The 116,427-nt window shown below is 39.2% G+C and overlaps 4 protein-coding genes across 8 annotated transcripts; all 4 read right to left on the bottom strand.

Annotated features, from left to right (window-relative positions):
- Nucleotides 1-7,726: 7,726 nt before the first annotated feature.
- On the bottom strand, nt 7,727-10,961 carry LOC128384013 (NACHT, LRR and PYD domains-containing protein 1 homolog). 5 transcript variants are annotated; one of them, XR_008324017.1, is made up of 8 exons: nt 10,807-10,961; nt 10,604-10,641; nt 10,161-10,284; nt 9,842-10,056; nt 9,510-9,743; nt 9,132-9,411; nt 8,604-8,639; nt 7,727-8,435 (listed from the first exon to the last, which is right to left on the bottom strand). XR_008324017.1 is itself a non-coding variant. In XM_053343594.1 (5 exons), exons 3-5 carry the CDS (start codon nt 10,244-10,246, stop codon nt 9,589-9,591), a joined length of 456 nt encoding a protein of 151 aa, XP_053199569.1. In that variant the 5' UTR covers nt 10,247-10,284; nt 10,604-10,641; nt 10,807-10,961; the 3' UTR covers nt 9,475-9,588. The 5 variants fall into 5 exon arrangements, 1 of the variants encoding a protein (XP_053199569.1); XR_008324015.1 differs by having other exon boundaries at nt 9,132-9,407; XR_008324016.1 differs by having other exon boundaries at nt 9,132-9,407; nt 10,161-10,225.
- A 16,568-nt stretch (nt 10,962-27,529) lies between these two features.
- LOC128383811 (uncharacterized) lies at nt 27,530-29,478 on the bottom strand. The gene is made up of 5 exons (XM_053343399.1): nt 28,658-29,478; nt 28,224-28,261; nt 27,991-28,136; nt 27,687-27,901; nt 27,530-27,583 (listed from the first exon to the last, which is right to left on the bottom strand). Exons 1-3 carry the CDS (start codon nt 29,418-29,420, stop codon nt 28,071-28,073), a joined length of 867 nt encoding a protein of 288 aa, XP_053199374.1. The 5' UTR covers nt 29,421-29,478; the 3' UTR covers nt 27,530-27,583; nt 27,687-27,901; nt 27,991-28,070.
- On the bottom strand, nt 29,472-31,148 carry LOC128383524 (sterile alpha motif domain-containing protein 9-like; the record flags this gene model as incomplete). Its single annotated transcript, XM_053343134.1, has 1 exon — nt 29,472-31,148. A coding segment is annotated over exon 1 (1,677 nt), but the record flags the coding sequence as incomplete, so codon positions are not given.
- An 8,087-nt stretch (nt 31,149-39,235) lies between these two features.
- LOC128383814 (astrocytic phosphoprotein PEA-15) lies at nt 39,236-89,235 on the bottom strand. The gene is made up of 5 exons (XM_053343402.1): nt 88,873-89,235; nt 40,689-40,863; nt 40,407-40,562; nt 39,313-39,944; nt 39,236-39,280 (listed from the first exon to the last, which is right to left on the bottom strand). Exons 2-4 carry the CDS (start codon nt 40,858-40,860, stop codon nt 39,880-39,882), a joined length of 393 nt encoding a protein of 130 aa, XP_053199377.1. The 5' UTR covers nt 40,861-40,863; nt 88,873-89,235; the 3' UTR covers nt 39,236-39,280; nt 39,313-39,879.
- Between the last annotated feature and the right edge of the window lie 27,192 nt (nt 89,236-116,427).

The following is a 116,427-nucleotide window of genomic DNA, read 5'->3' as shown; positions in this document are numbered from 1 at the left end:
TAACTTTCCCCTTAAGTGCCGAATCGGAGGCTGGCGAATAGGAAGATAACTTGAGATAGCGTGGGTGTCAGTGAGCAGAGCCTCGCAAGTGAGGTTGGCATCGCCCAAGACCAACCTATGTGTCACATCCTGTGTTTTTAAACAGATTTTGTTAGTTGAAAACTAAACAAAGGAACTAAACAAAAGCTGACTCCTTCTCAGTCTCTCCCCTGTTGCCACTTGTGACAAATAGGATCAAGATATCTGCAAAAATATTTTATTGTTCAATACAGCCAAGAAAGTGATGCCAAAGTGAAACGAAATCCCCCATAATCGTCCTCCCGATTTACTATTCTTTCATTATTCATTTCATACATCGCTAGCCTATAACAACGATAATAAGACTGCTTTCAGTTAACTTATCTGAACAGAGGAGCGGATGGTGAGCAGCTTTTGCAGCGTGAAATGTGCGCGCTCACGTGGAGGGAATCAGATTTTGCGGGGGAGTCAGAAAAGTACATCATTTGTGTGTAATGCTGCCTTGTAAGTAGGAACAACCAAAAAAGTGCTTTAAATAAATTCAAAATAAAAAACCCCAATATGAAACACTTACCTCAGCCTGCGGTTACAGTTTAGTCTGTTTCTTGGTTGAAGTGAATAAGACGAGTGAAAAAAATCAACCACACTGATATTCGGGTCCCCACAGTGCTCATCGCTTACTCCTAATATTCACACTAACCAAGCCTGGTTTAAGGACTATTACTTCATCATAAATGAACAAGACAGAGGCAACACCCGAGAGAGGCGAGAGGCAAAAAGAAAAGACAGAGTGCGCGCCACTCAACTAATTCAAAAAATACAGGGGTTGTCACATGACGCTGTTACTCTTGTGTGTAGTCAACACTGTGTGTCTTAAAGACACATTCAACCATTTGGACCATCACTCTACCTCAGTATTTGATTATCTATCTCCCGTCTCTCCTCTTAACTCTGAACAGTTTAAGTTCAGTAAAAATAATCCTTTCATTGTCCCAAGCCTACTCACATCAGACACTGTCCTAATTTGAAAAAAGTGTAAAAACAATAGTGTCAGAAAAAGGAAAAAAATAATCATATAAGTTTGAATTACATCCGTGATTTTATACAGTAGCTATATGTCAAATACCAGAACCTATAGCAATGAGCAATAGGCTTTCGTGTCTCAACACCCATGTGAAAAAAATGGAAAGCTGTAAAACTATTGGTTGTGCAGGTTTTCTTACATGATTATGGCCTGAAAAATAAGTTGTAGCCTATATTTTGATGAATATTCAATATTTGTCTAAAGGAATAATAATGATGTAAGAAAGGAAATTTGGAACCTAAAATCCACATATACTGCTCTTGTATGTATTTTCATTGCTGTCATTCTGTATTCTGCAATAATATACTACAGTTGTGAACCAAAAAACATTGTTAACATATCTGATGTTTTGTTCTCTGAAGTGTGATGAGATGCCAATGAGATGTCATCCTGCTAAATAATATATAGTTTTATTTTTTTTGTGTCTAGTCTAGATAAGAGATTATACTGTATGTGGCATAGAGATAAACATTGCTCTAGCTGTTACCCCGGTGTATCTGAGGAGGAAACAGCTCTGCTCTGCCCGTCGTCTGTGGGTGCATCCTATTCTTCCAGGAGTGGCATGGGAAATTTCACTGACTGGTCAAGAAATTGAGGCTGGACAACGATCGTTTCACGCGATACTTAGCTGGTAACATGAAACGAACAGAAACTTTCTCCTGTGTGTTATGATGATGATGATGATGATGATGATGTTGCCTGCATGCGCGACATAAAAGCCTAAAAGCCTATTACGTCACTCGTGTGAGAGGTGGATATTGAACTTGAAGCAGAAAAGCAAACTCTGGTGTACGAAAATTATGAAACTAACCTACATGTATTGCCATTTAATTGAGGTTTAGATACCTTTAAAAAAAGTAATAAAAAACTATAGTGTGAATATATATTTATCTTTTTTTGTTTGCATGTTGCTTCTTATAGTTTCCTAAATTCCCAAAAGGAAGTGCTGTAATCTCATCTGTAAAATGAGATCTGTAATCTCATATATAAAATAAATAATAGAACAGATTATTTGCAAAGCAATTTTAAATCAGGATATATGTTCTGTCAGTTTGACTCCAGCATGCTCCTTCTCCTTTTGTTACCTCCTTATGTTTCAGTTTAGCCTTGATTTATCGGCATGTGATCAGGATGTCATCTATTTAGCAAAGCTGCAAAAAACTAACAAACAGTGAAATGTGCCTTTTATAGCATTTTCACAAATAGATTAAGGGTTTCACAAATCAGGGACTGTGTTTTTATGAATCTTCAGGGTCTGTAGGATAATCTAGTCCAGATTTGAGAAGTCTAGGGCCAGTGGTTTTTAATCTGGACCTGGTCTAATGAGGTCTAGACGTATTCAACAAAAACAGTGACATTTTCCCTTTAGCATTTTCACAAATAAAATAAAAGTTTCACAAACACAATAATAGGTTTCAGACAAAGTTAATGTCTTACCTAAAATATCTAAAATGTTTTCACATCAAGAAGTGTCATAAAAACCTGACAATTAGTGGGCAAACAGTCGCATTGCACGTTAAATTCATTCCCCCTTAACTTTCCCCTTAAGTGCCGAATCGGAAGATAACTTCAGACTTATTGATCGTGATAGATAAGCATGGGTGTCAGTGAGCAGAGCCTCGCAAGTGAGGTTGGCATCGCCCAAGACCAACCTATGTGTCACATCCTGTGTTTTTAAACAGATATTATTAGATGAAAACTAAACAAAGGAACTAAACAAGCTGACTCCCTCTCAGTCTCTCCCCTGTTGCCACTTGTGACAAATAGGATCAAGATATCTGCAAAAATATTTTATTGTTCAATACAGCCAAGAAAGTGATGCCAAAGTGAAACGAAATCCTCCATAATCGTCCTCCCGATTTACTATTCTTTCATTATTCATTTCATACATCGCTAGCCTATACCAACGATAATAAGACTGCTTTCAGTTAACTTATCTGAACAGAGGAGCGGATGGTGAGCAGCTTTTGCAGCGTGAAATGTGCGCGCTCACGTGGAGGGAATCAGATTTTGCGGGGGAGTCAGAAAAGTACATCATTTGTGTGTAATGCTGCCTTGTAAGTAGGAATAACCAAAAAAGTGCTTTAAATAAATTCAAAATAAAAAAACCCAATATGAAACGCTTACCTCAGCCTGCGGTTACAGTTTAGTCTGTTTCTTGGTTGAAGTGAATAAGACGAGTGAAAAAAATCAACCACACTGATATTCGGGTCCCCACAGTGCTCATCGCTTACTCCTAATATTCACACTAACCAAGCCTGGTTTAAGGACTATTATTTCATCATAAATGAACAAGACAGAGGCCACACCCGAGAGAGGCGAGAGGCAAAAAGAAAAGACGGAGTGCGCGCCACTCAACTAATTCAAAAAATACAGGGGTTGTCACATGACGCTGTTACTCTTGTGTCTAGTCAATACAGTGTGTCTTAAAGACACATTCAACCATTTGGACCATCACTCTACCTCAGTATTTGATTCTCTATCTCCCGTCTCTCCTTCTCTTAACTCTGAACAGTTTAAGTTTCGTTTCAGTAAAAATAATCCTTTCATTGTCCCAAGCCTACTCACATCAGACACTGTCCTAATGAGTTTATTTTATCTTAATCTGTCACTCATTTGAAAAAAGTGTAAAAACAATAGTGTCAGAAAAAGGAAAAAATAATCATATAAGTTTGAATTACATCCGTGATTTTATACATCCATCCATCTTCTTGCCGCTTATCCGGGGTCGGGTCGCGGGCGCAGCAGCCTAAGCAGGGAAGCCCAGACTTCCCTCTCCCCAGCCACTTCGTCCAGCTCTTCCAGGGGGACCCCAAGGCGTTCCCAGGCCAGCCGAGAGACATAGTCTTTCCAGCGTGTCCTGGGTCTTCCCCGGGGTCTCCTACCGGTGGGACGTGCCCTGAACACCTCACCAGGGAGGCGTCCGGGAGGCATCCTGATTAGATGCCCGAACCACCTCATCTGGTGGAGGAGCAGCGGGTCTACTCCGAGCTCCCTCCGGATAACTGAGCTTCTCACCCTATCTCTAAGGGAGAGCCCAGCCACCCTACGGAGGAAGCTCATTTCGGCCGCTTGTACCCGCGATCTTGTTCTTTCGGTCACTACCCAAAGCTCATGACCATAGGTGAGGGTAGGAACGAAGATCGACTGGTAAATCGAGAGCTTCGCCTTTCGGCTCAGCTCTCTCTTCACCACGACGGATCTGTGCAGAGTCCGCATTACTGCAGACGCCGCACCGATCCGCCTGTCGATCTCCCGTTCCATCCTTCCCTCACTCGTGAACAAGACCCCGAGGTACTTGAACTCCTCCACTTGAGGCAGAATCTCATCCCCGACCCGAAGAGTGCACTCCACCCTTTTCCGGTTGAGGACCATGGCCTCGGATTTGGAGGTGCTGATTCTGATCTGATTTTATACAGTAGCTATATGTCAAATACCAGAACCTATAACAATGAGCAATAGGCTTTTGTGTCTCAACACCCATGTGAAAAAAATGGAAAGCTGTAAAACTATTGGTTGTGCAGGTTTTCTTACATGATTATGGCCTGAAAAATAAGTTGTAGCCTATATTTTGAAGAACATTCAATATTTGTCTAAAGGAATAATAATGATGTAAGAAAGGAAATTTGGAACCTAAAATCCACATATACTGCTCTTGTATGTATTTTCATTGTACTGTCATTCTGTATTCTGCAATAATATACTACAGTTGTGAACCAAAAAACATTGTTAACATATCTGATGTTTTGTTCTCTGAAGTGTGATGAGATGCCAATGAGATGTCATCCTGCTAAATAATATATAGTTTTATTTTTTTTGTGTCTAGTCTAGATAAGAGATTATACTGTATGTGGCATAGAGATAAACATTGCTCTAGCTGTTACCCCGGTGTATCTGAGGAGGAAACAGCTCTGCTCTGCCCGTCGTCTGTGCAGAGGCGGTCCTGGCTAGTCTTGCGCCCTGGGCGGACCGACTATCGGCGCCCCTCCCCACAAATCCTTCATCACACAAAAAATAAGATAAATAAATGAAATATAGTATGTAAACACCAAAGTAAATTACACACATCCGTCATCATACAAATGAATAAAATAAAATACATGAAAAATACTAATAATTAGCCTAACGTAATCTGACAGACTTTGACCCTTTTTACAACTGGCATTAAAATGTTTTCTGGGTGATTAGATTAATATCAGGGAGTGCTTGACCACATGAAGGTGCAGGTGTAAAGTTATTTATTTATTTATTGCATTTTCACATAATCCAATAACTTACATGTAGCTATAACGGGTCTGTATTAATTTTATAAATGTATTATTATTTATTTGGAAGCAGCAGTTTGGGTTGTGTGGCCTGGGATCATAATCATCACAGGTCACTCTATCCCCTCCCCCTCCCCCCCTCGCTTTTCATCTGAGAGTGAGGGTATAGCCTATTAAAGCCCATAGACTGTATATAACAGAAGTTAAGATAAGTTAAAGCCTTGGATGTACATCCATGGCTGAGGCTGTATCTGTTGACTGTATGTTATCACAGTGGAAGGCTAAGCTCGAAGGGTGTGGCGATGACATGAACACTCAAGGGATGCGTTTGCGATTTTTTTACCCTGGGACCAGGTTTCAGAAAGCTTTGTTTGGATGATCGGCCAAAACGTTGACCCCTGAGACTCACTCACAACCTGCTCACAGCCTCTGCAGTCGCAAGTTGATCCCCCGCCCCCCTCCCCTTTGCCTTTTCTTCTGACACACACAACCTGTATACATGACTAGTTGACGTGATAGTAGGGGCGCCTCATCGCCCACTGCACCAACTTGATGTGGAAATGAGCGGTATTGGTCTAGAAAACTGGCGATTTTTGTTTTTGAGGGCGCGCTTTTCTTTTTTTGAAGAGTCGGACGGACTTTTTTTTTTTTTGAGAGCGCTCGTGCGCCCCCAAGTAGATTGCGCCCTGGGCGGTTGCCCACATTGCCCATAGCAAAAACCGCCACTGCGTCTGTGGGTGCATCCTATTCTTCCAGGAGTGGCATGGGAAATTTCACTGACTGGTCAAGAAATTGAGGCTGGACAACGATCGTTTCACGCGATACTTAGCTGGTAACATGAAACGAACAGAAACTTTCTCCTGTGTGTTATGATGATGATGATGATGATGCCTGCATGTGCGACATAAAAGCCTTATTAAAAGGAGCTCAGTCCAATACTAGAGCTACTGAGGCATTTGACGTCGGATAACCTGGTTGACGCGCTGTCTGTCCTGGCTTGCTGCTCTCCTACCGTGAGTGAATGAATGTCCACACCCTTCCTTGCGGTTTGCAAGATAAGTGTTTTATTGTTGCCTATTAAGTGCTCATTTACAAATACACAAAACAAAACAGCGGCATGACAAGCACCTCCGCGCCACAGCGGTCAAAAACCGTTTGCCCTTCCGGGTCAAACACCTGACAAAAAGAGTGCAAAAGACTCCTATATGCACCTGAGCCCCCCTGGTGACAGCACAGCGCCCCCACACACATACTGAGTAAATTACACCCTTGACTTGAACACCAACACAACAAATTTAGCTCCTATAAGCCTATTTCATCACTCGTGTGAGAGGTGGATATTGAACTTGAAGCAGAAAAGCAGACTCTGGTGTACGAAAATTATGAAACTAACCTACATGTATTGCCATTTAATTGAGGTTTAGTTTAAGAAAAAATTATACTGTGAATATATATTTTTCTTTCTTTGTTTGCATGTTGCTTCTTATAGTTTCCTAAATTCCCAAAAGGAAGGGTTAGTATCTGTAATCTCATATATAAAATAAATCATATAACAGATTATTTGCAAAGCAATTTTAAATCAGGATATATGTTCTGTCATTTTGTGACTCCAGCATGTTCCTTCTCCTTTTGTTACCTCCTTATGTTTCAGTTCAGCCTCGATTTATCGGCATGTGATAAGGATGTCATCTATTTAGCAAAGCTGCAAAAAATACTGTAAATGAAGCGCTCTGAGTACGTGGATTTTGGGAAAATTTCTACATATGTTAACCTCAAGTTTTGAAACGTTAACAGTATTTGACCCACACCAATTTTGCAGAATCCCACTCCTGGTACCAAACTGTGTAGCCTGTTGAAATTAAACCTGCACAGAACACAGAATGTAAATCTATAGTCATAATCAGAATCAGAAGCTGGTTTATCACCAAGTTGCACAAACAGGAATTTGCCTTGGTGTTGTTGTGCATAGCAGTCAAACTATACATAAAATTCAAGTAATCACAAATAATATAAAATGCAAAAAAACCCCAATAAAATATGTAAATTAGTAAAAAAAAAAAAAAAAAAAAAGATAAAATATGTAAATAAGTAAAAAATGATAAAATATGTAAATAAGTAAAAAAAAAGATAAAATATGTAAATAAGTAAAAATGATCAAATATGTAAATAAGTAAAAAAAAGATAAAATATGTAAATAAGTAAAAATGATCAAATATGTAAATAAGTAAAACAAAAGATAAAATATGTAAATAAGTTAAAAAAAAAGATAAAATATGTAAATAATTAAAAAAAAGATAAAATATGTAAATAAGTAAAAACAAAATGATAAAATATGTAAATAAGTAAAAAATGATAAAATATGTAAATAAGTAAAAAAGAAAATCAATTAAAATAAGTAGAAAATGGCTGTGTTGTTTTCGTAAGTTAAAAAGAAACCTTACTGATTCTTCTGATCTGATAAAGATCCTTCAAGTTAGACAACCTTCTAAAATGCAGTAACTGATTTTGACCACTAGGGGGCAGCAGAAACAAGCTGTGAACACATCATCACCTGTTGAGTTGATATGTTGAACTATTAGCAAACCGTTGCTTTTTAAAACATCCAGCAGTTACAGAGCAACATTATCATTCATTTGTAGTCGTGTTTCTGTCCAACTGATGAATGTAATGATGAATGTCTTTTTTGGTCTCTATCAACTCTTGAGGGAAATATCTGGGTCACCAGCTGCTAAGTGCTCCGCTATGTTTACTAGCTAACTGTTAGATGTTTGGTGCTGAGCAGATAGTGTATAGTGGAGTTTTTCAGAGTGTTTTTCTCGTACAGCTAAACAATGAGCTGAAACTCATTATAGAGCTACATAAAGCAGACAGGAGCTGCATGTCATGTGATACATTGCATATTATGTACCAAAAAAGGAGACTAAAAAGACTAAAATCATTATAACTTCAAAGTTGCATAAATGAGTAAATTTCTGGCCACAGAAAAAGCAAATCTAGGTGCTTCTGACACCCTGTATCCGTCACCCTGTTAATCAGATCTGTCCGATGACGATCCACGAAATGCTGACCTAAGGCAGTCATGGAACATAAAAGCATTGGAAACAACACAACAGGACTCATTAGAAGTTAATAGCAGCATAATTAATATGTAAATATGATTGTTAGTTAAGGTTGATGTATTACAAAGGTAAAAATCATTATGTCTGTTTTTTTGGGAATTCTATTAAATATCTTACCTTGTTCATGATAACTGCGTCTTTCTTGGTAGTCATCTGAAATAAATTGGAGATTAAATTGCATGATAGTTAATGGTTATTTCACTTAATTGGTGTCCTACTATGTTAAAGGCAACGCATTTTCTGATTTTCTATTATTTATATTCTTTCATGATGTCGGATGTCTAAGTTAAACATGGTCAAAGCTCCAAAAACTTGAGGTTTACGTATGTAGAAATGCTCCCTGCAAGTCACACTGGCTGTCTGTACCCTATATCGCTATGGTTTTTCCATGTGATGTTTGTAAAAAATGAAAAAATAAACAAACGGCCCAAAAGAACGGCCCATTTCAGACAGAGGCTGAAATGTGTGGCTGCATAACTCTGCACTTACACCAAATATGGCACTATGGTGAGTATGAGTGAGTCAGTGAAATATGATTCAGAAGGTAGAGTTGGAGTTAAAGACTTGTAGTATCATCCAGATAAAAATGTAGACCTGTAAATGTGTAAATGAATTATATTGTGAAACTATTGTCAAGCCACGTACCCTTTCGAATCATGCAGGTCCAGACTGTTTCCATTCCCTTAGTTCTCTTTTGTTCACCTTCAAGTTTTAGGCTGAAGTCACTGTTTGCGTCTCTTATGAACACTTCAAAGAAATTGGGGTTCTTCCTCTCACATGTGAGCTTTAGTTTCTGTAGAGGAAATATTTCTGAAATGCCTGTGTCCGTTGTGAGGAAGAAATGATTCTCCATCCGAAGGGGCTTGTCGGGGCTCGGCTTTCGAATTCTTCTGGATGCATCAGAGTTTTCCTGTCTCTTCACTGTCTGTGAAGGAAAATGTTTTCAGTTTCCATGTAGTATTTTATTTCACTGTAAATCCCACAATATTTCTGCTACATTTTTTTGTGACAAAAACAAATAACCTGTTGTACGACTGGATCAGGTTGCAGCAGGTAAACATGCAGGGTGAGGGATGCTTTGTTTGTCTTGAATATTAACATGTCATAAAAAACTCCTGATCATGACCCCTCTTGGAGAGGAAATGGGATGAAGTATCTTGACATGGGATGATGTCACTTCAGACACTTTTTCCACGTAATCTCCACTGATATCTACATGCAGAACTGCAAAACTGTCCAAAATTGTGGGGTTGTCATCTGCAAAATAAAATAAATAAATAAAAAATTGTACAAAAAAAGTGACAGATCAATGTATATATTTGCATGTTGTACAATCATGAATAAGGTTATCTTACCTGTACATATCCAGTGTGGAAGATGCATCTCCTCTAACTTCCCGGTTGTGACTGTAATGTCCATTAGGGGTCCTGCTGGTATGTAATTCATGCATGCAGGCCTCTCCCTGTGCTCATCCCAAGAGCAGAACTTGTAGTTGAAGCTGACCTTCTCCTTACAAACCCAGCGCATGGTAGACACACTGCACTCAAAGCGACCTGGGTCAGACTGTAGGCTAAGGTTTGAAAAAGAAAATAAGTTGTTTATTTGCAACACAATGAAACAGAGTTTTACTATATTAATTGCAACCTAAAATTAATTTGTCTGGTTTATGTTTACCTATAGGTTTGGACCTCATCCACAGTGTTGACTACAGGTTCATATTCAGTCCAGTCACTGATGTTCTGTTTCAGAAGGTAGAGCATTTATAATGAGCAGGAGTTCCACCTGTTTTACAGACATACTATAACATAACAAAAGATTTATATTTAAAAAAACAAATAACTCATCATTACACTGGCAACAGCTTCAGGCTCCAATTTTTCAGAGGACCATTTTACATTGATGAATTAAAGTTGTCATATGGTTGCTGAACAATTGTATGTATGTACTAATTTCAGATATTTAAAACACATGTGGTGATGTAATAAAATTGGATTGTAAAGATGTCTGAATGTCTAAGAAGAAGAAGAAGAAGAACCTATGCATATGAGTATTTTGTAAGTAGTGAAATGATAACTTTATTGGGAATGTCTACACAGGACGCACAGACACACACTTACACTTTCTCTGTCTTAATGTCTCTTCATCATGACCAATCCTGAGAGAAAATAGTCAGACCAACACATTCTTTAAAATAAAAACAAGCATTGAATAAATATGACTACCAATTAGACATGACCACTAAAGAGCTAAAATAATCATTCTCAAATTATTATTAATAATGTGTGAACTCTTGACCTTGTTTAAGGAAGTGTCTTGTTACCTGAGGGTTTCTAGTCTCCAGTGAGGATCCTCCAGTCCTTCAGAGAGCAGCTTCACTCCTAAGTCTCCTGGGTGATTATAGCTCAGATCCAGCTCTCTCAGATGGGAGGGGTTGGCTTTCAGGGCAGAAGCCAAAGCAACACAAACTTCCTCTGTGACCAGAGAGCCAGAAAGTCTGGGTGCACACAAAACACTACGTTTTCTAGCAGTTCTAAAAAAAACATTTGTTTAGTTAAGGGTTAAAAAAAAGTAAAGGAGAAGATTGATAACACCATAGCGGTACAATTAGATAAGAGTCAGCAGTTGGTTATCTTAGCACTAAGACCATAAATGGAGATATAGCTAGCCTGGCTCTGTCCAAAGGTAACAAAGTCCACCTACCAGCACCAGTTTATGGATTAAAATGGTTTATCTTGTTTGTTTACTCAATACACAGGGGCAGTGACACAGGAAGTCACCTTAACCTGCTAAGGAATAATAGCACACATAATCCCCAGTAAAATCACAACTTATTTTTCTTTCACTTTGGTTTTTGTACAGATTTAAACAAATGAGACATAATGTGTTAATTAATAATTAAAAGTGTTGCCGGGTGGTGAATTTTTGCCAGGTAAGTTGTTTCACTGTATTGAGCGGTATTAAATATTATGTCAACAGCGATTCTTACTTTTTGTGCCCCAGTGTGGGTGGCTATTCTGAAACGCAATATACATGAAAATGTAATATGGCTTGCCAATCAAATTAATACAGTGCACTGTGGCTCAGGAGGTAGAGCAGTCATCCACCAGTTGGAAGACTGATTGTTTGATTGCTGGCTCCTCCAGAGGCCTGTACTACGAAGCTGGATTAACCTATCCAGGATCTCTCTCCGTTACCTGGGTTGACTTAACCAGATCTTCGCAGTCCAGGATAAGCGGTACTACGAAGCTGGTTATCAACTCGGTAAATCAACCCAGGGTTTTCCAATCTGGATCTCTGCGCGTTCACATAAAGGGGAGGTGTTTGCAGCGTCTGACCAATCACAAACATGCAGAAACCCTGCAGAGCAGACTACTTTACCATGGAGGAGCAGACAATTATTCTTCAACAATATGAAGAATTCAAACATCATCCAGGCCAAAAGCAACACTGATGCTGCAGCAACAGCCAGGAAGCAATGCTGGCAGAAAATTGCCGACTCTGTTAATGTGTAAATTCACAAGATCATACAATATTAATGTATCAGACAATATAAACGGACAGCACTCTGATCACACAATGCCACTTTATTACGGCACAGACGTTTGGGGCAGATCGCTTCCTCAGTGCCCTTCCTTTCATAGAGACATTAAGTTAGTTTAATATTCAACATTCAAAATACAAACCTATTATGCGCTTCAACCATTTGAGTGAATGATTTCAAACCAACTGTATAACATACAGAATAATATCCCTCATGTGCCACAAGGCTTATTTTACAAATATATATTTTGGCCAATTAAAAAATTGCATCTATCCCTAAAAGCTCATTTTCTCCTAAGCGCTCCTCTCACGATCCACGCACCAATGTTGACAGGATCTTTTAAGAATGGGCAGGTCATTTTCTAAGAGAGCTGATTGGTCAGGAGGTGGTGCTTTTGTACTCATTGATCTCTTATCCAGAACATAACCTGCTCCGGAGCAGGTTAGCCGTTCAGCATAAGTTACCATGGTGATTTACCTCGGTAAGAAGTGAACCAGCTTCGTAGTACGGAAAACCCAGGGTTAACCCTGAAGTTATCTCGATAAGAGAAAATCCAGCTTCGTAGTACAGGCCTCAGGCCACATATTGATGTGTCCTTGGACAATACACCAAACTGCTCCTGATGCCTGGGTCAATGGGTCAATTTTTTTTCTCAACAAATTCAGCTCATGGAAAGTAAATGGAAATGTAAAGTCGATATCCTGGTTGGCACTGCCTATAGCCCAGTCCCAAATGAACTTTTGAGTTGAGATTGTTTTCCCAATGCCGGGACACTCCGTAAGTCATCACTGTACGAACAGATTGATCTCTTCCAGGTGAGGGTTTAAAGATGTCCTCACATCTGATTGTTGTTTCTGGTCTCATGGATTCTGTTTCAGTCTCTCTATTCCCATCTTCTGTAATGTAGGCCTCTGTGTAGATCTGATCTTGATGGGTTGGGTTACTTTCGTTATCAGTCCACCCAAACAATTGCTGATTTTTTCCCCGCAGTCTATATTTGAGATGATGCTTGCATGTGGAGATTCCTAATGAACAGAAAAAGTTTTCCTTATTCTGAGTAAGTAGTAGATGTACTTCTGTTCCCCCACATGAAAGGTTTACTATACTTTGGCAATGTAAATCATTTCAATATTCATTTATCTATATTATGTTGATTAAAAAAATCCTTCTATGGGACTCATCACTGTATTGAAAATAGGGATTGGTCATTAAAACCGAATAATCGTTCTCAGGTACTTATGTTGACCTGTGATTGATGTTTTTTTTTATTGAAAAACTTTAATCAAGAGTTGAGCTGTGTAGTATAGAATGAAGGGTCCATTAACAGCTACAGGAGAGCAATGTTCACTTTCAGCCACTAGGAGGAGCTCTTTAGTAAGTAAACCACTTCCACCTTGTGTTGAAGTACAGCCTGACACTGAGTGAATTTTTACTACTGCCTGTCATTACACAGAAGTCCAGTATGGGGGAAAAAGGGATAATCATGTCAATTGTGACATATGTGGAGCAGAGTAGAGCAATCGTGATTTCACACCTGGATGATTTAGCTACAGAACCAGGATTGCACCAAGCCCTCTATAAATAATTACAAAAAAAGAAAGAAAAGAAAAGAAAAGAAAAGACAAGAATTCAATCAAACAAAACAAAACAAATTTAAAACAAATAAAACAAAAATAATTGGAAACAAAGGCCTGTAATCCAACCAAACTCTTAATGTGGGAAAAACAGTGACAGACAATATTGCACTTGGAGATGGTCTTATAACAATATATAACAATCAGGTATATTTAAATAAGAACAGTAACTCTAATACAATTATCAAACCAATATGACATACCTTTACTTCATATTAGCTCCCAAACCAGCAATGCGCTTAATGTTGTGACCAATACTAAAAGAGAAAAATAAAATACATGAAACATCACAATGCAATTAATATATTAAGAATATAACTCCACAAAATCCTTAAACCACTAGAGGCTTGTACTTACTGTACATCTGCACGCTGTTTGCTGGAAATTACAGTGTGCATATATGGCAACCAATCTCTCCTCACCACTATTAAATACATTTCTCACTTTAGCAGGCATGGTGTCTCACATGATATTGATAATGTTTTCTGTTAATACACTTCCTATCCGAGCAAATGTTAGGTGTCCTCTTGCTGCAACTTCCACATTGTGCAGACAGATAAAGGACAGAGAACAATCACTTCCTATTTGTACTGTCTTCCCCTTTGTCTTCTTTACATACAGATGTGAACAACTCATTGTTTCTGATCCGGTAAACAGAATTACATCTCAATCACTTTGTCTTGCATCAGTGTCACTCTTTTCTGATAATCACTGGCTTGTTTGATCATTTTATTTTGAGTTTTTATGCTTTGGATATTATTGACCCCCCAATGTTTACCATAAAGCTTCAATTGTAACCATGTTTTTTTTATTATTACAACTGTGTCAACATTTTCTTTAATTTCTTCATCTTGTAACTCAGGCTGCAATGGTTCAGATTTGTCCCTTTTTGTAACCGTAGTACCAAAGCTGAGTGAAGCATACACTAAAAATGTGTATCTCCTGCCCTGACAATTTCCATTAGGTTCTTAGTGAAGTTAACATTTTTTTGAAGTAGAACAAAGTGTCTTGTTTGTATCTTAATGTGACTAGCAACTATGGCTGCTAACACTAAGAAGAGTTTAGTGGAAGTATTTTCCAACAATATGCCTCCATGTCAATATGAGAAGATACTTTGAGCTCAAACCAATACTTGACAAAGTATTTTGGGTAAACTTTCCCACTTCCAATAAAAAGTAGCATGAATTTGTACAAAATAGGAATTATTAAGGACTGCCTCACATACAGTGGATGAGCCAGTAGTCCCAAATGTGGCAAGGATGTATCACTCTATTTTCTTTAGCTTTTTAAAGAGTCATAGAGTTAAAGTACCTAAAGTGAAAATGTAAAAATACCAAACTAAAAAGCTAAACCTAACAAAAAAAATATAAGTCTATAAATAACCAGACCTTAATCTTTGGTTGGACATCTACTGCTCCCAAGAGTTGTGTGATTTCCTCAAACTCAGGCTTTAACTGTCTCCTTTCTCTAATCTGAGTCAGAGGGACTTCGCCCTGAACGGCCCTGTCAGGATCCACTTCCTCAAATTTGCAAAACAAATGCAATATATGACAGTTGGCAACACTTTTTCTAGACCAGAAAGAGAAGTACTGTAAATCAAAAAGCAGAAGCACAATTTGTAATTGCAGTAATTAAACTAGAATAGCTGTTTTAATAAACTCTTTTCTTTCTGGCTTAATTGAGTACTCTAATTAAGATGACTATAACTCATGGAACACAATATAAACACAAATATTTGTATTTAACTCTGTGGAAAGGTCATGTTTCCATAAAGATGACTGTTCACTGTGTCAGAAAAGCAACAGGAGTTGATGGACCCTTAAATGTCTACCTGAATTAAAAAAATACTTAAATTCTGATATCTGTGGTTTTGTGTCAACTGGTCAATGACACGATGAGGCTGAACACCTCATATAAGCAAATATATTATCAATCAAATATTTGTACTTTGTATTATTCCAGGAGGAGGTTGCTCAAATAAAATGTCAAATATTACTGTGAGGTTAGTCTGTGCATTTTATATTTTCATTCATGTATAATCTATAGACTATTATATATTAAATCAAATTCACCTGAAATTCTGAATGAACATGCAAATACAACCAATGCAATACCACGTTTGTCTTTAAAAGGAGTGGATTTATTTTTGCAGAAATAAAACTTTATTGCATAGTAAGAACATGTCTCATTGGTGGATGTCAAGAGTCATCATATCATCATACATTTATATACAGACCATACTTATTTTGGTATAGAGTCAAGAAAAAAAAGGATGCATGATTAATATAATTGCCCTATTTCATAATAAAGGTTTGTACTTGGATAACTTCTTACTAAAAAAAAAGGACATTTCAGCAAAACGTTTTCTTATGAACTGTCCCACACAATATAAACACATTTAAACAACATAATCTGTGCCTTTAATATGCACCAAAGTGTGTCCTTAACATTGTAAAGTTAAGATAAGATAAGAGATACGATCGCCTTTATTGTCATTGTACAGTCACCTGTTCAACGAAATAGGGAGTGCCGCAACTGACAGTGCATTACAGATAAAAACATGAGAATAAAATATAATACTTTATAACAGAACACAAGCAGGTAATAAATAATAAATAAAATAAGTAACAAATAAGAAAAAGTACTTTACTGTACTTCTAGTTTAATAAATCCCTTAAATTCCCAAAAGGAAGTGCTAAAATGTAACCTCATATATAAATTAAATCGCAGAATAGATAATTGCAAACGTCTTAAAGATTTTAAATCAGAATATACAGATGTTACATCATTTTGTGACTCTTTTAGACTCTTCAGACAATTTCACAGCAATGTAATTCTCCAGAATGCTCCTCTTCCTTTTGTTACCTCTGCATGATATTTCTCTCCGCTGTTTTAAGTTTGGTACTCATCTGAAAAAAAAGTAGACTTAAATGGTCATTTGGTGGTCTGTGCTTCTAAATGCTTCACTAAAAATGTATATTGTCTTTAATACATTTTAGGTGGTGAAGATAGATGTGCAGTAAATCTGTAATGTTATAACCACGAACCTTTTGAAATCTCACAGGTCCACACAGTTTGATTCTCTCCATCTCCTAGTATGAGCTTGAAGTTGCTGTCTGCATTTTCAATGACCACCTTAAAGAAATTTGGTGTACCGTTTCCCAACTGAGGAAAAATATTAAGAGAAAGGCAGAACGTTAAGACTCTTTAGCTCAGGTTTATGATTCCTTTTTGTTGACTTGACTTTGACTAATTTAGTATGTGATGGGTTTGCAAATTTTACATATTTCCATACAAGAAATGATGCTTGTAAATACTGATGTTTTCTTCATTAGAAATAAGAGTAGACATGCAGACATGCTGCTCACATATAAACCAGCTTTAACTAAGACTTTAATTTGTGCCACATACATTTTCTTCAACAAGGCTAACTTCAAGGCAAATAACCATCTTTTGCCTCAAACAATGTGTGCAACAGCAAATACATTTTGTCACACTCAAATGACAAAAATGTAAAAGGGGACATATTATATACATTTGAAGGTCTACTGGAATATCTTTGCATGATTTACAGGTAAAAAACCCTTCCATATCTATCTTATTCTGGCCCTTTATGCAGACACTTGCCCTGGAATTTGACAGGGTTTTGAAACTTTGACAGTATTTGACATAGACATATGACATCATGTCCCCTTTAATGTGCAAGATGCAAAAATACTGATACTGTTGGTTGAGTGAAATGCATATAGAAAACTTTTTCATCAAATATCTGCAAAATACTTCCTTAAACCAGACAACATGCAGGACTCAGGATGCAAACCCAGATCTCTGGTGTCAATGCATTGTGTCTTCTAGGTCTAAAGTGCAGTACATAAATGTAGCGGTTCATTCATTAAAAAAAAACATTACCTGTAAACATAATACTGGCAACAATTATATTTGTTAAAGGAATATGTTTTATATCTTGTCACTCAAAACAGGTTATGGTGTGGTACTGTGGCATGTAGTAGCTAGTAAACTCAATAGACACGTGTATTAGTTTAAAAAAAATGTCTAACCGAGATTTCTGCAGCGTCTGCATCAGTTGTGAGGATGAATGAATCCAGCGTTGTAAGGGACTTCTGTGGGTTTGGCTTCTGGATCATTTTGGATTTTCTGGCCTTTTCAATTTCGTCCACTTCCTGTTAAAGAAAAAAAATCTTAAATGTGTTTGCAACTTAAAGAGCAAATTTATCTTTTGCTGATTATGCATTACACAGTATTTACTGATTATTAGGATAACTGAAATTACCTGTAGTCGATCAGGATCACGAATGATCACATAAATGTGCAATGTGAGGTGCTTCCGGTTGGCCTGATAAATCAAGACGTTGCAGTGGGCCTTCACTGGAAATTCATCTGCTATCATGACTCCATTTGTGGGGAAGCTGGGCTGGAATAATCTGACATGTGATGATGTGACCTCTGACACTTCTTCTAGGAAGTGTCCAGATTGGCTTTTGTGTAGAACTGCAAACTTGTCTGAAACTTGAGGGATGCCATCTGAGCAAGATACAAGAAGGAAAGACATTTAGCAGGAAAATAATCATACACATGCTGAAGAACTTGAGTCAATTCTCTATTTTTTACCTTCATGTTCACTCACCTATACAGATCCAGTGTGGGAGATGCACTTCGTCAAGCTCTCCAACTATGACTCTGATATTCATCAGGGGACCTCCTGGTTTGCAATGCACCAAGTTCAGCTTCTGTCGGTGTTCCTCCCAAGATTTAAACTGGTATGTGAAGATGACTTTTTTCTTACAAACCCAGCGTAGTCCAGATACACGGCATTTGAACTGTCCCGCTTCAGACTGCAGCCTAAGGTTGTGACAAGAAAACAAGTTGCCATGAAATGTAATCAAATACAGCATTGATGGAAGGATATGTGGTGGATCCCTGTTTTACTCCTGGAGCCTGTACTATGAAGTAAGATTTGGGGTTGGCGAGGTCACTTTAAGTATAATTCTGGGTTTTAAGTGATACAATGGTGGACTTCTTACTGGGGTACATACCATGTTAACTAATGCTGAACATTCAACCTGCTCTGGAGCAGGAACACATCAACATGTGTCTGCACCCTGACCACTGACCAATCAAATCACTACATAAAAAGAGTCACCATTCCCAGAGGATCTTGACATGGACAATGCCATGAAGTCTTAGCCTATATTTAATATATGGAAATGATTTGTAGTGTTTCTACATGTTCTGTACAGGCTGACGTTTATATTTAACTTTGAGAATATGATGTGTTGCCGTCCCTGAAAGAGATGTTTGCAGCATATAGTTAGCAGTCTCATTTCATATTATATGTAGTCCTACTTCATTTATAGTTCTGATGTTGCTTGTAATTAATGATTTGGATAGCTGGATAGGAAAACCTGGAGTTGACTAATGCGTTTATAGCCTGCTTCATAGTACAAGTTATATTCATGGTCACGTTCTGTGAAGCCAGATAATGAAAAGGTATCCAGGGTATGCTGAACTTGCTTCCTAGTACAGGCCCTGCAGTTAAAAATGTAATTAAGCCTTCACAGACTTGACTTTGCTTTGTGTTCATATTATCCATGTTCTTACCTGTAGGTCGGGAGAGCACGATCTGTCCTGCATTCAGGTGTGGTTACAGTCCAGTTGGAGTCCTGTTTAAGGAGACCGAAATTGTGAGGCTTTTTTTGTTGTTGAAACAACCATTTTTTATTTAAAAAACAACTAAACAAAAAATATTCTTACCGTGACACCACCACAAGAGGCACAGCTTCTTGGCCCTTATCATAACACATATGAAGATACAAACACATAATAACATTACAATCATTGTAAAATATTAATTTTCCCACTCTATCATTGGTATTTTTCGGATACAGTAGATAGCACCAAGTTAAGTTTCCTGATCCTTTCCAGGTATCTAATATTTTACTGTATGATTTATAGAAAGAACAACCAGTTCACTGGTGTGGATGTAAGTTAAACATATGGAAACTATATTAATTACAACAAATAGAGGACATTTGTTCTTAGTTCAAATAATTTTCCTACCCTGTTTGGTGTTGTTTGTCTGGATACCAAAGGCTACCAGACCTCTGATGGTAAATCCAAGGTAGAAGGAGACCTCACGTTGAATCCAGAGGCTGTCTCGTATGTTGGCATTGATCATCATGTCCCCTAAGTTTGCAAACAGTTTGTAGTTGTGGACTATTCCAGGAAATTTCAAGAGTTTTTTGTGGACCCTCAGATCTTTAAAAATCTTATCGTTGTTGGTCATATAATTGATGAATTCTGGGTCCTCATTCTTCAGCAAAAACTGATTGCTGTTTGTTGGGGCAATTCTGTTCACAACCTCATCTTTACCAAGGTAAAATAAAGGACGGAGGTACCTTGATCGAAGGTACTTTGCATATGTACACTCATAGGAGTGGTTGATTTTTTGAGTGACTAGCATGAAGTCAGAGGAATTGTTCTTGTTGTCCTCTGCCCACTCTTTGAGGAGGGCAGCGATGTGAGATTCAGGGGTGTCTTCATCACTTGGTGACATGTTCTCTTCCACATTATCTTCACATTTGTCCATGATATCTGAAATCAGGTCAGGTAGTGGATGCTCAACATACTTCAAGTAGCATGATGACACATCCCTCTGAATGTATGATGGATCATCTTTTTGCATGCTCGGCTTTGAGAAAGTGAGATAGGCATTTAAAAAGTTGCATTTTTTCTCAACCTCATCTCTGAGGCTGCTTATCAGATGATTAAATCTGTAGAGTTTGTTGTCTCCTAATGATTCAAGGACTGAACCCATGGACACATTGTTTGTGAGAACTCTTTTCCAGGTTTCGTTCTGTGCAACAAGTCGGTCATATAACAGATTGCAAACCTGCAGGTAACCGAACTGCCCTCTAGTGTTAAAAATATGCAAGACTCTGGTAATGCCATCTTCTTTCATATCTGCACCATATTCATTTTCAGCAAGTCGTTCTTCATCTTTGAAGGCTTGAATAGCCTTTGTGGCAAGTTTCAAAATTTCTCTCGGCTTGGTAGAAAACTCTTTGTTCTTCAGATGGTTCTTGTAGACTTGGCCTAGAGTATCAGCAACAAATGAATTTTTGGGATCTCTTTCCTTAGCTTCTTTTGCCCATCTTTCTGCCTGATTGAAGTCTTTTAGTTCGATGTAATAAAAACGAGAAAGTGCTTGTGGGAAAAAAGGATTTTGTAAAAATATCATTGACGCCATCTTCAAAACTGATGCACTATGGACATCGCACTCCTCACTTTGAATATCGATAATGAGTCTTGAAAACCTTTCTCGCTCTTCTTTAACCTCATTACCTTTGACTGGGTTCTCTTCTACTTTCATCTCTCTCTTGGTCAGCATGTCTTTGACGAAACCAAGCAAATGTGGAGAAACTTCGTCTCTGCACAGACAGTTCATGAAGTTTCTTGCTGTGTCGCTCCTGGTCACACCTGCTTCACCTATCAGTTCAGTACAACATTGTGCAATCATTGGATGAGCCATGCATACTTTTTTTCCAGATCTTGCATCATGTTGGAAAGTGATGATGAGATGACTAAAGGGTTTCATTCTGTCCTCCAGTGAAAGGTGTCCATGGATGGAGTCTTCATGTTTGAGGAAGTCCAGGCACTGAGACTCGAGGAGATATGAGCCTGGTACATAGGCATTCAGCAGGGACAGGAAGGTAGCAAGCTGGGTCTTCAGTGATTTATTTGATCTTTGGACTGTACTGAATACTGTGCATGCTTTATCAACGTACGCTTGAGAGAAATCAGTTTGCATTATGTTAAAGCCATGAAACTGTCTGCATTTCTCCTTGTACTTTTTGCTCAGCTCTTCCTTTTTCTCATTGAACTTTTGTTTCTCTGTGTCAGAAAGTACTTTTTCAAGGACGACATGGTCATTTTGTATAACAGTATTCTTTCTCACACAGGTGAGGAAAATGACCACAGGCATAGTGGTAAATGTCTTCTGTGCGGCCATCTTTTCCATAATGCTGTCTTGGAGATTTTCCAGATTATGCTCATCATTCAGTAGCAGCAGCACAGTGTTCTGGTTGCGTCGACTGCCTGCTGTGAAAAGATGGACCACCTCTGTTGCAACATTTGTGATGTCTGAGGTTGAGCCTGTTAAAACAGCGCACCTTAAGGTCTTCCTCAAGTCCCACAACACCTGCATGGCCAGTGTGGTTCCTCCACATCCTGGTTGGTGGAAGAGTTTCACAGTTGATATTCCATGATGTTTTCTTTTGTTCTGAATTTGCTGTCTAAGTCTATCGTATCCATCTCTTTTAATAAAAGAAGTTCCAGTGCCATCTGACTTTGCCTGTTCACTAATGTGAAAGTTTAACCATTCGGGAGGAGCACCTCTGTAAAAGGTCTCCTCTATATGCTCAACATCTTCTGGATCTAAAGACTCTCCTTCGAACTGATTTGCATAGAGAACATCTAACAGTGAGAGGGAATCCCTTATTTCACTTCCCACAAAAATGTTCCCATTTTTAGCAGTGGACAGAGCCAGGCCACTTGACATCTTGGACTTTTAGTGTGTAACTGTCAAAAAGAAGAAGAGAAAAAAGAAAAAAAGTTTATAAAACAGAGTGCACAATTTTAAATATCCAACAGTCTACAGCAGGTAAAAGTAGCTTCACCTTGACCATTTCATGACTCTGTAATTCATTCAATATAACACTGACAAGGACCACTCTGCATAAAACAATAAAAATATTGAGATAATAAATCACTGATTACTTTAAACGTTCAACTATAGACTTAAGATAATTTATCATCATGGATAAACCAGACAAAGAAGATTTGATCGTTTTAAAGCAATTCTTTGACTTAGAAAAATCATTACAGTGTCTGGTAGGTCGGGTTTCCCCTTAAGGTATGCGTGCTTCCGTGAGGTGCATGCAATAGTTAGCTGGCAGGAAGAAGTCGGCATAACACAGGAACAGTTCCTCTTATAGCATCTCTAGACTATATCTAGACTCATACACCCCAAGTGTAAGAAGGAGCGCTTCCCACTGCAGTCCGACTGTACACTGCTGCAGTATGATTACACTTTAAGGTCCTTTTTTTTGGTTTTTAATTTTAATTTTTATTATTGTACATATGTTTTTTTTAAATTGTTTTTCTTTTTGAGCTACTGTAGCGTTGAATTTTCTCCACTGTGGGATCAATAAAAGTTTATCTTATTTTATCTCACCCTGGGAATTAAAACGGGCCAGTTATATTTCTCTCTACTGAGCAGACTGACAGGCGCAGCAGAGGGTGTGGCGAAGCCAGTAACCGCTTTTTTGTCATGTTAAACCTGTCTTTTAACTTTTCTTTCCTGGCATTGCATAAACCCCAGAAAGACGGGAGATTCTTCCCAGCATCTATCGTCTATACTTCTATATACTGAACTTTACTTTACTGCGGTGACTCTCCGTAAAGCCATCTGACTATCAGCAGGTATTTGTGTCAGCTGCAGCCTCAAATTAAAATGATATTGCACATTAGGCTATCAAGGTGCAATTACACACATTAAATCCGCTGGTTAACCTTTGCGCAACCAACCAGCATCAAACTATAAATAACCACAGAAACACTCGTGCTTAAGTGTAACTACAAAAATCAAAATAATCTCCTTCAAATGCTTAAAAATCGAGATTTTAAGATTTTTTTTGCCAAACAGGAACACTAATCAGTGTCATCATTTTTGCGTTATCTCATAATCTTAGCAGCAACCAACAAAGAGCTTTAACGTAAACAAACAAAAAACAAACAAAAAAATAAATAAACAAACAAACCAATATGAAAATCAGCTTACCTCAGTCTACTTTACTCTCATCCTCTCATGTGTGGTCTGTCTATCGTTTCCCGTCGCCCCTCCTTTTTTTATTAGCTCACAAGAGTTTCGGTTTCGTTTCTGTCAAAACAGTCCTATATATTACTGGCATCCGTCAAATACTGCGGTGTCCTTAAAAGGCATTAAACTGTCACTCAGGAAGCGAAACAAAAATCTCTCTTCATGTGCATTGAAGTATGAACAGTATAACAGTTTCTATTGCACCCTTTCGTGTGATTTCATACAGGATGTCTAATACTTGAACTCATAGCAGCGGGATCAAGTTTCAAGAGTGCTATGCGGATGATGAAATGTCTCAACACCCATACAACAAAAGAACAAAAGAATGACATATACTGTAAAATGTACACATGATCATGCCCCTCATAAATAAGTTGTATTTTTTGATGAGTATACAGTATTTGCCTATGAAGGAAATAATAATCATGTAAGAAAGAAATTAAGATCAACCTTTAACCACTTATTGAAATTAAGACATCATTATTTATAGTCACTATTTACTTTTACTTACTTTGTTATTTTTAACTATATGGCAACTGTCTCAGCACTTAAGAGTCCAAGACAAATTCCCCTTCGTGGACAATAAAGTATCTGTCTGTCTGTCTGTCTGTCTGTCTGTCTGTCTATCTATCTATCTATCTATCTATCTATCTATCTATCTATCTATCTATTATAATATGAATATAATGTAACAAAAATTCAATTCAACTTAAATGTGTTTATTTATGTATATTAAAACCCTTAGAGACCCATTTAGACCAATTTTTGGGGTATTTTTTCAGGGGGGTCATGGGATCTTTATTGGAAGAGATTGCAGATCAACAGTATCTGCCACATAGAGGTGGTATACATCATCTGAAATTTGGGAACCTGTAGTTTAATTTGAGATATAGCTTATCACTGTATGTCAAATTTACATATAAACAATAAACCTTGTGTTTTGGTTGGCGTCTATTCAAAAGTTTAGAGCTTTATGATGAAATGATGGACATTCCCATGCTCAATTATGTCTCATATAACTTGTTGCATAAGTTATGAGGATATCTGGTTATCTTTATATGATGCACATTTACAGCTTCATATTTATATTCTGAGGCTCTACTGGAATATATTTGAATGTTTTACAGTTCAAACAAAGTCCTTATCTATCTTTTATTGGCTCTTCATGCAGCTCAGTTCAACCTCCGTCCCAAACAGGCTGTTTTAGTTCCTATCTCTTTAAGGCTCCCCCTAAACCACATTGTTCTTAATCTCTGGACTTTTCATACTGTATATTTAATCAGGTTCACATAAATTTCTTAATGAGTGTGAACGTGCAAATACAACCACAATAACACAGATTTGTCTTTAAAATTGTTAATTTATTTTTGCAGAACTAAAACTTTAATAAGTAAGAATATGTCTCATTTGTAGATGTTTACAAATAGTTCATAGTTGTTTTTTTTTTGCTCATAAAAAAATTAAAAGAATCAAGATGACTATACTTATTTTGTAACAAAGATAAAAAGACAGGTAACAGAAAAAAATAATGACAAAGGATAAAAATAAGTCACCCATTTTATATTAAAGGTTTATCTCCGGGGTACAAAATTCACTTTTTTGTCCACCAGCAAAATAGCTCACAAATGTTCAAATTTTAGCAGCCAATTAATAGACTGCCATTGTTTTTTGGCTGGTGAGTGGAGCAACTCTACTACCCACTTATATATTTTACCAGCATTTGACTGGTGTCTGGTGTTAATATTGTGTCCTTTTCTGGTTTAACCATTTAGCTGATGATACATCTTCAATCTCTTCATTAATCACACTAATCTAGTTATTATTATTTTTATCTATAGTCAAGCACATTTCAGCAAAACCCCAAGACTCAAGTTATCCTGTGCATAAAAACTCTCAAAAAAACTATCACACACAATATAAAAAGCATTTAAACATAATCTGTGACTAAAATACACCAAAGATTAATTAGATTAGATTGGGTTTTCTTGACCCATTTTACCAAACAATGAATATTTACATTGAAGAAAAGAGAGATAACATTGAAAAGCGCAGTACTGCAATTATCTTATAGTGAGATTTTTTCTTTGTTTGCATGTTGCTTCTTACAGTTTCATCAATCCCATAAATCCCCAAAAGTAAGTGCTAAAATCTGTAACCTCATATATAATATAAATCATATAACAGATTAGTCATATGGATTTTAAATCAGAATATACAGATGTTTTATCATTTTGTGACTCTTCAGACCCTCTTACAATTTCACAGCAATGTAATTCTCCAGAATGCTCCTCCTCCTTTTGTTACCCCCTCATTGTGTTTCTCTCCACTGTTTTAGTTTTGGTACTCATCTGGAACAAAATGCAGAATTAAATGGTCATTTGGTAGTCTGTGCTTCTAAATGTTTTGCTTGAAATATATTCAGAAAACACAACATTTGTCCTTCACAAATACTCGTCTTTAATACATTTAAAGTTGTGTAGATAGAGGTTTAGGAATTTTTTCAAAATTATCCAGCAAACACGAACCTTTTGAAATCTCACAGGTCCATACAGTGTGATTCTCTCCATCTCCTAGTGTGAGCCTGAAGTCACTGCTTGCATTTTCAATGACCACCTTAAAGAAATCTGGTATGCTGCGTACCACCTGTGAAGAAGTGAAAAGAGAAAAGTAGGGCTTTAAGACACTTTAGCTTAACGCATATAACAATTTTAACGATACATTTTTGTTCCATATGAGGCTGTGACACGACCTTGACTAATTACATGTATTTAAATGTAGTACACCTTATGGCTTTTACTTTAATTCATGGAGATTGAACAGACCTCCTGAGAGACCATTTCTGACCAATAACTAAATTGGGGCATGAACTAAAAGCATAAATGACCTTTTGTGTCATCTGAACTAAGAGAAAAGACTGATACTTGAACAACACACATCAATAGAAAACTCCCCTCTTTTTGACCTTATTATCTTTCCCAGACCAGAGTCATAAACTTACATTCTTGGTGGACATTCATAGAGTCTCTCTCTACAAAACTGAATTTAATGTCAATCAAAAAAAGTAAAAAGTGCATATTGTATATACTGTTTATCCTCACTGTACTGCATATGGTGGCTAAAAAATCTACTATTACTACTACCCAAATGTCATTCATTCAGTCATAAAATAGTTTCTTGTAAATGTAATGCTGACAGTGATTACATTTTGTATAATCACAATGTTTTTTTAAGAAATTGGGAAAACAATTTAGTAGCATATAAGCATCATTTCTGGGAGACAGGGTTGACCCTTTAGGCCAACTATCTATGACAACAATAATAAACAGAACAGCCTTCTGATCACTGATCTCTTTTAGTTTGATCCTTAGTAGCTTTTGGCAGTTGAGTATAACAATAAATAATGTTAATATCTTGTAAAACAAGGCATTAAAGTTATAGAAGATCATAAACTTGGTAGACTTGTGTATAAGCTTAAAAAAGGTCAAACCATACAGCAGGGGAAATTTCTGCAGGCTCTGCATCAGTTGTGAGGGTGAATGAATCCAGTATTTGTAGTGACTTCTCTGTGTTTGATTTGTGGATGATTCTGGATTGGCTGGCCCTTTCCATTTGCTCCACTTTCTGTAAAAGAATTATCCAAGTTTTAAATATGCTTCAGGGTCATAGTAGACAATGTTTTTGCCTGTGTTTTGATGTATAATAGCTTCAACAACAAAACGTACTTCATGACAATGCTAACAGTATTGAGTGATAATTAGGACAATTGAACTGACCTGCTGTTGATCAGGATCACGAAGGATCAGATGAATGTGCAATGTGAGGTGCTTCCGGTTGGCCTGATAAATCAAGACGTTGCAGTGGGCCTTCACTGGAAATCCATCTGCTATCATGACTCCATTTGTGGGGAAGCTGGGTTGGAATAATCTGACATGTGATGATGTGACCTCTGACACTACTTCTATAAAGTTTCCAGATTGGCTTTTGTGTAGAACTGCAAACTTGTCTGAAACTTGAGGGAAGCCATCTGAGCAAGACACAAGAAGGAAAGACATTTAGCAGGAAAATAATCATACACATGCCGAAGAACTTGAGTCAATTCTCTAGTTTTTATCTTCATGTTCACTCACCTATACAGATCCAGTGTGGGAGATGCACTTCGTCAAGCTTTCCATCTATGACTGTAATATTCATCAGGGGACCTCCTGGTTTGCAGTGCACCAAGTTCAGCTTCTGTCGGTGTTCCTCCCAAGTTTTAAACTGGTATGTGAAGATGACTTTTTTCTTACAAACCCAGCGTAGTCCAGATACACTGCATTTGAACTGTCCTGCTTCAGACTGCAACCTAAGGTTGTGACAAGAAAAATATGTTCTTCTATGCCATGTATCAAATACAGCATTGATGGAAGGATATGTGGTGGATCCCAGTTTTACCTCTGCATTAAAAAAATGTCACAATTCACAGCCCTGACTGTTTTATTTCCCTTATGCTGTGACATTGTAAGGTGTTGTTCTTACCTGTAGGTCAGGATACCCTGCTCTGTTCTCCAGGCAGGTGTGGTTGCAGTCCAGTTGGAGTCCTGTGAAGACCACAGTTTTAAGATTGTTTTAGTTGTTGTTCGAATCACCCTTTTTTTATTTTAAAAAACAGCAAAACATTTTCTTACCATGACACTGCCACAAGAGGCACAGCTTTTCAGAGGCCCTTATTATGACACATGGGTAGATACAAACAACATTACATTAGATGACACAATCATTGTAAGATCTTATTTTTTTCACTGTATTGTTGATACTTTGCTGAAATAGTATAAAGCACTTAGTTTCCTGGTATCTAATATTCTACTGAAAGCTTTATGGAAAGAAAATTTATAAGCAACCAGTTCACTGTCTTTTTTGATACTACTGGTAATGGTGACATATATAAGCAAGAGAGCGTTAAGTTTATCTGTTGTAATGTCAATAGTTGTCAACGTGTGAAACAAAATAGTTTGTCATTTGGTGTGGATGTAAACTGTACATGCAGTAAGAGGAAAATAATATTTAATTGAACTACTGAAGTCATCAACTCTTATGTTTTTAGTTCCTATAAGTTTCCTACCCTGTTTGGTGTTCTTGGTCCGGATACTAAAGGCTACCAGACCTCTGATGGTGAATCCAAGGTAGAAGGAAACCTCACGTTGAATCCAGAGGCTGTCTTGTTTGTTGGGATTCACCATGATCTCCTTTCCTCCTAAGTCTGCAAACAGTTTGTAATTGCGGACAACTCCTTGAAATGTCAGGAGGTTCTTTTGGAATCTCAGATCTTTAAAAATCTTATCGTTGTTGGTCATGTAATTGATGAATTCTGTTGTTGCATCCTCATTTTCCAGCAGAAACTCACCAAGCCTTGTAGGGGCAATTCTGCTCAGGGCCTCATCTTTGCTAAGGTAAAATAAGGGACGCAGGTACCTTGATCGAAAGTACATGGCATATGCACACTCATAGGAGTCTTCACTCTTTCGAATTGATAACGTTAAGTCAGGGGAACTATTGTTGTCCTCTGCCCACTCTTTGAGGAGGGCAACAATGTGAGATTCAGGGGTGTCTTCATCACTTGGTGACATGTTCTCTTCCACATTTTCACATTTGTCCATGATATCTGAAATCAGGTCAGGTAGTGGATGCTCAACATACTTCAAGTAGCATGATGACACATCCCTCTGAATGTATGATGGATCATCTTTTTGCATGCTAGGCTTTGAGAAAGTGAGATAGGCATTTATAAAGTTGCATTTTTTCTCAACCTCATCTCTGAGGCTGCTTATCAGATGATTAAATCTGTAGAGTTTGTTGTCTCCTAATGATTCAAGGACTGAGCCCATGGACACATTGTTTGTGAGAACTCTTTTCCAGGTTTCGTTTTGTGCAACAAGTCGGTCATATAACAGATTGCAAACCTGCAGGTAACCAAACTGCCCTCTGGTGTTAAAAATATGTGAGACTTTGGTATTGCCATCTTCTGCCATGTCTTCACCATATTCATTTTCAGCAAGTCGTTCTTCATCTTTGAAAGCTTCAATGGCCTTTTTGGCGAGTTGCAAAATTTCTCTCGGCTTGGTAGAAAACTCTTTGTTCTTCAGATGGTTCTTGTAGACTTGGCCCAGAGTATCAGCAACAAATGAATTTTTGGGATCTCTTTTCTTCGCTTCTTTTGCCCATTTTTCTGCCTTATTGTAGTCTTTTATTTCAATGTAATAAAAGCGAGCAAGTGCTTGTGGGAAAAAAGGATTCTTTTCAAATATCTTCGATGCCACCTTTAAAACTGATGCACTCTGGACATCGCACTCCTGACTTTGAATATCAAGAATCAGTCTAGAAAACCTTTCTTGGTCTTCTTTAACCTCATTATCTTTGACTGGGTTCTCTTCTACTTTCATCTCTCTCTTGGTCAGCATTTCTTTGACGAAACCAAGCAAACATGGAGAAACTTCGTCTCTGCAGAGACGGTTCAAGAAGTTTCTTGCTGTGTCGCTTCTGGTCACACCTGCGCCACCCATCAGTTCAGTACAACATTGTGCAATCATTGGATGAGCCATGCGGACCTTTTTTCCAGATCTTGCATCGTGTTGGAAAGTGATGATGAGATGACTAAAGGGTTTCATTCTGTCCTCCAGTGAAAGGTGTCCATGGATGGAGTCTTTATGTTTGAGGAAGTCCAGGCACTGGGACTCAAGGAGATATGAGCCTGGTACATAGGCATTCAGCAGGGACAGGAAGGTAGCAAGCTGGGTCTTCAGTGGTTTATTTGATCTTTGGACTGTACTGAATACTGTGCATGCTTGATCAACGTACGCTTGAGAGAAATCAGTTTGCATTATGTTAAAGCCATGAAACTGTCCGCATTTCTCCTTGTACTTTTTGCTCAGCTCTTTCTTTTTCTCATTAAACTTTTGTTTCTCTGTGTTAGAAAGTACTTTTTGTAGGACAGTGTGGTCACTCTGTAGAACTGCATCTTTTCTCACACAGGTGAGGAAAATGACCACAGGCCTATAGGTGACTATGTTCTGTTCAGTTATCTTTTCCATAATGCTGTTTTGGAGATTTTCCAGATTATGCTCATCATTCAGTAGCAGCAGCACAGTTTTCTGGTAGCCTTGACTGCCTGCTGTGAAAAGATGGACCACCTCTGTCGCAACATTTGTGATGTCTGAGGTTGAGTCTGTTAAAACAGCACACCTGAAGGTCTTCCTCAAGTCCCACAACACCTGCATGGCCAGTGTGGTTCCTCCACATCCTGGTTGGTGGAAGAGTTTCACAGTTGATATTCCAGGGAGATTTCTTTTGTTGTCAATTTGTTGTTTAAGTCTATCGTATCCATCTCGTTTAATAAAAGAAGTTCCAGTACCATCTGACTCGGCCTGTTCACTAATGTGAAAGTTTAACCATTCAGGAGGGGCACCTCTGTAAAAGGTCTCCTCTGTCTGCTCAACAACTTCTTTTTTAATAGACTCTCCTTCAAACTGATTTGCATAGAGAACATCTAACAGTGAGAAGGAATCTCTTATTTCACTTCCTCGTCTAGCAGTGGACAGAGTCAAGCCACTTGCCATCTTGGACTTTCAGTGTCTTGTCCCTTAATGAATGTAAAAAAACAAACAAACAATTATGTCAGATCTACTGGTTAAACTTTGTTCAAGTATATCACATTGTTGCAAAATAACCTAGAAACCTCCATGTTTATGTGTGCATTAAATTCATCTCTTATAATTGATTATTTCAATTTCCAATCTGGTGCCTGAAGTTTCACATTGATATTTACTATACAGTACTAATACATACAGTGTAGGCTATAGCAACAAGATTTTTCAGAATAAATTGTATAAAATAGTTTGTTATTTAAAAACAAACAAACCACCTCCAACAAGCATATCAATAATGTATGATAATGTACGCTGACTAAACCCCTGTCCAAGTGTACCTGGGTGCACCTGATGCACATGACCACAGACATAGGAAAAGTAGGCTTGGCACAGTCCAACACAGGCCTACTTTGCAGGGCACGGTTGACTATGATCTGTGGTTTGGGTTCATGAAAATATGGCCCTAAATCTGCAGAAACTTTTAAACAAAATCATAGGTGCAGCTTTTACATCTCTAGCTCATAGCCAGAAATAGGCATAGTTAGACAGAGGACATCTCACTACTACTTGGTATAGATTTATTTTGAAAGATACCTTAAAAAGGTATTGAGTATTAATACCCAGCCCTACTTACAGTAACAGTGTAGCTGAGACTATATTTTAAATAAAGATTTTTTTCCTACCTTTTTTTTGCTTATGAGATCTCTGAAGTCTTATGAACATGTCGTGTTTTCAATATCTGCAGGCAGGCAATTGTGAACTGTGCCCTGACGGTGTTTGGAGTTTATATAAAAACACACCACACCCACGGTATGTGGGCGTAATTACAAAGAGACACAGAAGTAGACTGCAAATGCCATGTAATAATTACTATGAAACAGTTTGTAGTAGAGTTGTTCAAGGTCACATCTGAAGAAGAAAGTTTGTATTCTCAAAATCTAAAATAATGTTTTATTCAGAATATTATTAGGAAGCAAGTCAAATGTTGCAAATATATTGCTAATTTTATTAGAGATGCACATTTACACTTGTACTTACTGCAAAACAACAAATTATTATTATTATTATACCATTATAGTTACTATATGTAACTTTTAGTATTGTTGCAGCAGTATCGTTTTACTGTAAATGCTTCACAAGGATTTCCAGTAAAGGGTGGGTTCAACTGATTTATGAAACACTGGTGACAGGATGATATGCAAATAATTAATCTCTTAATTAATCTCTTGATCTCTCATCTCAAAGCAAAAGAAAAGAAAAAGAGATAAATAGTAAAAAACCCATATGCCTTATGATGAAAGCAAATTAGTTTTAGTGGTTTACTGTAAGGCACTTTCAATTCTCAGGAGGAAACTTAACAATGCATTCATTGTGTTCATTCAACAGTACGTTCCTGTGGCTTCACCAGCGTTAGATTAAATCACTGCAGTTGGCAGAGGAGGCAGCAGGGACAATTAAAATCCTGAGTTGAGCATTGTACATTAAGTTCCTGTAACACAGGTTTGCTGCACATGTATGGTGTCCAGATAAATCTTTCGTTTTTGTAATCTCTCCATCATATTTGAAATAAAGAAACTACAGGAAACACAGTATAGGTTAGCAAATATATTTTAATATATAATATTTATATTCATTTTAGCACAATGACAAAATGGCATAATTACAGTTCAGTCTCATTTAAATCATGACAAAAAGCCACACCTTTATATTTGTTTGAATAATACCTCATATCATATTTTGTTGCAGTCATTGCAAAATAAATCCTGAAGTACTTCTTGCCCCATGAGAGGAAAACCTTAGCAAAAGTTTCTAACAGCATTGAGCCCATGGCATCCAATAGGGTTTTTATGTTGTGAGCTGTACAGTGTGTGAAAATGTAAAATGGATGTAATGTTACTCTTCACTGCATCGTTAAGCACAGTGTAACATCCTTCATGTCACCTTTCTAATTACCGAAACAGAACTGCCAAATTCATCTGTGTGCACATCATCTTATCTTTGTTTAAATTCAAATATATGACTGATGAACTGGATCCACACATCACTTTTTAAACCCTTTGAGAACAAAGCACTTTACACAGTAACAGGATACGAGAGAAAACATCCCATTGGCTGACTCTCAAGGCAGTGACACACAGGACAGATCTCAGTACTTAAGAGTTAAACTCAGCAACGTTACTTACAGGAAATAAATCCAGGTTGCTCTGAATGCTGCTCATCTGCACTAATGAAACAAAACTGTCAAAATTCGCCTAAGCAGCTCAAACTTTGAATGCGAAACACTGCAAATGCATTTTTGTAAAAACCTCTGCTACTTGAAGGGTTAGTGTTTCAAAACTACAGATGTGTCCACCCTCAAAACCACAACTTTTCTCTCCTTTTTTTTTTGATGATTTGTATAATAGTAACACATAATTAGACTTTTCAAGTGCTGTCTGACACCTCTGCAGAAACTTCCTCTAATCTACAAACCCTTTCAAGTCAAGTTAGATTCCTATGAAACATAAATAACACCACAGGAATGTTTTTCAGCCTTACTACTGTAATAACCTCCACCCACAGTGACAGATCACAACACTCCAGCTGCAATGATCAGATAAAGCGTTGAAAGCACAACACTTCAAAATAGCCTCTACTGTCTACCACTGCAAAGCACTGCATAAAAACCTCTGAACTTGGCCACAAACGTCCCCTGTGACCATCCGAAGTTAAGATTGTTCAATACAAACATCACGAAGGAATTGCTAAACGTCAAGCATGTCATGATTTCAAATCCATCCACCCCCAGCAGTTTGCAACTGAATCAAGTTGGCACATTTACCTCTGATGTGAAAGCTTGCTTCTTTTTTTTTGTGTGCATGAAATGTAAACTTTATTCCTCAAAAAAAAAAAGGGAAAAGAGATGCATCGCATATTTTGCTATATGTGTGCATGGTTTAAAAAAAAAGCATTAGCACAATATTCAGAAACGCTCAAATTAATATGACTCGCACTATACCTGGGACGATTAGAAGGTTTAAAGGAAAACAAAACAGTTGCTCAACTTCATCCGACAAACATTAAGCATTCCCAACATTAACATGACTCATTATCATTTACTCCATCTCACCATTGTACAGCATTCTTGTGCAAGAACTGCCACATTCAAAATGATACTCACTAGATGCAGAGGCGTGACATCGGATGTTTCCCACCTCTCTCTACTCACACCTCTGCTTTTTTTAAAAACAGCGTCAACCCCTAAAACCTTCTCTTCACTACTTACACTACTCTACCCAGCACTGATACTGAAAGTGTCCCCTTTGACCGTTCACTAACTTACACCTTACTTTAAAAATAAAAAATAGCAAATAAAACTAGATTGACTGCTTAAAGTCCAGATAAGGGTTGTCAATTGCCTGGCTTTTTAATATTAGTTTTTACGCCCAACATTTTAAGACTCCAACCTTCTTTTAAATTCTCTCGGTGCAATGTGCAAGTGACGACATGTCGCGTACGAACAATATGGCAGATTATGACTTTGTGACTGCTTTTTTTCTTCTTTTGTCATGATTTGGAAACTCTCTGAATAAAAATCATTTTACAAGCAGTGACCACGACACATCTGATCAAATACGACACAGTAGAACATAATATGTTACACATAAGTAAATACAATGAAATGAATATCACTTTTTTTTTTCCTCTGTTTTTTTTTTGTTGCAAAATCATCACCCAAAGCCGAAACAGCAAAACATAAATGAAGAGAATAAACGTGAATTATAAAAGTGTTGATGCACGGTCTGCTTAACATTAGATAAGCAACATCCCCTTGATTTGTTTCCAGTTAGTAAAACAAAATCAGGTAAAAACAATATATAGGCATTAAATAAATTAATCAATTTCAAAACAAACACAGTGATATATATTCAAAATACATATTTACAAACTAATAAAGGAAAAAAAGACAACAAAAAAAGAACACAGTCATATGCTTAAGCAAAAATTATAATCGTTTTGAATGGATTTTAATTGACTGTTATAGCATTACATGAATACCTTCACACAGTATCTGCCTCTTCCTGTCATCTATATTCATGTGTTGGTTATTATCAGGTATTCATCATAAATACATAGATGTTTTAGTAGGTTTATATTTTTGCAGCATTTACTAAGTTGATATGTACTTGGTACATGGAAATCCTAATTTTGACATCATTTGTGACTGATATGTTGATATTCTTATGTGCCGACGGCTACAGAGGAAAACGCTCAGCGATGCCAAACATATAACCTGCCTGGTGATGGAGTCAAGAGGGGCTGTGCCGTGGTTACCATGGTGATAGTGATGGTGGTTGTCTTTTTAGAGGAGGAGGAAACGAGAAGTGGGTGTAAAAACCACACACACACACACACACACACACACATATATAAAAGAAGAAACTAAAATAGGGGAAGGGTGCGGCACAGCCACATTTTGACGCTGACAGAATTTTTAAACACTCCAGAAGCGTCTAGAGCACCAGGCATTTGGATTTATGATTTCCTTTTTGATGTTTATGGATATTGCATGGACAATCCTACCGTCAAACTACTGACAAACTACCACACAACTGCTAACATGAGTCCATTGCCTACTGAAATTCCTCAGAGACAGAGAAAAAAAGTAAAATTAAAAGTCACTTGGTCACATACATCTAAATTCACGAGTTGCTATTCAGAAAAAGCAAATAAAAAGAGAGAGAAAAATAAAAATTCATTGGCCCAAACCCTCCTTTGCTGATTTTAAGTACAACAGTGGACACTAATGCTAAGAATCTGGAGAGAAAAATCCCACTTTTTGGTTTGTGATATTACCAAAGCGCTCCACTGAAAATCCAACATTTATGGCCAATAATCACATCCACTCTAACGCAGGGAAAGGCCTTCACCCACAGGTCATAGCAGTAGGTAGAACTGCCTCCATTTGCCTGACAAAATGCTCTCAGTTCAGCTCTGCGACGGACACACGAAGCCGCAGTCTCAGGTAAAGCTATAGGAGGGCAGCCACCGCTTCACTTGGGGTCTGGCCTGACGATTGTTAGTGTGGATGCTAACGGGAAACATCCACCCAGAAATACTCTCACACTGTTACTACATCGTCAATTTCAAGCCAACCTTTTTTGGTGCGTCACCATCTGTTTCTACATCAGTTGGTGAGTTTCAACATTTCCCAGGGTTTCAGTTTTATCTAGGAAGAATGCCGCTGGTGGAGAGAGAGAGCGAGCAATAAAGGGTTTCTTTTTCATTTGAGAAAAAGTCGTGTGCCTCTCACATGAGCACGCTTTGTGGCTGAATTTGCATTTTCGTCTATTTTGCTTAAGACTCTTGAGCCATTGATTCCTGCTTGCATGACTGGTAAAAGTTGGTGAACCTATATGGAGTGTAAAAGGTGCCTTTTTTGTCTATAAGGAACTGGCATAACAGTTTTTAATGTTGCTCAAGAATAAAAACATAAACATCAGATGTAGCGTCACAGATATGAGCTAAATTCTGATGTCAGCATGCTCAAAGTCATTAAGATATATCGTCTGTGAACTGTAGATATCTGTACCAAATGTCAGAGCTATCAACTAAAGGTTGTTGACTGACTGACAATCAGACTTCACCACCCCTTCAAAACTCAAAAAATCATCCCTGAAATTCAATGTTTAAGCATTTCAGGGTGAACTTTTCCTTTTCTATAATACTATATAAACCTGACCTGGTCTAGATTAAGTTAAATGTTTCATGCAAAGAAGAAACAGTTTGAAAACTAAAAGTATCAAACCTTGCCTTACAATTGCTGGCATTAAAGGACTATTGAATGTTTCAGTTATTAAGACGTTGCTTGCAAAAAGAGAGTGCAATGTGAGTTGTACAGTTTAGTTGGTCAAATTCCTTTTTTTTTGTTCCAATTTTAAACAATGAACATGATGATTCAACAGTTTGAATTCCTCTTATTGAGGAAGTGCCACTCCCTCGCCCAACACAACTGTCATGCAAATGCATAAAAAAAAGAAAAAGGAAAATAAAAATAAATATCAGGATCTTGGTCAAACACCCTGACGACTTGTCACATGTCAAGAGTTCTTTAGATAAAGTGATTTGATGGGAGGATACGTTACAGTGCAGTTTTCCTACAGACATAAATGCATAGGATACAAATCAGTCCAACACTACAATATACAGCGAGCAATACAAAAAAAAACAAAAAAAAGAAATAAAAATCTTAGTCATTGGCACTGGGGTTTGGAGTGGAGCGTGGTGGTGAGGGAAAGAAGGGAGGGAGGTGGCGGGTTGGGAGAAATGACTCGTCATACACTGATAGATTTATTATGTTGGTTCATTTTTAGATCCTACAGCTTTGAGGACGATAAAGACGGACCCACAGACATTCTGTACACACCTACACTGAAGTCCTTAGCAAATTTCAGAAAAGAAAAAAAAAAAAAAGAAGTAGCATCACTCTCTTTAAAAGCGAGAGCCGTTTTTGATGATTATTAACTCGACATGTGTTTGTGTGTGTGTGTGTGTGTGTGCCGGCGGCCGTCGTTATCACCTCACACGCACACACACACACAATCTCTCACAGTTCAGAAAAAAAAAATTTGTGGGGTAAACACAAAGTGTGCTAAGGCTTCATCGTGGGGATAAAAGAGACACAGTGTTCAAAAGAGCGGTTATTATAGTTAAGTTTCAACAGTCTTGCTAGCTATTGTGTTTGTGTGTGGCGGGAACGGCATAGTCAAGCGGGTTATGAGCATTTTTGTGTGCATCGGAGATCCATGTCACAATCTACTTTATGTACAGTTTATTAAAAGGACATGTTTTATTATCACATGTCATTATATTTTCACCCTTCCTGCAGTTTGATCTGCAATTTTTTTTTTTTTAGTCATCTGGAGGCCTTCGTTCGTCCTCTTTCATACAGCGAGAAATCACAGACTGGTCAGTTTTTGTTTGTGTGTGCAACAAATGAAATGGCAACAAAGGGGTGAAAGAAAGTTTAGTGTTTGTCTCTTTATGTATTACACAACATAATATTTTCACACAGTAAATATAATAGCCAATATACTCTCTAAAAATATAATTTTATATTCTGTAATGTACTCCTTCGTCTCTTAGTAGGGAGACACAAGCTGCGGATGGATGAAAGGTTTCGGATTAGACGAAATTAGGGTGAAAATCACACTATGAAATTGAACATACAGTGAAATTTGTGAGTGTCCTTTATGGAGCAAACACACTATGGGTCAATATATTATTTCTGCTATATGTTCTTGTAATATATTATTTGTATATTTACATCTCTCGCCGGCTCATTCAACCCTTTTCTCGCTAACTGGTCCCTTCCTCCTTATGGACGACAAACATCCAGAACTTTCCAATCTCAATATTTTCACTACTCTCGCTATGATTATAAGCTAAAGGCAAATGTTGGCTTATCTTATGTAAATCAACTTTAAATATCTTTCTAACATATTAAGCTTTTTTTTTTTGCTCTTTGAACATGATATAATTATCTGAGTAAAGGGAATGCATACAGTGCCTCTACCTGAGGAACAGTGACTGTCCTGCCCTTTAAGTTTGATTTAAAGTTTTTCGAACATGGGGAGCTCATGGCGATGTTGTGTCATTGTCTTAATGAATGATATGGGCTTTAACATCAGGAATACACATGGAACAAATATGCAGCTACATGTTAAAACAAGAACCGGAGTCATACGTGTGAGGTTTAGATTAGTTTTGATTTCTTTTCATCGAGTTTAAACTTAAGTTTCAGTTTTGTTTTTCTTTCAGGTAAGTTGTGTATTTACAGGTTTTAGTTTCACTTTATTTCATGATAGTAGTTTTCAGTCTGTCAGTTTTTGGTTATTTGGCCATTTTGCACATCTGAAGTGAAGATAGAGACAAAATTAAGCTTTTTTCTATAGTTATCTGTCAGCGTTTGTTTGTGACATTTTCAAAATTTCTGAACCCCCCCACCCCCCCGAAAATATTTGCCATTTCATTTTGCTGTTTAGTTTTGGAGGCTGGGTTTGTTTAAAACTGTCTTAATATTCCTCCTGGGTGGATTTAGTCTTTGTTTTAACAATAACAACCTTGACTGACACTCACTCACACACTCACTCACACACACACACACACACACACACACACACACACACACACACTTGCATAAACAGCATCACAGATTGAACAGTGTAACATATAAGACACATTCTGAACTGACCCGCTCAGTGTTTGAATCGAGGGTAAACTTTGGCGCTCTCTCTTTTTCGCTCTCCTCTCACACACACACACAAACACACACGCAAACGCACACACACATACTGTTGATCCGTCTCCAGATTTCTTCTTCTAATGTCCTTTTTTCTTCTCCCGTCTCCCATCAGCTCTGGAAACGGCGGCTAAGGTTGCATCGCTACTGATCTGATTGGTTGCTTGGTCGGTGGCTGCCTGCGCGGTCGTGTGTTACAGCGAGTTTTAGTGCAGGATGGGTAAGGGGTGGAGGAGGAGGAGGGTGCGTATGTGTGTGTGTGTACATGTGTATATTGTGTGTGTGTGTGTGTGTGTATGTGTGTGTGTGTGTAAGGGTGGGGGAGTAATGGGGCTGGTCAGAAACGGTTGGTCAGTGGTTGATTGGAGTGCCAGGAGTGAAGAAATCAAGGTGCAAAGATCAGGGCTCGGGGTCGCCACCTCACACTTTTTTAGGGGGAGGAGCCAACTTGATGATCTCATCTTCAGAGGGCTGGCGGATGATGTCTTTTAAAAGGGAAAGGGTGGGATTGGAGAAAGGAGAAAAGAGTGAGCGAAAAAGAAAGAGCGAAAGATCATAAGAAACTGACACCAAGACACCAAGTTGTAGACAAAACAAGTAAAAGATCTTGTAATATGCACATTTGTAATTGTATGTGTGTGAATGAAGGTTATGTGTGTATGGATATAGAGCAAAAAATGAAAAATGTTGGTATAACAATATTAATCATTAAATTGATGATGAAACTGCACAGACAGAGGAAAACGGGAACAGGCAGTGATTTAGAGAAGATGTAGTTTTATGTTTCACCACTAGATGGCAGAATTTCTCTTTCATAAAAGTGAGAACAGTCACAGACATTGTTTTGTCCAAATAGGGTGAATATCACCTTGGTATTTTAGGAAACTGATACATTGATCTAATCTGTCCCAACATGCTCTAGAGATTAAACACCTCGAGTGTGTTACCTTTGTATTTCTTGGCAGAGGGGATGCGTGTGAGCTTGGTGTCGATCTCGTCATCCTCTGAGATCTTGAGCACGGTGGTGCGGTACTCGATCACCCTCGTCAGCAGGTCTGGTCGCCGTGAAATCTCGAAGATGTGCTCGATGTACGACAGATTATCTGCATGGGAGGTGTTGTTAATAGGATCTGTTCACTGGAAAGGGCTCAAATTCATGTCAGATATGTTTAATCGTCTGTTTTTAAGTGCTTTAGACGTGGAATCGTCTGTTTCTTTGTGTCTCTCACCCTGAGCCAGCTTGTCGTTCTTCTCCAGGTAGCTGAACCACTCCTTGGAGGAGGTGATGTTGTTGCTCTGGTCCTCGGGGATGTCTTCCTTGCAGGCTGACTTGAGCTGCTCCAGGTCCTCGTTGGTGATATTTTCAGACAGATCGCTGAGCAGAGAGCTGTACTCCGCCATGGTCTGGTAGAGAGAGAGAGAGAGAGGAGAAGGGAGAACAGTTAGATATATTGACTAAAATACGGAGGACTTTAGAGCGAGGCAATCGAAACTAAAAGGGAGAAACACAGAGCAAAATATCCCAGAGTTGTTAAAATTGCTCAGTCTGCCCACCTACTTCCCAGACTCCAGAGTGGAAAACAGTTCGGGAGTCTTAGCTAATGACAATAGCATACTGTCGGGGTGGGATTGAAAAGCACACAAAAACACCAGGAACAGAATATTTAAACAGGTCAGCCCTTTTCCTTTTTGTTTTTTTTGTAGATAGCTGTAAGACAAGACAGGACAAAACACTTGTCTTGCACCTTAATTAGGAACGTTCCCACAGGGAGGATCTATGCACACAGAGAAGGACTCGGCGTTCAGCACGGAAACAAGGAAAAGCTTGTTATTTTTTATCCACTGCCATTTCTTACTACAAAGGGAAAATAAAATGTACAACCCAATTCTTAATTTAAGAACATTCTCAGGTTATTGCATGTGAATTATTTATGTGTGTGTATGTGTGTTAATAAGGATTGACAAATCTTCAAATAAATGATCCTACTGGTGATATTATTTTTTTTTTTACAGTCAACAAATTCCATGAAATCATCAAAATGAAAAAAATGTACAGATTCAAGTATTACAAACATCTGATAGCAATAGCGTATTGCCTAATGACATAAAGTGACAATGTTAGTGGGTGATAAAGGAAGAAAAGGAAGAGATGAGAGGGAAAAAACAAGTTCTTGTTGAAATTGCTTTTCATCAAATCAGCTGAAGCAAATGTAATGTAGTGAAATGTAGTGACTCTCTGCCTCCCTCTAGTGGACTGATTGACGTAATAAAGTCCTATTTTAGTCAGTTTATTCTGTGTGCTGGAGGATAGTCACGTCTGCATGTCTACACATAATAGCAATATCACCTACATTACTTCCTTTATAGTTTCACTTTTATATACTGTTGTTTTATTGCCAGATTGATTATTTTATTCTATTCTTATTAAATATATTTGTAAGTACATTGTGCGGACGGGTCTCCAGCTCAATTTCTTGTGCATAATGAGTTCTTTTATAAAGAGTAAAAAAATATGTGATGCATAAAAGCAAGTTTGTTTAATCAATTTCATGTTGTTGTAACTTTTAATGAAACCAGTGAGTCCAACAATTACATGGAAAGAAATGCTCTGTGCTATCATGTCTCATTTTACATGTTTGAATAACTGGTACTTTACACTTTTGATACAGAAAGTAACTTCAATTGGTTTTTACTTCTACAAAGAGATACAGATCAAGGTCGGGTTTTAACATTTAGAGCTGAAATGGCAAAAGTGGTTGGACGATTCAGTAAACAGGCATGCGGTGGTCGAGGATCAGGCTTGCATTAAGGAATGAGTTCTGTCAAGATCGCAGGGTTCAGGTTCTCCTCACAAAAGACTGGCTATTTGTCTTTCTCTGTGTGTGTGTGTGTGTGTGTGTGTGTGTGTGTGAGAGAGAGAGTGTGGTGTGTGTGTGTGTGTGTGTGTGTGTGTGTGTGTGTGAGAGAGAGTGTGGTGTGTGTGTGTGTGTGTGTGTAGGAGTATGTGTGTTGGCATGCGAGTTGTTGTTCAGAAGCAGGCTGCCAGTGAGAAACTGAAGAAACCACAGTGAAAGAGAGACAGAAAAACAGACAGAGTGATTCAGACATGTTGTGAGGCCGTCTGCTCTGTTCAGCTGGGTCAGTTTAGAAGAAAATACATCAAGAGGCAAAACAGGCGTTTACAGTTCATGTACACTGTGTTACAGACTGTGGCTTATATCTTGGTTATCAACATAATCTGGGTCAAGCTTTTCATATGTTTCCCTAATCCAGATCATCATCTATATGCATCTATACATTAAAAGAAGAAGGGCAGCTGATATTTTTAAAAGCTTAATAACTTTGTTGTTTTTGGACATTCATTATATTATTTTTACTGGTACTGGTGACGATACATTCAGAAGATTGTCATGGTAGCAGATGCTTATTGAACTGCAAAAGCCAAAAATGAAGCCGAAAGGTAAGCACATGCCTTAAAATATTTTTTAAGGCTAAACTATTTTCTGTATATTTAGATTCCTTATTCTTGACATATAGGAGCTAATGAATATTACTATTGTACAGTAATTTTTGCTGACTCTCAAGAGAGATCAGAGGTCAGCTTCACATGTAACAATGGGTACTACAATTATGGAGGTCTCAAAAAAATAAACAATAAAAGTTGTCTAGAAAAAAGGGCGACAGGGCGAACCAAACCAAAAACCAACTGTAGGTGCTGTTTCCAACATTTCCAACCTCACAGCTAATTAAATGACTGCCTCTGGATTTCCCGGCTATCCTGTTTTTTTTTTTTTTTAGATCTTAGTCAGTCCTCAGTGAGTTTAGTGAGGGGGCAGTTTATGTGGAAATGATTAATATCACCTTAAAATCTGCACTTGATCTAACTGGAATCTGATGTCTTGCTCTTTCAGTAACTTTAGGGAGCGATACAAGTCGCAGGTTAATCTCCCTGTTTGCCTGTACGCTATAAAACATGCACACCCTACAGTAGAAACATGCATCTTCACACACGCTCTGTTATTTCTTTAAAAAAAAATCTCTTTCTGTGTCACACACAGCAGCCCCAACCCCCAATCCCTGGCATCCATGCAGCTGGCGAGAAGCTGCCGCTCAGTGCAGTGCATCATGGGCACTGGCACGAGGCTCTGTCTGCCTCTGATCCCCTCAGTCTCATCACAGATAAACACGCCGTACAGAAAGCCCAGAAGAGCTCTGTGATGAGTGCGGTGACCTATATAACATAGCTGTCATTACCTGCAGCTACCACCAGAGGGCCCCCATTCGCCATGGAGCATTAACTACGCTTAGCTTATTAAAGCATGAGCGTCTCGAGGTGTAGAAGTACTGTCTCTGCTTAATCGTCTTCAGCCTGCTCATGGGAGCATATGGATAGGAGATGATACTTTACAGCTGAGCTGCAGACCTTTGATTTGTCATAACTTCTTCCTTAGAAAATATGACAAACTAGTATCTTTAGTAATGGAAAAAAACAAAACTTTGAATCAACCATAAAGCAAAAATAAGCCTCTTGAGTAATTAACTGGTGTCTTTACCTCACCTTAAACTGAGACAGAAAAATAAGTCTAGATGTAGTACTGATTAACAATGACAAATCAGCATGAGATGTATGAGATGATGCAGCATATAGGAGCAGATATGGGAGCTGTGTAACCGTTTCAGACGCTGATTAAAGGTTACATTTGTTTGCCTCTTCTCTAATGGCTAATGGTGGCATTTGGTTTGGTCTGATCCACGATCGCAGCCTCAGAGCACAATGATGACAGAGCATTTTTACTGTGTGTGTGTGTGTGTGTGTGTGTGTGTGTGTGTGTGTGTGTGTGTGTGTGTGATGGAGTGTGTGTGTGTGTGTGTGTTATTTCAGTCTTAAATGTCACATTCATCTCCTCTCTAACCAGAGCAACTTGCTCAATCAACACAAAGCGCTGCGTGGGAGAGAGCAGGGATATGCACCTTAACTCAAATGAATACAACAAGGGTCTGAATACTGTGTGTGTGTGTGTGTCTGTGTGTGTGTGTGTGCCTCCCGTCTCCAACTGCTAGTTTGTGAATCGTGAGTGTGCACGTTTGCATGCATTTGTGTGCACTCAAGTGAATGTGTGTGTGTGTGTACGCTTGAACTCATGAGCTTGTGTGTGTGTGTGTGTGTGTGTGTGTGTGTGTGTTTGTGAGAGGGAGGCAGACTGAAAGAATGGGTGTGTGTGTGTGTGTGTGTGTAGGTCCCTGTACCTCCTCTCTCGACCCAGGCCGCCCTGCCTGCTCTCTGTTTTGCACCACAATGGACTGGCGCTACTTTTGTGTACTTTTAGAGGAGAAGGGGGGGTGGGGAGGGGGCGGGACAACAATGGATAGAGTGGCTACATTTAGTGTTTCTCTCCCACCACCTCCCTCCCAACGCTCTCCCTCTCCCTGCCACCTTTAACTCTTTCTCATCCATGAAATAAAGCTGGCTCTATTAAAATAGGCAGTCTTGGCCATGTGCCACACTTTTTTTTGGTCTTGTTTTAAAGGAGTTTGAATAATGCTGGTGGGCATTATGAGCAAAAACAAAAGCTAGAGGAGAATTATTTTACCTTCAAAATAAAGCAAGACTAAAAAAATGATTGAAATATAATGAAACTAGATTCTAGTTAAGCTAGAACAACAAATTCAAAGTTAGGTCAGTAATTCAGCTACTTCTTGTTGATCCTTGTGTTTCTTATCTGCAGGCGATCTGCCAGTTAGCATTAACGACACACAGACTGATCCACAAGCAAGATCAGTGTACTCACATGGCTCACATCTATTTCAAGATATATATATTTTCAACAAATACAAATAAAGACCTCAGATTAATGAGAAAAGTAACGTTAAGTGTATTTCTCTTGTAATAATTCATTAAATAATTAAAACATCATTTAACACTTGTAATAAAGAAACATTGTCAAAATTATAACTTAAAACATATCTCACACTTGTAAAGGCAAAACTAACTTAAATTTCTTTTTTTTTCTTTTTTTGGCACAAATGGGCTTCCATACACAATACATACATATTCACTGACAGGTTTTTCTGTTCATGTTGTCAGATAAATAAATATTTATTTTTATTATAACCCTCCCTAGCTTTTAACTGTGCCTAACAAATATAAAAAAATGATAATATATATAATAATAATAAAAAAAACCCCAGTGTAGGCATTTCACTTGAAGTCTCCATTGGTTAATGTTGTTGTGGCTTTTAAAAAAATCATTATTTCTTCTCATCTGTATAAAACACTTTGACTGTGTTGTGTTTAAAGTGCTATATAGATAAAGGTCAAGTTGAAGTTTTTGGTTATTATATGTTTTCTAAGGAGTTTTTTTTTTGGCACAAATGGGCTTCCATACTCAGTACAAGCTTTCTCAATGACACGTATCTTTGTTGCTGCTGTTGGATGAAAACCTAGGTGAGTTGTGAAATCTCTGAAATGGGTCATAAGTGAGTCATTCCCTTTTAACCAAGGCAAACAGTAATTCCTTGGCAGTTGTATTAAACGCTCAGCCAAATCACCATATTACCGTTTATGCAGTCATCTGACAACATAGACAAAACAAACATGAAAAACATGACAATGAATGAAACTAACTGAATTTTTGGCTTCTGCTGTAACGAGACAAAAATGAGTCAGAGACTAAACAAAGTTAGTGTAACGACGTAAGGCCAAAACAGAAACAGAAAGATGCATTTTTAAATGTATCTGAGATAGCGTATTCATACTGTAGTAAGAAGAGTCTGTGAAATCCCCTCTAACTATTGCCTCCCCCTGCCCCCCGCCCCCCACCTCATCTTCCTCCGCCCCCCCCGCTCGCTGCTCGCTCTCTGGGACGAGCCTGACACTGCTTCCATACATAGAGACCCACTGTGCATCACATTCTCATGAACACAAACATGCTTTTGTCTGCTTGTTCCTCTGTCTCTGCTGCCTCAGTGTGTGTGCGTGTGTGTGTGTGCGTGTGTGTGTGTGTGTGTGAGAGAGAGAGAGAGTGAGACAGAGAGAGAGAGATGCCACTGAAAGTCTAATAACAAATTTAGCTTTATGTTAAAATTGAAGAAATAAAAACAGGTTTCTGGGGCAAGGGCAAAGCAGAGAAAGAACAAGGGAGAGAAAAACACACACACACACACACACACACACACACACACACACACACACACACACACACACACACACACACACACACACACACACACACACACACGAGAAAAAGACTAAATAACTGGAGAAGTGTAGATAGAGAGATACATTCTGCTGCACGGATGTTGCGTTCAATCATCCAATTATAAACTGTTTAATAAATGCCTGATTGAATCACACTCCATTTAACTGGCCTCTAAATATGTATCATCAATGTGTGTGTGTGTGTGTGTGTGTGTGTGTGTGTGTGTGTGTGTGTGTGTGTGGGTTTGAGTATATATATGGAAGGTTTTTACTGACTAAACATTTGGTTGAGCAGTAATAATAAATTCAAGTTGTAACCAGTCTGCAGGGAAAGATTTGTGGTTTTAGGTGCAGTGAGGTGGAAATCCCTTTTTTTTTCTTTCTTACTGGTTTCTCTTTCTGTTGTGAGCATTTTTCTAGTTTATATTTTACACAGTTCAAGTTCTTTTCAAGTATTTTGTTTTGCATGTGAACGATACTCCAAACAACTATGTGCAAAAGAAGCCCCGCTGCTCAATCAAATCTAAGTCATGCTACATGTCTGGTAACTATATGCCTATATTTTTGTTTGATGATGAGCTGTAGCTGTTATTGGCTAGCTCGAACTGTTGCATTGAAGTACAGAAGACAAAAAAAATAACCACATGATTTTGTTTCCTGTTTGCATGCAGACACTTTGACTTACAGTTTGCAGTTTGTCTACACAGGATGTGTTCAATCACCACCAGTTAGAGCCCAACCCATCGCTACAGTTATGTGTGAAGTAAAACGTGGCTCATTATGAAAACTGTGTAGATATGTGTATTGATTAAAGGGGATTTACTCCACTTGAATACTTTAGTATGAGTTACAATTAAAGAAAAACTCCATATTTAACTTATATTGTTCTGATTTTGAATATTTTTGTTTGTATTTGTCTGTTTTTCATTATTATATAAGTTTTTAGGTTGTATGTTTCACTATAGGAGAGTCACCTGAAAATGTTAAAATAAGTTATTGTTTTACTTTCTTAATCTCAACAAATCTGCATGTGTTACTTTTCTTGCATTGTGTTTTTTTCTCTTTTTATGTGCAAATCAAATAAAATAAACATTCATAAATTCCTCGAATTCAATCTGAAATATGAGAGTGGACAACATGAACAACCTTAGCAACAACCTTAGCAACAAAGGCTATGGAACAAATGGTTTCTTTTGACTTATGTTCATCTCATATTTTGGGCTTCTGATCATGTTTAACATATTTATCTAACATTATAACAGTATAAAAACCACAAAAAAGCATGATATGTCCCCAATAATATAGCAAATCTGTTCCATTACAGTGCGTCTAATTAATTAACCTCCACAGTTTTCATGGTGTTAATGGATGCCAATGCTGGCAAGAGAAGCTCCACTTCCTCTCCGTGACTAAACTGTCAAGCCCCTCCAGCTCAACCATAGTCTGCTTTACATTGTGCAATAAAAGCCATTATCCATCCAAGCTTTTTATTTTTTCTCCCCCTCTTAATTTTTACTCCTCAGCCTTTTCTGTCATGCCATTCATTCATTTAGCTCCATGTCTGATTAGGAGAGGGTTGTTATTTTTTTAATATTATATAAATGTGGAACAAGCAGCAAACACTTGTACTTGTATGGCGAGTGGACAAAGCAGCAGCTGATCCGTATACTGTATCAAATACATGAATGCAGTCCCGAGGCAGACTGAGTACAAATAAAGATAATGTCAGGTGCTTCGGTCTGAGAGCTGTGACGATATCTTACCTCAGATCTATTATTTTATTTTCCATTACAGCCCTTGTATTTCACAACACTTTCATCATTCTGTTTCCATTTCAATTGCACGGATACTCAACCTGCTGAGTGCTTCTCTTTTGTCGAGGGCAAACACACACACAAACACATAGATACACACACACACACACACATATATGCACATACATGTACATATATATACCACAACCACCAAAACTCCATTCACCCTCCACACCAATGACGTTGCCATGGAGACCAGGCCTGGCTTTGCCTTTAGGCCTGGAGACGGTTACCTAGCGACAGGGCAGAGACCCCCCTCCCCACCCCCCCTTCCTCACCTCACTACCCCCCTACCAACCCCCCTCAACCCCCCCCCTTCAGAATAAAAGCCCCCACCAGTATGACTGACGAACACAGTTGACATGAGTGGAGCTTTTCTTTTATACACTCAATTATCCCAAAATGTATGTCTATCTGCAATAGTGCAACATTTCACTTTGTTCACACGGTGTAACGCACACTCACACATACACACACGCACACACACACAAATACATGAGTGAGTACAAAGAGACTATAAGAGGGTGCTGATCTCTTGACTGCCACATCGTGACAGTCATATGATCAATAGACGCTGCTCACGCTCTACGCAACTCCTTTCTCCTCTGTCTTTCTTTCTTTTTTTATCAAAGACACACACACACACACACACACACACACACACACACACACACACACACACACACACACACACACACACACACACACACACACACACACACACACACACACACACACACACACCTCACTGGCCAACTGTGCTGGACTTCAGTATAAAGACAAGCCTTTAGATTTCACCATGGCAACCAAACCACCGGGATAGCAGCTCAAAAATCTCCCTGACAGAGATCTGGAAAGAGGAACAGACTGTGTTGTTTTCCATATAATACATCCAGACGTTGTGTGTCTGGTTTTCCTAAGACAGTCTCTCTTTCTTTCTTTTCTTTTTTTTTTACCCCCCTCTTAAACTCCATCCCTCCTTCCCTCTCAGATTTGGTCCTTTTGTCTTCATACATCTTTCTCTTGGCTCTTCTAACTCAGCTTTTCTTCTCTCTCTCTGTTATTATACTGCACATCATGTTAAAAATACTTAAAAAAATAGGTTTACATTATTTTCAAATCATAACATCATACTCACATATCTTCTATATATACTGACAAAGTTATTATTCCTCTGTTTTAGTAACACATACAGTCAAAAGTTCAAATCCAGTAATGAGTACACTTTTGACATTTGACTTTGCTGGAGTGGTTTAAAAGTTGCCACACTGTGACTAATTCATGCTTTGGCTGTGGGTTGTTGTTTATAGACTAAAAGCAAATATAAAACATTATTTAATAAAAACATAATGAAATCTAAATAATATGGGATGTTTCAAGATTTCCAGTGTAGGAAGTGTTGATATATTACTATACTTATTACTATAAAATAAAAATTACCCTTATTATTACTTTTTTAAATTAATTAATTAATTTATTTTTTAGTTCATAAACTGCCCTAAAATACACGCGATTTCATCCAATCGGATATCTTCAAATTATTAATTATTACTATAATTAACCCTCCTGTCGTCCTCCCGGGTCAAATTGACCCCATCTCTCTTTTGACTGTTCCTTCTTTCCTTCCTTCTTCCCTCTTTCTTTAATTTTTCCTTCCTCCTTTCCTCCACCCTTCTTTCTTTGCTCCCTCCTCCTTCCATCCTTCCTTCCTTCGCCCTTTCCTCCCTCCCTCCTTTCCTTCCTTCCTTCGTTCTCTCCTAAATCCCTTCCTCTTTTCATCCTTCCTCCTTTCCTTCCTTCCTCCTTTCCTCCCTCCCTCCTTACTCCCTCCCTTCCTTCCTTCCTTCCTTCCCTCCTAAATTCCTTCCTCTTTTCACCCTCCCTCCCTTCCTTCCTTCCTTCCTTCCTTCCTTCCTTCCTTCTCTCCTAAATTCCTTCCTCTTTTCATCCTTACTCCTTTCCTCCCTCCCTCCCTCCCTCCCTCCCTCCCTCCCTTCCTTCCTTCTCTCCTAAATTCCTTCCTCTTTTCATCCTTACTCCTTTCCTTCCTTCCTCCTGTCCTTCCTTGACCTGAGGACAACAGGAGGGTTAAAATACTGAATCAAAAGGTATTCAATAAACAATTAAATATATAACAGAAAAACATTGTACACACACACACAACAAAGAATACTTTAATGCACTAAACAGTCAAAACTACTCTGGTGTGTTGAAATGCATGACGTCGCATCATTAAATGCCACACACCTCCTCCTTCCTCCTAATTCTTTCTTCTCATTCTTTGTCTGCTCCTGTCCTGTTCCGTCGTGTTTTACTCCGACAGGCCGAAGACTACAAGCAGTTAGTCTCCATCTCCTTCATTAAATCTCTCATTAAATATACCCTGACCTTTCAGCACCTCCCTCCTCTCTTCCTCTCCTCTCCTCTCCTCTTCTTCTTCTCTCTTTCTGTCTCTCTGTGTTTTTTGTTTCACTCACATGGGCTGAGAGGCAGAGAGAGTAGGAGTCCTCTTCCCACTCTCCATCTTTAAAATCTCTCATGAAACTCACCCCCGACTTCACAAAAACAAATCTGCTTGGCTCTCCGTGTCTATTCTCAATCAGCATGGCACTTATTCCAAAAATAAAATGAAATAAAAAAGAAATTATGTAATTACCTGATTTCATCTTTCAATATTTCAATTTCAATTTCGATTTTTTTTTTTTTTTGAGTGAATTTAAATCTCTCTACTCTGCACTGTATCTCTCCCTCTCAGTGCTGCATACAGTCTCTCACAGCATATCTGCAGTCTTGCAGGAGCAGCAGGAGGCGAGGGATCAGAGAGTGGGAGGCAGAGGAGCTCACAGTTGCGGGTCGTAGCAAATGTCCGCCTCCAAAATCTCAGGTCAGAAGTCTCTCCTATCCAACCACGGATACAATTTTGCATCCCTGAGTGTGTAACTAATTGCCTTTTTTTCTTTCAAGCACTGACTTCATCCCACATGTTTTGCTTTGGGTAGTTTTTAAACAGATTTTGGCTTAAAATCAATATAAAAATACACTGTAAAAAATGTGGTTAAAACAAGACTCAGTAGCTGTTATTGGTGCTAAGTTGAATTTAAATTTATGTACATATTTGTCCCCCATCCTTCTGTTACTATTGGACTGCTGCCTAATGCTGCAGAGTTTTATTTATTGGGATGACTACACGCATTAAGGACAATAAGTGAGGGGTAAAGCATACAGTTTATATATAAAGGCTATAACAACATCCACACTATTACATTTATTATGTCTGTGCAGCCAAGGAAAGACTGTTACTGTGTGATGGGTTGAGTGCAAACTATCAGCTCTAAGTATATTTTCCCTCAGTGCTGGTATTCCCCACTCTACTTAAACACATGGACAGTGATCATATTACCATATGTGCAGCATGCGTTACATAAAACGTTCACCATCATCTATAACTTTAATCACATTTTTTAAAAAGGTCATTAAGTACGTCTCATCCGTTTGTCTTTAAAGCTGCTGTAATTCATATTTTTTATATCTACCATCGATCACATGGCTACTTGCATGTGAAAGTGGTTGTTCGTTGAGAATTAGCTCCCTATTCTAAGGAAATAAGGAAGAAAAAGAAGACAGGAAGGAAGGAAGGAAGGAAAATAAGACATGAAAGGAATGAAAGACGGAAGGAATAAAGGGAGGAAGGAAGGAAGGAAGGAAGGAAGAGAAGAGAGGAAAGAAGGAAGGAAGGAAGGAAAGAAGGAATGAAGAAAAAGAAGACAGAAAGGAATGAATGACGGAAGGAATAAAGGGAGGAAGGAAGGAAGGAAGAGAAGACAGGAAAGAAGGAAGGAAGGAAGGAAGTAAGGAAGGAAGGAAGGAAGGAAAAGAAGACAGGAAAGAAGGAAGGACGGATGGAAGGAAAGAAGGAAGGATGAAAAAGAAGACAGGAAAGAAGGAAGGGAGGAATAAGGAAAGTGGGCCAGATTGGACTCCTCGGCGGGCTGGATCTGGCCCACGGGGCGCATGTTTGACATCCCTGCTCTGAAGTGAGTCTAAACACTACACGCCTGTTACACTGGATCTCCACAACTTTTAAGTGTTTTCCTGTCCAGCAGACAAAGGTAGTGACAAGCTGGTGGATGTAGTGGAGTATTTAGCACCTAAAAAGCCACATGTGTTTCTCAGGAGATGGTGGAGACCAAAAACAGAGCTAAAAGCAGAGTGAATATGCACCTAGCATTCATCAGGTGGCCTGAAAAAGGGAACATTTCATCCCAAATATATCAACAAAAAAGATAATACTCTCACTGACCAGTTTGTTAGGTAATAAAAATGTAGATAATTCAGTATAATACAAAAGCACTGCAAACCTTCATGAAGTTTATAGTGTTTAGTTTTAATCAGAGACTGTAGTTTATGGTGCTGTTGAACTGTACTGAGAACTACGTTGTAATATATGTTGTTCCTTTTGTCAATCTTATATAAATTTAGCACCTAAAAAGCCACATATGTTTCTCAGGAGATGGTGGAGACCAAAATAGAGCTAAAACCAGAGTGACGATGCAGCTAGCATTCATCAGGTGGCCTGAGAAAGGGAACATTTCATCCCAAATATATAAACAAAAAAGATAATAATACACTCACTGACCAGTTTGTTAGGTAATCATAATGTTTAGTTTGTATTTAATCAGTTGTAGAGAGGAGACTGTAGTTTATGGTGCTGGTGAACTGTACTGAGCATTGTGTTGTAGTATTTTATCCCTTTTGTCACTCTTATATAAATTTGGATAAACAGCAAAAGCACAAAATGTTATAAGAAAACAACATTCATTCATTCAGGTGGTCTGACGTCTGAGCAAAAAAGGAACATTTCACCACAAATATATCCACATATTTGCTAGTTTGTAGATAATTCAGTATAATCCAAAAGCACTGTAAACTTTCATGAAGGTTATAATTTTAGGTTTTATTTGATTGCTTGTGGAGAGATGGTCATTTTGGAGGTTGTAGTTTGTGGTGATGTTGAACTATACTGACTATTATGTTGCAGTATTTTCTCCACCACTCTTATATGAATTTGGATAAACAGTCAATACACAAAAACAAGCAAACAATACAAACCACATACTGTGTTCTGTATTCAAACAGTATGTGTAAACCGCAGCATAATCTCACTGGCTCACAAGCACCAGTCGGATATCGATGAGCGCTCGATGCCACAGGCTCTAAAAAATGAGCCTCTCTGCCTCTCTGCAGGAGTCCGTCCAATAGCAAACAACAAACAGACGCCCCCTGCAGATGGCGGCCAGTCACGGCGGGGATCGACTAGCCCTCGCGGCACATCGGCGTGTAACTGAGCTTTATCCACTGCTGCCACACCGCTGCATCCTGCTGGGCTACAGACTGACTCCACGCTGTTAGCATGCGACTGTGCCTCATTTTTGTTTCTGTGTAGATTTCCTCTCCGTGCTTATTTTGGTTCCTGATTCGTTTCTAGCAGGTGTTTGCAAACCTTCTGTCTAAAGATTATCCCTCCGATCCTGAAATAAATGACAAAAAACACAACCATGCAGGTGGATTTAAGATGAAACCCACGGAGGCAAATCTGTCCTTCACGTCTGAATCACGTCACAGGTCAATTATCTCAAATTAGAAGATCAGAAGTCTTTATTTTTCTAGTGGACCGGATTTGACCCCCTTAGTGGCCCTAGTCTGGCCCCCGTGCCGCATGTTTGACACCCCCCTGACTTACAGCAACAATTACAAGTGTGATGATGTATGTTGCATTTTTAAATATTTGGGCAGATCGGAGCCTTGGAGCAGAGTGAACGTTCCCATGTGGTTAGTCATGATGCGTTTGGGTGCGCCTGGTTTTTTCCTCTACCTATGTGAAAAAGAAACTGAACCAACCCATTCAAATTAACAGTAGCTTTTTAAAAAAACACACTTTATCTCATATAAACCTTAAAATATTCACACTTAAGAGGCTTCAACCATCAAATCTGGGCTCCACATGATTAATCAATTATCAGAATTGTGTCACATCCATGGTGAGCTAATAGCTAATAGATAAGCTAGTCCGCTAATGGTGAACCCGCTCTGTGAGACTTTTGCCCAGCTTTGTAAAACTCACGGTGGATCATAATCGAAGATGACATTTATGTTGCTTGTACAGCGTGTCATTTAAAGTGTAACGCTGCCATCTGGTACACGCATTCACAGACACACACACGTCTCAAATTAAAATACAATCCTGTCATGGAAAAGGTCAAACCCAATGCTCCAAGGTTGCGCCATTCGCCCCCCCCTCTTGTCATCCGCTTCTGTTCTTTCTTTCCTCTTTGTCTCATTTTTCTCTCTTCATCATCACCACAGCTCTTCACTTCCATTCTTCATAGCTACTCTTTCAAGCTTCCCGGTGCTCTTTATGGCACAGACAACAGGGTCGGGCTTTAAAGTCGTCTTCACACACACGAGCATCTTGCTGCCAGGAAACATAAGAGTCTCTTTTTTGACTATTAATCTTACTTTGATGTCTCTCTTGTCCGTGCACACTCGCCAAATAAAAACACCTTGTGTAACACCATCCTTTCTGTCTTTTCCCCTCTTTGAACTGCTCTCTCCTCCTCAGCCTATTTCTGTATCCGTTTGTTTTTCTCTCTCTCTTTCTTGCCTGTTTGTTTTAGCATTGGAGAGATTCCCGTCACATTACCACAGGATTAACCCTCGTCCGGTCGGTCATATTCCCTCACCGCTTCCCTTCCCGTTCACACCACAGGCCTGGACAGCGAAGAGAGGGGGGAAAAAGTGCATGGGATTATGGGATTGGAGAGGGGGGAAAAAAAAGAGGGATGAGAGGGGGGGTGGGGGGGGGATAGATGACGGTGCAGAGAAGGACAGAGAGAAGGAGGCTCGGTCCTCATCCTTACAGACGGCCTTGTGTCCAATGAGGCAGCGAGTCCTGCCAGCACTTATCAGTTCAAAAGCCCAAAGCGAGAGAGAGAGAGAGAGTAGGAGAGAGAGAGAGCGAGAGCAGGAGAGAGAGAGAGAGAGAGATGGAGGAAAGGAGGAAGCGCTAATCTGCGGGAGAAGCAGTGAAGCGCCGGAGAATATAGGCCACTGGCCCATTTTTCATTGAAGAGAAAAGAAGATTTGCTCTGTGTAAAAATAGTGCTGTTAATTCAAATATCTTCATCTTTCTTTAAACAATCCATCAGTTTCTCTTTCATTTTTTAACCACTCCTTTCTCTCGTACTGTGCATGTTAATTATGCCTTTTTCTAAAACTGGGTATCTTCATTTCAGCCAAGATCTGTGTCATTTTCATACAAATAAAGAGGTGCATTGTTTCTCCTTTCTCTATGTTAAACTTGTATCTTTAATTTAAACACTTGTTGTCAAGGAAGGCTTCCTCTGGGAAAATCTGACGCATTTGACCTGCAGGTGACATTAACAGAAGGAAGGTGTTTTTTTGACTGTCAGAGCAAAAGAAGCGATCGTTTTTGTTTAAAAGTAGATGTGATCACAAGAAACAAGGCTGAAGAGACAAAGAAATGAGGAGCCACAGATAAAGATGATTGACTACATTTAGATAAATATCTTACCAAAATATGTAAAACAGATGATATTTGAGGATTAAAATGAGAGAATGTCTTAAAAAAATCAGTCTGACGATATTCCAGATGTTTGCTTTTGACAATAAATCCAATTAATTGATCCTATTACGTATGTCTGTGTAGCCAAAGATCGATATAGTTTATTCCTCTGTGCCATAGAGCTCCACTGTTGTCCAAAAGTGATTAGAAACCCCAAATGTGTGTTAATCCACAGCAAAAAATAGTCCCATTTTAAACATGTTGACTAAAAACCTCAGTGCCCAGCTGTTTTAGCAAATTAATAAGCCTTGTTAAAAAAACTTTTAACAAAAATTGCACATCTCTGTCCCTATGTTTTAATTTTCAGTAGGGATGAATAAGCTTCTGGCTGAATGTCACGGACGGGGTGAAAGTACTGAGATACAGACTAACACATAAAAAGCTTTTCATGGAATTTGCAAACAGAGAAAAAAATGACTCTCAAAAAAATATTTCAAATAGGCCGGCATGAGATACACAAAAGGTTGAATCTGAACGTACATTTCTATGAGCCGAGGACCTTCGAGTGTGATTGTTTCTGTCAAATCGTGTTTCCTTTAAAACACTCAGACAGACAGTTACTATGCAACTGGTTTCTCCTTTTAGTCAATAATTAAGTAAAAGTCAACATTTTTATACACAGTTAATCCTTTCACTGCATCGGCTTCAGTCAACAATCCCATCTTCACTCTGAATGAAACGATGATTATACGTTAAACGCAGAAGTGATTGAAGCTTTGTGCGCTCTGAAGAGGGCTAATAGTGAAAGCTGAAGGATTTTTGTTTAAGTTCTTTACAAAAAAAGAAAAGAAAAGAAAAAAAAGGACGTGACGAGGATTATTTTATAGATTTTTCTACGGAGAGGCTTCTTGGATGTGTTTTCTCTGCCAAGCTGTTATAGCAGGACTGAGACAAAAGTGGATCGTTGGAGTTTTTAAGTTTAAAGGATAATTTCACCCAAAATAAAACTACGAAAGAAAAACATATGTTGGATCTGGGGCGGGTGGGTTATATTTGGGGCTGTGACTTTTGCTATTATTTCATTATATTTGTATTTAATTATTTATTTTATATAGATATTTAATTAATTAATTAATTTATTTATTTATTTGAAATTCTATTTCATTTTATTTATTTATTTGTATAATTATTTACTTTTATTTTCTATTATTATTTCATCTTAGTTGGTTGTTTATATGTATATGTATATACGCCTATATATGTACATATGGAATATATATTTATTTTTATAATATGTGCGTATACATGTAATTTTTTTATTTTTTTCTCTCTTTCTTTCTTCTCTTCTGCATTTTGTATCTTTATACCTTTCCTTAAAACTAAATAAAACATTTGATCACAAAAAAAAGAAAAACATATGTTCACATTTACTTCTAGTGATATCTGCCCATGTTTTTGGGTTTCTAACATGTTCACTTCATTGAAAAATTATGGGTTAGGGTTAGCTAAGGGTTAACTAAAAATGAAATTTGGGTAAAGTGACCCTTTAAGCTTCTATCAATAATCCTAGAAATCATCAAATGTATTTCTTCAGTTTACATAATGAACGACTCACTGTTCAATATTCATATGAATCGTGCAATACCAGCAGAATGTGAATGTTTTATGTGTTTTCTTTTTATAAGTAATTATTTGTTTATTTTTGTTTTTCTTGCACTTTTAAGGACTGCATTTCAATTGTGTTGTACTTCAATGACAATAGAGACATATTCTATTCTTCTAGGCTGATTTATTATGTACACAGCAGGCATTTACATAGATACAAATTCACTTCCAGTAGAATACTCTGAGTCTATGAGCTAATTAGATTTTTGTGCATGTGCATGAACATATTTGCATGTATTTGCTTAATGTATCCACATATGCAGTAAATACTACTACATGTGTGTGTTTAACTATTCACATGTTCACATTTTCCTCCCTCTCATTTTCTCTGCAAGCTATAGAAGAACAGCATCAGTGAGGAGTTTGTGTAGGCAGCAACAATCAATCCTCCCAAGTGACACACAAACAAACAAAACACACACACACACACACACACACACACTGTGGGCACCGTGTCCTGCATACAGATACTACTCAATTTTTGGCATAAGCTTGTGAAGCCAGAGGGTAAAGGTCACTGAGAGAGAGAGAGAGAGAGAGAGAGAGAGAGAGAGAGAGAGAGAGAGAGAGAGAGAGAGAGAGAGAGAGAGAGAGAGAGAGAGAGAGAGAGAGAGAGAGAGAGAAGGAGAGAGAGAGAGAGACCACAGGAGATTTTCAGCATCTAAATTGAGGTGAACTCCATGACCACAGGAAATAAATGCAAAAACAAGAAGAGAAAATGTGAGAGTGAATGCATGTTCAAGAATGAAAAGAGCCTCGGAGTTGGTGTTCAATACTGGAAAGGTTGAGCAGAACGTGCACAGACGGGGAATGATTCATTAGTGGAAGCAGATGCTGCCTTTCTCACACACATGTGCACCAACATATGAGCAAATTCATGCACACGTAAAGCATCATGACAACCTGAGTGGTCAAAGAAAACACAAAAGCCTGAGTGCATCATCCCCTGCTTTTCCTCTGTGATTCATAACAAAATAATGGATAAAATAATGAGATTTATAATCCAAAATCACCAAAAAACAGAACTGAAATGCAGCTCTTACAACTACCTGAGGGTTCAGATGAAGGAGAAAACAAGATGTTTTAAAGAGCTGCAGACAGCGTGTTGTGTACCGTGGAGACCTGGCTGTGACTGACCAGCCGAGGCTTTACTTCCTGCCGTCTCCATGGACACACTTCCTGGCCCCGGCTTTAGGGCAGCGGAAAAAACAGCAGTCGCCAAAAGGGAGAGCGACAAACAGAAAAGGACACAGAGAGAAACAGAGAGAAAAAAACAGAAACTGGGAGAGCAGAAAGGATGGAAAGGAGGAAGACAAGGAAAAAAACAAAAAAAGAAAAGCAGCTGGACTCTCCATCGGAATTAAAACTGGAGCTAATCCCTTCTTGCTTTGTTCACTACCCTTCTTCCTCCTCGCTCTCTAACTCTCCCCCTCAGGCCTCGGCTTTATAAAGACACGTTTTCCAGACAATGGTTCTTGTTAGTCAAACCATGTCCTCAAAAATGTGTGTGAAAGATGCTTCAAACATTTCCACAGGAACACGTTGACAGACTGATAACGTGTTATATACACAAGAGATTGTATTTCAGGTCTTACAAGGAGAATGAGAAGAAGGAGTGTTGGGAATAAGCCGGTACACTTTAACTTTTGATTAGCTTTGGAACAGCAAAAGACACACAGAGCAACATTAGCATATATTAGCGTCATGTTTCTGTACACCTGGTAATTGTTTTCCCCATTTACACGCTCTTTCAAGCTCCGTTTTGGGTTCCACCTCCCCCTGAAGCAAATGTCTGGCTCTTTAGATGCTAAATGATCCTCTACAGTACGTTCACTAGCTAGACGCTAACTGTGTCTGCGATTTGTATAAAACTGAGAGCAACACATTTTTTCCACTAATGATATGAACATGTTAGATATTTCAGACTCAGTTCAGCCTCTGTCTGAAACAGGCCGTCTCTTTAATGCCCCCTCCTGATGAGTCCACTTTGTTCTGAGTGGTTAGCTTCTGGAGGCTACATAAGCAAACGCTAGCAGGGTTTTGTTCATTTTTCTCCTGCTTTATTCAAAATGTAAACTTCTCAAACACATTCGTACATCATTGAGTCTGAATCGTATCTGAAATATGTACAAGTGGACGATGTGAACACCATGTGGAACACTCTTAACAGCAAAGGCTACCCAATGGATGCACATCTGTACGCATACACGAACTATCTGACTTCATCCTGAAGAGGAGACTGAGGTAAAATTGTAATGGTTCAGAGCTGGTGGAAACTCTGGCTTTTTTACTTCCAGGGAGCAGTTCTACATATGTTCACCATATAACATTAAGGGCTCACTTTTGTTGAGAAAAGTTTGAGTCATTTACAGTAAAAATACAATAAAATACGAAATATTGATTCCTTTTGCAGCCTTTATAGCTGTTGATACTGTGAGTACCTCAGCAGCTTGTATGAAATGCTCATGGTCTGAACGCCATATGCTTGAATAACTATATGAATACAAATGGATGCATGTGCTGCACACATGTGCATGAGAGCTCCGGTGCAAGTGAGAGAGAGACAGAGAGGGAGGAGAGAGAGAGGGAGGGAGGTGAGAGTGAGTTACTCCATCCTCTGTCACTGGGGCTGCCCTCAGCTTAATATAAATTCTAAATGGCAAACGCTTCATCGTGGCTGTAGGAAAAGACCAGATGGCCACGAGTAAAACCAGAGAGACAGAGACAGAGAGAGAGAGAGAGAGAGAGAGAGAGAGAGAGAGAGAGAGAGAGAGAGAGAGAGAGAGAGAGAGAGAGAGAGAGAGAGAGAGAGAGAGAGAGAGAGATACCAGATGTGGTGTGTAGAGATGCAGGAAGAGATATTGGCTGCATGAAAGGAAGAGAAATAAAGAAGACTGACAGGGAGGAGATGAAGCTAAATGGGTTAAAGCATGAGCAGAAATACCAGGAGTTAGTTATCGAGTTCCTTCATGTGAACACACACACGAACACACATGAAACACACACACAGCCCTTTGTACTTCCTCTAATCAAAAGGAAAGTCTTTTATTTATTCCAGGACAAACCTCCCGAGTCGGTGACCCTGCAGTGACTGGAGTCAGGCCAAACGAGACGACGACATCACACAGTCACGCAGCGCTCCACCACGATGCTGAAGCACCGCTAGGTCTGATTCACTCCTCCATTAAAATCCTGCTTCCATGCAGCTAAACTACCGTAAACGAGTCGGCAACCTTCAGCACCTGATGATTCAACACAGTCAACAGTCATTACGAGCCGTTTATGTTTGGTTATGTTAAGCTGCTGGTGTCGCTATTAGTGTTTTCATTTCCTTTTCCATTTCGGGAATGGAGCATTTAGAGTCATTTAGAGACATCTGAGCTCAATCTCATGTTATTTACCTTATTAATTCGAATGCACTCAAACTGATTTTTAGCATGAAATGGGGAAAGAGTTTCCTCTGAACAATAAGAGCCAAAAAAAAAAAAAAAGTCAGTCTGTTACATCAGTCTGACAAAAAGCCTTGATTCAAGAACCATTTACTAGCTTTTGTCCAGAGCTATTGACCACATGTTATCTTTTCTCAGTGGAAGGAGTTCGCTCTGTTAATGACATTTTTATGGAGCTCTCTAAATTAACTGAATAAACTCCTTTTAATGATCACAAGATGTCGCTGAAATCTCCAGAAAAAGCTGTCGAGTCATTCTTTCATCCAACATAAATGTGAGAAACATACTTATTTGCTTTTTTCCTGAAAATTGCTGTTCTCCCTACAGTGTTTCCAGTCTTAATGCGAATCTAAGTTAGCATTAAGACTGGAAATAGGGAGAACAGCTACAGTCCAAAAACAATACCATCACCTTTAAAACTCACTAATTAACAAATTATACTTATATTAGTTTAATTCCTACAAAAACAGAAGTACAGTATAAACACAACAACTCTGGTTTTACAGGGTTCTGTGTCGGACTTTCTAAGCTAAGCTAACTTTCAGCTTGTTGTAGCTTGATAGTTTCTGTCCAGACATGAGTTGTACCATCTCCTGTAAGAATAAGTGTATTTGAACTATTCCTTTATGAATGAACCTTCATACTTAATCTATAATCAAGTTTCAACAGTGATTGTGTAACAGAGATTTTATACAAATAATTCTACTTTTTGGTCCATTTTGGTCCAACGAGTATTGATCGCCAGCTGTAACAAACCACTGCAGAACAACTGGTATCAATCCTTGGACTTAATGAACATTATCATTTAAAAATCATGAACATAATGACTCACATAACGGCCATCGGGCTCTTCATCCAGGTAACTAACTAGCTTCAGCTACACATCGAAGTATGCTAATGGGTATCATTATTATTATGTGCTACAGGTTTGATGATGAAAGATAATTTTGTTCTGATTATTTTCTCACTTTATTCATTTATTGTCCAAGTAGAAGTTCTCAGTGAGGGATCAAAAAAAGTATTTTTAGGGCTGCCACTAACAATTATATTAATTTTCAATTCTGCCAGTTATTTTCTCAATGAACCTTTCCGTCTATAAAATGTCACAAAACTGTTAAAAAAGAGGAAAAGAATAACAATTATTATTATTTAGAGCTCATAGGGACATGATTAAAATGATTAAAATGATAATGTGATTATCAAATTAGTTTGTGTTGATTGACTAATTGATTCATTGACTAATCATTAGTGTTCACTGCATTCAGACGTTTATTCAGGTGAAAGTATATTAAGTATTTGCAGTATATTAATGAGTAATCTTCTGTAGATCGATTTATTGATTAATTGACTCGTTGCTTAAGCCTGTTACAGTACTACATCGCACATAACAGGAATAAGTAAGTAGAACAGTGTGTCTAAGTATAGTTACTTGAGTGATTACATTGCACAACTAGAGACTACAGTACATAACGAGCCCAGCTGTTAGATTTCACAATTTACGACAGATAAAGCACATCTGCATTTGATTCTGGACAAGATGCGGTGAAGAGAAAACCTTCATCTATTAATCAACTGACTGTCGCACACAGCAAAGAGACAACAGACAACAGACAACAAATGAAAGAGATTTATACAAGACGCATTGCATCACACATACTGTATGTTGGTACGGGATTATCCGACATCAATCCTAACGTCACAGAGCAGGTATATCCCATCCTCTCAGCCCTAATCTCATAGCATAAGGGAATAATACCATGTGCTGCCAGTATGTAGTCTGTGGTATGAAAACTATATAACGTTACGCTTGATGACAATCTGTTGCATCATGCAGACTGGAAAATCCTCCAAAAACCAGATTGCGCCTATGTTCGCATGTTTGAATCTTATTATAAAGCAATAAAGGAGATTATGTTTCCTCATTGTCTGTCACACACCATTTTCACTTCTTCTTTTTTCCCCTTAAAACATGACAAAATGTGCCATTTGTGTCGGTAACTTTCACTCATTTCCAAAGCAAACACATTTATTTCAAGAATTGCCATGAGGTATGTGTCATAATGTGTTGTAAGAGCTGTTGGTCTTATTTTATGACACATCAACCGTTTCAAGAAAACTGCTGGAAGCCAGTAAATGAACTGGAAATAAGTGGAATCATCTCATCTCACTACCTCTCTCACCTGATGAGATTTTAAGATTGAATACACGGACTAAATGGACGTTTTCTTGTGCAAATTATCATTGAGATGCGTTAGAAACATCTCCGAATCACCCTGACTCTCATGCACGGTGACAGTTTGTGTTCACAACAGTAGATGGAAATGCTGCTTTGTGTGTGTGTGTGTGTGTGTGTGTGTGTGTGTGTGTGTGTGTGTGTGTGTGTCACAGCAGTGGTTGGAAGGAGCCAGATATGAAAACTCATGGAAATGTATTTGTGTCGTCAGTGCTTCATTAGCGTTTGGGCTTTATGGAAGATAAAAATATCTTTGTGCCTCTGGGAGGAGAGAGAGAGGATGAAGCGGGGAGGGGCCGAGTGTGTGTGCATGAATGTGTGTGTAGAGATGGAATAAGGATGGGAAGGAAGAGTTCTTTTTTTTCTTTTTTCGCTGCAAATGTGTGTGTATGTGTGTATGTGTGTGTTTCTGAGTCTGATTGTGTGTTTCTGTACGAGCGAGATTGCAACAGCGACACTGTTTTTGAGTAAAAAACTTCCAGGCAAAATGTGACAAAAGGTGCAAATCTCGAGCTGACGTCAGCCTCTCCAGACATCTTGCTGTGAAGTCAAAAATATCTCTTCTTCCCTCATCTCTGCCTCCTTCAATCCGCGGCGCTCTTTCTCACTTTTTCCCCCTCTAACCGTGATGCTCCTTCATCGAACCACGGTGGAAGATTTCAACAATGCATGAAAATGTGTGAGAGCTCCTGTTGGTTCCCAAAAATGGAGGAGAAAGAAAAGAATGTCTTCCAAAACAAATTACACTTTCAACATTCAACCATCTCATACCAAACTTAAAAAAAAACCCCTTTAAACTTTTTTAGACCCCAAGGTTGATGTCTTAAAATTGTTTGTCTCCAATCAAAAGTCCAAAACCCAAAGATAACAACCATCGAATCACCACAACGGGTTATTTTTGCTTGAAATTTGACTGAAACAAATGTTCAATTATCAAAATTGCTCCCGAATTATTTGATGTCCATTTACTGTTAATCATTGCAGCTCTAAACACATGTTCATCCATCTCTGCTTTCCAGTCTTACCCAGGAGGATTTTCCTCCTCAAATAGCAACACCTCGTAAGACTAATGTACCTTTCTGACAATGAATGGACGACTAAATTGAGCATAATTTCACCAAATTGCTCTAATTTCAGATCCATTCATTTCAATGTGACCTGTGGGGAAATTACAGTGTAGTAAAAACGTTTTTTAAACAACAGGCTGTCATGTCGAGATGAATGCTGGAACAAACGGCCAAAAGGCTCGAGATGGTCGATTATTTCAGCATCGGATAACTGAAGAATGGACGAGAATACAGATGCAACTAAGACCTTAGTAACACCAAACAAAGTTCATAGTTTTAAATCATTTTAAAGAAGAAAATATCCAAAGTCTTTGATTCCATCTTCTCATGTATGAATATTTTCTGTTTTTTTTCAAAGTCTATGAATCTGTTTAGTGTCTCAGTTTACATTAAAAAACTCTGACATCTTATATATTTCTATAAGTTTCAAGTCACTCCGTGTTGATTTTCATAACATACTGAGATGAAAGGTAATCAGCAGCTTCCTGGTTGGTAGGAAATCAGTGTAAAACCAAAAAAGTGAGTCCTTTATAAATGTTAAATATCTCTATTCGAAGATAACTGGGTTATTAAAGCCCCTGATATTTTAATAAAACATCTTCCTCTTTTAAAAATTCACACATACTCTGATATCAGTATTTAACAACATAATCAGGGTTATGAATGTTGCCTTAAACATGCCGCCCCGCTTTAAAAACCAGCCAGCAGATAGCCAGACAGACAGGTGGCCAGGTAGTCAAGCGGGAAAACTAATTAAGAGCCAAACATTCACACACAGTCGGCCTGCAGGGAAACACTGTCAGATGTTTTGATCGGTTGTCCAACAATTCGAGAGGATCAAGCGGGAGTCTGGCTGGTTTCTTGTCATCAGCTGATGACACGGCTGCGGGACCTGAGAGCAGGATTTAAAAGACAGGCAGGAAGAAAAGGCCTGAGGGAGGAAGAGGAGGAGGAGGAGGAGGAGGAGGGAGAGACGAGGTGGTGTTCAACTCGTGCGCTCCGTCGTAAGTTACGCTTTCAGACACGTTTACAGCTCGCCTCCCGGTGAGAAGATGAGAGCCAGATGGCAGAGCAGTCACTCTAATGGCATCTCATTTCCTCGAGGGGTTAAAAGATCGCAGAACAAATTCATCATTTGAAGAAGAAAGAGGTGAAGAAAAACGAATACTCTGCGGACAAGCAGCAAAGCAGGGAAATTAATTTTCACCCAAAAAGCCGATTATGAAGTTTAAAGGCTGCTTCGGTGCTAAATTTAACCGCAGCGGAGCAGCCTGAATGAAGCAGAAGACGACACGGTGAAGGAAACTGGTAAATTACAACACTTAATCTGTAAGTAAATACACTGAGTGTCACGTATTAAACACATTTGATACTTGTAAGGGGATTTTGGAGCAGATTCTTCTTTTCTAAACACACTCATGTTGGAAATATTGCAGTTAACCTCGGCTGCTTTCTTCCTTTTCTCAGTGGTTTTTACTAATTTGATCACACTAATGCAGCGGCTCTTCTCTAAAGTGCTGAGGAAGCTCCACAGCAACAAAAACAACCCCCGTCCATCTTGTTTACTTCCAGCTGAGACAGAGTCAACACACGCCAAGTCCTAGTTACAACTTCTGTAGTTGTAAATACGAGTTTACAAGGAGAACATGAAGGTAACACAGTGTACGGCTGCTGTTCAGCTACTATTAGACTTAGTGAGGCTGCTGAAGGCAACAGAGCCAAAGTTCCTTAATGCTTCCATTTCTTTTACATTCCCTAATGATTGCGGACACTTGAGGTGTAGTTATTGTATGTTTAAGGAGGCAAAAGACTTCAACAACTGTCATATAAGGCCGCAGCTAGCAGCTACAGTGCTTAGCTCAGCTTAGGTTAGCATTTAGCTAAACTAACAGCTAGCCTCGCTCAATAAGGCTCAATGAGGTGATTACGAGGTGCCATGAGGTTACATAGGTGACATAAACATCCTTTAAACCTTGTGTTGTCCTCCCGGGTCAAATTGACCCCATCTCTTTTGACTGTTCTTTCTTTCCTTCCTTCTTCCCCTCCTCCTCTCTTTCTTTGCTCCCTCCTCCTTCCATCCTTCCTTCCTTCCTTCCTCCTTTCCTCACTCCCTCCTTACTCCTTTGTTTCCTCCCTTCCTTCTCTCCTAAATTCCTTCCTCTTTTCGTCCTTACTTCCTTCCTTCCTTCCTTCCTGAGGACAACAGGAGGGTTAAACTACAAATATCACTTTAACACTGCGGCTTTAGTGTGAATAAAACATAACAAAATCAATCATTATATTTTTGACCAAATACCTTGATATTGTAACTATAATCAGCTGGAACAGTCTGGTAAGGTCAGGTTTACTGTAATAGAGCCTTTAAAACCAGGAAAAGACAACATTTATGCCAAATCATGATATTACGATATTTTAAATTTAAGATATCAAGTCTCATATCACAATATCAATATATCTTCAGTCCTAATTAAACAATTGAGATATAATGTTTTAATTAGTCCGTTTTTATTGGTAGGCAGCACTTTGTTATATTTAGAGTTAGGCGAGCTGTTTCCTCTTTAAATAAGTGAAATAAGACCTGAGAAAAAAAGGTGTTTTTCTCTTCTTCTTGTTCTTCTTTCTTTGAGGCGAAAAACACATCTAACACTTCATCTGACGTCAGCCTGAGCGAGTGCTGCAGACCCAAAAAACAAAACAAAAAAAAACAAAAATCACACAAGCACACTTCTCATTTTCTCTTCACACATCCACAGTTTCCAACACCTTTTCTTCACTACACAAGCCTTCCTTCATGCTTCCTCCATTCACCCCTCATGGTAACATTTCCACCACCTCCCTTCCCTCTCATTCACTCTATCGTCACATTTCTCTTTGTTTCTCTCTCCAATGAGCTGCTGACATAATCTCACACGTTCTATTTTCTCCCTCCTGCTTCTCTATCCGAGGACTTCCGACATTTTACCATCTGTTGTTGTAGGTGAATCTGATCTTCTGCCCTCTTGATCTCGTTATCTGTGCCTTAACCTTTTTTCTTTTTTTTTTGGCTGGACTGCAGCAGCGGAGCCGCACTTAAACTGCTTAACCTAAAACGGCCGTGACCCACTGAATGAATGAGTATCTTCCTGAATCCGGCTCTCAGGAAGTGATAATTGCAGCTCAGTGTGTCTGAAAAGATAAATACTACTGTTACTCTTAAAGTATGTTGAATAATAGTGCACATATTGAGTGTGTAGTACATCATGATTCTGTATTGTGAGATATAAACCAGTGAAATACTATATTTGAATGGTGTGCACTTACACGAGGGATTTAAATAAAAATGATTCATATTTGACTGGACTGGATTTCTTGTCCTTCGAAAGAAAACATGTTCACCTGATCTGCATTGGTGCTGATGCTAACCTCGTTAGCTAGATTGATTATAAGTCCACTTTAACCTTTATATATTGTACATATTCTAAACCCTCGCAGTTTGTTCTCCTCATAAAAAGTGTCCAAACCACATTTTGAACCTCATATCTGTTTAGAAAGCATTAATAATCGATCTGACTGATTAATAAACATGTTATTAAACCTTGATTCATGTTTCAGAGAGCAGAGAGAGTGTGTTTTTTAAGGTTTTACACCACTCATTTATGGCTATCACACAATATCATGTCCTATTTTACCTAAGACATGAAAATATAACATAGCAATAATGATTTAAATGTATTTTATTGAAAGGTAAAATGAGCAGAGCTTTATGTAACTGTTATTGTATAACCATTAGAGCCATCAGTCCTCACTGCTACATCATAAAAAGAAATCCTCATAACTACTATCTTATTAAAACTATAAACCATTCATTTAACAAAAAACAGAACAGTAGACTATGTAAGGGTTAAACAGCTCTTTTATCAACTGCTGACTCATTTATGGTAACTCACATTAAAAAAAATTATCTCAGCAATTTACACACACACACACACACACACACACACACACACAGACAGTCAAGTATGCAATAAATTTAAGGGAAAAAAAGAGAGCTCCGGTATAAGATTGGACACTCGATATCAGCGGATACACTGACTCGAGGTTTCGGATTGGGTAACATCTATAACAATGAACAATCTGACTGGTCGATTGGTTTATGTGAGGCAGTGCCGCTACCCAGGAGACTCCACCCAGGGAACCTGAAATCCCTAAATCTCACTAATCACTAATGAGGCAGATTTTCCACTGTTAATCCTAAACACATAACGTTATCTCATTTCTTCTTAAAGGACTAGTTAAAGTAGTTAGCTAGTTAAGTTGGGGGACATGTTGCTTGTTTTGTTGCTTCTTACTGAGAGTTTAAAGAGAGATTAAAAGACTGACAACACCCTTATGTCTGTCAGGTATAGATGTAAGAGTAACTTAGCTTAGCATAGAGACTTAGCATTTGAACATTTCTTGGTGATCTTCCCCTTTAAATTCATCACTGTGTCAATTATGGGTCAGAGTAATGTCAACTGTGCTGTCAAGACCAATTTGGCTTTGAGGGTCCGTGTGGAACATCCATCTACATCTACAGAGAAAGATAACTTCATAAAAATACGAGTTAAAGACTGAATCCTGCTGATCTTCATCTGACCTGACCGAGATCTGAGTAGGACTGAAACTTCATTTTTCATTCATTTTTGTGGCTTGGAGTAATAAGTGTGCAGGCGTCTTTCATTGAGACTTCTTTCTTAACAGCCTTGCACCTATGTGATGTGCATGTCACTATACTCTCCTTTAAATTACTTTATTATTCCCACGTTGAAGGGTTTTTACAACGGTAGGAGACATTTTTGACAGGAGCAGATCAAGGAAAGTAATGGCGCTTTTCCACTACACAGTTCCAGCACTACTCGGCTTGACTCGGTTCCAGGAACGACTGCTTCCATTACAGCAGTTTCGCTGAGCACGGCTCAGCGAAACTGCCGTGACTTCGTTTTATACGCGACACAAACACAAACAATGGAGGACATGGAGGCAGTGGTGTACTTGCTGCTGTATGTGGCTTTCTGTCACACACAAAGCAAGAAAATGAGCCGTGTGGCTGTAACGCTGTTGCTGGTATTTAAAAATGGCGGGTTTGATTCTTGTGTGGGACGGTTCATGACTCTTCCAGCGACAACTCTTCGGACCAATCAGCGGCCAGAAGTCTGTTGACGTCACATTTAGTATCGACTCGGCTCGCTTGGAACCTCAGCAGAGCAGGTACTAAAGAAAGTACCAGGTACTATCCCTAGTGGAAACGCAAAAAAAACCGAGGCGAGTCGTGCTGGAACTGTGTAGTGGAAAAGCGCCATAACACACATGAGCAATAGTGTTGCTCTCCTACCTTAAAAAACAACCACAAACACCTTCAGCACACATATATCTCTGTTCCTCTTTTAGCAATATGCAAACAAGGGCAGTGAAACCAGCACAGTGGCCAAGTGACACACAAACAGACTGGGTCAAAAATAACTTGGGCAGAAAATGCAAAGCAATGATAACAAAGGGCCTACTCTGACTTTGATGGTGCAGGGTGTATTTCCCCACTCACTTTGCACACAGCACCTTTGCATAAATAACTTCGAGCTCGGCTGACTGAACAAAAACAAAAAAAAGAAGAAGATGAAAAAAATCAGTTCCTGTTTGGCTCTTGCTTGATCCCAGATGGAAAAATGCTGCTGGAGCATTTGGACAAGTAGGGAGAAAAAGAAGTGTTTGTACGTTATGTCGACAACCTGAAGTTTTTTTTCCCCCCCTTCTGCTGGCGGACACACAAAAATAGCACAGTTATCACTTCTTCCAAATCAGATAAGAGCCTCATTCTCCAGCTAAAATCCTTCACTTCATCTGCTGCATACTGTTGCATTGTGTAGGTGTATTTATGTGTGTGTGTGTGTGTGTTGGTATTTTTTTTTAATTTGACAGACACCTGCACAAACCCAGATTCTCACTGTATCCAAGCTGTTATCAAAACGTGTGAACATTGTGCCTTTTCGACAGCATGCTTCTCTGCCCCATTGTCGGCCTGCTGTGGTATTTATGAGTGTGGAGCATATGCAGGAGTGTTAGCCCGCGAATGGAGGCTTTTTTTTTTTTTCGCTCAGCCTGTCTGTCACTGCCTTCACTGCAGCTGCCGTTTCAGGGTGGAGACGAAAAAAACAGCTGCGCAAAAAGGAGATGAAGATATGAGCTCAAACGCATGCACACGTTTATACTATTCTTATGAGAGGTATTTATTGACTCCAGCACCTAAAGCCTTAAAGTCAACCCCAAAATCGACCTGTTGAACTCAAGTCCTGCATTATGAATTCCAACAGTGAAAAGTTTATATGGCAAAGAGACACACTCTATTTAGGTATGCATTTATATTGTAATTGGTTGTATTTATTTTAACATGGACCCCAGGAAGAGTAGCTGTTGCCTGGGTAACAGTTAATGGGGATCCAAATAAACTAAACTAAACTAAATGTGGGACTGCTGGGGCCGCGACTGTTTATTTCATTATTGATTGATCTGTAGATTATTTTCTTGATGAATTCATTAGTTTGGTCTATAAAATGTCAGAAAATGGTGAAAAATGTTGAGATGCATCCTCAAATGTCTTCTTTTAGTCCCAACTCAGTGTCCATTTTTCAGAAGCAGGAACAATTAAATTTGGGCATTTCAAAATAAAAGTCTCAAATCGGTTAATCAATTATCATAAATTATCTTTTTATGTCTAATCAACAGTCTGAAAAACCCAAAGATATTTTTGATATGAGAAGTTGGAACCAAAGACTTTCTTGGCAATTTTAGATTAAAAAATTACTCAAATTCATTTTTTGTTCAAAATCAATGAATCGATTGATCGTTTCAGCTCTAGTTGACCGCAGCTTCCTTTCTGTCAACCAGGAAGCTACAAACTTATCACTGCCGCCTTCAAGTCAACAAGTATTCAAAATGTACACAAGACTAATCCTAACTCTCCCTTCAACACCAAACACAAGCCCTTGAAACCAGAAAAGTTACAAAACACATAGAAATATGAGTATGAACACACACACACACACACACACACACACACACACACACACACACACTGTAGTAGACATAAGCAAACATTCACACAAACATAAAATATGCATATATACCACGGGGGAATTTGAGCACTACATGTTCTTAAATGACACAACCATGTAGATACACACACACACACACACACACACACACACACACACACACACAGTTACACAGCAGGCCTTGGTCCGGATGCCGGTATTCTCCACAGTGATAATGGGGCTGTATCCCACTGTAATGCACAGTTCACTGAGGCTGGCTCCGCTCCAGATGGAGAGGCAGCGAGGAAAAGGAACAGGATGCCATAACCTCGCCTCACACAGTGGACAAGAGCCACAGCTGCAGACGCACACACACGCACGCACACACACACACACTCATAAGCAAGCCACAGCACCCACGCCTGCATCCACCCACATGAATGCTTGCATTTACAGAAAAACAGACCCTCTCTCCATATCTACTGTACACGAACACACATGGCCATGCTCAACACACACAAACACACACACACACACACATGTACAGTAATAGTCGCTGCAGCACACACTGACATTGCACTTCATAAAGAGTGTTGGCTGTAATAATGAAGCTCCACTGTGTCTGACAAGAGCAGAAAGTAAAGGTGCAGAGGAGAGGTGGAGAAGAAGCTGCCTTTTGTTGCATTTTCAGTCCCTGTGCAAAAAAAAAAGGCAGAAGAGTCCCGATCTGTGAGAGGATTTGTCGCTTTGAGCAGTAATAATGTTATGCCGCCCCGTCCTGACCCGTTAAGACGACAGAGCCAGAAAGCGTCCTCTATGCACTTGTGCACCAGAGCTTTACATCCTCGGCTTTACAGGAGGGAGAAAAGACACGAAGGTCGGAACTCAACAAGGTCTGCACAACACACTATTAGGTTTTTTTTCTGATCTGTAATTAGTGACTTGCTTTAATTACAGTGTTGTTGTTATTCAGAGTCTTTCCGAGTGCAATTTCTAACAAGGTGGTTTCTTCTCTGCCGCTGAGTGAAAACATGCAGCTGAGCTTCGTCCGGTTTACATGAAACTTGATCCTAAAACAGGAACAGCACATTTAAACAGCCCAGTTTCTGTTTCCATTAGGTGGATAACATAAGTTGTATTATTATTATCTGGATACTTTGATATGTCAAGATTAGGGTTGCAAAATTCCGGGAATTTGACCACGCCCCCTACATGTACTGTGCATACTGAGACCACGCCCCCTATAATGCACTGTGCATTTTTTATGTGCATGTTGATTGGGACTTTTTTGGAGAGATTTATTTAACATTTTGAATGGGACTTTGGATTTTTGGATTGAGGGGATGCATTTGTGTTCATTTTTGAGTAATATTTAACTCCATGTTCATGCTCAACTTATAAATAAATCTGTTTTAATTGTATTATTTTTGATTATAACTAAACAATTATTTTTGCTAAGATATGATACCTTTCCACTAAATTACCCTCAATTGCCATAAATTCCCATTTAATTCCCATAAATTCCCATAATTCCCATGGAAAGTTTCCAATTTGGAATATTTACAAAATTCCCCAGCTTAACTTCCCATGAAAATTTACCAGAAACTTTCCGGAAATTTCCACCCCTTTGCAACCCTAGTCAAGATTGCCTCACCATTTCTACAATTAAAATAGTGTAATATTTTTTTTTGTTAGCTTAAACCAAAGTCTACAGTCTACAGCACTGGTTTCCAACCTGAGGCTCCAAATCCCTGCTGGGGGTCACAAGGCCCGAGTAAACAGAATAAAATAGAAGTCATTATATAAGTCATTGTGAAGAGTTATTAAAAGTTAGTTTGTTAAATAAATAAAGATATGAACTTAAAAGATCTTATGAGGATAAGTGCTGCTAAATATGCAGAACGGACACAGTTAAAACACCCAAAGCGCTAATGGAACAACGGCCGAGCATCAGGGAGAAGACGCCACTTAATGTGTCAGAAAGAAGCCTATTAAGTATTTATGATAGTTTAAAAAGGTATAAGTGTATAAAAAGTTTGTATAAATATACAATATTCTTGCTGGTGTTGAGTTCACTGTTCGGTTTTATTGTTCGCTTATTAAATGTTCTGGTCTGTTATTGCTATGCTTTAAATATAATGTGAAATATCCTTTTAATATATCCAAAAAACAAAAGTCTAGTCTAGTCTATGTGACCCTGGACTGTCTTTAATCCATTTATCTAAAAAAAATAATCAGTTATTTCATTCCTTTGCAGAACTTTTCCCATATGTGTGACCTTCACTTTAATCCTTTGTTCCTTTTTTCTTTCCTTCTTTTGGTTTTTATATTCATGTGATTTTCTTTGCGGTTTTAGTATCTACTCATAAACACTCACTAAAAGACAGACAGTCACACACACACACACACACACACACAGACCTTGGGTTACGTAATAACAATTCTGTGCCTCTTTGTTCATCTCATTTTCTGCAGGAAAGTCACAAGCTGAGGAGAAAACTTTTCCTTTTTTTCCTTTCCTTCTTTTAATCTGCTGCAACAACCTTCTTATCTAAAAAGGATATGACACTACCACACAGTCAACATACCTGCTAACGTGACTCAGAAATATATATGAAAAGAAATCTACAGCTTTTAGCCATCATAGACTTCTAAATATCAATATCAACATTCATATTGCCTGCTGCTTTTTCATTTTGGCTTTTATCTCTTATATGTTTTTCTTCTCTAGTCTGCAGGTCTGAAATAAAGAAAGTGATTTATTTTGATTCACAGTCATAAAAAGAGAAGTTAACTGTGTTCTTGTTGATGTGGAAAAGCTCCTCCAAGATTTAAGAGCTCATGGGGACACAAATGATAGAATAATGAAGTACTGTAATTATTTTTGCAGATTTAGAAGCATGAACAACAAGTGGAAATAAAATGTTAAAAAGCTTTTTGAGTCTTTTATTTTGGCACCTCTAATTGAGTAGGGACATAAATATAACCCTGATTTTACTGTTTCGTAAAGTTTACACAATAATTCTCGAAACGTGTTACAATAATGGGAAATAAATAATTGCTAGAAAAAAAAGAAAAGGACCAATTCATAAAAACATCTCAATGAAAAGTGTCTTGCAATAAATTACTCTTCATGCTGAAATGTCAGATTTTTAGAAAAGATACAAGCCTGACCCTTAATCTACAGCTGCCGCTAGAAAAATGAGAGCTACTGCTGCTCTACATCTCAGAAACTGATGTGGAAGAGGAAAAGGAAGAGGAAGGGGGGGGGGAGAGGATGTGAGAGAAGAGAGAGGAAGAGGTGAGAGGAAGGAGAGGAGAAAGGAAATGAAGGAGAAGAAGAAGGAGGGGCAGGTTGTAGTCTGAGTCATCGACAGTTACAGCCATCATCTGAGCCGAAGGGGGGGAGAGAAGAGACAACACACACACACACACACACACACACACACACACACACACACACACACACACGAGGAAAGGCAATGTTTAATGGTAGCTTCCCCTTCTCTTTCACTAACTGGGGATGTGGAGTCAAATGGTCAGGGACTGTGGGGAATGGCTGTGTATATTGGAGCCACTGACCTCTTTCTAACACACACACACACACACACACACACACACACACACACACACACACACACACGCCGGAGTCTCCAAACAGTCCATTAGAGATTAAACAAGTTGTTCAGTCTATCTTTCAGACTCCAGGCGTGACTCAAAATTTCAGATTACTCTCCCTTCTCCTCTACCTCCTCCCTTCCTCGATTGCTCAATCCTGTCCATTGTTCCATTAGTGTATTAAGCACGGCGGTATACCACGGAGGAGGAGGAGAAGGAAGAGGAAGATGGGTGCGATTCAGACAAAATTAACTCAGTCCATCACCTTGCATCAGGGAGACACGAGACATCTAACTGGCATGCTTTACCGGCTTGCTTTTCATCGCCTCTTCACATTATGGCTCTATGGATTCCTATAATAACACGACAGGAGATGAATTCACTGCAGGACTCTGTGTGCAGCTCTGCTATTTCTCCTCCACATTATTGAGGCAATTACTCACAGCGAAATGAGTGTGAGCAGGGCTACGGGGATATTTATGGTCATGTTTCAATGGGCTACCTGATGGGAGTGCAAAGACAAGAGCTCCTTCTCATATTGAACGAGACAAAAGGTGCTTTCAAAAAAGATACAGTTTGCTTTTTAGTAGATGAGTTGGTAAAATTGGTAGAGGTTCGGCTCCTTTTCACACATAGAAAAATTCTAGCAAACCAAAATGCAAATGAGAACGTGGTGGCAAGAATATAAACACAAAAAGAAAGTCCCGAAGGTCTAGATACAATGTTCTACCTTGTGCTACTCAATGGTTGGACCTCAGTTATTTCTCTGGCTAGTAGATAACAACTAACAACTACAGACTCTAGTATGCAAAGTCCAACTGGCTATGGGTATCAATCAATCAATCAATCAATCAATCAATCTCTGTATAGCACCAAATCACAACAAAGTCATCTCAAGGCACTTTACACATAGAGCAGGTTCTAAACCGAACTCTTCAGGTTTTTATTTTAAAGACACCCAGCATTCCCACATGAGCAAGCACTTAGCTCAAACTTGCAGCGTACATCTAGTTGGGTCGGATCGAGGTCGGATCAGGTTCCTCTGAAGGGTCTCAGTACGTTTGGTCTGCACCCAAGTACGACTGCTATGTTCAGATCAGCCCAAACGAGTCACAGTACAATTTAAGTTTGTGGGTATTTTGGTGATAAATGGGGCTATATAGTAAACTAAGGGGTCAACGAGTTCATTACAAGTCGTCCTAAGGGGGTAAATCCATGTCTATCTCAGATTTCATGACAATCCAGCCGATAAATTTAAGCCGACATTTAACTTAAAATCACAAATCAACCTTATGTTGGGATTACCAAAGTCAGCTGGATTCTGGGAACCATGAAAGTCTATACCGAATTATGTGTCAATCCATGAAGTAGATATTGAAATATTTCACAGGGATAAATTGAGACCTTTGACCCTCCGCTCGTGGTGACAGAAGAAAACTCAGGGGATCAGGATTTATCATCTGGGCACCATAAAAGTCTGAAATTTCATGGCGCTCCATCCAGTAGTTGGGATTAATTTCCTGAAAATAACTCCTATCATTCACATATGTGGCGGACAGAAAGGTTACATAAAGAGCCGTTATGCAGCCATCTAAGTACCCACAATTACAGCAAAGAACAACCTCAAGAATATTGCTGCTTTCTCACCATATCATTACCAACATGTGAACAGAGAAGGAATTACTATGAGAGGTAGTAATAGTAGTGTATCATCATGAGAGATTGCTAATTAGCTCTTGGTTACCAAACGACTTGCCTTGGCAACCATAAAGCTCACAGCTCCGCTTCCTTATGGTAATTATCAGCATGGCTGAAATGTATCGTTCATCACTAAAATTGCTTGGAATCTAATAGTGCTAATGTGATGAAGCCATTAAACATCCATTTGCTATATTACACACCTTTTTGTCCTCCTAATGTGAGCGTATGAGGACTTTTGCAGGAACATGGTAGTGTTATTTAATGTTTCTTTCTCATTTTCTCATTCTGGTGATGCTTTCATTTACATCGACCCACATCGTGCTTTGCCCTTCCTGTTAGTGCTGAAGTGAAATTGACTTTCCTGCTCGATATCTCCCCCGGTTGTCCGAACTCCATCTAAAACACCACCTAGAGACTCTGTGTGATATGTACAACAGTGCAGCGCTGCGATGACTAAGAGGATTTTGGCAATAATGGAGTGCACATACAGTTGAGTGAGTCAGTCAGTCTACTCATATATTGAACCGCATTAAATAAGCAGAAAGAAGCTTTCATAAGACCTCACACAACCCCCAGTGCAATACGGGAGGTCAGCTGCAAGGACACAGCAGACAATGAACTGGAGGACTTCATTCATTCATACTGAGCCTGATTCTGCAGCATTTCTAATCACTTTTATATAATGTAGTGTTATCTAGCTAATACCAGGGAAGCAATTGGTCAGCTAACAAGCTAACATGGGTAACATATTTACACTAGGGCTGCAACTGACAGTTATTCTCGTTACCAGTTACTCACATAATTGTTTTCTTGATCAATTGCAACGTAATATATGCCAGTTATTATTACATAGCACGCAAGGTGATGTCTTAAAATGTCTTTATTTGTCTGATAAACAGACAATAATCTAAAGAAATAAAGCTGACGAACATGTTTGACACAGATAAGCACCAAATACTCATATTTGAGAAGCTGCAATTAGCTTAAGTTTGTTTAATAAACAACTAAAATGACTATTTGTTTATCCGTCCATTGACTAATTGATTCACAAACTAATTGTTGCAACTCTAAATCACACACTAATGCCACCTTGGCATTTGCTAATGAATAAAATAAAAAAAACTTTAATGAATGAAATTAAAGCCACTTTGTGTTGATTTAAAATTTCCCACACTTGAGCACCTCCTAGTGGTAGAATCAAATAAGACAACTACAAATTATTCATATGGCGGCTTTAACATCAGCTATTAGGGTTGTAGGAGTAACAAGTAACTTTATATAATCAGAGCATTTACTGCTAACGTGAATAAATGTTACTGGTGGCTTTTTTCTTGTAGAGTAAAAATTATTACAGCCAATATCTGCACACAGAGCCAGAAGAGTGCAAGCATAGTTTTTACATTTCTAAATTGAGCGGTGTTGCCTTCAAACTTTAGATAAGTGATTAAAAACAGTGCATACAATTTGTAATGCCGACATTAACTTCTAACATCCCCAAACTAAATCAATGTGTTTGATTTGTTTCCGCTCTGGAAACATCTGGAAACATCTGGAAACACACAAAAGAGCTGCTAACTAACTCGTTGCTGTAAATTAAGCTTCCTCATCACTGCCAAAAGATTTTTGGGATTATGTAATAGAAAGTAGGTTGCATATGTAACCGACTAGGGCTTGTTTAATGGAGGTGGATATCAATGAGTGCTGATTATTGTAAATATACACAGAGACAAACACTCTTTCATGTAGTAAATGTTGAGAATGATGACGCTTTAATGATTTCAAGCTTTAAACCCTGATTCACTCACAAAGCCGACACATCATTTACAAAGGAAGGATGAAAGGAGGTTCCTAAAATATTGTGCTGCAAAGAAAGAAAGAGATTCAGGACCACAGTAGAACTGATATTATAACAACAAGTGTACCTGTGAGTTGTCGGCTGCTTGTTGCCAACCTCAGGTTTAGTTTCTCCAAAATCTCTGTGAAAAGGTATTACATAAAAGCTTCCAGTCGAGCTTTTGTGTAACGGTACAATGCATTAGTGCAAGCTGCAATACCTCCAGCAATAGGTGGGTACGCAGGTCCCCAGAGGGTTACATAAACAACATACACATAACAAGTTTGACACCTGCATCACATTTTATTAGTTTGAGTCGAAGCAGAGAGAGGTTACATGTGTGTGACTGTGTGTGTGTGTGTGTGTGTGCGCATGTGCTGTGAATTTTTCATCTCTGTGGCAAAGAGGTTAACCTGATTCCTGAGGCTTTTTTCAACCACACATACAGGATATGAACATACACAAACACACACACCATCTAGAGCGCACACATACACATGCAGCACAGCAGAGGAGGAGGAGGCGGCGATGGAGGTAATAACACTAAAGGCAGGCAAAGACACGTTCTCTCTTTAACTGATGAGTTCAGGAAGCAGACCTGCTTTCTGAGACATAGATGACATGGATAGATGCTCATAGTTGAGGCAGATAAAAAAAGCAGGAGAAAGCACAGACAAAAGACTTAAAAAGGAAATTTAAAGCATTTATTTTCCAAAAAGTGTGCATTGACCAAAAATCTCCTTTGAAACACGTTCAAACAGCCGTTCATGAAGCACATGAGAACATTCGGTCTTCATGTTCATGTCTAATTCAGGGCGGCACAAAAGAAGCGGGCCGCGGCTCTGAATCACGTCGGCAACACAAAGTGTCTCATCAAGACACTCATGGCTCATCAGAGCAACTGTTAGAGACCCGTACTTTCCACCCACGCCACAAGCTTCTTCATCACACACACTAACACACGTACACACACACACACACACACACAAAGTCATCATCCACAGAGCAGATGAAGAAGCGAAAACACACCAGACCCCCCGGCGGGCACTGCCAGCTTCTGCAGGGCGCCACAGGCTGAGTCCTCGTCTGTCGCATGACAAAATCAAAAACTGGCCAAAAAGTTAACTATGTATCTCACACACACACACGAACACACACACATGAACACAAAGTCTATTACCTGTTAAACTGTGCTTTACATGAACTGTAATTTAGATTTCAGGTTATACGTTATTAAGCTATTCACTAAGACTTTAATCTTATCTCTAAAAGAATAGTTTTATAACTTTTTTATGTCTACACACTAATGACTAAAGCAATAAGAGACTAGCAACAGGTGGAAACAGCTAGCCTGGTCCTGTCCAAAGGTAAAAATATCAGCCTACCAGCACCTTTTAAAGTGTAAAGATGATTCAGATCCAGGCTAGCTGTTTCCAGTCTTTATGCTAAGCTACGCTAACCGTCTCCTAGCAGTAGAGCTTCATATTTTACAGACAAACGCAAGAGTGGTATCAATCTTATCTTATCTAACTTTTGGCAAGAAATGTTAAACTGTGACATCAGTGCTGGTTGGAAAACATCAGATTACTCAACTCAGGAATGTACAGAGGTCACAAGTTTTTAAGATGAAGTTTTCTGTCTTGTTTGCTTTTTATGCTAGGCGGCTGCACAGTTTAACTACTTTCTATGGAAAGAATAATGTTGGAGGTCATTTCTTTCACCTCCATTGTGCTGAAACCACTAGAGGGAAATAACAAAATACCTACTTTTTAAAATCATCTTTGTGAATAAACACTTTGAATCTTAAGAGGTTTTCCACAACCACTTTAGTACGCAAAAGAGGCTTCTCATCTATTTATTGTGATGGATTATTTGTATCTCAGGGAAGTTTCAACGTTAATTTTCTTTCCACGGTCAAATTATTGGAAACCAATGGCTGCCTGGAAGGTGCTGTAAATGGGAAATCGACCTACAGTAAATAGTACAAAAAATCGTGGCTTGTGTATCTGAGTGTGTGGAGCGTGAAGACCTGTGCAGATGTCAGCGAGAGCAGCATGTGAAATGCATCAGCCCTGCAGCACTGAGAGGGGCGTTGCTGAGCAGATGATGACAGTACACACAGAGTCCTATGATGTTTTTCTGCTCCACTCCAACTTCTGATCAAACTGTGTGTTGATGACGAGGTGGTGGTGGTGGTGGCAGAAGTGAGATCAAGCACACGTTCACACAGTAATGTACACGTTGCGACACGAAGGTGAAAAACAGATGGATGCTGGGACTTTTTCACGGTCAATTTGATGATTAGAAGTGACGTGAGAGAGGGAGAGACAGGCAGACAGAAACACAGGCAACGCTTCGAGGTGACCTTTGACAGCATATCCTATAACACCTGACACACACACACACACACACACACACACACACACACACAGGAGTACAGGAGTGTGTTCACCTCCCCCCCTTCCCTCCTGCATCAATCGAATCAAGTCTTATCAAATCCAATCAGACCCGCTGAGGCGTTTCATTTGGAGTGGAGCAGCCGAGTAGATTATGCACATGGGCGAAAGGGGAATGGCCTGAAACAAAGTGTGTACATGTTTATGTGTGTGTATGTATGTATGTGTGTGTGTGTGTGTGTGTGTGTGTGTGTGTGTGAGCATGTAAAACAGAGAGAAAGTGAGTGCTTGTGTGCCTCCCTATCCACGTGTTTGTGCATGTGTGCGTCCATCTGCACTGTAGCTGTTTGTGTGCCTCTGCTGGCTTGTGTAGGCTCAGGAATACTGTATGTGTGTATGTGTGTATGTGTGTATGTGTGTATGTGTGTGTGTGTGTATGTGTGTGTATGTGTGTGTGTGTCATTCCATCCATTATTCTAGCCACTCTGAAACACTGCCAGTCGGACAGATTGGGCTTATGAAACACTTCCACAGCTGTGTTAAAACAGGCAACACCCCTCCAGTCACTCCCTCCATCCTTGAAATGAAAAAAAAAAACACTCCAGTTTTTAGCATAAGCCCACTCAAGCCCCACTTTTTTTGGTTTTGTTTTGTTTTACATCGCTCCCTCCCACCCTCCCTCCTTCCCTCCCTCCCACCCTCCCTCCTTCCCTCCCTCCCACCCCCCTGGTAACATTAACTTTCCACCCTGCATGAGGAAATCTAAAAAAACTCTGTGGCGTGTTGTATTTGCATAGATGCAATTACACTCCAGAGCAGTGTAGATGATACAGATAAACAGCATCAAAAGTGGAGGCAGGCGTCAAAAAAGTAGCTTTTTCGCTTGTGTAGGCGTCAGTCGTAGCACAGCAACCGACCAACCACGCAACCAAGCAGTTGCTGGAGGGTTTTTGAATGTGTGTTGTATTTTTGTGTGTGCATGCGTCTGTGTGGCTGCAGCATGAAAAAGAAGGACTTAACCTCTGTGGCATTAGGGCATATATATATATACAGACTACATGACTGCCATTATTTCCTCTTAGATATAGTTTATGATTCTGATTTTCAAACAAATATCAGCATAATCATCTTGCCAACTACATCGACCTGGAAATTAAACAGTACATATTCATATACTGTAGGGTAGTGGGTGGATCTGGATTACTAAACCCAGCTAACAGGATAATCTGGAATGTATCTAGAAAACAATTAAAATCTGGGCAAGAGAACAACAACAACAACAACAACAACAACAACAAACAGATTATAACTAGTGATGTAAGTGGAAATGAAGACTTCCTCTTTAGGGCATCACTTCCTGTTTGCCTATGAGCAGGAGGTCTGGTGGTGCACTGGCTGCATCTAACACAGTAAACAGACATTTTTAAAATTCAGTGGAGGCGTTGTACTTGGCTCCGGGTGCTGGGTTCACTCTTGGCCCAGTCTTATTTGCAGTATCACTTCCTGCGACCTCAGTGACTGAGACATTAGACTGAGGTTTGCTTTGCAGCTAAAACCTGATACGGTGAGTATAAAGGAAAGGAGGCAGAAGAGAAGAAGAGAGTTTTCAAAGCATCCTGTTACACTATATGATCAAATGTATGTTAAACCTCATTCTAAAACCATTCTGACTGGCTGCAAGGTGTCGAATAATTCCTCATAATGGACACCTACTAAGTATTTCCACTGAAACTGTCTGTTCACTGAGTTATTGCACTGGCTAAAATGAGTAACCATAGCAACAGGGATGCAGTCAAAGCCTCTGTTTACAATTTATTGCAACACTTTAACGAGCTTCAACATTTCTTTTCACCTATTTAGAGAATATGACAACTTTGATGCCTAGGGGGGGAATGCAACGAGAAGAAAGAGAGAGAGAGAGAAAAAAAAGGAGAAACAGTCAAATTAAATGAAATGGAAGATGAAAAAGATGAGATCAGCACACACACACACACACACACAACCCAAAAAAACCCTCAGTGCAGTTAATACACTGAGAGACTTCCAAATGGACTCCAGCTCTTTAAACTGCACTGCCTCCAAGTCGTCCATTAATTCCTGATAATGGACACCTCGTCTGGCATTATCCTTCACCTGTGTTAGCCTCCACTCTTCTTTCCACAAGATTATCAAACTTGGCTGCAGATATTTGCTCCCATTCACGGCAACGTTGGTTAGATTGCCTTGAAATTTGGAACAGATGCTAACATGCTAAATGAAGGCACGAGCATGTTAAGATTGCCACTGTGTGCATGTTAGCATACCGATGTTAGCATACTGATGTTAGCATACTGATGCTAACTGGTTAAATTATCTGATTCTAGCCTCTCATATATTAATGTTTTCTCTTCTTTTTAATCTTCTATGACAGTGAAGTGAATATCTTTGGGTTATGAATAAAAAAAAGACATTTGAGGATGTTACTTTGGGCTCTGGGAAGCTCCGATTGACATTTTCCACCATAATCTGGCATCTTAAAGTCCAAACATCTAACTAATTAAATCAAGAGCACAATCACAAATGAGCCAGTAATGAAAACAACCATTAGTTTCCTCCCTGAAATCATTTGTTTATATTGATTTTCCATTAGCTATTATCACCATGGTGGCTTCTGCTCTTCCTGGGGTCCAAAGAAATGACATTTAAGACAATTATCCACCAAACTCCTTCAATTAGAAAACACAACAGATAAAAAAAATAGCCAATTTAAATAAATGTGAGGGTCAACTGGAACCAAAGCTTTTAACCTTTGTGTCGTCCTCCCGGGTCAAACTGACCCTGTCTGTTTTGACTGTTCCTTCCTTCCTTCCTTCCTTCCTTCCTTCCTTCGTTCTGTTCTTCCTCCCTCCTTCCTTCTCTCTTTCTTTCTTTCCTACCTCTCTTTCCTCCCTTCCTTCTTTCCTTCCTCCACCCCTTTCCTTCCTTCCTTCTTTCCTCTATCCTTCTTTCCTTACTTCCTCCCTTCCTCTTTTCCTTTCTCCCTCCCTCCCTCCTTCCTTCCTTCTTTCCTTTCCTCCCTCCCTCCCTCCACCCCTTTCCTTCCTTCCTTCCTTCCTTCCTTCTGTCCTTCCTCCCTCCCTCCCTCCTTCCTTCTTTCCTTACTTCCTCCTTTCCTCCCTCCCTCCCTCCGTCCTACCTTCTTTCCTCCGTCCTTCCTTCCTTTCCTCCCTCCCTCCTTTCCATCCTTCTTCCTCGAGGACAAGAGGTAATTAGTCAATAAAAGTAAATGTCTTTAACCTTTTTATATAGCCTACACGGAGTAGTTTAAAGAACTGACTATAAGTTTCAGTGTTGTTTCAAAGCTTCATATATTTAATGCCATCTGTTCTTATGCTTGCTGTTATGAATATTTGTTGTTTTTTAAAAATTTGTTTCAAGAAAGCGTCATCTGTGCCAAATGTTTTAAGCTGGAAATGGATACCTAGCACCGAGCCGAGGGAAGCGGGCGGCGGCAGCAGCAGCAGCAGTGGAGGAGGAGGAGGAGGAGGAGGAGGTGGAGGAGGAGGAGGAGGATGGATGGAAGCGAGCGGATTACAAGCTGTGATGTAACGCGGCGTAATGACACTGACCTCTCTGTAACTCATCGCTTCCTGAGAGTCCGGTGCACACATGGTGAAAGTAAACAAACGCGCAGCAGGAGGAGGGAGGGAGGTGGGAGGTTTGGGAGGGGGGGAGAAGAGAGATGGGGAAACAAAAGGCAGGGGTAGTCTGACAGTGACATATCTGTTCCTCTCTGTGGACCGGGAGGCCTGTCGGAGGATCCGCTGCTGCAGGAAGTGATTTTTTTCCTGAGTGACAGCGGCGAGGCTCAGTTGTTGTTTTTTTTCTTCCTGATATTCTGAGATTCTTTGAGAGACCGCTCGCAATCTGTGTTGGTTTTCAGCATGATGTGATCTTAATAAGCCAGCGTGCTTTGTTGGCATGCACTGTTGTTAGATCGGGCTGACACTGTTTTATTAAATATCAGATGTCGTCTATGACTGATACTGGAGGATGGAGGCTGGATGAGACTTTTATACAACAGAAATATAATACTGAAGCAAATTTCAAATCAAAACGACTAATAATATTCGATTTTTAAAAAAAAAACACTGAATATTAGCGAGTAAATGCTAACACTTTAAACTGAATAACTGAAGAAAAAGGAGGTAAATTTGGATGCAGAAGTAAAATTAGAGTCACAAAAACATTCAAAGTCTAAATCAATATTATAGATTTAAAAAGCTTTTAGCGGTTGGAAACTTTGTACCAAAATCATTGAAGCATTCACAGTATTTTTTGACACGTACATTATTTCTATTAACTAAATGAATGAACTATTTAAACTCTTTTTCTATGCCTCCTTTGTTCATTTGTTTCACACAAAAAAAAACTACCTCACAAGAAATCTCTACTCTGTTTATAATGAGACTGATAGAAAGATAGAGTACAGTAGGTCACACACACACACACACACACACACACACACACACACACACACACACACACACACACACACACACACACACACACACACACACACACACACTTAAAATTAAAATACGTCCTAAATGACAATGTGCTTTAAAAAGTAGCGTAGCTCCTTTAAGGAATAGCTCAGTGTGTAGGTTGTGTGTGTAGCGAGTGTGCAGAGAAAGACAGAGACTGTACATTGCAAGTTTTTTTTTTTTTTTTTTTTTAACCACCCGAGCCGATGAGTGATGTGTCATTCAAATTTTAAAAACCATAAATGGTGTAGAGAGGAAACGGATCATATGTTGATGAGTCTACTTTACTCTCTGAACAAACACTCATTCACAGCACTTTGGATTTTTTTTTCTCACAAGTTTTAATTCCTCATTTCCTGTATACTTGCAGAAGTGATCTCACTCAACACCAGGCTTTTTCTTTTTCTTTTTTTTTTTTCGGTTTCACTTTTCAGGAGAAGAAATGCTCTTCCTCTTGCACTTAAAAATAACATACCCGCATAACATTTTAGTAATTAAGGAAGCACAACTAGTTTCTTATGGTTATTATTAGATGGTGGAGTCTCAAATGTGTCACAATGAACAGATTGCTGATGAGGGAGCTGTGATCGTTGGCTCAGAGGTAAAAAAAAACAAAAAAACAAGCAAACTGTCTTTCTTTTGTTTTCATTGAACACTGATCAGCCCAAAAAAATGATGTTTGACTCAACGCCTGCAAACACTCAACCACAAAACTCTCCCCTGGTGGCTGCAGCAGCGGCAGAAGTGGTGGTGGTGGCGATGGGGGTACAACTGACACCACACACACACACACACACACACACAGAGGAAGTGAACCTGAGAGAGGAAGCACATTTCTGCTGCGCTGACCAGTTTTTTTCTTCTCCCTCTCTCTTTCTCTCTCTCTGTCCGAGAAGATGGATCGATATGAATCACAGAGCAGAGCAGACTGGCTCCCAAAAAGCTGAGTCAAGGCACACACACACACACACACACACACACACACACACACACACACAATGAATTTGACGTGTGCAATATATGTTGCTATGCGTTAACCTATAACCACCTCTCTCTCTCTCTCTCTCTCTCTCTCTCTCACACTCTCTCACACACACACACACACACACACACACACACACACACTTGTCTAAACTTGTGAGGACTACAGATAACTCTTACCCTACCTCTCAATCTCATCTCTTCAGCATGGATTATAGGCACGATGACGCCTCGCAGACCCTTTCAGGACCTCAAAAGAAATCCGCCGTAACGGTTTCAGTGAAATAAAGTCAACCAGGAATGTTTTACAGCTCGTAAAGACTTCACTCTGCATAGGGATAATATGACAGGAATGCAGCCTCACAGGAAATGGACTGACAACTGTCATGCTGTGCAAGTGTCCCACACTCTCAAGTCTTTGTGTACAGTACAGATTTATGTTTGTCACATAGGATCAGATTGCAAAAGGACGGACATTAAAGGATGAGTTCACGCATTCTCAAATCTGTCCTAAAACAACAGTCAGGTGCCTAAGTGGTGTAATCATTCCTTTTGTTTATGAATAGATCTCTTTATAATGTCCGTAAAGGTTAATGTGAAGCTAATATGAAGCTTCAGCAGTCTGAATTGGTCAAATCAAGTAGATATCATTCAATTTCCCTCTTATCAGTAATGTCCTTTCACCACAGCTGAGCGAGAAAAGAGAAAAAAAAGGAAATGTAAACTCAATAACTAAAAAGAAGAGTGGAAAATATCCATGTTATCTTAACTCAGACATCCAAAGCTGCACATTTTCACACAGATTCACGCAAAAATTGAACATTGTAAGAACTTTTGAAGAGGTTCTTGTACAAGGAGAATGATTATAGCGAGAAAATCTGTTTCAGTGTTCATTTGAGCTCCTGACAGAATAATTTCAGATACAGAAAAACCAAAAGAAAAGTGATTCGATGACGTCACCTTTGGCTCTGTGCACCTTTTCACTATTTTCCTACCAATTTACAGAACAAATGAGAAATATAAGTAAATTAGCTGATAATGAAAATAATTGAAAACAGAGTTCTGCACCTCAAAATATTCAATTTTCTATGTTTTGAAAATCTATTTGGTGTGTGAATGAGGACACCTGTGAAGAGTTTGTGCATTTCACAACAAAACTACAAAATATTCAACATGAAGAGAACAAGAATGCTTTCATGTCACTATGAAGGGATTAAAAAACAAACAATGCATGGAAATGAGATGATAGACAGTATTGTTGGCTATTGGTGAGGAAAAGCAGTCGTTCCAACCCCTTCCAACACACACACACACACACACACACACACACACACAGAAAGTTGGGTGGCCAGACACTTCCATTCATAAAAGATCCACCCCTTCCCCATCCGCTCTCTCTCTCTCTCTCTCTCATACACACACACACACACACACACACACACACACGCAGACACACACACACACACACACAGAGCCATCCGGACGGTCACAGGTGGTCGCCGGTGGTTTATTATCACCTCTTTCCTCTGACAGTGAATTGAGTTTTGTGTAGATTTTAGAGGCAGAACATTCCAGATAATGTCAACTGGGTCATGTGAGAGGAAAAAAAGCTGCAATGATCCTTTAACATACAGATTTTTTAAAAAAAAAGCCCCTATAAACTAATTTTTCACTATCAAAACTTAAAAATACAATATAAAAACATATCATGAGATCACATAAGGTGATAAGGAGTATTATGGGAGTATTTTGGCAGGAGGAGTAATGAGGACATTGGATACATGAATGTCCACAGCCACACTAAATCCAATCCTATTAGTTTAATCAATGGTGTGTTAAATGCCCTCTTGAGAGTGGGAAATTCACCAACTTGTTCACTTTAGCAGTCAAGTTCATGACTGAGTTGTGTCATGTCAGGAAGACATTAGACATTTCACATGAATTAAATGTTTTTTTGGTCAAATCATTACAAAGAAAATGTCCTTCCAGTGTCCCACAATGAATTTCAATAATAAAAAAAACATTATTTTACGCTTTTTAAACCTCATGAGACTATTTCCTTTTCACTTTCTATGCGTGACTGATTTATCTGATGCCAAAAAAAATGCCAAAACTATACATCTGACAGACAGGCGGCTCACACAGCCATCATGTAACGGTATGCAATGAGAGAAACGATCTATACATCTATGAATGGAGGAGGCTGGGTCCAGTTAATGAACTACAACCAGGATAAAGATAAAAAATGCAGAAAGGGTATTGAAAAGAAAAAAAAGAAAAAAAGAGTTAAACAGAGATGTACTCACCTCGGACGCAGGGAAAATAAAATGAGACAGCTAGAGAACGGAGAGAGATGCGGGTGAAGATAATCTCCTCTGGATCCTCTGTGGGAATGTTTTATATGTCGGCCTCAGATAGAGAGGGAGAGAGAGAGAGAGAGAGAGAAAGAGAGAGAGAGAGGACAGACGTGCTGCAGGGACAGGAAGAAAAAGTCCAACTCCGACAGCCTAAGCTCACTTTTTCGCTTTCAATTGATGTATTGGGGTCTGTGTCATCAGCGTGGGAACCGAGGCCGTGAAGGGGACACGGGTGAGGAGGGCTGTCAGTCAGTGTTTGTCACTAATAAAAACGGATACGCCGGTTTTTAGGATGAATCCTCTCTGTGTCCGTCTGCGTCGCTGCCCGCTGCTCTGTAACCGGCTGCTGAAACGTGGAAACGCCTTTTCCTCTCTCTCTCTCTCTCTCTCTCTCTCTCTCTCTCACTCTCTCTCTCTCTCTCTCTCCCTCCCTGTCACGGTTAAGCACACTGTCTGATTCATCCAGAGATCGTCTATTGAGAACAACGGCTCGCTCTTTCACAAAGATCACTCAAGAAAATAAATTCATGAATGAATATTTGTAACGTGACACGCCAGATGTTTTCTAACACATAGAAATGGTCCTTGGAAACTATTTGGACTACAAATAAAAAGCTGGCCAGGTGATTGGATGAACCATTTGTCTAATTGATTCCTGAATTATCCTAAAATGCTGATTGGTCCAAACCACTACAGGTGTCTGATCTCAAGCCCCCCATTTGACTTAGTGGCCAAGACGTGTAACTACAACATCAGATGATGCTTTTGGCCCCAAAATGACTTTTTCCCCCATATACTTAAATTGTGAAAGAGACGTCTGTAAATCAGCGAATACATTTTTTGGGGCCGTGCAAAAGAATTTATTCCATTCAGTCCGATTAGATTTCAAAAGTCTCAAAGATTGATTCATTCAAGTTTAAAAAGTTGTGACATTATGATTTTGTATTATTTATTCATATATATAAATATATTTTACACCTATATGTATATCTGTAAAGTGTTGAGTGGGATTGGTGCATCATTGCTCAAAACTGGTCACTGGTGATGTCCTATTGAATGTGATCTCATGGTCTCACAAATCCACCTGTCTCATTAAGTAAGGATATTTGAGATGTATATTAATTTTTTGAAATAAATTTAATTCTTGATTTGTGCTGGGAGTGTCTATTAAAAACAATGGCCCATTCATTTGGTCACTTGAGGAACCGCTCAATAAAAACGCCCAAATGAATAAGCTTTTTTTAGAGCCTATCCCAGCATGCATTGAGAGAACAGTGGAGAAATATCCCGAATAGTGCATTTTAGAAATGCACACTCACATCCAGTCTGCATAAATCCATGTTTTTTGGATTTTGGGTGAAAAATCACGGGGTGAACATGAAAACTATATACATATTGGCCCCTTAAAAATGTAGGCACGATACATTTTATTCAGTGCTGTTTAAAACATGTCAACACATGACACAGGAAACAGTGATTTTGTAATAGAAAGCTTTGTTTCCTGTTCTACTTTGCTGCTATTTGATCTTCAGAAAAAAGAGCAGAGTGAGAGCTCTCTTTGTTCTAAGTCACCCTGATTCCTCTGGTTCTCAGACATTGGCTCTCTCTCTCTCTCTCTCTCTCTCTCTCTCTCTCTCTCTCTCTCAAACACACACACACACACACAAGCATGCACGCACGCACACACACACACATTTTTCAAAGCTGATGTCACCGCGTTATCCGGTCTGCAAATCCCTCCTCCTGTTTCTTTCTCTCCATCACAACACAATCCAAAAAAACGCCACCCCCTCCCTCCATCCCTCCAAACCCTCCAACCCCAACTCCATTCTTTTAGAAGTGACAGTGAGCCAACAGGAGCCGGGCTGCTGCGTGTTGATCCCTCAAATGAAGTGAAATCATCCATCAGTTTCCCTTCTCTGTCCCGCTGAAAGAAAAGTTGTCCTGCGGTGCAATTAAAATGCATACGAGACGGAAAAACAAGACTATAGATCTTACATGTGACTGTTTAAGAGGTACAGTACAGTTTTATGAGTTACAGAGACTCTGTGCCATTAAGGTTATATCATATTGAATGAGGAGCTGAACATCAGTATTGGATGTAAACTGTAAGGTGCAACAGAGTCGTCCAATATGAGCATAATTCCTCGAGGTACTGAGCCGATATTTGATCTAGTCCAGTGTGTTCCTACAATTCCCAGAATGCCTCACCCTAATGCCCAGAGAAGACTTTTGTATTATTGTCTGTTCAGTTTTTGGAGTCAGATATGACAGTGATATTAAAAGAAAGAGCATTATTAACACTGAAATCTGACATTTAGCCTTTATTTGAACGCGGAGATTCATTCTTGACCTTAGGAGTAAATATAATTTAGAAAACTGTAAACTCAAGGTTCACTTATCTTATTTTTTTCCTGAACTTTTGATGTATCCCATGATATTCTAAGTAAATAAAGGTTTTGTAGGTGTTTCTAGTTGATGTTTTAGTTTAACTGAGCTGTATTTCCAGTCAAAGAGTCAATGACAGAAAACTGAAAACTGTCATATTGACTTTTATGTTGTAAAATCTTTAAATCTTGATATATTTTAGCTTTGGGACACACAATACAGGCCCAAGATTATATCAGCAAAACAAAATTCAAGTTTTCTTTTGTAGCGTTTCCTTGAACTAGCAATCTCTCTTCTCTATCATTGTATTATTATTTTTTTAAGTCTTCAAAAAAGCACATATGTGGGTGTACCGTGCACAGCTGTTCCTGCTCCTCTGAAGAGTCTTTAAGTGTAATTTAAACCGTTCACAGGTGTTCAAGACCAAAGGGGCCACAACCACACATGAAGCCACTGAAAGAAATGGACTTCTAATGGTTTCACATACTTTTCCCTCAGAGGAAAACACACTAGAGACTATACAAGTTTGATCAAAATAACTAACCGCTTTTCCTTTCATTTTTAGATGAGTTGTGAAGAAGAAGTAGAATTGGATATTTTTAAAATGAGTCACTCCGAGCGCTATTTTGTGGTTTGGAAACTTCCTAAACTCTGTTGTGCATCTTGTGACCTTCAGTCTCTAAAACTTCCCTTCATACCTCATCGGAAACAGAGCTGTGAAAGATCTTTGGATGTTTGGACATGAACTGGAGGCCATGGATAAAGTCCTCTTTCTTCAACATGCACGAAGACACACGTCTAACTCAAGACAGCATCAAACTGTTTTTACTTTTTCATGTATTATATCATCAAAAGACGACACAGCCCTCAACAAGGTGACTCAACTCCACTGGACCAGATTTCAGGATGCAGATGAACTTCAGGACCCTGACTCACATGACGTGACACATTGTTTATACGTTGCACAAGGAGTTAGGGGTTAGCAAATGACTAAACTCATGGTTCATTTAGCTAACACTCTGCTACTGTACTGTATGCCTTAACTGCACTGCCAGTTTCTAGTAGTAGAGATACTGCGTTAAACCCTCCTGTTGTCCTCGAGTCAAGGAAGGAAAGGAGGAAGGAAGAAGGAAAGGAGGGAGGAAAGAAGGAAGGAAGGGAGGAAAGGAAGGGAGGAAGGAAAGAAGAAGGAGGGAGGGAGGAAGGAAGGAAGAAAGGGGAATGAGGAAGGAACGAAGGAAGGACAGAATGAAGGAAGAAAGGGGATGGAGGAAGGAAAGAAGGAAGGAAGGAGGGAAGGAAAGGAGGGAGGGAGGAAGGAAAGGAGGGAGGAAAGAAGGAAGGAGGGAGAGAGGGAGGTAGGGGGAGGAAAGAAAGAGAGAAGGAGGGAGGAAGGAAGGAAGGAAAGAGGGAGGGAAGGAAAGGAGGGAGGGAGGAAGGAAGTATAGAAGGAAGGAAGAAAGGGGGATGGAGGAAGGAAGGGAGGAAAGAGAGGAAGGAAAGAAAGAGAGAAGGAAGGGAGGAAAGGAAGGAAGGAAGGAAAGAGGGATGGAAAGAAGGAAGGAAGGAGGGAAGGAAAGGAGGGAGGGAGGAAGGAAGTATAGAAGGAAGGAAGAAAGGGGGATGGTGGAAGGAAGGGAGGAAAGAGAGGAAGGAAAGAAAGAGAGAAGGAGGGAGGAAGGAAGGAAGGAAGAAAGGAAGGAAGGAAGGAAGGAAGGAAGGAAAGAAGGAAGGAAGGAGGGATGGAAAGGAGGGAGGGAGGAAGGAAGGATAGAAGGAAGGAAGAAAGGGGGATGGAGGAAGGAAGGGAGGAAAGAGAGGAAGGAAAGAAAGAGAGAAGGAGGGAGGGGGGAAGGACAGACAGAAGGAAGGAAGGGAGGAAAGAAGGAACCGCCAAAACAGACGGGGTCAATTTGACCCGGGAGGACGACACAAAGGTTAATCATACTTTATAAATACTCAGAGGTTTAATAGAAGATAGGAATTTAGCAAAGCATCTAATAAAATGTTCAACAGTGAATAAAAGAATAGCAGTAGTTCAACAACAGATCTTCAAAGTCTAAATGTCATCTACCTGTGACCAGCTGCATAAAACAGAGTCATCTCAGCGACTGGTTTGACTGAAACAAAAGGCATATTGTTGTTAATGGATGCAAATAAGCTCACATTCATTTGCATTGGAGCAACAGAAAAATGCTCTTTGGACTTGGCAGTGATGTTTGATGAATCAGAGCTGGACGCAAAGCATTCATCTTTCTTTCTTCATGGCTTTAATGTAAAACTTTTTCTTTTGTCTCTGTGTGTTTGAAATAGCCACATTTAATTTGACAAAGCAGCAGGCAATATTTAGCTGATGCATATCCGAGTAAACAAATACCCACCTAGCAGAAAAATGTGAGTGCAAAACAACAAAAACAACATATTTTTTGAGCTCGTGCTTCACATGTCAGTTATTCAAATAGCTCTCAGCGAGTGATGTATGAGTCAGTTGATGATCTTTGGTTGCCTGGGAGGCCATATGTTGATTAGCATGCTGGGATTTATGCAAATGTTCTCAACACGACGGGCAGATAGCAGCTCACTAACTTTGTCTTGTCATTGAGAGCAATCAGGATCAGCTATTCCCCAATTAATTTGATTTCAAAAATGTCTCAAAAAGGTGTGAAATGATTGTTTCAGGTTCAGGTTCCTGCGAGAGAGGCGGTTGCACCATTCATATATTGTCTTAAAGTGTTCAACAAGTGTAAAACAATGTATTCCCGCTAGAAATTATTCAAGCCTGTAACAAAAAAGCTTTCACAAGGAGTTGAAAATGAAGTGGAAAAGGGCAACCGCGGTGAAGAAAACACTGCCACAGTAGGAGCGTTACAGCAATCCATTAGCTGGTCTATAAGGATGTCAGGACATGATTCTAGTTTCATGGACCAAATAAATATCTCTTGCTGCTTTTTCTTAACCCCTTAACCTCAGCGATTGTGAGCCAGTCAAACCAAACTGTGCCGTGAAGCCTCGCTTTATTGAAGCTTCCACAACGTTGTTTTGAATTGGAGTTTCTATAAAATCCATTAGGCTGACGTTTCTGCAGGGGATGTGTATGAAAAATGATCCGAAAGTCGAATATTTCTATTTGATAGCATCAAAGAGGCAGTGAAGTCTTCAGTTTGAATACATGTTTCAATCTTTTGCTTTTCCCCAGTCAACATTTACCCCTTTTTCTCACCATATTTCCAATTTTCCCTCTTACAGTATGTATTTATGTACATTTCAAGCAGCAACTACCACGGCTTGGGGCTGAAGCCAATGTTGAAGTACGTTAAAGTGATGCTGGCTCCAAAACATCCTTGGATAAGTCTCAATGTCTCTCAAGAAACACTAACTCAGTAATTTTGGGCCCTCAAATAAGTATGCTGGTGGTGACATTTGGCTCATCTGCTTCTCTCCTCGGCTCCGAGACTCGCACTGAATCGGACTATTGTCACAATATTTAGGTAAGTTTAATGTTACTTGATTACAATGCTCTGTTTAGCTAGCTTTCAGATGGCTCCAAAGCAAACTGGTGGATGACTTCACACCTTCACATGTCAATATTTATCTATATAATAATATCTATTGTGTATGAGTCTATGCGTGTGTGTGTAGGTGTGTGTGTGTGTGTGTGTGTGTTTTTGCATCCTGGGGATGTGGAAGTAGGAGTCCTACTGACAAACAGGAACCTGCCACAACACAAAGCCGAACTCTCTTTCCTTGTCCCTCACACAGACACTGCATTAATCTGAGTTTATGTTAAACTATATTTTTAATCTAAAAACACATATATATGTATTTGTATGAATCTGTGAATTTTACTTTCTGTTCAGTATTACTGTGTGCGTGTGAACTGGTTGTATGTTTTCCCCAGAATAGACCACAATAGGGAAGTTCTTGTTTCCCATCACAAGACCATCTCAGAGGGGAGAAAAAAAAGGCATACAGAGAGGAAGTTCTCCCAAACAAAACATCTCTGAGGATTCAGCTGGTGGAGAAAGGAAGGAGGGAGGGAAGGAAGTGTGGAAGAGAGTGAGAGAGATGAAAAGAAGAAAACCACAAATGGTAGACAAAGGGAGGGGAGGGAGAAAGAGAGAAATGGAAGGATGGAGCAACGCTCAACAGAGCGAGCATGGAGAGGGACTGTTGTGTCACTGTGTGTGAATGTGCTTATTGAGAGGGATGAGTCAGTGGAAAGAGAAACAATGGAAATGCAGAGTCACTGCACCTCTTTCATTCAAATCTCTCATTCTGCTGCTCTTACTTTGTCTAGCTTGTGATTTTGTTGGTTAAAAACGTTTTTCACTTTGAAACTGAAATGTTCTGAATTCTCATATTTGTTAATCAGAGTGAAAAAGTTGCAATTAGTCACACTTCCCTATTTCTAATCTGGCTCTGATGAAGTTCAATATATGACCTATAAGCATCCTGTGTTGGAGTCACTTAGGTCACACTGGACAGTCGTGACTTGATGCTGGTCAGGACTGTAGCTACTAGTGAGGACACTGAGGTCATATCCTCATATTATTGGTAATTATTAATCAGTTGTGGTCATAGACTCACCGGATATTTCTATTTATTGATTTATCTAACGCGGATAGTGCACATTAATAAACATTACTGTAAATGAAACACAGTTCGCCAAGAGGCTAATCTACCTTTGTGGTCCCTGGATAGATGTTATAAAGTCAATCTTGATAAAAAAGAATATAAATTATTGAGCATGCAGAGCAATAATAAAGAGATACTACATTGCCAGGTACTATGTAAAATATGCAACACAGAAAAATGTCATGCACAGCAATGAAATAGAGAATATTAATGTTAATAAAACATGGACTGAAGGAACATTGTACTGCATTGAGAGACATGATCTTAAATATAAAAAGCAGAAGCACAGATAAGAATAGTCCTCATCTATAGCAGCAGTATTCAGAACCCATGAACTCTAAATTTCTCCTTACTCAGGAGCTTTCAATCATGTTACACAGTCCTCATTTGTGGATGTAGTTTTCCCAGTCATCACGGATCAGATGGATCTAAATGTTTAGTGTGTTTGGCTTATTCTACAGAAATGAGCTGCAATGAATAGCTGATTGTAAGGTTGGACATTAGCTAGAAAACTGATGTTATGCTTTAAAAATGGACATGGATGTGTTGTCAATGAGCTAAAACATGAAACGTGTTTAGTGAGACTCGGCTTCATCTTCTTCTTTGTCTTCCAGCTTGTGTCTTTTGTCATTTATCATTCTGTCATCTCACCTGCATGCAGTCATCACTCACTGCCTGTCTCTTCTCACATTTTTTCCCTTTACTCACCCAAACTTGGGCGTTTCTCATACCTGTATTTTTATGTAATCTTTGTTCAGCATCTTTTCTGCTCGGCTTTCACTTCCCCTCTTCTCGACCTTCCACGGGACGACACTGACTGTGCAGCACAAATTGAAGGCTGAGCTCTAATCTCCAACAGCAGCAGTAAGTGCTGGCCGGCAGCTCAGGGCATCAGACCCCATTATAAACACAGACGCTGTCTGCTCAGAGCAGTGATGACAAACTGCACAAAGCATCCATGTTGATTACAGAGACTACACTGACCTCCCTTGTTAAACCATGACACCATTTAATGCTCTCAGCTTGCTTCTGTCATGAAATAATAATGCTAAAAGCACTACTATTACAACAATGAGCAATGATAAAACCATAATTATGGTTATGCTCTTTTAAATAGCTGCAGTTACAGTTCAAAACTACAAGACAACCTTCAACTCGGGGCTGGTGGACATATTGATGCATTTAGCAGCTACAGAGTCAGATAGTGGTAGATGGTGGAGACCAAACCAGAGCTAAAAGGTGTGGACACTAATCCAACTCCAAATGATTAAGCATAGACTACACCTTAACCCTCACATACTGTTCATATTCTGACTCATAATTAATCTCTACACCAAATCATATTCATAAATTCCCACCTTCAGTCATCAATAAAGATTATGAATTTATATCTTATAGAATATGATGAATACAACAGCAAATATAAAAATATGTATAAGCTGCACAAAAAAGATGCATTTTATTTCCATATTTGTAAACTGTGAGTCTAATTAGGAAAAGTCCAGCTAAAATAAATGTGTATAGGGCGTTTTTACCTCACAAATGTGAAAAATTGGTCAAATTTGACCCTGAACAGTATCTAAGGGTTAAAAAGAAAGAAAAGCGCCATTACAGTTTCTTCAGTAATGCTCAAGGTTGATATAGTGAAACACACACAGTTCAACTCTAATCCAACCCACCAGTTTCAGATCCCCATGATAAAAAAAGTCCAACATGTGGCTTCAATATAAGACTTTCATTTACATTTAACTGCAGCCTCATTCTCTGTTTCAGCCTGGTTAGATTAAAACATTTTGAGATAAGATTTAGTTTGTTTGTGCAGCTTTCTGGTCACGAGTCAAGATCCAAATCTCCTCGGGGTGATTTGACTCATGTATGGCTTTGTTTGCCCTCTTCTGACTTACTCCGGCCTTGTCTAAATGTGCTGCTGGTCGTGACTCCTCAGTGTGATTTGTTAAATGCATCCCGGTGACTCTGTCTGGCGCCACGATGAGTAATTACTGAATAAAGGAAAACAATATTTATCTTTCTGCTATGTCACAAAATGGGTTCATCAAAGAAGACTGTACACATATTAATAAAATGAAAATAGGGATGTAAATGTGGCTTCTTTCACCGTCCAATCATCCTCAGCTGGAAGGTAAACTGGGCTAAAGCTGTTAGATTTTATATATTACATCAAATACATCCTAGAGAGCCTAAGAATATACAAACATGTAGATTTAGACATGATTAGACAAGGAGAAAGACAATGAAAATCAGATTTTATGAATTCTTCCCACATCACAGATTCACATCACTTGTCTCAACACTTTCAATTTGCCCCGAGTCATCTCTAGATTTATGATTTATGAAATCAGCCTGTTTAGTTCCCCCGCTGACAGACACAGCTGCATTAGGCCAGGTCTGGGTCAGACAGCCATACAATGATAACTGTTTTCCATTACCAGCAGTTTCTTAATTATACCAACCCCACAAGGCCTGTTGGCCAGGGTGCAATTACAATTTCCAATTACGGCCTAAAAGGGTTGTCACATTAGGTGTTGCTCAGAAACCTGCAGAGGTATTGATTACAGCTCATTAATCACAACACAAAATGTTGGCTGCATTGCATAGCTGTGTGTGGGGCAAGGGAGAAAAGTTGCAGTCAATTTGTTCTTGAAAAGACTAAAAGGCTTAAAAGGGGTACATGTATTTTTTCAACATGAAGCACATGATGACCGGTCAGACAGACACACTGTTGAGTGATTGAGTGATTGGTTGGGCAAGCTGTGTATGGTTAGACAGTATTTAGAGAGGAAAAGAGTCTCAATGTTCTGAGATTATGTCGTTTATCTAGAGCAAAAGCACATTTCACTTGAGTGCAAATTACCTAAAAACAACCAAGGCAACAAAAGTGTCGACAAGAGAAGTATGTGAGAAAGTATGTGAGAAAGCTGCAGGATATGATTGAGGGCAGTGTGACATTGTGACAGCGGTGAGGTGTGGCGATGAGTTTAAGGTGGATGTGGGATTACATCGAGGATCGGCTCTGAGCCCTTTCTTTTTTGAAATGGTGACAGACAGGTTGACGGACAAGATCAGGCAGCAGTGTCCGAGGACTATGATGTTTGCGGATGACATCGTGATCTGTAGTGAGAGGAGGTTGAGCAGGTTGAGGAGAGCATGCAAAGGTGGAGGTATGCACTGAGGAAGACAGAAGAGGTGGGAGCAAGACGGTATAAATGTGCATGATTGGTGAAGATGCAAAGTGAAGAGGAGGAAGTAGAGTTTAAATACTTGGGGTCAGCTGTTCAAAGTAACAGTGAGTGTGGAAGATAGGTGTAGAAGAGAGTGCAGACAGGTCGGAGTGGGTGGAGAAGAGTGTCAGTGTTGGAGGCGGTGGCACTGACGAAAAGACAGGAGGAGGAGCTGGAGGTAGCAGAGTTGAGGATGTGAGTTATGTTGGGAGTGACGAGGATAGGCAGGATGAGGTGTGAGTAGATGAGAGGGACAGCACACGTTGGATGGTTTTGGATACTAAGCAAGAGAAGCAATATTGAGATGGTTTGGACATGTGTGGAGGAGAGATGCTGGTTATATTAGGAGAAGGAGCTGCTAGGAAAGAGGAGGAAGAGAACATTTATGGATGAGTGTGAGGGAAGTGATAAGGAGGGAAGATATGTAGGTAGTTGGCGTGACAGAGGAAGATGCTGATGACAGGATGAGATGGAAATGGATGGATGATCCACTGTGGCATAAGACGAAAAAGAAGACCAAGGCTTCAAAATGACTGAACTGAAATCTTGCAAAGCATATGTGCCTTTTTGAAAACATGTTACTTTCCAAAAATATTCATATGCTGATTCCTGATCAGGGTCTTGAGAAGGGTGAAGCTAATACACAGACAAAAACATGAAAAAATGATGTAATGTCACTTTCTCAATCTGTGTACACAACACAGACAGTTAGAGGCGTAAAGGGCACAAGACAGTTTTGGAATAGCCATCACTCTGTTGCAACTAGCTTGGCACTGATCAGGCTGGAGCTCATCCCAGCAGGCAAGTGGTGAAAGACGAAATTCTTTAACATTACACAATCAATCTATTAATCTTTTAAGATCAAATGGTAAAGCTGTGTATGTGTTTCTTCCAGTCTCAAACATTTGTTGTTTTGTCTCTGTATGTTCATAAAGTAGTTTAATGAAGTTACAGGATTAATCATTTACACATCTTTACCAAAATTTGTGCTTGCCTACCCAATTTTGCATCTAATTTCACCTGTACTCGCTTCTTTCAATCGACTTTGAATGCTATCGCTATCATGCTGCCTCAGATTCTGCGTAAACACTGAACGCAGCTCTGTGAGGCTGTGATGCTCATTTAAAAAAACCCAAACAAGTCGACACAGTAAACCAGAGTATTGGACAAACTGAAATGTTGACTAGCTCATAGATCACCAAAGTTTACAAAGACCTTAAATGTTTGTATCAAATTACTTCGTAATCCATTGCCACATTTTTTGAAACGTTACACTCCATACCACAAATGTCAATCTGCTGCCGATAGTTGTTGAGATATTTCAGTCTGCATCAAACCCAACTGACAGACTGCCATCCTAAAGTCATTCACATAGCATAACTAAAATATTAAATGTTAAAAAACAACAACAACATCACTATCAGAGAGTTTGTTCCCCCGACCATCCACCCCTTGAGATCCTCCCGAAGAGTTTTGGGGCACTGCTTTTGAGAGAGGACAGTCACATGACCACACGTGATCACTTATAAATCAAATTAATGATGTTGTCATGCAGCTTACATGATTCTGTAGTATCAGTGAGAATGGGTTTATGATTTTAATTATTTATTCAGACCATATCACAACTCACTTGCCATCATTTTTCTTATATTGTGTTTAGACCAGGCGGGGAGTTCTGGTCCTCTGAAATGAAGCCAACACGGAAGAACTGCATTCTATCAAAAGGCCACCAGAGGGCGACTGTTTTGGTGTCAAAAGGACTTCCGTCTCAATACAAGTCAATGGAGAATTCACCAACTTCTCACTTGATTTCTAACCTCAGTAAACGTTTTCAAAATGTGTTTATGGTCTCAATCTCTAGTTTAAAGCCTTCTTCAGTGCAGTATGATGTTCATTTGTGAAATTTTGGCCTCCCTGATTTTATATTTGACGATAAAGCAGGGTATGCATTAGGGTGTGGCTACGTCCTGATTGACAGGTTGATTGACCAATGTCCTCGAGATCCAGCCCTCGCAACCATAGCAACCTCCCTGCTCCGCCCATGACCCCGCCTCATGTCCATATAAGTAGAATACATGTTTTTATTTTTCCCAGCATGCACCTGAAATTTTCAAGATGGCGCTGCCTAGATTCGAAACTATTGGCTTCCGAGCAGCAGTCCACAAACCAATGGGTGACGTCACATTTCTTTTATACAATCCATGATTTAGACGTCACTGGTGACACAAGCACATCTATTCTGAAAGGATGTAAAAGAGTCTCTGATTGAACGACCATCTGCTCCAGATGATTAATGTGTGAATCCTGATTGTGAACAGGTTAAACTCTATGACCCTGCCTCAAACATGTTCATTTGCACTGGTTCTCAGATTTACACACACACACACACACACACACACACACACACACACACACACACACACACACACACACACACACACACACACACACACACACACACTTACTACAGCCCGTATACCGATTTTACACACACACCAACTGTTCGGTCTGGCACTTGATCAGCCAGCCTGTCAGATTGCTGGTTACTAAGCAACCTCTCATCCTTGAATCATCAACCAACTGTCAAAGTGTATCTTCGTATTGACATTTCTTCACAGAGACTAAATGGTCTTACATTACTACACGTACAGTCATAAATGAACTTCTGCTACAGGCACTGATGCTCTCAAATGTTTATAAAATGAGCAATAAAGGTCCTTGAAGAGATGCACATTTCTTTTTACTTACATTTCACATTTTATTCACTGCTAGAGCCACGCTAAATTTAAATGCTGTCGCCTGTGGAGAAATGCATGTGATGTGTGACTGGGTGAGTCTCCAGTGCATTTTATCCACACTACCTTGTACAATGTATAGCTATGGTGTAGAAATAATAAAAAAAGACCTGCCACTGTGAGTATTTTGGAATTTAGACATTTAATTCAGTTAACTCTTACACACTATTCAGGGTCAAATTTGAGAGCCAGACTTTTCCTAATGTGACCTACAGTATACAAATTGGAAATAATATGCATCATTTTTTAAATTTGTGTGGAGCTCATACACATTTTATATATTCAAAAGTACAAATTTGACCTGTTATTAAACTTTTTTTTTTAAATAATTGATGGGGAGTTTATGAATGTAAAGAGAGTCAGTCTCATAAAAACACAGACATTTTTTGTAGAATCAACATCATGTCAAGGAACGACTTGTCACTTTTGCGGCATAAAAGGATTTACTTGTGATATTCAAAATTTAAAGTACTTTAATAACCTTGTAAAAATACATTCATGTAGTAGGACCACTGGCATTGGCCCTCTTTTTTATTATAACATTTAAATCTAAAAGTGTAGACCTCGGTTTTTAAAAGGAAGACTGACAAAGATAATCTTAAAAGGAGTTGAAGTAGAGTGATTATAAACACATGATGTAGATGCAAGGCTATCATAAGAATATTAAAACAGCCATTAACTGTCGATGCTCTACTAATATAAAATTGCACACGTCAAATTCATGCAGTGTGTGTGTGTGTGTGTGTGTGTGTGTGTGTGTGTGTGTGTGTTTCTTGGACACCAGTACAGAGAGTCTGACCTGTGTGTTTCATATCCATCCCTTTACCAAAAGAAGCTTTTATGATTATCAGCTCCTCTTAATGTTTGTTTTGTGTTTCTGTGTGTTTCTTTGGAAAACTTGTTTCTGTGATCAAAAAAAAAAAAAAATAGGCATGTTTTAATGTGTGTGTGTGTGTGTGTGTGTGTGTGTGTGTGTGTGTGTGTGTGTGTGAGGAGGAGAGAGTGTTGGCTTTGTGGGAAGATGCTTAGCAACATTTATGTCAGCATATGGACCGTGGGTGTGGGACAGAGTGGGAGCGGGCACCAGGGCCAGGCCGGTCCTGGTGGGAGGTGGCAGTGTGCGTGCAGGGTGGCGACTTGGGTCTGATTTAGCCCGTTATTCAGATTTAATAAACTACTAGTCACACAAATCTCTGGCTCAACTTTTTACCTATTAAATCTGGTCCGCTGCTTTTTGTTGATCATCACTGTAATCGTGCAACAGGTATTTGATGCTCTTCGGTCTCAATTATGTTTTAAATTTCGCTGTTGTTGGTGCACTCTCTCTATAAACAGCTTTTCTGAATCTCATCAACACACAACAGCGGACAACAAAAGTGAGATGATGCAAAAACGTGGGATGAAAAGCCCACATACACCAGCAGCGTCTTCATGTATTTGACTTGTCAGGATTTCCTGTCCAATATTTCAGCATGCGTCAAATTCTCCAGAAATACAAAATTAGTTCCCCATGATAGAAACTTCCAGGCTGACATAGGGAACAGATTTGAAACATGACTACTTCTTCTGTTTGGGATGAAGCGTCTGGTTTGTATTACAGGTGTCAAATGATGCATTGAACTTCTAACTGCTGACTTTAGAAAAACACTTATTGCTAAATGAGGCACTCAGCATCCATCTGGAGCTGAATTTTATTGATGGTTTTTGTTACATTTTTCTGTAGGTTCTGCTTAAGTGACAGGTTTATATGCTTTTAATATAAGTATATATACTGTATAGTGTGTAGGTCTAACATCTACTGCAAAAATAAAACACAAAACTTCAGTTATCAAATAATTTCTTATTATTATTTTGCTTTTGGAGCTTCCAGCATGAGAAGATGCCACAACTAAACACTGTGTTTTAAATCACTTGTCATTTAGAAATAAATGTTTTTAATAAGTGTTTAAAGTAAGGGCAGAATTTCAAATGAAATATTGTGCTTTAGTCATTTTGCAGTTCAGATATGTGTGCATATTTTACACTATACTGCTGAGTCTTAGAGCTCGGTCACATCATCTCCACACGGCATAATTACCCTTCACTTACTATACATGTCAATTACTGCCTAGGTATTAGTCACACTGGCCCATTTTCCTGTTTTATACTCCATTATTTAATTTATCTCATCTACATCGCTGTTCCTTCATTTCCCTCGCTTCTCGATCTTTCACTCTCTCACCTAATTTTATCTTTTCCCATGTCACCTTACCTCCCACCTCTTCCACACCATCTCCTGGTGATAAAAGCCTTTAGATCTCATTAGTGGCCTAACTCAGATGTGTGACATTCTCACCGTGTGCCGTTGTGGAGGAGGTGACATGCAGCATGGAGGTCTTTCATTGCCGTGTAGAGACGAGCTGCAGGTTGCCGATTTCAAAGCAGAGGCAATTCGATCAGTACCTTAGCAATAAAGCCTGCACTATATCAATGTGATCAATAAGATAAGATAAGATAAGATAAGATAAGATAAGTGGATAGCAACAATAGAAAAAATAAATAATAAGTGATTAAAACAAGTAATATGAACAATAGGAAATAAAAATAATAAAGCAAGGTCTTTAAAAACTACTGATAGAGTGGTAAAAACTGCCCTGTACCATTTTAATTGTAGATTTATACAGGAAAAAACATGCAAAGACCAAGTTTCCATTCAATAAACGTACATCACCTTAGATTTTATTTGCTTTGATTCCAATTTCGCGTCATCATCATCGTCATCGTCATCATCATCATCATCATCATCATCATCAACGTCCTCGACATGAGACATATTTGCAGCAGTGATGTGTTGTCTCTTCTCATTTGACAAAGCAAGCTTCTTGAGTCAACCTTCCAGTCGCCGTAGCAACAGCACACACGCACAGTCATATGACCTTAGCACAAACCATATGGACACTCGTTATTGCTCATCTTGCTTGGACTGATTTGAAAAGAAGGAGGAAGGAGGGATGAGGAGGGAGAGAGACGATGCACTTGTAGAGCTATGAGTTTTTTTTTTGTGTGCAACTACCAGAGGGGGGTGCTGTTTACCTCAGAGGTGCAACAGTTAGGGGCGGGGGAGGGGGGGCGGGGGGTGTCACAGTTAAACCCCATGGAAGACTAGCTGTGCTGTAGTAGGGTAAGGCCACATACAAGCACACGGAGATGTAGAGGTGCCAATTAACCCTCCTGTTGTCCTCGAGTCAAAGAAGGAAGGGAGGAAAGGAAGGAAGGAGGGAAGGAAGGAGGGAGGGAGGAAGGGAGGAAAGAAGGAATGGAGGAAGGAAGGAAAGAAGGGAAGGCGGAAGGAGGGAGGGAGGAAAGAAAGAGAGAAGGAGGGAGGGAGGAAGGACAGAAGGAAGGAAGGAAGGAAGGAAGGGAGGAGGGAAGAAGGAAGAAGGGGAAGAAGGCAGGAAGGAAGGAAGGAGGAAGGGAGAAAGGAGGGAGGGAGGGAGGGAGGAAAGAAGGACAGAGGAAAGAAGGGAGGGAGGAAGGAGGGAGGGAGGAAAGAAAGAGAGAAGGAGGGAGGGAGGAAGGACAGGAGGACAGAAGGAAGGAAGGAAGGGAGGTAAGAAGGAAGGTAAGAAGGGAGGAGGGAAGAAGGAAGAAGGGGAGGAAGGCGGGAAGGAAGGAAGGAAGGAGGGAGGGAGAAAGGAAAAGAGGAAGGGAGGAAGGAAAGAAAGACAGAGGATAGAGAGAGGAAGGAAAGACAGAGAGAAGGAGGTAGGAAAGAAAGAAGGAACAGTCAAAACAGACGGGGTCAATTTGACCCGGGAGGACGAGACGAAGGTTAAATGAACGAGTCAGCTGTTGCTATGCGTCACACATCTGCTGATACATGAAGGGAAGCGTCTGATCCCAGTGACAGGGTAGAAGTTTGATAAATGGAAATCAGCAAGAGGATGATATTGTTTTTAAACCGTATCCTCCCTGATGAATACAGGACAGGAATCTGAGCAATTTGCCCGTGTCCCTGTCAGCATGTAATTTCATGAGTTCTTGTAAATGTCATCCGATGTCACTGCAACATCACCCGCTCTCGTCTACTACTTCCCAAAACATTTGATACAGAGTTAATAAGTGTTACTCAAAGCTTTTCAGTCAGATCAATCTTGCACTGCTTTTCTTGCTAGAAAAGAGAAGAAATACAGTCACGGAGGCAGCGCTTATTAATATATCAAAACATTAAATACAAATATGAGATCTCTAAAAAATCTGGATACACTAATTGTGTAGTTAGTGTATTTGAAGCATCTGAATATGGGCTTTTTTTTTGCTTGTAAAGCTCCATTTGAGTTCGTTTTCAACCTCTCAGGAAAGGTTTCTGAGTGTGACTGTCACAATTAACCCTGTTGTCCTCGAGTCAAGGAAGGAAGGGAGGAAAGGAAGGAAGGAAGGAAGGAGGGAAGGAAGGAAGGAAGGAAGGAGGGAGGAAAGAAGGAAGGGAGGAAGGAAGGAAAGAAGGACAGAGGAAAGAAGGGAGAGAGGAAAGAAAGAGAGAAGGAGGAAGGACAGAAGGACAGAAGGAAGGAAGGAAGGAAGGAAGGAAGGGAGGAAGGAAGGAAGGAAGGAAAGAAGGACAGAGGAAAGAAGGGAGGAGGGAGGGAGGAAAGAAAGAGAGAAGGAGGGAGGGAGGAAGGACAGAAGGACGGAAGGAAGGAAGGAAGGAAGGGGGGAAAGACGGAAGGAAGGTAAGAAGGGAGGAGGGAAGAAGGAAGGAAGGGAGGAAGGAAAGAAAGAGAGAAGGAGGGAGGGAGGAAGGACAGAAGGACGGAAGGAAGGAAGGGGGGAAAGAAGGAAGGAAGGTAAGAAGGGAGGAGGAAAGAAGGAAGGAGGAGAGCAAGGAAAGAAGGAACAGTCAAAACAGACAGGGTCAATTTGACCCGGGAGAAACATTAAATACAAATATGTGATCTCTAAAAAATATACTTGTAAGGCTCCATTTGAGTTCGTTTTCAACCTCTCAGGAAAGTTATATATGGTTTCTGAGTATAACTGTCACAATGAATCTTTTATAAACAGCCAAACATGATTTCCATGATTAGTATTAATATTTTGTGATGTTGGTCTTCTTAATTTCTGTCCGAGACATCCAAGAAAGATTTGAAGATGCTAAATAGACCATGTGATGGCCACAGCCACACAGGGTACAATCTAACCCACTCACACTCCACTTTAGTTTGATTTTCTACACAGGTTAATTTAATTTGCAACCAGCCACACCAAACAATTAACATTACACAATATCACACCACACAGTTTGTTTGATTTAGAAGTTGTTTGTTCATTTTGAACCTTCTGTAGAATTTTCTGTTGTATTAATAATTTCTTTCTTAGTTTGAGTTACCGTGGTTGTGAGAGGCCTCTTCCTGGTGGACCAAAAGGCGGGGCTAAGGGTGGAGTGCTCTTAAATCTTGGGCCAAGCTCATCAGGCTGGACTACTTCCTCCTGTGCCATGGGGGGGATTTGGGGTTTAGTTAGGTTGCTTTGTATTTAGTTGTAGTTGGCGTCCATTTTGGTTTCCCCTCTGTGTATTATTTGGTTTGGCTAAGCCACTATATATGTGTTCCCTTATGTTGTTTCGGGAGGTCTGTTCTGTTCCGTTAACACCTCAGTTCTTTGTTGTTATATTGAGTTTAGTTATCTTTTGTTGACCTCTTTTATAGTTTGCCTTGGTTTTGGTAGAAGATTTCATTTTTGGGGTAAAATAAAACCCTATTCTTTTGAATTTATATTCCTGTGTCCTCATTGCCTCACTGCTTGATCCCTGACAGACCACCAAGACACATTGTGATCCAACCATTATTAATGGATTAATAAAGTATTTTGTATCGTATCGTATTTTATGTGCATATAGGACCATTATTTTGTGGCATTAATATAATCAAACTCTAAATATTGTGAGGTAGTTTGAAAATATAACCACAATCATCAACTTACAAACCTTTTGAATTGAAGCCAACAAGTTACACACCTCATAGTAGGACAATCTTTGTGGTGGGGACCCCCATCAGTGACCATACCTCACACACACACACCCACAAACCCACAAACCCACACACACACACCCACACACACATACCACTCACTGGCATCTAAATAGGCACACACACTGTCTGACCCACCGTGCTGGCAGAGGGGGAGGAGGCCCATCATATTACACACAGTTATTAATAGACACACTCAGTGACATGATCTCACAGTCTCTGAGCCTCTCTGTGACACTCCTCCTTTACATTTTTCTTTCTGTCTCATTATACGTTTCCATTGCCTTTTTCCTCCCTCCTCTCTACTCAGATGAGATCGTCCAAACTATACACTTCACATGCCTGTCGAGGGTGCTGACATACTGTACGGCATACGTGACAGTGGTGTGTCAGCCATCATGTATAAACTCTCTCTCTTCCATCAAATCTTGATAATTTACTGATGAGAGACTAATTATATCTTAACAATTCAGATTTTTTGACAGTATTGCCTAATTACTATCTGTCAGTTTTTGCAGATTTTTGGTCTCCTGATGTTTCTGAGTTGGGTTGAAAGAAGCTTTATGATTGTACAGACACCTCAGATTGACACAATGTGTGGTTAAAATAAAAGCTGTCACTCGGGATACAGCCGACTTCTAGTAAAGTTGGCATTTTAACTCCAGAGATCTAGACAAATATTTTCTGTATAACTACTACTGTATGTTCATTCAAACCCTCAATTATAAACTTGTGTTTTTCTTAAGTTATCCTAAGAGAAAAAGTCAGATTTTCCAAATATTTCCATTTACTAAAGGACACATAATTCAACGCCTGCATTGGGTTGGTCACATATTTAACATGAAATCCTGTTGAACAGCGTTTCCAAAAAATTCCTTGTCTCAGTTGTTTTTCATTCTTGGGTCATGTGGTGACAATGTAATCCATTGATGAAAGCCATGAGATAAATACAGGAAGTGGATCTTGAGTTATGAAACTTGCCTGTTTACATGAAAACTCCAGAGGGTGCCTTTAACACTCAACCTCATTAACGGTTTTATTATATTGGAAGTATTATTTACACTTTCTAGAATAGCATAGAGTTATGATGTATTTAAAAACATAGGAGCAACATCCTACAGTAAATATTTTGGGCTTTTTTTTCTCAAAGGAAAAGTTCACACAAACTAATTCACTCACAATACAATATTTCAATATTTGTTAATTTTTTACTTATCTCCAGGAAATGTTCTATGTAAATTTCAGGTTATGTAACAGTTCGTTTCTAGGAAATCTTACAGAAAGCGTGGTGCAATTTGGTATGCATTATAAGAGAAAACAGAAAAAAATGTTAGGTTGGTTTCATTGGTAAACACGTACTCAATATAGTTGCATTAATTTGAAAAAATGAATTACACTAACAATTAAATAACAGAAAATACTTAGATGGTGGTGGAATCGCCATATTAGATAGTTAGCGATTCTAACAAGCTAATATGCTCATACGTCTTTTGACACACAAGCTACAAACTAAAAACTGTATTTTCTGTCTCATTTATTATGATTTTTGCAGATTAACAACCACATTTAAAAGTAGTATAATTAAACCAACTTAACTTTTTATCCCATTTTTTTGCTTGCAGGTTACTGAAAAAATTATAATATAATTAAAAGTCCATCCAAAAGAAAAAGTGAATGTAATTTCATTTTAACATTGCATATATGACTATTAAAGAAAAGACAACCTGACTTTTTATTCCACTGTGATTTCACCAAGACAAACATCATGCTGGGATTTGCTTTGGATGGATGTCAGAGAACAAACAAGTGTGTGCTCCATGTCTTCATTTTTTCCCTCATCCATCTGAGCTTATGGTGCTAATCTATACTCTGACCCTCGGTGTGGACGCCATCTTGTCCACACTGTTGTCCTGCAGAGCATTTATTTTTAGCGAGTGTCCAGCTCCTCTGCAAAACTTAATATGGGAATGGCATCTTAGAGCTCTTCTTTCCTCCGGCTCTCATCATACATCCATCCATACCTTCAATCCTCCAAGACACTGAGCTGGTATCTCTAACTCTTAAAAACACCCAACACAACCACTGTCCCTTTTCATAGCCACAGCTTCAAACAGGTGGCTGTATGACCTCAGCTCCTCTCATGTTGCCACCCATTTGCTATATTTTTCTAGCCAGTGATCAAGAGTCCCCCTCCCCACCCTTTCCCTTTTCACTCCCACTCCGACTTTTTTGGCAGCCTCTCTAGGTTGTGATCGGCTCTTTGAGGATTGGAATCAGTGTCACGCCCACTTGCATACTGATTTGTGTCCCCAAAAAAGCCCCACCCCCTTTCTGCGACCAGTAGCGTCAGCAAAACCACGTGCAGCTCTTTTTAAAGGCAGGGTATTACTGTCAGACCTGCTCTTCTCTAGCCGGTGGGGACAGGAAGCGGACTTTGTTCCTAACTCTCCCTGCTTAACACCAATATCCGTTAGGGATAACGTTAAATCTCAGAAGTATATTTTTTCCCTTTCTACCCCACCGTCAGCAGTTAAGGCTCTGAGAAGAGGCGTTCTCGTGACCACCAGGTGTTGATAGGGTTAGCCATGAAGTGGGGCTGGGTGTTTTTGGGGGTCTTCCTCTCCTTGGGGGCCCTGTCCTGGGGGGAGAAGGGCTTGGAAATCCCTGAGTATGATGGCAAAGACCGCGTTCATGTCCTCAACGCCAAGAACTACAAGACCATCATGAAGAAGTACGACGTGATGGTGATCTACTTCCACAAAAATGTTGACGGAAACCGCAATGCCATGAAGCAGCTTCAGATAGAAGAGTTGGCGTTGGAGGTGGGTCTCCACCAAAGCATGACACTGGATGAATCTGTGGCCAATACAGAGGAAGGGTCACGGTGGGAAGATGGGAAGGAAGGGAAGGGTTTCAGATGGAGAATTTGGCTCCAGTTTGGGATTGCTGGATACAGCCATGGCTTTTGCACTTAGGGTGAGAAGGATTACAGCTGTTGAGAGATGAGGAGGAAGGCAAACAAAACATGTGCAGATTATTTTCCTGTGGTATGGCATCCTGACTGGAAATGTGCTAAGACTGTAGTGACAGAAGGAGGAGGTTGGAAGGAAGTACTGATGAGGAACTTGATTGTAAATTATGTTCTGATTGGGTCAGCTTGTTTTGACCCAATTGACACAAAGGGATTTTTAAGGATGATTAATTGGGCCAACTGGATCATGGCTAAATGTTTAGCATGTATTGGTAACAAACAAGTATTTAGCATGTATTTGTAACACACAGTCGCTACAGAAACAGTGGTTTAAGTTACAACTTTCACCAAATAGCTGAAGTCCTGCAACATATGATACAAAACTGCGAGTTACAGCCGAGAAGCATTGGCTGTTTTGGTTGTTATCTGTTAGCAGCAAAATGCTAGCCAGGTTATCCTAGCACATATAACAGTAATAGCTATTTGATGAAAAGCCAGAGTACAAAGAGCTTTCCCCTGTCAATTGAAACCTTCTATTTTGGAGCTTAGTGGTTTTCCAGGAAATCCAAGTCAAATGATGTTGTGTCATTGCATGTGGCTACATCAAACATGCTAACCCATTTAAGTCTGCATCACTTACTGTAAGTGTGACTATTGTGCAAATCCTCAACCCCATGGCATTCAAGCAGCATCTCAATGGAGGTTCAGACCAGGCCAAAGCAATAATGTATTTTGTACAAATACATTTGAAATTGCTCACCAATGCTATGCAAGAGTGCATTTCTAAGATTGGCTTTACATTGATTAAATTTCTCCTCTAATGTCTAGCTAACTCTAACTCCTCAGAGTTTACTTGTTGCTACAGTTGAATCGAGGTCTGCCACACACACCCAATAAACATAGTTCCCCCTTATTTATTAGGCTATTGTTGAAATAGAAATAATACCTTATTAGACTAAATGAGCATGTACACTAATACATTAGAGACCAAATGGACTGAACAGAGCATTTTCAAATGATCTCCAGTTCTTCACACATTAATACACCGTCATGCTTTGTCACAGATCAGGACAGTCTTTAATATTATTTACTTCTTCTGTGTTGCATTGTTGCATCACTTACAGCACATTTTAGATGCCAGTTAACCAGAAGCAGTAATAAATAGAGCAGGCGCTTGTGACCGGTAGATCTGCAAATTAGATTTGGGGAAATAAATGAGTATTTCCTCCTTCAGCAGCTGTTGCTGAGGTGCCTCTGAGCCACTTACTCATAAATTGCTCCGGCAGTGCTGGTAATTAGTGAACAGTAGAAAAGGGGTAAGCATGTTCTGGGAAGTCGTACTGGATAAATAAATCTAAAGGACTCTTTATCAGCCAGCCCACAGTCAATGCACCTGGGCCCCACTGTCAGCCAATGTATTCACCACAGCAATCCTCTGCCTGCCAGAGCAGCAGTGTCTTCTTACAGAGGCACAGTGTACCTTACACTGGCCTGCATACTGTAAGTCACCTCTGTAAATAGCCCGAGACAGTGCTGCATGCCTAGCAAGAAGCTAAAAGCCCTCCTGGGATGGACAGAGAGTTTAGGGCCATATCTCACCTCAACTGCTGCTTCCACTGCTCTGTCAGCTCTCTCAGGCTTCATCTGCAACGCACACACAGTACTGTTGTATTACTACACACCAGGGTGAAGTCCTAAACCATCATTTACACACACGTCATTGGATCTGATCAATTTCCTATCAGTGTTGCCAAGTCGTGCTTCTTGGCTTGAGAAAGTGATGCTTGCAGGTCCCTGCTGGACTGTTACACTGTTACAGACTTCCTGCCAATTATGACCATTCAGCCAATCAAGAAAGAGGACTCGAGATGCTTAGAGGGGAGGCTTAAAATAGCTGGTCATTACCACCTATGTATCAGGAAGTATGAATTATTAAAAGCAGAGCTCAGGGAATAAAATCCCCATTGCCTTTGTTTAAAGCTCAGACTAAGTGTATGAGAAAGGATATATCACTTTGTATAGGTCTTATGCACACTTTGGTTGCTTTTTATCACATAAACTATAATGTCAGTGACAATTATTTAGCTGTGCCTTAATTGAGTACAACTGACTCTTTGTTCCAGGTTGTGTGACTAAACTAAATACATATTTCTTATGACATTCTGAGATTGACAATTGGAAGATATTTTCCCTGGGTTTTTGTCAGACACACCGGAAAATAAATGGCTCTTTTTCAATCTCTATCTTCCTCTGTAATAGAGTTACATTTAGTGAATTAGGCTACAAAATATCGCTGTTGCCACTGCCACAAGTAGATCTGAGAGCGTGGAAGAATTCTTTCAATTTCATTTTTTTGTGCAATTTCAAGCCAAAATATAAATATTATATGTTGGTATACGTGACACAGAATCATCACTTGTTTAATTTAATTTTTTCTGATCCATGACACCAACTGTTCCAGATTTAGGAGTACAGGTCCCTTGTGTGGCACACTTGCATGCATGAAAACATCTGTCAAGTAACAGATTGTTGCTATCAAATGAGCTTGTAACTGTAGCCAATAAAGGTCCAGTTTTATGGTCCAGTTTTGGCAGCAAACCTGTTGGATTTGCAAACCGTAAGACTCGTTATCAGCTTTGTTTTTTCTTTGTTTCTGAGAAGTTGACATGATTTGAATTGACGTAATGGCATGAAGTCTGGTAGTGTCTTCACTTTGCTGTGTTGATCTTCGTAGGTATGACAGTCTGAGTTCATCCCTGTGTTTATAATGTAAATGAGGCACTGCTTTGCATGCTGGCCAAACTAATATCTTGGTTTACATTCAGAACTACAATATTTTCTCTTTCATGAGTGTGAGTTTGTAAGTTTGTATAAAAAAACATGTGAAGACAGTGGAAAGAGAACATTTAAGTGTCTATGAAGTTAGATTTGGGAGGTGGCTGCTGCAGCAAACAGTGCTGGCATGAGCACATTGACTGACAGAGTAATGGTGAGAGGTGTCAGGTTATAATGACCATGCTGTGTGCCTGAACGAATAGGATTGGATGTTAGTAGTCAGCTGATGGACACACAGCTGGCGAAGGAGCCAGTGATTGTGACACATGAATGAATCAACCAGTGATGATTCTCTACACTAACACATGTCAAAAGAGGCAACCACTGAAAATGGTTTACAACTGTACCATCAATTATACTACACTGCTTTTACTAGTCAGGTTTCTGAGTTACATAATCTCAATAGACATCTTGTGATTGGTTTTTTGGCCTTACCATCTGTAGTTTAATTTAATTTTACATCACATTTCCCACATTTACATCCCTCCAGGGCAACTCTGTCTTTGCAAATAGAAGCTTAGAGTAGTAAGAAGTAAGTAAGAAGCACATGTTGAATGACTAATACAACTTTCTTCATGTTTTTAATGCTCAAGATATGAGATGTCTTGTACTTATAATATTTTTCAGTTCTCATAACATTTGTTGTTATGAAAGTGATAATTGCATGGAGGCTTTTAGGTATGGCTTAGCAACAGGATCTAACATAGTTGTCACATGCAATTATTCAATCCCACTTGATGTCTGTGAGAGTAATCACAGGCACCTAATGCTGAATCAGTGCTAAGTGACAACAGCAAGCTGTTAAATAAACTGGAAGAAAATTCAGGATGCACAAAATAGATCTGACAGTTCTGATGATTCGGTTAAAGCCCACCTCACCTGCAGCATTTCTGCTAAATACAGACTATCTCTCATTATTACAACTCAGACTAAATATTAAGAAGCAGAAATCATCCAAAGATATGATTAGAGGCCAGTGGGCAAGATGTAATATTAACAACCACTCAACTGGAGCTAAAAAGGGCCAAATATGAAAAATGTAGGTCCCCATCTAATTTTAAGAATGTTATTAGTGGTTAATCCCTTTCTGGCTTGTCTGCATATTCTCTCCCTCTCGTTTTCAACTTTAACCTTCGGCATACTGCAAATGTCCATACTCATCAATCTCTGCATTTCACACAGCTCAGATTGCGGTGGTCTTTTTTTTGCCACTCTTTTTTACCAACACACCACCCTCTTTCCCCGCCCCCCCCTATACAAACACATTGTTGCTATGGCAGCCAATGTACCATTCAGGAAACTGTATGGACGGAAAGCAGTAATCACACTTTATTCACCCTTTCCTTGATGCCATCCTCTTTTCTCTGCAACTCCCATAGACACACAGTCCACTTTACTTTTTTGTTTATCAGAGAAATGCATGCTAATTTATGTGATTATGATGTAAAGTCAGATTTAAGCCATATTGTTAGCTCTCAAATGCAGTCCCTATAGGCGAGGTGATGATTATGAAGTTGAAAGCCATGGAAGATGATGAAACAAACTTTAAAAAACAGTGCAAATTATTATTTTTTTTTAAAATCCATCACTTCACTACAGCTCAATGATGATTCACATTATTGTCAACATGATTTCTGCTTTAAATAGAAAAAGACAATTACCACCACTACATGGTTTCATGTCTATGTCAACGCCATTGTAGCCCAATTTGGCAGTTTGGAGATACCTGCTGTGTGATATGACAGCTGTGAGTGTGAATATAGTGGAGAACCTGGCTGAAAAGCTTAAAGCATACATGATTCATAGCAGTACACTGTGGGTTAGTGTTGGACTGTTGGTTGCTCCACTGCTTTGGTGCAGAGCGAATGGATTGAATGCCAGACAAACATTACTGTAAATAACTAAAAAAACAATATTTTTTTTACAAAATCATAATTCACAATAATAATTGATCCAATAATTTGGTTTATGACCAAACTAATCAGCCTCAGCTGCATGCTAACATGCTAAACATGGCGAACACGGTAACCATTATACCTAGCATGGTCTCTGAGCACGTTAGCATGCTGATGTTAGCATTTCTCAAAATACCGCTTCCCTGCTAACGCGGCTGTGTGGAGATGTTAATGTGTGTTCAAACAGGACACAAAGCAAGTTTTAGACGTGACATAGATGCGTTTAATTATGTCTTTGCATCACATCTATACTTCACCTCAAGATCTGAACACAGTTATTAGTCTTATTAAGGGTCCATTGTGAAGAATTTAGTGACATCTAGTGGAACAGACTTGGCAGACATGGACTATAATATTATCATCACAAGTATGTTTTAATTATTGTATAATCACTTTAATATTAAGAATTGCTGTGTTATTTTGAGTCCTTTAAGATAAAATAACTGAGAAAGGTGATAAAGTTGCACACATAGTAAAGCAACACTCATGATGTTTCTCATGGCGTCTAATATGTCTCCTAATGGAGATTCTTCATAGTTTGAAGGAGCTTTCTGCTTTGTCTCATCTAATCTCCTTCCATCTATTGAGAGATCTGGGAAAAGGTCAGACTGTTGCTGTGGTAACCGTTATCCAAACCGACTGCTCGAGCCTTCCTCCTTTCACCGTCATAATAAATTT

This window comes from Scomber japonicus, chromosome 22 (assembly GCF_027409825.1).
Source record: "Scomber japonicus isolate fScoJap1 chromosome 22, fScoJap1.pri, whole genome shotgun sequence".
NCBI lineage: Eukaryota > Metazoa > Chordata > Actinopteri > Scombriformes > Scombridae > Scomber > Scomber japonicus.
Note: the sequence above shows the minus strand (reverse complement) of the source record. Positions and strands in the feature narration are given on the sequence as shown.

Bases quoted from the DNA above. Each gene is read 5' to 3' on its own strand.
- LOC128384013 (XM_053343594.1), bottom strand. From the start codon at position 10,246: ATGCTCTACCTTCTGAAACAGAACATCAGTGACTGGACTGAATATGAA. The intron at 10,057-10,160 runs GTAAACATAAAC...TTCAAACCTTAG, and splicing joins GATGAGGTCCAAACCTATAG to CCTACAGTCTGACCCAGGTC. The intron at 9,744-9,841 runs GTAAGATAACCT...TTTATTTTGCAG, and splicing joins TCCACACTGGATATGTACAG to ATGACAACCCCACAATTTTG.
- LOC128383811 (XM_053343399.1), bottom strand. From the start codon at position 29,420: ATGGGCTCAGTCCTTGAATCATTAGGAGACAACAAACTCTACAGATTT. The intron at 28,262-28,657 runs GTAGGAAACTTA...TGTCATAATAAG, and splicing joins GACCAAGAACACCAAACAGG to GGCCTCTGAAAAGCTGTGCC. The intron at 28,137-28,223 runs GTAAGAAAATGT...TGGTCTTCACAG, and splicing joins CCTCTTGTGGCAGTGTCATG to GACTCCAACTGGACTGCAAC.
- LOC128383814 (XM_053343402.1), bottom strand. From the start codon at position 40,860: ATGGCGGAGTACAGCTCTCTGCTCAGCGATCTGTCTGAAAATATCACC. The intron at 40,563-40,688 runs GTGAGAGACACA...CCTCCCATGCAG, and splicing joins GAACGACAAGCTGGCTCAGG to ATAATCTGTCGTACATCGAG. The intron at 39,945-40,406 runs GTAACACACTCG...CCCTTTTAAAAG, and splicing joins CTCTGCCAAGAAATACAAAG to ACATCATCCGCCAGCCCTCT.